General features: G+C 58.7%; 11 protein-coding genes across 14 annotated transcripts in view; 5 read left to right on the top strand and 6 right to left on the bottom strand.

Moving 5' to 3' along the window:
• Positions 1–7,719, bottom strand: part of YJU2 (YJU2 splicing factor homolog) — an 8,506-nt gene extending 787 nt beyond the window's left edge. Inside the window, exons 1-10 of one of the 4 annotated variants that reach the window (XM_084302901.1) lie at positions 7,703–7,719; positions 6,877–7,105; positions 6,090–6,713; positions 5,716–5,827; positions 3,977–4,077; positions 3,549–3,693; positions 3,149–3,283; positions 2,612–2,793; positions 2,083–2,203; positions 556–709 (exon numbers count right to left, since the gene is read on the bottom strand). In XM_084302901.1, coding sequence (XP_084159027.1) covers positions 556–709; positions 2,083–2,203; positions 2,612–2,793; positions 3,149–3,283; positions 3,549–3,693; positions 3,977–3,996 — 757 coding nt within the window. In that variant the 5' untranslated portion in view covers positions 3,997–4,077; positions 5,716–5,827; positions 6,090–6,713; positions 6,877–7,105; positions 7,703–7,719. Of the gene's footprint in view, positions 1–555; positions 710–2,082; positions 2,204–2,611; positions 2,794–3,148; positions 3,284–3,548; positions 3,694–3,976; positions 4,078–5,019; positions 5,112–5,715; positions 5,828–6,089; positions 6,714–6,876; positions 7,162–7,702 lie in introns of those variants that run through there. The other 3 variants (XM_084302902.1, XM_084302900.1, XM_084302899.1) reach the window with 3 other exon arrangements.
• An 833-nt stretch (positions 7,720–8,552) lies between these two features.
• EBI3 (Epstein-Barr virus induced 3) lies at positions 8,553–10,574 on the bottom strand (the record flags this gene model as incomplete). Its single annotated transcript, XM_084302528.1, is given in 11 exon segments — positions 8,553–8,783; positions 8,887–9,050; positions 9,350–9,455; positions 9,457–9,510; positions 9,512–9,524; positions 9,636–9,751; positions 9,753–9,754; positions 9,861–9,951; positions 9,953–10,086; positions 10,495–10,534; positions 10,536–10,574. Coding segments are annotated over 11 exon segments (912 nt in total). The 3' UTR covers positions 8,553–8,630.
• Positions 10,575–11,498: 924 nt separating this feature from the next.
• ANKRD24 (ankyrin repeat domain 24) lies at positions 11,499–19,558 on the bottom strand. The gene is given in 23 exon segments (XM_084302535.1): positions 11,499–11,805; positions 11,871–11,931; positions 12,019–12,021; positions 12,023–12,124; positions 12,127–12,159; positions 12,551–12,988; positions 12,990–13,721; positions 13,803–13,924; positions 14,030–14,102; positions 14,176–14,274; positions 14,368–14,412; positions 14,507–14,611; positions 14,750–14,842; positions 15,002–15,027; positions 15,475–15,589; positions 15,591–15,663; positions 15,753–15,859; positions 16,093–16,163; positions 16,243–16,300; positions 16,538–16,602; positions 16,921–17,009; positions 17,099–17,229; positions 19,357–19,558. Coding segments are annotated over 23 exon segments (2,784 nt in total). The 5' UTR covers positions 19,393–19,558; the 3' UTR covers positions 11,499–11,698.
• A 904-nt stretch (positions 19,559–20,462) lies between these two features.
• On the top strand, positions 20,463–26,967 carry SIRT6 (sirtuin 6). Its single transcript, XM_084302507.1, has 8 exons — positions 20,463–20,577; positions 21,337–21,464; positions 21,839–22,021; positions 24,090–24,149; positions 24,699–24,794; positions 25,341–25,421; positions 25,760–25,883; positions 26,526–26,967. Exons 1-8 carry the CDS (start codon positions 20,512–20,514, stop codon positions 26,844–26,846), a joined length of 1,059 nt encoding a protein of 352 aa, XP_084158633.1. The 5' UTR covers positions 20,463–20,511; the 3' UTR covers positions 26,847–26,967.
• A 755-nt stretch (positions 26,968–27,722) lies between these two features.
• Positions 27,723–30,780, bottom strand: CREB3L3 (cAMP responsive element binding protein 3 like 3; the record flags this gene model as incomplete). The annotated part of the gene is made up of 9 exons (XM_084302559.1): positions 27,723–28,093; positions 28,182–28,278; positions 28,588–28,672; positions 28,777–28,845; positions 28,927–29,033; positions 29,142–29,273; positions 29,601–29,716; positions 30,282–30,537; positions 30,658–30,780. The coding sequence occupies 9 exons, from the start codon at positions 30,778–30,780 to the stop codon at positions 27,723–27,725; spliced, it is 1,356 nt and encodes a 451-aa protein (XP_084158685.1).
• Positions 30,781–33,624: 2,844 nt separating this feature from the next.
• Positions 33,625–43,469, top strand: MAP2K2 (mitogen-activated protein kinase kinase 2). Its single transcript, XM_084302523.1, has 11 exons — positions 33,625–33,742; positions 35,087–35,297; positions 36,470–36,616; positions 37,288–37,365; positions 37,841–37,892; positions 37,988–38,112; positions 39,594–39,807; positions 40,524–40,588; positions 41,441–41,502; positions 42,058–42,103; positions 42,999–43,469. Exons 1-11 carry the CDS (start codon positions 33,657–33,659, stop codon positions 43,107–43,109), a joined length of 1,197 nt encoding a protein of 398 aa, XP_084158649.1. The 5' UTR covers positions 33,625–33,656; the 3' UTR covers positions 43,110–43,469.
• A 3,831-nt stretch (positions 43,470–47,300) lies between these two features.
• ZBTB7A (zinc finger and BTB domain containing 7A) lies at positions 47,301–64,112 on the top strand. The gene is made up of 3 exons (XM_084302675.1): positions 47,301–47,426; positions 59,769–60,995; positions 63,544–64,112. The coding sequence occupies exons 2-3, from the start codon at positions 59,785–59,787 to the stop codon at positions 63,989–63,991; spliced, it is 1,659 nt and encodes a 552-aa protein (XP_084158801.1). The 5' UTR covers positions 47,301–47,426; positions 59,769–59,784; the 3' UTR covers positions 63,992–64,112.
• A 10,231-nt stretch (positions 64,113–74,343) lies between these two features.
• On the bottom strand, positions 74,344–93,871 carry PIAS4 (protein inhibitor of activated STAT 4). Its single transcript, XM_084302458.1, has 11 exons — positions 93,811–93,871; positions 90,552–90,987; positions 84,984–85,068; positions 83,236–83,277; positions 82,744–82,834; positions 82,282–82,410; positions 82,070–82,175; positions 78,608–78,681; positions 78,270–78,430; positions 75,313–75,443; positions 74,344–74,971 (listed from the first exon to the last, which is right to left on the bottom strand). The coding sequence occupies exons 1-11, from the start codon at positions 93,835–93,837 to the stop codon at positions 74,766–74,768; spliced, it is 1,488 nt and encodes a 495-aa protein (XP_084158584.1). The 5' UTR covers positions 93,838–93,871; the 3' UTR covers positions 74,344–74,765.
• A 2,982-nt stretch (positions 93,872–96,853) lies between these two features.
• EEF2 (eukaryotic translation elongation factor 2) lies at positions 96,854–105,226 on the top strand. Its single transcript, XM_084302580.1, has 15 exons — positions 96,854–96,943; positions 97,680–97,894; positions 98,488–98,669; positions 98,755–98,966; positions 99,758–99,936; positions 100,320–100,425; positions 100,741–100,854; positions 101,060–101,198; positions 101,625–101,820; positions 102,045–102,303; positions 102,636–102,743; positions 103,200–103,553; positions 103,915–104,097; positions 104,187–104,319; positions 104,722–105,226. Exons 1-15 carry the CDS (start codon positions 96,941–96,943, stop codon positions 104,913–104,915), a joined length of 2,577 nt encoding a protein of 858 aa, XP_084158706.1. The 5' UTR covers positions 96,854–96,940; the 3' UTR covers positions 104,916–105,226.
• A 741-nt stretch (positions 105,227–105,967) lies between these two features.
• DAPK3 (death associated protein kinase 3) lies at positions 105,968–111,523 on the top strand. The gene is made up of 8 exons (XM_084302496.1): positions 105,968–106,155; positions 107,466–107,826; positions 107,905–108,034; positions 108,381–108,429; positions 108,581–108,607; positions 108,709–108,861; positions 109,258–109,303; positions 109,582–111,523. The coding sequence occupies exons 1-8, from the start codon at positions 106,094–106,096 to the stop codon at positions 110,122–110,124; spliced, it is 1,371 nt and encodes a 456-aa protein (XP_084158622.1). The 5' UTR covers positions 105,968–106,093; the 3' UTR covers positions 110,125–111,523.
• A 4,093-nt stretch (positions 111,524–115,616) lies between these two features.
• NMRK2 (nicotinamide riboside kinase 2) lies at positions 115,617–121,932 on the bottom strand. Its single transcript, XM_084302850.1, has 8 exons — positions 121,742–121,932; positions 120,007–120,097; positions 119,112–119,160; positions 118,741–118,912; positions 117,132–117,203; positions 116,582–116,688; positions 116,084–116,169; positions 115,617–115,979 (listed from the first exon to the last, which is right to left on the bottom strand). Exons 1-7 carry the CDS (start codon positions 121,765–121,767, stop codon positions 116,084–116,086), a joined length of 603 nt encoding a protein of 200 aa, XP_084158976.1. The 5' UTR covers positions 121,768–121,932; the 3' UTR covers positions 115,617–115,979.
• Between the last annotated feature and the right edge of the window lie 10,780 nt (positions 121,933–132,712).

Raw genomic sequence — 132,712 nt, 5'->3', positions numbered from 1 at the left:
GGCAAACGCAGCCCCCAGACACCCTCTGAGGGCGCAGGGGCTGGCTAAGCACAACGCTGAGGAACAAGCAGCCCGGAGCCGATCGCCTCGCCCACTCCTCCCCAAAATCTCCAGCTCCTGGGGCAGGGAAGCAGGACCCCGACTGCTCTCCCCGCTTGTTCGAGGGCTCCAAATCCCGCAGCAGGGGCAGGATTTGCAATCAGGCCCCAAACCCGAGCGACCTTCCCGCTGCTGCCCTCCCTACCTCGCTGCTGTGCTGCTTCCCAGCGCCCTCTCTGAGCTCGGGAGCTGCTGGCCCTGCCCGTCCGCCTCCAAGGTCCCTGCCAGGAAGGGATCTCCCCCCCTCCCCGAGCACATCGGGTACCAAACCCCCCCCCCCGCAGGCAGGGCCACCCCCCAAGGCCTTACCCCAAACCCAGCCCCATCCATCTCACCGCAAAGCCTTGACTTGGGAGCTCTCAGGCTCCAAAACCAGAGCTGGGTTTAGCAGCGGAGCTCATTAATAACCACAACCCCCCCAGGAACCAGCCCGACCCCCCCCCCCCGTGCAATTACCGGCGCCGTGGCTCTCGGTGCTGTTTGTTGGGGTGCTGGGGGGCTTCTGCTTCCTCACCGCCACCAGCCCGGCCAGCTGTGTCCTGCTGCTCAGCTTCCCCACGCTGCGCTCCCAGCTCTCCGTCTTCTGCTTCTTGATCTGGGGCTGGGGGTCCTGCAGAGGGGAGGAGGGCGTCAGGGAGGGGGGCAGGAGGCAGAGGGGGAAGGAGGGATGATAAAAGCAGCAGTGTGGAGTGAGGGGCGCAAGGAGAGGTGCTCGGAGCAGCCGAGGGGGGTGTTGGATGCAAAAAGGGTGCAAAAAGGGCAGGGAGCTCCTGGAGAGAGCCCAGCGGAGGCCACAAAGAGGAGCCGGGGCCTGGAGCATCTCCCCTGGGAGGAGAGGCTGAGAGAGCTGGGGCTGGGCAGCCTTGGGAAGAGAAGGCTGAGAGGGGATCTGAGCAGTGTCTGGCAAGAGCTGAGGGGTGGCAGACAGAGGGACATGGCCAACCTCTTCTCAGGGCTCTGTGGGGACAGGACAAGGGGCAGTGGCCACCAAATGGAGCCCAGGCAGTTCCGCACCAACACGCCAAAGAACTTCTTCCCGGGGAGGGTGCCGGAGCGCTGGGACAGGCTGCCCAGGGAGGCTGGGGGGGCTCCTTCTCTGCAGATCTTCAAGGCCCGTCTGGACGCCTCCCTGGGCAGCCTGCTCTGGGGAACTGCTTTGGCAGGGGGTTGGGCCCGGGGAGCTCTGAGGGCCCTGCCAGCCCCTGCAGCTCCGTGACCCTCCCCGCAGAGTGGCCGGCAGCAGCAGGACACACAAGGACACACAAGGACAGCTGATACAGCCCCGGACAGCTGCAGAACGGCCTCAGAGACGAGCCCCCCGCTGCCCGTGGCTGTTAACCCAGCCGTGCACATCCCCAGCCCGACGAGGAGCAGCCAGATGGGTGCCGCGGGGCTGCGTGAGCTCCGCCAGCCGGGCGCTGCTGCCTGCAGGTGGTCCGGGCGCTGAATCCAATCCCCAGGGCCCGCGGATTAGTGCCGGGCCAGGGCACACGGCTGGGATTAACCCCGGCAGGCTCCGAGCTTTGATTCTCCCCAACGGGAGGAGGTCCCCGCAGGCACGGATCGACATCAGAGCAGCACAGGGGGCCTGGCTGCGGGGATAATCCCTCCCCTGCAAGCCGAGCGCTGAAAAAGCCCTTTTGTCCTGCACGGCGCTGACACGGAGAGCACAGAGGCAAAGCAGAGGCTGACCCCGGTGGTTGTTTCACTCCTGCCAGCCCTCGGGGTCCTGGAATCGTGGCTGAGGTGGGCTCGAGGCACGGGGGAGCCTGAATTTTTAGGGCTGAGAGGGAAGGGAAAGCCACATCCCGAGCGAGGACGGGGACAGCTCGCTGCCAGCTGGGAGCGTCCCCTTTGTCAGCAGGCGGCCTGAAATCCCCAGCTGAGCCCTGCCTCCGCCCAGCACGGCTTGCTTTGAGCTGCTCACACGTGGCAGGGCTGGCAGCTCTGGGCAGGGGGAGGAGGCTCTGCCTCCCCGCTCACCTCCTGCAGGATGTCCGTGGGTTTCGTTTTTGCCCTGGGCTTCGTGGATGGCTTTGCAGCTTCTTCGTCGGAGTCCGAGTCCACCAGCAGCCGCCGGTTCTGCACCTCCTCCAGCATGGCTCTGAGAGCAGAGAGAGCTCAGGAGCTGCCTCCTCACGTGTTCTATTGATTGTTTTTTTTTAGAAGTCACCTCGGAGCGGTGCCCAAGGCTTGGAAGCACCACAACCCGCAGCCTGAGCCAGGCACAGAGCCTCTCCCCTCACACAAGGGCTGTTCTCAGAGGGGGGTGAGGTCCTGGCAGCAGCCCAGAACCCCCCACCAGATCCACCAATGATGCCAAATCCCCCCCCACCCCCAGAATGTGCAGCTCTCCCCCTCCCCAAGCACCTTCCCAGGCCAAATCAGCTCCCATCTCCTCACAGCCCGCTCTGGAATGTGCCCCCCCTGCCCCCAGCTCCTACAACCCCCTCGTTTCAGGGCCACGGGGGTGTCGCTGCCCACCTGGGGGAGCGCCTCCAGCCCCACTCACTTCATCTCCTGCTCATCCTCCTCTTGCTCCCTGCGCTTCTGCTCCTCCTCGTACTCCTTGTACTGCCGCAGCATGGCCTCGAAGTCCACGTTGGCCTGGCGCTGGTTGAGCTCCTTCAGCTCCTGCAGGTTCTCCAGGACCTCCATCTCCAGCTTGGAGTCCTTGGTTCGGTTCTCCAGGACCTGGGGGGGGCCAGGAGGGAGCCGGGCTCAGCCGAGGTGCCAGGAGGGGCAAGCACAGCCCCCCCGCCCGCCCCGAGCACCAAGAAGCTCATCCTCATTTCTGAGCCTCGGGCACAGTAGGAGAAAAAACAGAGCAGGTCACAGCCCCTCACGAGTTTGAGCACAGGAGAAAAGCTCCTGAGGGCAGAGGTGGCTCCAGCCAGCCCCAGGGGCTGCTCCAGGGGGCAGCAGCACCTCAGGAGCCTGGGGAAGCAAGGCAGCGGCTGCCAAAAGTCACCCCCTGCTCAGCAGGACAGAGGCAGGCAGGACGAGAGAGGAGTGAGTGCCCTCTGCAGGGAAGGACCCGGCCCGGCACCTTCATGGGATTGTTCAGCTCTTCCTCTTCCCTCTCCTTCTGCATCCTCTTCTCCTCTTCCTCCAGGAGCTTCTCCGCCTGGAAGTTGCGCGTGGCGCCGTGCTCCATGGTGTAGTCGGTGTTCTCGGGGTCTGTCTAAGAGGCAAGGCAGCAAAATCATCAGATGGGGGCAATTCCACGGCCGCTTCCAGAGCTGTGGGCAAACATTTCCCAATTTCATCTCCCCCCGAGGGCGGACAACCAGCCCCAGCCCCTCGTTGTGCTCCAGACTGACACAGAGGGGAGAGAGCAACAGCACGCGCTCAGATTCGGCCTCTGCGGGATTTGTCAGCCCTTTCCCCACAGGATACGGGCAGACCCCGTGCTCCCAGCTCTTGCTCGAGCCCCCAGCACACTTCACCTTGAAAGTGATCTCTGCCAGGCAGCGCGTGCACTTGATGTAGAAGCGGAAGATGGGCAGCCCCAGGTACACCTCGTTCTGGACGGTCTCCTTGCGGGCGTTGAACTTCTTCCCCTTGTAGATGTACTCACCGCATGTCTTGCACCTGCAAAAAAAAAGAGAGAGAAGCCCACAACCATCATTAGGAGAGGGAAAAAAAAGACCAAGAACAGCCCGAATGCCTGCCAGCCCACATTCTGAGCAAGTTTTCTGCTCTGGAAACTCAGAACAAGCCCCAACCCCCCCCCAGCATCTCTCCCCTCTCCCTCCCTCCCCCCTTTTATCCCGCTCTGCCGCCAGCAGCTTCCCGCAGCGTGGGGCAGGATTCCCCGTGCCATTTTCCCCCCTCCCTCGCCCCCCGGTTGTCCCCGAGGCCCAGCCCCTCTCACCGCATGTTGAAGGGAGCCATGAGGCGCACCACATACTGCCGGTCCTTCGGGAGCTTGAGCTTTGGGATCTTAGCGGGGTCGAAGTCGGGCGGGTAGTATTTCTGCGGGGACAGAGGCGAGGTGGTCGCGTGCCGGGCACCCCACGGGGCTCAGAGCAGGTCAGGCGCGGCGCAGATGTCTGTCTGTCCGTCTGTCTGTCTGTCTGTCTGTCCGATTCCGAGCCCTCGCTCTCCTCAACCCCAACCCCTGGGGGATTTGGGGACCTCCAGCCCTAAGCAGCCCCCCCCCAGGTATGGCCAAGACCCCCACCCCACCTGCCTGGGACTCCCCACACACACCAGGGGCCAGCTGGTGACCCCACGAGGAAGCCCCCAAGTCCCCACTTTGGTCCTTAAGCCTCCCCTCAGCCCCCAAGCCCGCCCCCCCCCCCCCAAGGACCCTCCCTCAGCCCCTAACCCCCCACCCTTAACCCCCTGCCCTCGGTTCTTAAGCCCCCCATCAGCCCCCAGGCCCCCACCTCAGCCCCTAAGCCCCCCCCAAAGCCCCCCCCCAAGGCCTCCCCTCAGCCCCTAACTCCCCCCCCAAGGTCCCCCCCCAGCCCCTAAGCCCCCCTAAAGCCATTCCCTAGCCCCTAACCCCCCCCATGTCCCACTCCTCGGTCCTTAAACCCCCCTAGAGCCCCCCCCCGAGCCCCTAAACCCCTCTGAGCCCCCCCCAGCCTCTCTATGGCCCTTAACCTCCCCCTAAGCCCCCCCTAAGCCCCCCCCTCAGCCCCTAAGCCCCCCCTAATGCCCTCAACTCAGTCCCTAAGCCGCCCCCCCAGCCCCAAATCCCCCCCCCATGCCCCCTAAACCCCCCAAGCCTCCCTTAAGCCCCCCCCCCGACCCCTCAGACCCCCTCCCCTTCCCTTCCCCACCCCAGCACGGGGCGCCCCCCACCCTTGGGAGCCCCATTCCCCCCCCCCAGCCCCAGGAGCGACCGGGGACACCCGGGAGGCCCTGGGGACCCCCTCCCCAACCCCCCCTGTCCCCCCCCCTCCTCACGTTCAAGACTTTCCGTTCCGACATGGTTGCGCTGCGCCCCCGGCCCCCCCCTCGCCCACCGGCAGCCGCCGCCGCGCCCGCAGCCGCTTCCTGGAAACAGCGCCCGCCCCCTCCCGCCGCTCATTGGCTCCGCCTCAGAGTTCCGCGTCTGCCATTGGCCGCTTCTGCCGCCCGTCAGCGAGATGAAGCCTCGCGTGCAACCGCCTAAAGGGGCCGCCCGGCGCGGCGGCTCGGACACAAAGGTTCCGGGGGGGGGAAATGGACCCGCGGTGGGGAAGGGCGAGGGGGGGTGGGGTAAAGGGGGGGAGGGGACGGGACCCTCGGGCCTGCCCTGCTCGGGCCTCACCTGGAGCTCGGGGGGCGGCACAACAAGGCCAGGGAGCTCCTGGAGAGAGCCCAGCGGAGGCCACAAAGAGGAGCCGGGGCCTGGAGCATCTCCCCTGGGAGGAGAGGCTGAGAGAGCTGGGGCTGGGCAGCCTTGGGAAGAGAAGGCTGAGAGGGGATCTGAGCAGTGTCTGGCAAGAGCTGAGGGGTGGCAGACAGAGGGACATGGCCAACCTCTTCTCAGGGCTCTGTGGGGACAGCAAAAGGGCCATCTGACAGCACCCGCCGTGTACCTGCTGCCCTGGACCCCACACAAGGACTGTGAGCGCAGCCAGGAGTGCCAGAAGGAAAGCAATCTCTTTATTAACTCACGCATTTAACTCCCTCCCAGGAGGGGAGGCTGCTGCAGGGTTTGGCCCCTTCTTCTGGGGCACCCCGGGTCAGGCCCAGAGCAGCTTTCGTGTGTCCATCCTGCAGGCAGCTCCTGTGGCACAGGAAGCAAAAAAATAAGGAAAAGGGAGCAGGACACAAGCAGAGATGGAAAAGGGCAGTGCCAGGTGGACAGGGATATAGTGGGAAATCAAAGGGGAGGCAGCAGGACAGGGAGAGAAAGAGAGGGAGGAGGAGAGAGACAGCGAAAGGAAGAACAGGGATGGGGAAGGGGAAAGAGAAAAAGACAATAAGGGCAGTGAAACAGAGACAGATGGGGGCAGGGAGCAGGACACCAGCAGGCCAGGCTTCAGCACCTTCACGGGATTGTCCAGCTCTTCCTCTTCCCTCCCCTTCTGCATCCTCTTCTCCTCTTCCTCCAAGAGCTTCTCAGCTCAGAAGCTGTGGGGTGTCCCTGCTCTGTGGCCGCATTCTCAGGACCTAAGGGAAAAGCCAGGCAGCAAAGGCCCCGTAACGGGGCAATTCCGCTCCCGACATCCCGGGGGCTGTTCGCTCGTGGCCACTTCCAGAGCTGTGGGCAAACATTTCCCGATTTCATCCCCCCCCCCAAGGGCAGACAACCAGCCCCAGCCCCTCGTTGTGCTCCACAGGCCGTGCCCCTGCGCCCTGCTACAGGGCTGAGGCGCTGCAGAGTGACACAAAGAGGGGAGAGAGCAAGAGCACGCGCTCAGATTCTGCCTCTGCAGGATTTGTCAGCCCTTTCCCCACGAGGTACGGGCAGACCCCGTGCCCCCAGACCATGCGGCCTCCCCAGAAAGCCCGCAGCACACTTCACCTTGAAAGTGATCTCCGGCAGGCACCACATGCATTTGACATAGAAGAGGAATACGGGAAGTCCCGAGTACACCTCATTCTGAACGGTCTCCTCACGGGCCTGAAGCTTCTTCCCCTTCGAGATGCGCTCAGCGCACGTCCCGCGCCTAAAAAAAGAGAAAGAGAAGTCCAGAACGCATCATGAGCGGAGAACAAAAAGACCGAGAAAAGTCCAAGCGATTTTCAGGCTGTGTCAACCCCGATTCTGAGCAATGGTTATTTTCTCCTTTGGAAATTTAGCGCCTACCCTACAAACAGCCCCAAACTCACCCAGGGCCTCTCTTCCCCTCATCCCCTTCCTCCCGGGCTGCGTCACCGCCCGGCAGCGGATCCTCTGCGGCCAGGGGAGGAGAAACGACCCCCGCGGGCGCCGCTCTCGCTGCTGGCTGCTTCCTCCTCCCTGCGTGCGGCACCGCGTGCGGGTCCTGCGGGGCTTAGAGCTGGGGGCTGTTTAGGACGAAGCCCCCCGGGCGGCATCGTACGGGGACGGAGCAGCGACCTGCACCCAACCACAGCAATGTGAACGTCCGTCTGTCCGTCCGTTCGCTCTGCTGACCCCAAACGCCCTGGCCTGGTGCTCCCCGCACCCCCCAGCCCCCGACTGAGCCCCCCCAGGAACCCCCCAGCCCCCCAAAAGCCCCCCCCGACCCTGCTGGGACCCTCCCCGAGACCCCCAAACAGCTCTGAGACCCCCCGGACCCCCCCCGGACTCTCCCCAGGAACCCCTCCAGGACTCCCAACCCCCCTCCCCCCTAGACCTTCCCGAGACCCCCGGGACCCCCAAAAGCCCCCAAGACCCCCCCAAGCCCCCAAGGAACCCTTCCCAGGAACCCCTCTGGGACCCCAAATCCCCCCAAAACCGCCCCGACCCCCCCGGAACCCTCCCCAGGAACCCCCCGGGACGTCCCCGACACCCCTGGGACCCCCAAATCCCCCTGGGACCCCCCCCAAACCCCCGGGACCCCCTAAATCCCCCCGTGACCCTCTCCAGGACCCCCAAACCCCCCCGGGACCCCCCCCAGGTCCCCCCGGGACCCCCGGCCCCACCTCAGGACCCCTCCGGCCCCCCCCAGGCTCCGCTCCCCCCCCTCCGCACCCGGTGCGCCGCCTCTCTCGGCCCCCCATCGCCTCCTGCGACTTCCGGGATGAAAGCCCCGCCCCCCTCCTCGCCGCTTATTGGTTGCCTCGGCGAGCGCTCGCTTCTTATAGGCTGCCCCCGCCGCCTATCAGAGGGCCCCGCCCTCCCCGCCTCAAGGGCCGTGTGCACCCACCAAGAGCTCCCCCCCCGCAACCGCGGCTCGGAGTGAAGGTTCCGGGGCTGGAATGGGCCGGGCCCGGAGGGTGGCACCGCAGGGGGGGCTCTGGGGGCGGGGGGGGCGGCCTGGGGCCCGGTTCAGGCCTTGGAGAGGGGCCACGGGGACCCTCTGAGCCCTGGGGGGGCGCATACAGGTCCTGGAGGGTTGTATGGACCAGTCCGGGCTATAGGGACCAGGCTCTGGGGGGGCTGGGGACCAGTCTGGGCCCTCTACTGGGACCAGTCCGGGATCTGGGGTCACTGGAGACACATCCAGACCCTCCACAGGGACCAGTCCAGGATCTGGGGGGGATCTGGGGACCAGTCCAGGCCTTCCACTGGGACCAGTCCAGGCTCTGGGGGCTCTGAGGTCCCATCCAGACCCTCCATAGGGACCAGTCCAGTCTCTGGGGACCCACCCAGATTCACCCCAGGGACCATTCCCTGCCGTAGGATCTCCTTGGAGCCCCCCAGCCCCAGCAGCTGCCCCCCTTTCCCCGTGCGGTGCCAGCCCAGCCCAGCCCCCTGCAGCTTTTGCCCCCCGTGACCAGCACAAGGACCAGCAAAGAACATCCCGGGGCCAATCCCGGATCCTCAAGATGTTTTATTGCCTCTTTACAGCCACCACGGTGGCCGCTGGTGGCTGCTGGGGGGCACGGGGATAGAGCAAAGGGGGCACGTGGGGGCCCCGAGGAGGAGCAGGGGGGGCTTCCCGACCCCGCTCTGCCCCTCACGGCTCCGTCCAGGGTGTCCCCGAGGCCGGCAGGCTCCAGGCGCTGAACTCCCCGTAGTCCGTGAAGTCCTTGGCAGCCACCTGCACGTGGTGCAGGGTGCCGGGCCGCAGCCCCGTCAGGGTGTAGGACGTCTGCTCGTAGGGCCCGATCTGGAAGCAGAGCAGAGTTAGGGGCCCGGGGAGGGATGGGGTGGGGTGGGGGGCAGCAGGGGGTGCAGCCATCTCAGGGCTTTGCTGTGTTTTTTTGGGGTACCGTTCTGGTGACCGAGTCCTCGTCCCGCACGTAGCGGATGCGGTACTTGAGTGGGAAGTACTCCGGGAAGGGCCACGACCCCGGCGGGCTCCACTCCAGCAGCAATTTCTTGGGCTCCCCGGGGATGGGCGCGACCCGCAGGTCCTCGGGGGGGTCCGGCTTTACTGAGGACGCGGGGAGACAGCAAACGGGTGAGATGCAGGCTGGGGGGGGGGGCAGGGGACCGGCGTGGGGACAATGGGGTCGGGGACAGCACATCCACCAGCCCAGAGAGTCGCTGAGCCCCAGCGACATGTTGCACGGCTGTTTCTGCGTCCATTTCAGAGGAAAAGCCCCAAAAATGAGGCTGAAGCAATCCCTGGGGCTGGCTCAGCCCCTGTGGTGCTGCTCGGGCAGCGGGGTCAAGCACCGGGGGGGGCTGCGGGGGGGCTGATTTTTTGGGGTGGGCGCCGGCGGCACTCACTGATGTTCTCCAGCAGGAAGGGCAGGAGGCTCGAGGCCGTGCCCAGCGCGTTGGTGGCCGTCACGTTGAGCACGTAGGGGGTGAGGGAGAACATCTGCAGGTCCCCCGAAGGAGCAGCTCCGCGGCCCTGTGCGGGCGCACTCGTGGCTCCCCGTGGCCCCCCCATATGCCGAGCCTGGGGGATTGGGGAGAGGTGTAAAGGGGGCAGCTGGGCGAGGGGCTCCTGCCCTGCCCCGTAGCCCCCCCAACATGGCTCCGGCACGGGTTTGGGGGGCTCAGGGCTCACCTGTAGGTGGCCACGAAGTCGGTGTCCAGCAGCGGCTCGGGGGCAAGCAGCCAGGAGCAGTTGACAGCCTGCGGGTAGCTGACGGCCCAGCACTCCACAATGGGCAGCGCGGGGGGGATCTGGGGCAGGGAGGGGGGCAGGCAGCCGCTGGTCACCCCCCTGCTGGCCTCTGGTCTCTCCCCGTCTTTAGGGTGGGGGTCCCCATGGGGTTGGGGGGTCACTCACAGCCCAGCCGCAGGCAGATCCTGGCCCAGGTCTCCCCGGTGTCGGGGTGGTGGCAGCTGTAGGGTCCCTCGTGGGCCAGGCTGGTGTTGGGGGAGGGCCAGCCCCGGGGCAGGATACGTCCCTAGTGTTGCCCCCCCCCGGCGCCACTCGGCGGGTCTCCCCCCGGCAGCCGGGCACCGCAGCAGCACCTCCGTGCCCAGGACGCCGTGCTGCGGGGCACAGGGGCCTGGGGGACACGGCGGTGGGCACGGGCTGAGCCCCTTGTCACCTCCCCCACCCACCCCCCCCAAAAAAAATCCCAAGCCACCCGCCGTGGTCCCCAGCTGGGGCAGGGGACGGTCTGGGGGCTGTGGTCCCCCAGTTTCCATCTCCAACACCCTCCAACCCCCCTCAGTCCCCCCTTGGCACCCCAATCCCCCCCCCTGTCCCCATCCCCCTGTCCCTGGCTGCCCCAGAAATCTGCCCATGGTCCCCTCCACGCCTCCACCCCGCTCGGTGCCCCTATATCCCCCCCCCCACCGCTCCCAGTCTGCCCAGTCCCGCTGCCCCCACTCCCCCTGGATCCCCCCCCATACTTCCACCCCCCATCCCCCGCCCCCACGCCGCCGTCCCCGTTGTCCCCATCCCCTCGTACCTCCGTCCCCGGTGTCCCCGGCCGTGTAGGGCGCAGCGCAGGGCGGGTGCCACAAAAGCCACCACCCAAAACCACTTCATTTTGGGGCGCCGCCGCGATGGGACCTGTGGGTGGGGCAGCAGGACAGTGACCCCCCCGGCAGGCGACAGCGGGGACAAACGGGGTCTGGGGTGTCCCTGGCACCCTCCCCAGGGGCGGCATCCCACAGGGGGGTGCCCGAACCACGCTATATGGCCGTGCCTCAGTTTCCCCTCCGGCCTCACCGCACGACCCGGGGGCCGGGGGCAGCTTTCTGGCCGCAGCGGCCGGATCCTGCTGCCAGGAAGGAGGAGGGGAACGGAGGCGGGAGCGAAAGCCGCCCGGTGTGACCGGGGTTTCCCACAGGGCCCCGCAGCCACCCCTGCGGTCCCGTACCCGGAATCGAGGTTTCGGGCTGGGTTTGGACGGCCGCAGCTTCCCGGGACGCCCGGGCAGGGACTGTCCCGCAGAGAAACCCCAAAAACCCTTCCCCGGGGGGGGGGGGGGGGGAGCAGCACCGGGCTCCACACCTCGACCACGCACACCCACAGCACGGCACGTTGCCCCCCCGTGCCCCCAGCCCCACGGGGACCCCCCCGGACCCTTTACTCACCGCAGCAGGGCCGGAGGCTTCGTCAGCGCTGCGGGGAAACCGCGGCCCTGGGCGGCCTCATCCCGCTTCCTCGCGCAGGAAACGCTGCTCCCGGGGGGTCCCGGGGGCCAGGAGAGCCCCGCAAGGATCCCTGCCTGCCCCCAGGACCCGGAGCAGTATTTATTTCCACCCCTGGCCACGAGGATTTCGACCTTCCCACCCCATTCCTTCCTTTGGGGTGACCCGTTCCCATTTTGGGGTGCTCATGGCATCGAGTCCCCGGCGTCCCCGGCTCCGCCGATGTCCCCCACATCCCGCAGCGCCCACGTCTCTGCGCCCGTCCTCACCCCCCCCCGGGACGAGCCGTGATGTTAAGGTGGATAGAAAACACTTTATTGCTACTGTGCTGGGGTGCGTGGGGCTGCGTGGGGGCTAGCACGGGGCCCCCCGGGGCCGGGGTGAGCGTCGGGGTGAGTGTGCAGGCAGCGGGGTGCTGCCGGAGAAGCAAAAGGGCCACAGGGGGGTGCGAGCAGGGGCCTGGCCCCCCCCCGGCTGTGTCGCTGGTTTGTCCCATGGGGTTTGTCATCGGGGGGCTCATCTGCCCTGCTCCTGCAGCCGCTGCATCTTCAGGATCTGGCACAGGAGCCTCTGCACGTCCTCGTCCATGTGGCCCCTGGGACAGAGAAAGGGACCTCGGGGTCCTGTCACCGCGTCCCCCGAGCCCCCCCCGCTGCCCCGGCCCCTGTCCCCCTTTGCCCACCTGCACCGGCGTAGAGCAGGTGGCTCCGGTACAGCGCGACCACCTTGCCGTGCCGCTTCTCTGCCTCCTGCGGAGGAGAGGAGAGGGTGTGAGCGGGGGGCCGGGGCCACGAGGAGCCCCCCCCAGCAGCGCCCGCCCCGCGCCCTGCGCCCACCCGCCAGCTTCTCCTCCAGCGCGCGGATCCGGGACTGCATCGCCGCGGTGTCGGGGGGGGGCTGCGGTGCTCCTCGGGGCTCGGGGAGGGCGTTGAGGGCCTCCCTTCAGCCTGAAAAACCTCCTTGGAGAGCTCGGTGATCTGGGCAGTGTGCGGGGGTGAGGGGGAGGCAGGGGGCTCCCAGCCCCATCTCCACCCCCGGGGTCCCCCCCCCGTGGCCGTGCCTGCCTGCCGCCACCCCCCGGGTGTCCCCCGCTGGGGCAGGGGCAGAGCCGGGGCTTTCCCACCTCCCTCCCCGCTTCTGGCCCCGGTTTCAGTCTCGGCTTCGGGAGGGGAAAAGGGGAAGAGCCAGGAGGGCGATCAAGCGTGCACCCAGCGGCGCACGTCGGTGCGTCTGCACGTGCGAGTGTCTGCGCGCAATCAACGGGGCCACGCGGGCGAGCCGCCGAGCTCGGAGCACTGCTCCCACCCCCAGGAGACCCCCACAAACCCCCCCCCAACCCCATCCCCATCCCCATCCCCGTCCCCCTACCTTCCTGTCCCTGTCCCTGACCAGCCGGGCCGAGTCCTCGGCGTGGCTGTGGAGGTCCCGCAGGCGCCGCGCCTCCTCCCGCGCCTCCGCCAGCTGCTGCTGCGCGGCCTCCAGGCGCTCCTCGGCCGCCTGCCGCTCGCTCTTCATGAACAGCGCCTGCCGCTGCACCCGGAAAACCTCCTCGCACGTCTTCTCGTGCCGCCGCGTCAGCTCGGCCAGCCGCTGGGCCAGCCCGGCCGCCTCGGCTTGCAGCTCGGCCCGCGCCGCCTCGTGCTCCCCGCGCGGCACCGCCGCCGCCAGCGCCGCCTCCAGCCTGGCCGCCTCGCGCCCCTTGGCCTCCGCCGCCGGCCTCCCAGCCGTGCCGCCCCGCTCCCGCAGGGCTCGCGCTTGCTCCTCCAGCGCCGCCGTGGCCCGGGCGTGCTCCTCCGGCGCCACCCAGGCCCTCGGCTTCCTCCTGCGCCCGCCGCAGCCTCGCCAGCACCTCCTCGTGCTCCCGGCGCCCCACAGGCCGGGCGGCCAGCTGCTCGCGCAGGGCCGTCAGCTCGGCCTCGCGGCGGCCCAGCGCCTCCCGCAGCTGCCCCAGCTGCGCCGTCACCTCCCCGTGCTGCCGCACCAGCTCCGCCACCCGTCGCTCCAGCGCGCCCGGCTCCGGCTCGGGGCCGCCGGCCGCCCTCCAGTCCCGCGTCTTGGCCTCCAGCTCGCGCCGCAGGGCCTCGGCCGCCGCCTCCGCCCGGCTGCAGCGCTCCAGCAGGGCCGCCTTCTCCCGCGATGCCTCCTCCAGGGAGGCCCCCAGCGAGGCCGTGGCCTCCTCGGCTTTGGCATCGGCCTCCAGGCGGGCCTGCAGCTCCCGCAGCCGCTGCTCGCGCTCCTCCAGCGCTGCCCGCGCCTGCTGCAGGGCCGCCCGGGCCTCCGCCAGCTCGGCACCATCCTGCTGGGGAGGCGCCGGCGCCGCCTTGCACGTGCACTGGGGCGGCTCCTCGCTGAGCCCCTGCACCGTGCTGCCCTTGCTGCCAGCCTCCGAGGCCGGGGTCGGCCTCTCCTGCTCTGCCTCCTGCGTGCCCTGCGCCCGCAGCCGCTCCAGCTCCCGTTTGAGGGAGTAGTAGAGGCTGGCGGGCACCACGTCCCCCGGGGCGGACGGCTCGCTCTCATCCCGCTCGAAGTTCTCCAGGACCTGCCAAGGGGATGGTGAGGCCGCCAGCAGCCGGGAGACCGAGGGAGAGAGGGCAGGGTGGGCAGGCGGCCGGGTTCTTGCCTGTATTTTCTCCCTCAGCTCCTTGTTCTGCACGGTGAGGGACTGCACCTGGCCCTGCAGCGTGGCCAGCAGCTCCTCGGCCGAGGGGCTCAGGGTCTTCTTGGAGAGCAGCAGCTCTGCCCCTGCGTGCCACGGAGGTGCTGGTGCCGTGCCCACCGCGTCCCCACTCCTCCCCGCACGGGGCCACCTCCCCGAGGGGGGGTCTCGGGAGGCCAGCAGGGTCCTACCTGGGAACTCGAGCAGCTCTCCCTCCTCGTCCTGCAGCGTCTCGATGTCGTAGCTCGTGTTCTCCTTCTCGTTCTGGGGGTGCGGAGCAGGGGGGTTTCAACCGCTGCCCACCCTGCCCCGGCCCCCCGGCGCTGCCCGTGCCCACCTCCAGCGAGGACAAGCGGCTCTGCAGAGCCTCCACCTCCTTGCCCAGCCGCTCCTTCTCGCCGTCCCGCGCCGCCAGCCGCTCCTGCAGCTCCTGGATCTGCGGGGCAGGACTCCCTCCGCTCCCACCAGAGTCCTAACGGCACCAGGACCCCTCGCGTGAGGCCGCCCGCGACCTCCTTGCTGGCCTCACCTGCTTCTCCATGGAGCGAAGGGAGCCCTTGTCCTGCTCTGCCTGCTAGCGGGACACAGAGAGACGATGGGGGGGGGGGGGTTAAATGCTGCTCCCACCCCCCTGCCCCTCCGTTCCCCGGCGGTGCGGTCGCAGCTACCTCCTGCCTCTGCTTCTCCTGCTGCTCCAAGCCCCGGATCTTCTGCAGGAACTGCGCCCGCTCCTGCCGCAGCCTCACGATCTCCTCGTAGGCGTCCCGGTCTTCCTGCGGGCCAGCAGCAGCCAAGCCTCAGGGCACGACGGTGCCGGCCCCTTCCCTGTCACCATCTCCCCCCTGTTTTGTCCCTGACGTGGCCCCGCTCCTGCCCATCCTCACCCCCCCTGGGTCTGAGGCCACTCTTACCGGGCTGGGGGTGCCCGGGGGAGGCAGGGGGGCCTTCCTCTTCCTCGGGGTGCTGCTCTTCTCTCTGCCCACCGACTGGTTTGGCGAAGACGTCTGCGGAGACACCGTGGCAGAGGTGTCACACCCACGGTGGCCTCCCTCCTTTCTGACCCACTGCCGTGTCGGAGAGCCCCGGGCCCCCTGGGGACCCCCGCCAGGAGCTGAGGGCTGGGGCCAGCCCTGCTGGAGGGGGGCAGCCCGGCGGGTCCTTACCCGCGACGTCTGCTCGGTGGTCTCCTCTTCCGCAGGGCAGAGCGAGAGGAAAGGGAAATGAGGGAGGTTTGGGGAGTGCGTAGCCACGGGTACATGCGAGAACACGCGTGCATGCACGGGGCACACGCAGGCAGACGGCGCACACACGTGCACAGGTACAGGGACATGCAGGGAGTGCACACATGTGCACAGGGGACTCGTGCCCACAGGTATGCACATGGAGAGGCCGGGAGAAGCACACTCGCTGTACACACATGCACCTCCACGCCCTCGCACACGTGTGAACACGCATGCACAAGCATGTGCAGACACCGATGCAGACAACGGAGGCTCAGCACCACCCCCCAGCCTTCCAAAAACCACCCCCGGCGCGTGGCCAAAAGGGGACGTGCCCCCAAACTGGGGGGAGAGGGGGGGGAAAACACCTCCGTGGGCCCACCCTCTGCGCACGTGGAGCACCGCAAGGGCCTTACCGCTGGCCCAGGACCGGCGCTGAGCAGCCTCTTGCAGGAAGTGCTGGATGAGAGCGTTGCCCGTGGCCAGCCCGTAGTGCGCGGCGTCGTGCCCCGCGGAGTCCACCGCCGCCACCCCGCGCCCCGGCGTTGAGCAGCACCTCCACCGTCTCCACGCTGCCGTTCTCGCAGGCCAGCATCAGGGCCGTCCTGAGCGGGTGGGAGGAGAGGTGAGGGGCCCAGCTCCTCTTTTTTTCCCCCCCCATTTTTGCCCCCCCCCCACCCCAGCACAGACTCACTTGCCCTGCAGGTCGCGGCTGTTGGCGGCCGCCCCGCGGTGCAGCAGGTAGCGGCACAGCTCCGAGTGGCTCATCTTGGCGGCGAGCAGCAGCGGCGTGGAGCCCTCCTGGGCAGGGCATGGTTGGGTGAGGGGGGCTGCGGGGACGATGCCTGCATCCCCCCCCCAGCGTGGGGCATCTCCCTGCTGTTATCTCCTTGATTTCTGCCCCCCGTGTGCGTGCGCGGCACGCGGCTCTCCCCTGGGGACTCCAGGTGCTGCAACCCCTGGGGGGGCAACCCCAGCCTGGAGTTTTGCTGCTCTGAAAAGCCTCACGGGGGGGAGGAACAAGGCGGTCTCACCTTGTCCTTGACGTTCAAAGGAGCCTTGAAGTCGCAGAGGATCTCTGAGCAGGAGATGCAGCCGCTGACCGCTGGGGGAGAAGGACGGAGGCTGAGCGCTGCCCCACGCGGGGCCGCGAGCAGCACGGGGCCGGCACCGTCCCCGCTCACCTGCGTGGTGCAGCGCCGTCCGGCCACTGCTGTCAGCCACGTCCACGGGGCAGGAGGCCTGAGGGAGAGAGCCGGGATCATGGCAGGGGCCGGGACAGACAAACGGGCTGCCCACGGGACCGCGGCTCCTTGGCGAGGTGGGAGGGCTGAGCAGGATTGCCCCGAACCGCACGGTGCCAGGCAGAGCTGGGAACCTCCAGGCTGCCCAAAACCACCCCGGAGGGTTTGGGGGTGGAGAGGGCACCTCGCTGGGGCTGCTGAGCGTGGCACCTCCCTGCCTCCCTGCCCCTGGTACCTGCAGCAGCTTGCTGACGCACTGCGGGTGGCCGTGCTTGGACGCCAGGTGCAGGGCGGTGTAACCTGGGGACAGAGGGACAAGGGGACAGGGGGACGGGTCAGGAGACAGACACGGGGTGGGGGCAGAGGTGGGGGACAGACAGACAGGCACGCAGGAAGACCACGGGGCTGGGGCTGAACAGGAACGAGACGCCCCCGACAGCACCCGCAGGCACCGCTGGAGTCCCCAGAGAGAGCTGGGGCAGTTTGCACCCCGCGTGGCCGTCCCCTCTGTCCCCTCCGTCCCCTCAGCCCCAGCACCGTGCAGAAGGGGCAGAAGGAGCAGAGGGCCCTGAGGGGGCCCTGGTGTTAGCCAGGGGTGCGTGGTGGCTGCGCCCTCACCCGAGCTGTCCTTGGTCATGGCATCCACGCCGTGGGCCAGCATGGCTTCCAGGCAGTCCACGTTCCCCCGCATGGCAGCCAGGTGGAACCTGCGGCAGGCCACGGGGCTGTCAGACCCAAATCGAACCCAAACCGACCCAAATCCCTGGCCCCAGCCCTTGGTGCCCCGGTGCCTTACGCGGATTTGCCCTCCGAGTCCAGCTTGGTGGGGACCAGGCCCTTGCGGACGAGCAGAGACGTCACCCTCCCGGCATCGTTGTAGTCCACGGCTTGCAGGAGCTTCTCGTCGTTCTTGGTCCAGTCCTGGCTCTGCAACGAAGCCCCCGTTGGGCTCTGGCTGGGCCAGGATTTGGGAAGGACACCAGGCTTCCTGAGCGCCCCTGCTCCAGGGTGTTCTCCTGCCACCCCAGTGACCCCGACACCAACCGCAGCCAGCACCCATGGGTGCCTGAGCCCCATCCTTGCCCGGCTCTCCCCACTGGGCTCGAAACCTGTTCCCAGCCCCGCTGTGCTCCCAGACGGAGAAGGGGGCAGGTTGGGGAGAGCGGGGCTGGCGGTGAGCTCAGGTCCCCCGGGATGGCTCCAGCTGCCCCTGCTCCCCCACTCCTGAGCAGAAGCGGGGCTGGGTGGGGGCTCGTTGCCCCAGAGCTCCTCTGTGTGTCCCCCCCGACCCAGAGGAGAGCCCACAGCGGGGCAGGAGCAGTGTGGGAAGCCCCGGGCTCGCCCCGCAGCCTGTGACGACAGCCCAGGGCTCGGCTGCAGCAGGGGAAGAAGGAAATGGGGGATGGATGTCACCCCCGGGAGCTGCTCGCGTCCTGCCCCTGGGGGGACCCTGTGCCACAGCGAGCCCCCTCACCCTGTGTGGCCAGGGGACCCTGTGGGATGCGGAATAAAGCCGCCTCCCGGGGTTACTGGGCAAACTGGGAGCGTGGCGCCCTCCCCTTTGTCGTGCAAGGACAAAGCGGCTCGGAGAGGGCACAGCGGGGCCGCGGGGACGGGGCTGGGGATGGCTGGGGTCCAGCTGTGGGGGGTGTGTGTGTGTGTGGAGGGGGGGAAACGTGTCTTACCCCAAAGCACGGGCCCGAAGGGGAGCGGGGACGGAGGGCAGGGACGTACCGCAAAGGAGGCAGCGGCACAGAGGCAGATCTGCTTCATGGTGCTGAGCAGCAGGCGGCGGGCGGCCATGCAGCCCTCGCCCCCCGCCTGGGCGACGGCTTCACGGGGGCTTCGGGATGGGCCCCCCGGAGCCCAGCTCGGTCCGGCACCGCCACCCGGGCGGGAGCCGGGTCGTGCCGCAGTGGGAGCCAGGGAACGCCTCCCCTCCGTCCCTCCGTCCCTCCTTCCTTCCCTCCTTCCCTCCCTCCGCAGCGCTCGCAGCATCCCCGCATCCCTGCCAGCGAGCTGGTACCGAGGTCTCACACCTTGACTGGTCCCAGTTGGACTGGGAAGGTCGGGGGGGGGGTTGGGGGAGGGCAGTTCTCCCACCCTGTGCCCAAAGGGAGCCAAGGATGCACCCTGAAAACAAGGGGTGAGCATCCTCCTAATCCTAATCCTGCTCCCCAAGGATGTAGGACCCTCTCCCTGCCCTGGGGGGGGCACAGCCTTTACCTCCCAGCTCTGGGGCTAAGAGGGGAGGGCAGAACCCCCCTGTCTGCACCTTAGGGGACCCCCCGCAAGGAGGGAACCCCAAAATACAAAAGGTTCCCAGGCACCTGTCTCAGAAAAACCATGGGGACGGCAGGACCGCAGTGTCCAGGGCAGCGTGGGGAAACCGAGGCACGGAGCACCCCGAGCACAGCCCCGTCCCCCCGGCACGGGGATGGCGCCAGCCGGGTGCTGAATAATTCAGGAGCATCGGCTCGCTGCCTCCGGGGGGGGGGAACCCAATCCACCCGTGGCTGCCTTAAAGCTGGCGGCCACCCCACATCAATGGGGACAGGAACGGGGACGGGACCAGTTTCCTTCTCCCCGGTGCTGCCGTCCCCTCTGCTGCTCTGTGGGTGCTGGGGGCACCCATGGGTGCAGCGGGACAGCGGCTGCACCAGCCACGGTGGCACTGGTGACCTGGTGGGGCTGCTGTCCCCATGTCTCGGGGCTGGGCTCCGTGTTCCCCTGCCCCCTGGAGACTCGGAATACCCCGGGGCAGGTCCCTATTTCCTTCCCCTCGGACATCCCGGGGCAAGTCCCCATTTCCCTGTGAAATCTGGGATATCCCGGGGCAGGTCCCTGTGTGCCCGTGTCCCCATGAAATTTGGGACATCCCGCGGCAGGTCCCTGTGTGCCCGTGTCCCCATGAAATTTGGGACATCCCGCGGCAGGTCCCTGTGTGCCCGTGTCCCCATGAAATTTGGGACATCCCAGGGCAGGTCCCCACGTCCCTGTGGATGTCCCGGGGCAGGTCCCCACGTCCCCTCTTCCCTCGGGGCCAGCACTCACGTCTGCCTTCTTGAACTTGGCCTTCAGGCTCTTCATGGCGGCTCCAACCTCAGCCCCGTGGCAGCGTACGGGGGCTTTGGCTGCCCCTTGGGGACAAGCCCTGGGGCCGTGCCCGTGACGGGGGGGCAGTGGCAGCTTTTGGGGGCCTTTCCCCAGTGGGTTCTGGCCCCGAAGCCCCAGCTCTCGGTGTCTCCTGCCCGTCCCCTGCCTCCCCACAGCAGCACGGGGGGGCCACGGGGCGGCATTGGGTTACGGCTGCGGTTACAGCCGGCACGGGGGGGGCCCAGCAGTGCCCAGCCCCAGGCTGGTTTGGGGGCACGGCCATCCCCTAAATCCCCAGGCACGGGCACGGGGGGGCTGCAGAAGGGATTGTGGCAGGGATGGGCTGGCCCCGGCTGTGGGGCAGAGGGGCTGGGACCACCGGGATCTGTCCCCTCTGGGTCTCTCGGGGGGCTGTGGGTGCAGGTGGGGGGGGCAGGGCTGGGCCCAGCAGGGCTGGCACCCCCTGGCCTTGTCTGGCACCCCTTTGTGTGTGGCACCCCCTTGTGTGACACCCCCTTGTGTGGCACCCCCTGCCCTTGTCTTGTCTGGCACCACTTTTCATGGCACCCCCTTGTCTGGCAGCCCTTGTGTGACACCCCCTTCATGGCACCCCTTTGCCTGGCAACCCCTGCCCTAGCGTGACCCCCCCTTTCATGGCACCCCCTTGTGTGACACCCCCTTGTCTGGCACCCCCTTCATGGCACCCCCTGCCCTTGTCCGGCACCCCTTTGCATGGCACCCCCTCGTTGTGACCCCCTGTTGTGTGACACCCCCTTCATGGCACCTCTTGTGTGACACCCCCCTTGTGTGCCCCCCCCTTTTCCTGACACCCCCCTTTTCCTGACACCCCCTTCTGTGCCCCCCCCTTGTGTGTGACCCCCTTGTGTGTCCCCCTCTTGTGTCCCCCCCCCCTTTCCCCCCGTGCTTTGGGGACTGAGGGCAGCACCAAGTGAGGGCACCCCCCCCACCGCTGCCAGTCCCCAAGATGGCGGCGCCGCCTTCCCCCTGGCGGGGCGGCTCCCCGCTCATCCGCGCCCGCCCCGCGGCCTCCCCCAGCGCTTCCGCCCGCCCGGGGACCGACAACAATGAGCGCTCCGGTGCCCGGGGCGGGCCATGGCGGTGAACTACGCGGCCGGGCTCTCGCCCTACTCGGATAAAGGCAAATGCGGCCTCCCCGAGGTGAGCGCGGCCTAGCGGAGGCGGCCCGCCGCGGCCTAGCGGGTCTCCATGGCAACCGAGCCTGTGCCGCCCCCCCCCCCCCCCCCCAGTGGGGTTTTTGGGGCCCCCCAGGCCCTTCTGGGGTTCCCCTTTTTTGCCCTGCCCCCCCCCAGCGTGTCCTGCCCCTTGGGGTGGCCGGAGGGGTGCGAGGGGTGTTTTGGGTGGCACTGGGGGGGGTTGGGGGTGACCCCGTCCCCACGTCCCTGGCGATGCTCGGGAGCTTGAGAAAGCCCGGAAAGGAGCTAATTGAGGGGAAAGTTCATTAAGGTGCATAAATATCTGGGGGGGCTCAGCCTGGGTGATCCTCAGAGGCCCCCTCCACCCCCCGCCGTGCTGGGGTTCTGTGAAGGGCTCTGGGGAGGGGGGATGGGGTCGTGCAGGGGCCTGTCCCCAGCCCTGGTCCCCAGGGGGCTGGGCTGGAGAAACAGCCCACAGAAATAAAATTCGGTGCCTGCTCCAAAAAGCAGCATGGCCCCAGGACTCCGTCTGCCAGTGCCCACCGTCCTGCTGGTTTGAATCCCTTAACCTCTGCGGGGGTGGCTGATAAAGGGCTGTCCCTCTCCAGTTGTGTGTATTTATCATTAAAAAACGCAATCAAAGCCTCCTGCCTGGAGTTTTCACCGCGGATTTGTGGTGCGCTGGGTCTCTGTGCCTGCCGGGAGGCGCGCAGGGCCCCTGGCTGTGTCTCTCCATTCCCCTGGTGGTTTCTCTTCTGCTCAGATCTTTGACCCGCCGGAGGAGCTGGAGAGGAAGGTGCGTGAGCTGGCAGATTTGATCAGGAGCTCCTCCAACGTGGTGTTCCACACCGGGGCCGGGATCAGCACCGCCTCGGGGATCCCCGACTTCAGGTAACGACGGTGGGCAGCAGGCGCGGGCCGGGAGGACAGCACCTCTGCCGAGTCCACCTCACACCTCATAAAGCTCTGCCCTGTGCTTCCCGCCCCCTATCCCGCCTGCAGGGAGACCTGCTCCATCCCTCCCGTCCGGTCCCGTATCCAGCTGAAACCTTTCCCGTCTTGCATGCTGGCTTGGTGTTAAATTGTACCCACAGAAGCCCTGCACGTGCTCTGCTTGCATCAAGGACGTTAATCGGTAACGCATGACCCTCGTTTAGCAATGCCCTGCTCGTCCTCTGCTGATAGGGCTCGTGATGGGTGTGCAAGCGTCCTCCTGGAGCCTGAGACCTCAGCTTTTGCTTCTTCTTCTGTCCCCGCTGCTGCAGGGGGCCCAATGGCGTCTGGACTATGGAAGAGAAGGGGCTCTCCCCAAAGTTCGACACCACCTTCGAGAACGCCAGGCCCTCCAAGACTCACATGGCGCTGCTGGGGCTGCAGAGGGTCGGCATCCTGAAATTCCTGGTCAGCCAGAACGTGGACGGCCTTCACGTGCGGTCGGGGTTCCCACGGTACTGCCCCCTCCTCCCTGCCTCCGGGTCCCTCGTGCCTGTCCCCGCCGCGTGCGGTTCGTGCTTAGCACGGCCTCACGTGCAAACGTTTGCAGACAGAAAGCAACAGTTATTAATTAATTCTCTCCCTGTGCTGGGGCTTGGGTTTTGAGGCTGGTTTGGGAGCTGGCTGCTCGCTGATGCTGGGCGCAGAAATTGGAGTGCACTGGTGAGGGAAGAGGTAGAGAAAGCAGCCTGAATTTAGGGGAGAGACGTGATGGGTGCGATGTGGAGGGTGCTGAAATGAAGTCAGCCTCAGCTGGCACTCTCAGAAGCGCACCCAGAAGCTGCTGAGGGTGCTGCCGGCTGGGACAGGCGGCGGTGGGGGGCTGTTGCGTGCTGTCCCCTGTCAGCTGAGCTGCTCGGGGCTCTGCTCGAGCTGAATTTCTCGAGAGAAAGCAATTAACGGCAGCGCTGCCCCATTGAGGAAATGATGCCTGGGCCCAGGATTGCCTCCGAAGGTGTTTGGTTTCTCAATAACTGTGTGCAAATGCAGGAGGGGCAGGGCAGGGAGAGTTCTGTCCTGGGTCTGGTCTGACGTACCGGCTGCGGTCTCCGGTTTCTTCAGCAGCTGCGGCGGGGCTGGGGATAGCGGCGTTCCCTCTGCGGGGAGCTGCGACGTGCAGGAGCTGAGGGGGAGAGATCTCCGCTCCCTGCTGGGTGGAGGCCGAGGCGCAGCCCCGTGGCTATTTCAAAGTTGTCCTCAGATGCACCCGCTGCTCTGTGAGCGCTTGCAGCAGCAAGAAACTTCAGCCTGTGATTAAAAAAAATGTGATTAAAAAAAAACATTTCCAGCTCTTAAGACCACTGAGCGATTATCTTCTTGTAAACCAAACTGCTCGGAGCTGCCTGGAAGAGAAGCAGCTGTGTTTGAGTAAGAGAAGAAAGCGCAGGAGGTTCGGGTGAGAATAGGGAGCAGGAGGGGGACCTCCATAAAGGCACGTCTCACAAACGGCCTCAGCTGTCGTTGGGGAGCAGAGAGCTGCCTCGAGGGCTGTTCCCTCTTATTAAAAGCCCCGAGTCCTGGTTCCTGCTCCTGGCACCACCTCTACCTTTATAAACTAAACAACCATGGGGAAAAAAGGACAGGAAAAAATCAGCAGGACTCAGCCGGGCTCCCCTCAGCCCGGTGCCACCAGCTCGCCTGCTGGTTTGGCGTTGCTCTTCCCCTCAGTGCAGCACGTGCTTGAGAGAGCTGCTGAACTGGTGCCAGGTGGTTCAGCGCTGTAGGAATCAAGTCAGTCCTGTCCCCGTCCTCCCCGGAGGAGGTTTCCAGTCGTTGTGGGGCTCGCAGGAACACGAGGAGAGCGTGGCTTCGTTTTCCACTGGCTTCAGCACTTTGGGGCTGGGGCTGAGCTCGAGGGGAGTTTTGGTCGAAAGGAGTGGCAGAGAAAACGGGAGAAAAGCCCGGAGTGCTGAGAAGAGCAAAGACCTGGGTGGTGGCAGGGTGACAGAGATGGTTTGGGACTGGGTCAGAGCAGTTGGAGAACTGCTGCTGTGGCTGGAAGCTTTTAAAACCAAAAAGCTTTTAAAACCAAAAAGCCAGGCCGTGCTCCCTTCCCCTCAGTCCCCGTTGTGGTGGACGCAGCACAGTGCTCTCATGCTGGAAGTGGAAGCAGGCAGCAGGAGCTCTCTCCCCAGGCTCTGAACACATCCTCTGGGGTCTTCCCTGCCCAGCAAGCGCTCTGGGCTCTGCCCAGAACACCTTTGCACGGTTATTTCTCGAGCTAAATGCCCACGTGGTGCCCTGCGTGCCGCCCTTCTGCCAGCTCCTGCCTGCCCTGCGTGCTCTGGCTGCCCTCGGTGAGCCCTCGGCGAGCCCGCTCAGCCTCGTGGCACCCAGAGCCCTGCTCTGATGCAGCCACCTCTTGTTAGTCTGCAGCTGCCTAATTCCCCTGGTGCTGACCTTGTGGGAAGTGGGGAAGCCCTTGGGGTGCAGGTCCCTAAGCGGGGGGGTTCGGGCAGCTTTCCCTGGTGCCCCGGGGCCCTCCTCCCCCTTCCCCGTTCACCTCTGCCATTTCTCCTGCAGGGACAAGCTGGCCGAGCTCCACGGGAACATGTTTGTGGAGGAGTGCATGAAATGCGGCAAGTACGTGAGCTGCGAGCCCGGGGAGGGCGGGGGCTTCGCTGCTGTCCCCAGGGGGGGACACAGCCCTGCACGTGCTGTGGGGACTCTGGCTGACAGGCCCCTGGCACGGCGTGCAGGGCTTCGGGGGCAGATCTGCCCTGTCCGAGTCCTAAACCCCACCAAATGTTGGGAATTGAACGTTTTGAGAAACAAGGTTGCAAGAGGAGGCTGCTCCACGCCAGGTTTTCTGTCCTGGTTGGTAGCAACCCTCTGTGGCTCTGGAGCTGGTGGGGGAGCTGTGGGGGGCTCTTGAGGGTCTACAGAATCAATGGGGGAGTCTGTAGGGTCAATAGAAGCCCTATGGGGTCTATAGGGTTTGGGGGGGCTTCCCCTGAAGGGGCAGAAGCTGCGGGCAGCACCGGGTGGGAGATGCAGGCTGAGATTCGGTGCTCAGCTCATGGCTCTGAGCCGCCTGCTTTGGGTCCTGGGTGTGATGTGAGAGGCGCTGCGGGGACGTCTTTGGGGCTGTGTGAGCTCTCCTGAGCAGCGCCCCGTGTGTCCTGTGCGCAGGCAGTACGTGCGGGACGCCGTCGTGGGCAGCATGGGGCTGAAGCCAACAGGCAGGCTGTGCAGCGTCACCAAAGCCCGGGGGCTGCGGGCCTGCAGGTAACGCTGGGGGGGCTCGGGGGGGCTCCGGGAGGGGACAGCGTGCTGGGGAGGGGGCACAGCCCAGCACCGGGGAGGCAGGAGGTGCTTGTGGGGCTCAGACTTGGTGCTGAGGGGCTGTGGTGATCCCTGCGGGGCAGGGGGGAGATCTGAGCTCTCTGAGCTGAACGGGGCAGGAGCCAGGGCAGCTGCCTGCCCCTCGAGGGAGCTGGTGAGGGAGGGTGGGGGGCTCCCGGCCAGCTCTGAAGCTGGGGGGGGCTAAATAAAGGCACGTCCCGGCTCTCAACAACCGCAGTGAGAGTGGCTTTTGGTGGCATCTCAGCACCAGCCACAAGATGACCTCGCGCGGGTGAATTCTCTGCGTTCCCTTGCTTGCTTGGGGAGTCCTCGGAGCTGCCCTGGGCTCTCTCCCGTCCCTCTGCAGCTCTGGGCCGAGCAGGGTGTGAGGGGGTCGCTGTCACCAGAGCTGTCCCCCGCTGTCCCAGGGCAGCTCTGCTGGCCGGTCCTGCCCGGCAGGAGTAACCCTGGTCCCCGTGTGTCTTCTAGAGGGAAGCTGAGAGACACGATTCTGGACTGGGAGGATTCCCTTCCCGACCGTGACCTCACGCTGGCGGACGAAGCCTGCAGGTACGGCTGTGTTCAGGCTTTTAAACCCACCGCAGCTGCTGACACCCGCAGCAGCCGTCCCTCAGGCTGCCCCCGCCTGCCTTAGGTGGTGGGTTTTGTGCCTCGCAGCCCTGGGGCTGTCCCGGTAGGGCAGCAGTGCCCAGCTCTTTACCCAGAAAGTGGCCAAGAAAAAAAAAAACTGCAGGTTCTGGCCGCAGCTTTGCTTTCTGGCTCAGAAGCTCATAGAGTCCAGGCTGGACCAGGGTGGAAGCAGCAGTCCGTGCACAGTTGTGGGGTTTAATTAATTAATTATTTGTTTTCCCTGCCCTGGATGTTTTTTATTTTTCTCCTCCCTGCAGGAAAGCCGACCTCTCTGTCACGCTGGGGACCTCTCTGCAGATCAAACCCAGCGGCAACCTCCCGCTGATCACGAAGAAGAGAGGAGGGAAGCTTGTCATTGTCAACCTGCAAGCCACCAAGCACGTGAGTGGGGGCATCCTTGCTGCTCTGCGCTCGGGGCAGTTCTCTCTGCCCTGCTCTGCTCCTTTCCCCGCGTTTTTTTAGCCCCATCGTGGGCTGGTCCCTGCACATCGCCCCCTCCCAGGCAGAGGGGCGGAAGGCTGGGCCTCCGCTGTTGCAGGGTTTAAGGCTGCAACCTGTGATTAACACACAGAACTGGGAGGTACACGCCTTCAGAGCGTAATAAAAGCCCGTCCCAAAGCCTGGTGTATCCTCTGGTGGGTTATCTCCAGTGAAATAACTGCACGCGCGTAACCCACGTCAGGAGGAGCTCGTTCCATCAGCAGCACTGCTTTCGGTGCCCCAGTCGTTCAGTTTTCTGAACAAACCAGAGCTGGGGGGTTGCTGGGATGCTGTTAGAGCTCCCTTGTCCCTGTTTGCACCCGTTTAAAGGCGCAAACAGCCTGCAGCAGGACGCAGCCCTGTCCTCTGCGAGCCAGCTGGGGTCAGGGGCTGAGTCCGTGCTCCTCCACGGGCGGCGTCCCGGGGACAGGAGCCCTGGAGGCCGCGTGCAGCCCCTGTCCCCGGGCGCTCCCTGGGAGCAGCCGCCTGTCCCCGCACGCGGTGTCCGTCCCCTAACGCCACGCTTGCCCTTGCTCACCCCAGGACAAACAGGCCGACCTGCGCATCCACGCCTACGTCGACGATGTCATGACCAAGCTGATGAAGCACCTGGGGCTGGAGGTCCCGGAGTGGCTGGGGCCGGTGGTGGTGGAGAGCGCCGAGCCCGCCGAGCCCCGACAGCTCTTCAAGCTCGAGCCCGAGGCACGCGGGCTGCTCAAGGAGGAATCCTTCGCCCAGTGCAACGGCACGGCCGGGCTGGGCCCTGACCTCGGGACCGCGCTGGTGGAGCACGGCGACAGCCTGAAGCAGGACACGGGGCCGCCACCGACGAAGAAGGTGAAGGTGGAACCTCTCCTCACCTGACCCGGACTGTTCCCCGGCTGTTTAGGTGCTTGTCTGTGCCACTTTTCCTACCGACTTTTTTTTTTAATATCCTCCAACGTTGTCCCTTTTTTATGTAAGTATTAAATACACTCGAATTGTGTGCGTCTGGGCAGCTTGCACCCGCCAGCCGGGGACGAATGTCCCCTGCTTGAAAATGGCTCCGCTTGGTGCAATTCCCTCCCTATGAGGAGGGGGCTGCGGAGCTCAGCTGCGCCCTGCAGACCTCAGAGGGGCCCCGAGACGGGTGCTGGGCCAGTAACACTGTGGGGGTGACACTATGGGGTCCTTGGGGCAGCTGCAGGAGTCCCAAACAGAGCTGGGGCTGAGCTGGTGGTGGTCACAGCAAAATCCCAGCTCGGCTGGGTGCTGTCACCTCCTGGCAGCTGCACGGGGGAGGGGCCCTGCCCAAGGGGTCCTTGGAACCCTGTGGCTCACCCTATTAAACACCTGTGAAACCCCACTGCATTAAACAAAGGCAGGTGATTTTTTTTTTCCAAAATACCTTTATTTAGTGATGAAAATGAAGTTAAAAAAAAAAAAAAAAAGTGAACAAAACCACCAAGCTGCAGTGTCAATAACCAGCCAGACCGGGGCCTTTTGGGTCCCCTCCTCCCCACCTTGACCAACCCCGTGTCCCTTCGGCAACCCCCGCCGCACCCCGGGGGCGGGAGCAGCCCCTTCCTTCCCTCCCAGTAAGGCCAGTGGGAACCAGTCTCCTCTTCCCAGTTCACAGATAGAAGCAAAGCCAAGTGGGTCCAGCATCTGTCCACGCCTGGAGGGGGACCCTGGGGGGGCCACCCCGAGGGCTTGTCCCAGAGGGGATGGGGCGCATCCCCCGTGGTCCCTGGGTGCTGTTTAAAGCTCCTCGGCCGGCTCCAGCCCCGCGGGCCGGCTGCTGTGCTCGCCCTCGGTCCACGCGAGCGCTGCCAGGCCGTCCCCCGACGTGCTGCCACCCCCCGGCGTGCTGTCACCCCCCGCCACGCTGCCACCTCGCTCCGTGTCCCCGCGGCTCGGGCTGTCGGAGGCGAGGGGCCGGCTGCGGTTGCGGGGCGAAGCCTCGTCGGGGCGCGGGGAGAAGGAGCGGGCGCTGAAAGCTTCGTGCAGGGTCTCGGGGCTTTCGCCCGCGTGCTCCGACCACAGCGGCTCCGGGGGCTTCTCGTCCCTGCCCCGGGGCTGCGCGTAAGCCACGCGGGAGGCGGCGGCGTTGTGCAGGGACCTGGAGAAAACTGAGCCCACAGGAGGGTCGGGGTCAGCACCGGCGCCCCCTCCCCACCCAGCGCGGTGCTGGCACAGAGCCCCCGGCCCCCGCCTCACCTCGCACCGGGCCGAAGTCCCCGTCTGCCTCGGCCTTGCTCGGGGCGAAGGGGCTGATGGAGGGGAAGACGATGAGCGCGAAGGAGAGCAGCAGGACCTGGGGGCAGAGGAGGGGACGTCACCGGGTGGCACTGGAGGGGGCTGGGGGCAGACCCAGGGCTGTGTCCCCCCCATTTCTCCCTGCCCAGGCACCCCGACCAGCACTCCATCTGTCCCTCCCCATCCATCCTCACGTGTGCCCATCCTTCCATCCAACCCCAGAGCATCTCTCCCCCCACCTCAGCCCGTGCCCACCCTTTTACCCGTCCCTCCACCCGCCCCCACCAGCACCACCCCGCTGGTTCCTCGCTCCCCGGAGCTTTTTGGGGCAGGGAAGGGGGGGCTCGGGGCCGGGGGCTCCACGCACCGCGATGCAGGTCCCCGTCTGCGCTGCCTTGTTGCTCGACTGCACCACCAGGGCCTGGAGTTTCTTCAGCTGCTCCAGGAGGGACCTGGGGACAGGGAGGAGCCCTCAGCACCCGGCTGCTCCGGGATTCACCCCCCAACCACCCCATCCAGCCCCTTATTGCCCCCTTTCAGCCCTGGGGACACCTACGAGTTCTGCTTCTCCAGGTGCAGGACTTTCCTCTGCAGCTCCTGGTTCTGGGCTGTGCACGCCGACATCCTGGGGGACAGGGAGAAAGGCGTGAGGTCTGGGGGCACCGCCGGCAGCCCCCCAGCCGGGCGCGGGGGCTCGGGGCCCTACCGGCTCTCCAGCCCGTCGATGTACTCCTTCTTCTTCTTGCGGCTCTCCTGCGCTGACTGCTTGTTCCTGATCTTCCGACGGATCTTCTTCAGCACCCGCTCCTCGTACTGGGGACGCAGAGCAGGGGGGTGAGGGCAGCCGGGGCCAGGAGGACCCCCACAACCCGTGCGCCCCCAGGGGTGCAGCGAGCGCGTCCCAAGCACCCCGGGCCCCACCTTGGTGAGGGGCAGCTGCGTGGGCAGGGACACCCCCTCCTTGGCCAGCAGTTTCTTCTCGTCCTCCGTCAGCACCAGCTCCTGGAACTGGCCCTGGCTCTGCCTCAGCAGGGAGCTGGGCGCCTGCGGCTGCTGCGGGACCGCGGGCAGGTGAAAATCCCCGGCTGCGGGCTCGCCCCATGCCCGTCCCCAAGGACCACGGGTGGGCACCGAGCTTCCAGGGGGAGGGGAGGCACCCAGGAAGGAGCAGGGATAGGAACGTGGGGCGGGAAAGGGGATGGTGTGGGGCAGGGGGAAGGAAGGGATGGGAACGGGAACGGGGTCGTGGGCCAGGAGGTGGCGGGGATGAGGAGGAAAGGACGGGGACGGGGACCCAAGGGAGGGGGACAAGGACAAGGGGGGGGAAAGGATGGTGAAAGGGACGGGGACGGGGCTGGGGCCGCGGTGATGGGGACTCACAGCATCGGAGCTGCCCGAGAGCAGCAGGTCCTTGACGGTGAGGGTGCAGGACGCGGGTGCGGAGAGCACGGGCAGGTCCCGGCCCTCCTCCATGAAGAAGCCGGGGTGCCACATGTCTGGGGGCAAGGGGTGCGGGGGGGGGTGGGGGGGGGCTGTCAGCTCTGCTGTGTCCTTGTCCCCCCCCGCCCCAACTCCTGGTTTCCCCCCCAGCCCCCCAGACCTCTCCGTTTCTCCCCACTCTGCCCAAATCCCCCCAGTCCCCCCAGCTCCCCTATTTCCTCACCATCCCTGATAGACCCCATCTCCCCCAACCCCCCCCAGCCTCCCAGTGTCCCCAGTATCCCCCCCACAGCCTTCCAGTGTCCCCAGTATCCCCCCCCACGGCCTCCCAGTGTCCCCAGTATCCTCCCCACAGCCTTCCAGTGTCCCCAGTATCCCCTCCACGGCCTCCCAGTGTCCCCAGTATCCCCTCCATGGCCTCCCAGTGTCCCCAGTATCCCCCCCCAGCCTCCCAGTGTCCCCAGTATCCCCCCCCACAGCCTCCCAGTGTCCCCAGTATCCCCCCCACGGCCTCCCAGTGTCCCCAGTATCCCCCCCCACAGCCTCCCAGTGTCCCCAGTATCCCCCCCCACGGCCTCCCAGTGTCCCCAGTATCCCCCCCAGCCTCTCCCCACGGCTCACCCAGGTCAATGGAGACCTCAGGGCGCGGGGCCCCGGTGCCCCCGGGGAGCGGCAGCACCTGGCAGGGGTTGGCGTAGGGGTAGGGGGCCTCGCCGAGCCCCCCATCGCAGCACCCCGGGGGGCTGTCGAGGTGGTCGGAGGAGGGGTCCTCGGACACCCCGCTGTCGCTGGCGGCTGGGGACCAGCTGGGAGAGTCAGATGCCGAGTCCCCAGAGCCCAGGATGGAGCTGAGGAAGTCGTCGCCGTCCCGGGTGCGCTGCGGGGATGCGGGCACCCGTCACCACAGGGTGCCCATCGCTGCGGGGTGCCCGCAGGAGCCCCCCCCCAAGCTGTGGGACGACCCCACAAACTGCCCCAGCTCGCCCTGAGGGCTCACCCCGTCCTCGTGCCAGGTGCCCGGGGACGTCCCCAGCTCCACGCCGCGGAGGATCCCGTCCTGGCGGTCGAAGAGGAGGTCCAGCAGGTCGAGGCTGTCGAGGCTACCCACAGTGGAGGCCATGGCTGCGAAGAGACAGGGTCAGGAACCCCAGCCCCGTCCCCATGTTTGCCCCCCCCCCGCCACAAGGCTCTACGGGACACCCCAGCTCACAGGGCGGGCGAGGGGGGAGCGAGGAGCACGGGGACGTGTGTGGGACCCCAAGGAGGTGTACCTGCACAGTGAGTGTGCAAACGTGTGTGTGAAACTCCCAAATCCTGCATTTTTTTCCCCAAAGAGATCTGCCCAGCCCTGCCATGCCCCCTGGCAGAAGAGCAGGATGAGGCCCCAGAGCTCAGCACTCCTCAGCTCCCCTGTCCGGCCCCGTCTGGCCCCGGGGAGATCGGGTTAATCATTTGGGGCAGCGAAGGGAGGAGGGGAGGAGGCCCTAAAGGGGGGGGGACTCGGCCTCGTTCTGCCCCTGCCACAACACTTCCAGGCCCTGAGCCCTGAGGGACCCAAAGGGCCGACGGGGCCCGACAACCCGACCAGCTGAGCAGCAAAATCAACAAAATTGGCCAAGAAAGGGATCAAACGGCCAACCCGTTGGCCAACCCAGCAGCTGTTTGCCCAAATAGCCAACCCGTTGCCTGCCCAGCCAACCAACCCCTTCCCAACTCGCCCCCCGGCCACCCAGCCCACCGCCCGACCCTACAAGCGACCCTCCCAAACCTCTACTGACCCACGGGTCCTTCACGCTGCGCCTGGGGACGGTTGTTAAACATTAAAGTTTTCTTTAATTTGTTAAATTTTGGGTGGCCGGCCCAGAAAGGGGGTTTCTTGACCCCATCCTTGATCCCCGCTCCTTTCGGTGAGCCCCGTGGTGCCGGCGGGGCCCCACTGAGTGCCTCGTACACCCCGTACCTGAACGAGATCCCAAAACCAGCGGATCCGTCCCGGCTCCTGAACCCCTTTTGGTGCACGGCAGCGGGGCGGACGCCGAGCCCGGCCACCTCCTCCTCCTCCTCCTCGCCCTGACCCGAGTGGCAAAGTTTAAACTCCAACGGCACAGAAATAGCGGCCGGGATTGCAAAATCGCCCGGGTGCTGATTGGGGCCGGCGGTGCGCGACGGCAGGGCGGCCCGGGGGAAGGCCCACTGCGCCCCGTAACTCATTAGCCAAATGTTTTTGTCCTCCTCTGCCGAGCGGGGCAGGAGGGGCCCGTGGGCGAAGTCCGGGCTCCGCGGCTGCCCGTGAACTTTCACCCAATTTGGGGATGATTTCCTTTTTTTTTTTTTTTTTTTTTTCCAGCGTTAATCGCTTTTTATAGGTGCTGAGAACATCCGGGGAAGACGTTGGCTTGGACTCTACCACCCGGCACCTCCCACGTCACCTCGGTCCCTGTCGGGCCTCATGCCCAGGGCTGGGCTGGTCCCCGGGGGGCTGCCCGTGCCCTCCACCCCTCGGGGTCCCCGCTGTCCCCAGGGGGGACAAAGGCATGAAGGGTTGGGGCTCGTTGACCAACGCATCCATCCGTGCATCCCTAGTGCCCTATGGTGAGGACGCGAGGCCGGGCCCTGCTGCAGGTGCCGGACCCCAAAACGATAGTGGGGTGGCGGTGGTGAGGAGGGGGTCGTGGCGCTGGATGGGTTTGTCCCGACCCCACCGCGCAGGGGAGGGACGGGCTCGCCCCCTCCCTGCCTCCCTCGTGTGCGGTGAGCGCGGTGGCGCGTGACGGAGGCGCGAGGCGGCGGGGGCAAGGCCGCGCCGTGCGGTTATCTCCGCCGCGACGCCCTCTGCCCGGGCGGACGGGGCTGGCGCCGCCTTCACGCCCCGCTCTATGGCCCCGCCGCGGAGACGGGAGCCGCTGGCACCGAGCAAAGGGCAGCCGCTGCCGCAGCCTCCACCCCGGCACCACCCCGGGGCCTCGCTCCATCCCCACCCTCGTCCCGTTGGTGCTGGGGGCTCGGCGGTGGGGCCAGTGCAGGGCTCCCCCGGTACGCAGAGGCTGCGTCCTCCAGGCTTGGCCTCACCTCTACAAGAGCCTCGACTGTCCACAAGCCTTGCTCCTGAGAAGGGGCTGCCCTGGTACCTGGAGGCTGCAGCCTCCGGCCTTGGCCTCGCCTCTACGAGAGCCGTGCCCAGCAGCAAGGGGCTGCCCTGGTACCCAGAGGCTGCGCTAGGGGGACTTGGCCTTGACCCCACAAGGGCCTCAACCCCTCCACGGGCCTCAACCCTCCAAGGGCCTTGACCCCACATGGGCCTCAACCCTACAACAAGGGCCTCGACCCCACAAGGGCCTTGATCCTCCACGGGCCTTGACCCCCACAAGGGCCTCGACCCCCACATGGGCTGGCCTCGACCCCACAAGGGCCTTGACCCCTCCACGGGCCTTGATCCTACAACAAGGGTCTGGACCCCACAAGGGCCCCTACAAGGGTGGGCCTCGACCCTTCACAGACCTTGACCCCTACAAGGGCCTCAACCCTACAACAAGGGCCTCGACCCCTGCATGGGCCTCGACCTCCACAAGGGCCTTCTCCATGGGCCTTGATCCTCCACGGGCCCCTACAAGGGTGGGCCTCGACCCTACACGGGCCTCGACCCTACACGGGCCTCGACCCTACACGGGCCTCGACCCTACACGGGCCTCGACCCTACACGGGCCTCGACCCTACACGGGCCTCGACCCTACACGGGCCTCGACCCTACACGGGCCTCGACCCTACACGGGCCTCGACCCTACACGGGCCTCGACCCTACACGGGCCTCGACCCTACACGGGCCAGCCTCCCCCCGCTCTCGCGAGACCCCCTCTCCCCACGCCCCTCCCCCTCCCTAACCCCCCTCCCCTTTAAACCCCTCCCTTAAACCCCACCCCCTTTAGGCCCCTCCCCTTTAAGCCCCGCCCCCCTCGAGGCCCCGCCCCGCGGTGCCCGCAGGCGCGGCGCGGCCCGGCCATGCCGGCCAAGAGGAAGCCGCTGCTGCCCGCCCTCACCATCACCCCCAGCGCCACCGAGGGGCCCGGGCCCGCCGGCTCCGCAGAGTGAGGCTGGGGGCTGAGGGGGGGGGGGGGGTGGGGAAGGAGGGAGGGGGGGGGGGGGAGGCCCGCACGGCCTCCGGGAGGATGGGAACGGCCGGGCCTGGGCTGGGGGGGGGGAGGTTGGAGGGGGTAAAGGGGGTAAAGGGGGGGATTGGGGGGGCTGGGGGGGCTGGGGGGTGAAGGGGGAGGCTGCAGGGGGCTGGGGGGGACTGGGGGAGGCTGGAGGGGGCTGGAAGGGGCTGGGGGATAGGGGGAATAAGGGGGGAGGCTGGGGGAGACTGGGAGGGACTGGGAGAGGCTGGAGGGGGTAAAGGGGGCCTGGGGGAGGCTGCAGGGTAAAGGGGAGGCTGGGGGGTACGGGGGTAAAGGGGGAGGCTACAGGGGGCTGGGGGGGCTGGGGGATAGGGGGAGAAAGGGGGGGCTGGGGGAGGCTGGAGGGGGTAAAGGGGGACTGGGGGGGCTGCAGGAGGCTGGGGGAGGCTGTGGGGTAAAGGGGGAGGCTGGAGGGGGTTGGGGATAGGGGGAATAAGGGGGGAGGCTGGGGGATAGGAGGAGTAAGGGGGATAAAGGAGGGGGCTGGGGGAGGCTGGGGCATAGGGGGAGTAAGGGGGGAGGCTGGGGGATAAAGGGGGCAGCTGGGAGATGGGGGGGGTGGACGGACCAGGATGGGCCCGGCCTCGGGGGTGTCCCGGTGGGGAAGGGGTTTGGGAGAGGAGGGGCAGGGGATTAGAGGCCGGCCTCACCCACAGCTCGGTTGGGCTGTAAGGGAGGCTGGGGGTGTCCGTGGGGGGGGCTGGGGGCAGCTGAGGCCTGGGAGAGGCTCGTGGGGGGGGGGGTCTGGGGCTGGGGGTGGCGGTGGTTGGGGTCAGCCCTCCCAGCCTCCCCCCCCCCCAGCATCGGGTGCAGGTTTGGGGGGGGGGGGGGAGGCAGCAGATGGCAGGGGGGAGGCCGGTGGCAGGTGCTGGGGAGCACAGGCACCGCTTTGTGCCCGGCCACTGGGGCTGGGGGCGGCGAGGGGGGGGGCGGGATGGGGCCGGGGGGGGCCCAGACAAGTTTTGTCCTTCTCGTGTTTCGCAGCAGAGGCCGAGCTTTGGGCCTCCGCTGTCGGGGGGGAGGCTGCTGAGCAGCTGCAGCAGGGGCTCGGGGCGTGGAGGACGCTTTTTTTTTTTGTCAATTCCTTCCATTTCCCTAAAACTCCCCCCCCCCAAAAAAAAAAAAAAAATTGTTGGGTCTCTGTTGCCTCTGCTCCCTGCGTGGGAAGGAAGGGAGAAATCCTCTTCTCCTGGCCCTGCCCTCGCGGCCCCCCCTGACCGTCGCCCTCCTTTTTCTGTCTCTCCCCCCCCCCAGGGCCAACCTGGTGGACCTCCAGAAGAAGCTGGAGGAGCTGGAGCTGGACGAGCAGCAGAAGAAGCGCCTGGAAGCCTTCCTGACGCAGAAAGCCAAGGTGGGCGAGCTGAAGGATGACGACTTCGAGCGCATCTCCGAGCTGGGCGCCGGCAACGGCGGCGTGGTCACCAAGGTGCAGCACAAACCCTCCGGGCTCGTCATGGCACGGAAGGTAAAGGGGGCAGTGGGACGGGGAGCGGGGTCTGCGCCGTGCAAACCCCCCTGGCCGGGTCAGCACCAGTGTCCTGAGCTGGATGTGACCCGTGCAGGAGCTGTGCCAAGCCCTGGGTCCTCTCCTGGGAGTCACAGTGCGCAGTGACATGCAACGCTTTGCAAGAAAATGCTGGTTTGTTCTTCTTCCAGTGAGGCTGTTTTTAACAAATTCAGCAAAAAAAAAAGGGGTCAGAGAGCTAGGATGAGGGTCTTCTGGTGATCCTAGGTGGCAGGTGGAGGGGTGGGGGCCATAAAGCTGTCACAGCAGCAGCTCCTCCTGAAGATCACCTCCCGGGTGCCTTTCCGTGGTTCTCTACGTTAGAAAAACAGCAGCTTTGCCTCTTAGAAAAGACAAAAATCTTGGTGAAAAATCTGTGGGACGCCTTCCCCGAGAGCCTCTGTTCCCCGCCGCTGTGGGGACGGCTCAGCGGGTCTTAGGATGAAGATGTTCTGCTGTGGCTGCGCTGGCAGCTCTGGGTCTGCTGCTGGCGTTTGGTTCGGGTGCTTTGGGGATCGTTGGGAGCTCCGTGATCAGAAACAAGGCAAAGCTGCCACGCTGGGCAGCGCTGCTGTGTGTCGGGCGTCCTACAGCTTTATAGGACCAGCAGCTGCTGCTCCAACCTGCCCTGACACCCCGTAGCCTTCACGGCTTTCCTTCCCTCAGCTCTGTTAGCTGACTGCACAGAGCCCAAGGAATAACACAACTGCTCTTTCACACACATAAGCTTTTCTTTTTCTTTTTTTTCTTTTCTTTTTTTACTTTCTGTGGTTTCCTTGATATCAGCACACCTCTTACAACACCTACAAAGCTTGTGAAAATGTTCCTATGTGCTGAGTCAGATCTGCATCAAACTTCTGACTTGTCTTTCTACTCTGAATCCTGCAAGATCTCTCGGCGTGTTGCATGGGCTGGCGGTTGCTTCAGCTGCTCGCAGGCTGCACAGCACTTTTCTTGGCCCTTTATCCTTAATTTTAGCTTGCAACCAGTTAATTAATAAAAAAGGCAAAGCAGAGCTTTCCTTGAAGACAGTTTTGTTTCTTTCCGACAGTCGGGACTTGCTTACATGGTTCTGTAAGTCTTGTGTTTTTTTTTGAAGGCACTACATCTTTATTTTTGTCCTTTCTTGGCAGCTGATTCATTTAGAAATCAAACCAGCCATCAGGAATCAGATTATCCGGGAGCTGCAGGTGCTGCACGAGTGCAACTCCCCGTACATCGTGGGTTTCTACGGAGCCTTCTACAGCGACGGAGAGATTTCCATCTGCATGGAGCACATGGTGAGCCCACAGCCCTCCTCTGCCCCGCGCTGCTCGGGTCTCTGTGAGCCTGAAATCCCGGGTGAAGTGGGTTGGGGTGCTGCCACTGGTCTTGGTGAGCCTGAAATCCCCAGTGGGATGGGTTATAGGGTGCTGCCACTCGCTGCTGGCAGCTCTGGCGGCTCCTCGCTCCGGCTGCTCGGCGTGCAGCGAGGCCACCGTGCCCCCGGTAGGAGCTGCGTGCTCCTGCTCAGGCGTCAAAGCGACCAAAATCGACTTTTTGGAAAGCGGAAGCAGAGGTTTGGGGGTTGGCCAAACGGAAATGTTGTAAACCTGCCGCTCTGCAGAGCGCCCTGCGCGTTTTCTCTCCGGCACAGGAGTGTGGTCGCTCCTCCGAATCGGTGCTGACAGCATCGTCCCTGCGCTTACCGCCGAGAGGGAAAGGAAGCAAAAAACTAACAGCAAGAAAGAGAGAGTGTTAGTGTTAAAATAACTTTCAGCAAGAAGCTCGAGCTCTGATTGCCGGAGATCTTTGCTGCAGAGGGAGCGTGCTTGGTGCTGACTTGCTGCAGCCCATGGAGCTGGGATGCTGCGTGCCCGCTCCTTTATCGTTTGTCTGCGTGGCCAGCAGCTCTGCTTTCCTGCTGGCAGCAGTGCGTTGATGGATTTCGGTGTGTTTTGTTTTGTTTTAGGATGGTGGCTCTCTGGATCAGGTGTTGAAAGAAGCCAAAAGAATTCCTGAGGAGATCCTGGGGAAAGTCAGTATAGCGGTGAGTGCCAGGGGCTCTGCGGGCTGCCGAAAATCCTCGCTGGGCACTCATTGGGGAAAATGCTCGTGCTGCCTCGCGAAGCTTTCTTCATTTCCCTGGGTGTGTTTTCCCATCCTGAGCTCAAGCAGGAGGTGTCGGGGTGTGGGCTGGGAGCAGGGAAGCAGATTCCCAAGCGCTCTTTGTAGCTCTGTCCCCTGGTGTTGTGCTGGTCTCTGCTGGGACCAGTTTGGGAGAAGCTTTTTTGGGCAGCAAACCCAAGATTTGTGATTGCCGTGCTGGGGGTTGTTTTGCCCTTCATCTGAATCTGGACACCAGCCACTGCTCGTCCACATCCACGGTGATTAAACCCGAAACTTGTAGTCACCCCAGGAGGCTGTCCTCGCGTCGCACCCGCTGTTAGTGCGGCGTCTCCTGCCGAAGGGAGAGCGCTTCCCCTCCCGGCCCTTATCTCATCCTGTCTTTGGTTTCCTTCTAGGTTCTGAGAGGTTTGGCGTATCTGAGAGAGAAGCACCAAATCATGCACAGAGGTGAGAGGAGGAACCTAAAAATAGCCGCCCGTGGTGGAGGAGCCCCGTGTTGTGCCTCGCGCCGTGCTGACACTCTTCTCTCTCACTGTTGTCAGATGTGAAGCCTTCTAACATCCTGGTTAACTCTCGAGGAGAGATTAAGCTGTGTGATTTCGGGGTCAGTGGTCAGCTCATTGACTCCATGGCAAACTCTTTTGTGGGAACTCGGTCCTACATGTCTGTAAGTTCCTTTCAACTTTCTGGTGGTTTTTTTTTTTTACAACTTGGGTTGAGCTCAGGTGGGGCGTGCCCGAGCCACTCGCAGTTTTCCCGTGTCCGTGCTCACCAGGACCGTGCTCTCTTTGGGCACTGCCACACCACGCTTACCTCTCGCTGTCCCACGTGTGGGATCAGGCTGTGGGGTGTGTGGCACCCCGTGGATAGAAGCAAGCACCCTCCTGTCTCCTCGTGGCTTTTGATGCGCTTGGCACCAGAGGAGCCGCTCTGAGCCGCTCCTTGCTGCACCTCCACCAGCTTGGGGCTGGCGAGATGGAGCTGCCCCTGCAGGGAAAGCCATTCACATCCTACAAGTGCTCCCATCACGTTTCAGCAGGTGTTTCTGGGTTCAGAAATGCCTCTTTGTACGCAAAACTGAGAAATGAAGCATGGTGGTGCAGAGGGGACGCTGGTGCTGACGCCCACCCCCTGCTCCTCGGCGGTGGGTGCAGACCGCCCTAGTGCAGGTGGGTTTTGGTGCAGGCAGTGGGAAACCAGAGCCGAGGCGAGCTGCCCAAAGAGCTTCGTGTCAGTGTTAGCCCAGCCATGGGCTAACATGCATCGTGCAGCCTCCTCTGCCTCGCGTGGCTCTGTCCCGTGTCCTCAGCTGTCCCCGACACGACTGCTGCAAGGATGAAATCACCTCCTGGCTGCCTCTGGTCCCCAGGGGCTGGATGGCAGGGAGGAGGTGGGTCCCTGCTGCCCACACCACGTGGTTGTGGCTGGGAGCAAGCAGCAGGTTTCGTGGGGAAGCTCTCAGTGCTCCTGAGCTCAGGCCTGGGCTGCTCCTGTATTTTGGGAAGGGTTATTAAGGCCCAGTTATAGTTAGACTCTATCTATTTAAACATGTCCCTTCTGCGCTCAGCCACTGGATCTGCACAGCTGACCCAGAGCTGCCAATGTGGATAGTTTGCATTGATTTTTTTCTATTTTTTTTTTCTTTGCCACAGTAGGAGCCTTAGGCTGGATTTCTGCTCCTCTTATTACTCCGGAGTATTTACAGGAAAGAGCAGAAAATAATTTTTTGGCTAATAAATTGAGGTTTTAGATCTCAGATCAGTGAGAAGTAGACTCCTACTGCGTGCTCTCGGCTTCTGAGTGTGAGCAGCTGCACGCGCTGCGGGGCTGTAGCTGTTGGTGGATGCCCACAAGTGCTTTGGGTTTGCGCTTGGGACCCCCCAGAATTTCTCTGCAGACTTCAGGAGCCTCGGATGCTGGGAGGCTGCCTTAGAGATGGGGTGCTTCATGGTTTTGTACAAGCTGCCTGTGCTATACATGGCCCTGTGGGGGAATTATAGGGCTTGGCAGAGCCTGACCTTTCCCTGAAGGAGCGAAGAGGTGGTCAGGAGGTAGATTCTGCTTTATTTAATTTCGTTGCCCTGTTGTCGTTGCTCACCGTGGTGAAATCCTGCCTCTGAGCCTCCTCCCTGTGCTTTCTCCTTCCAGCCCGAGCGGTTGCAGGGCACCCATTACTCGGTGCAGTCCGACATCTGGAGCATGGGCCTGTCGCTAGTGGAGCTGTCTATCGGAAGGTACCCAATCCCCCCGCCAGACTCCAAGGAACTGGAAGCAATATTTGGCCGTCCTGTGGTGGACGGGGCAGAGGGAGAGCCTCACAGCATCTCGCCGCGGGCCAGGCCCCCAGGACGCCCCGTCAGTGGTAGGGGCTGTCGGCTGCATCGGACGCAACACGCAGGCGTGGGGGCAGAGCGGGTGGATGCTGGTGGCCTGGCTGGGTTGGAGAAAACCCTTCTGGCTGAGGCGGTGGTGGGGAGGCAAAAAAAAACAACAGGGGGTTTTGAGGAGCCGAGGAGGTGGCTTTCAGGGTGCTGTGGAGCGCCCTGGGGCTGCCCAAAACAAAGCCGAGCGTTACAGAACCACGTGTTGGGGACAGCACGGGGTTGGCAGGGTGACCCCCCTGGGGACACCGACTGATCTGAGGAAATCTGTCACTGCCCGTGTGGCCCCGCAGGCTCTGCCCACGCTGCCGTGAGCTCCCTCTCCAGCTCTTTGGGAGCAGCTTTGCTGGGAGCTCTCACCGAAGCACCAAACGGGCGCGGGTCCTGGTGCAGCGTTTGGAGCAGGCTCTGCCTGAGCCACTTCTTTTGGAAGCAGAAGGCTCTAGAACGGCTGCCAGCCTGCCAAAGCATATGGTCTGGTGCTCTCCAAATGCTCCAAGCTGGGAGATAAATCTGGGCTAGAGGAGTCTAAAAGTCTACATTTCAGAACTTTTTTTTTTTTCCCCCGTTATTTTTAACCACGAGTCGGTTCCCAAATCGGCGTCCTCTGCATCTCCCAGCAGCGGGGCTGTGGGAATGAAGCCCCTCGCTGCCTGGGCAGCTTCTCACCGGTGTTTCTCTCGTCTTACCCACGCAGGCCACGGGATGGACAGCCGGCCTGCCATGGCCATCTTTGAGCTGCTGGACTATATAGTTAACGAGGTGGGTGTTGCTTCGCTGCCTCTGCCAGGCTGCCCCGAGGTGGTGTCGTGCTCGCCCTGCTGGGTCAGGGTAGGCTCAAAAACCTTGGCAGGGCTTTCATGAGCCCTTGTAGCTGCACCAAAATCCTCTTTTTCTGTCCCATCATCTCACAAACCCATCTCTCCTTTCGGAGTAACGTTCTGCAAGTGGAAGCTCGTGGTACCTGTGAAAGCAGCATCCCTAGAGCAACGAGGGAGGGGAGCTCTGGGGTGCAATGCCCTGTTCCTTTTGCAATCAGCCATTTCAAACGTGCTCCTCCCTAAAACAGCAGCAGATGAGTGCTCCCTCTGATGCTGAGGCCGCACGCAGACCTTTGTTTTCTTGGATGAAAACATTTGAGGGTGACCCAAAAGCTGACCGGAGCTAAGATCCCAGGCTGCAGTGTCCTACCAGCCTTCCAGGCAGGGTCTGTCCCACCAGCAAGTCAGCGAGTCTGGGGAAAAAGCAGCCGAGAGGAGTTGGCCCCTAATTAGCTTCTCTGGAACAGCTTCATCTGCAATAGGTGTTGACAGAGCTGGGGTTTGCGAGGTTGGATCCAGAACTGGGATGCTGCAATTCTGGTCTCCCGGCCCTGGCAGTAATTCGGGATGGGGTCGGTGCCCCCCAGTGCTGGGGCAGCATTTTTTTGCCAGCCCTGCAGCAGGAGGGAGCAGCTCCCCGGCCCTCGGGGGCAGCTTGGAGAACGATGCCTGCAGAGCTCAGCCTTCAGAGCTCAGCTTTCTATTTTATGGCTCGTTTAAGACTAGGTGACACTGTGGTTTTTGACCCATTAATGCGCGGTGATGCAGAAAACCCTTTTCCTTCTCTCTGCAGCCGCCTCCCAAGCTACCGAATGGAGTTTTCACGCAAGATTTCCAGGAGTTTGTAAATAAATGGTAAGGATTGCTGCTTGGCACCGAGCACAGAGGCCTGTACCTGCTCGTGGGTGGCTCAGCAGGCTGCCTCCACCTGCAATGTTCAGCATAAGGCGGCGTTGTCCGTGTGCTGTCGGTGACCTTTCCCTGCTCTGGCTTGGCTGCAGTGCATCGTGCTGGGAGCTCCTGCCTTGGGAAGGGCTAGAATTAAAGCAGCGTGACGCTTTGGGGTGTCACTGCACCTCCTAAATGTAGCTGTGAGACCCTCTGGCACTGGGGGTGCTGCTGTGGTCCCATTAAAACAGAAACTGGACGTTACAAAATCGCCCATCCCTGCAAATCATCGGGCCCTCATGTGCAGGGTGCAGTCCGGAAGGGATGGATATTGCATCTCTGCTAGAACCTGGGGTGCTGGGGATGATTTCTGAGCTGTGTCTGTGCCACCGGTCTCCTGGGGAAGGCAGAGAGGAAGCCAAGTGGTTTTTGTTGGAGCTGGGGACTTCTGCAGCCAGCTGAGCACCTTCTTACACCAAGTATCTCAGGGCTGGCTTTGCTCTCTTGTTCTTCTCATTTCAGCTTAATTAAGAATCCAGCAGAACGGGCAGATTTGAAGATGCTGATGGTAAGTGGGGAAGAGCAATTTTCTTGCTGCAGTGGGTGGCACCAGATCTGCAAGCTGCTGTGCCCCATCCCATCCCTCGCTGCCTCCCTTGCTCAAAAGGCTGGAAACTCCCCCGGCTGAGCCTGGGAGCCAAATCGAGCCCCGGCGAGGGAGTGACTCACTCGCCTTTGAATCAAAGGCAGCGATGTTATCAGCCCGTGGAGCCTGCTGCCCCTCCCCAGCGGAGCCCAGGATGGGAACCCGATGGCTCCAGCACCGCCCCGTGTCTGCCAAGGTGCCTGGGACCAGCCTTTGCCTCCCAAGGGAGGTGGAAGAGCCCACTTTGTCCCCATGAACCTCAGTTTTTCCTCCCACGGCGTGGTGCTGAGCTGCCCCCCCCATGTGCCCCTTGCAGGGGCGGTGGCCGTGTCCTTGTGTCCCCTCTGTGTGTCCTCCCTGTCCCCGCTCCATGCCCTCCTCCATGCTCTGCCTCCACTCCTCCCTGCCCTGGGGGCACTGGCCTTTGGGGGGAGCAGGATTTGCTCTCCAGGACCAGGGTGAGCACCCGATACCATGGCTCGGAGCCACGTGGCTCTGCCCAGCGCTTTTTTTTGGCTCCGCAGCACTTTTTTGGTTCACTCCTGGGGTGCGAATTTGCTCCTTTCACTCTCCTGTGCCTCCTCTGCCCGGCTGCCGAGATGCACCGGTCTTAAAAAAGGCAGCCACGGGGCTGCAAGGAGCAAAAAAATGTTGGAACTACCCCCCAAATCTGCTGCCCTGGCATGAGAGCAGCCCAGGGCATGGACCCCGCTGGGTCAGGGCTTTGAGAAGGGGCTGGGGACGGGGTCTTGGTGGGGAGCGCGCGGCCATGCGTCCATGAGGTGTTCTCCTAAACCCTGCGCCCCTTCCCTTGCAGAATCACACCTTCATCAAGCGCTCCGAGGTGGAGGAGGTGGATTTCGCCGGCTGGCTCTGCAAAACGCTGAGGTTGAACCAGCCCAGCACGCCCACCCGCGCTGCCATGTGACGGCCGAGCCGACCGCCTGGTGTCAGTACATCTGCCTCTGTCACCATTTCCTGTCCTTCAGTACATGACAGAACCGCCCTTCTTCCTCCTCCCCGGCCCCTTCTCGCCTCGTGTCCCACCGGCAAAGCCCCGGCCCTATAGAGACGTCCACGGGCTGCCCCCCGCCCCGAGCAAACAAACGCGGCCTTGGTTTCTCTTGGCCTTGGGGGCATCCCGGGCTTCTGCTCCGGCTCTGGAGCTCCTGACACTTGGGAAACGTGGTGCTGCTTGTGTTAATTTTTCTCTTTTTTTTTTTTTTTTTTTTTTTTTTGGAAAACATGTTCACTTGGGTTAAAAAAAAAAAAAAAATACCGAAAATCATCTGTGCGCGCTCGCGTGTGTGTGTGTGAGGAGGGCGGGGAGGGGGCCGCGGGGCGGGCGCTGCGCCTGCTCCTCAGGCTTCTTGGGTGGGCTGCGGGGGGTGGGAAGGGGAAATGGGGGCTGCAGATGGGGGCTGCGGGGAAGGGAGAAGCCCCTCGGGGGGACACCCAGCCCCGGGGCCGTGCCACGAGGCTGTGGTGGTGTTCGGAGAGCGGCGTGGTGCTGGGCTACCCCTGGGCCTGGTGGGCCCACGGGGGGAGAGGGAAAGAGGCTGGTGCCTGTTTTTTTTGTTTTTTGTTCAGTTTAGCTCTTAAATGGTTGTTTTGAGGCCTGTTCTGGTCGTGTGCGGGGTGTCGGGTGGGTTGTGCTGGTCTGAGGGGTGCAGGCCGAGCTCCCGGTTTGTGAGGGGTGGGGATGGAGTCGCCCAGTGAGGCCCATGGGGGCAGCTCCTGGCCTCCTCCTGCCGCCTTATTGCGGCCGTGCCCCAACCATCACGGCTCGGGCATGGCCGGGGAGCCCGGCCGGGTGTCTCCAGGTGGGCTGCATCCCCCCCTGCTTCATCCCCCAAGGTTTTGGGGTTTTCCCAGGACCTTGTCAACCCCCCCGGAGCAGGGCTGGATCTGTCCCCTCGGGGCTGGCAGCATCCCGTGGCGCTGTCCCCTCCTGGGTTTGTCCCGCTGTGGGATAATTTGGATTTATGGTCAAATAATTGGGGTTTAGGGGTTGGTTTCTCCTCTGTGGAGCCTGCCAAGTGATCCTGGTGGATGTTTCTCTCGTGGGGCCAAGCTGGTGCTCGCCCTTACGGCAGAGGAGTTGAAGCTCAGCACGAACCGGTGCTGTGTGGGGCAGCCATGGGGGGTTTGGGGTCACCAGAGCCCCCCCGTGCTCTGTAGGGCTTGTGTTCCATTTTATTTTGTGTCCTGGAGGACATGGAGGTGCGAGCCATGGGGGTGGCTCCATCCCCAAGCCCCCAGCAAGGAGGACCAGGAGTTGCTTTTGGTCCCTTTGCCCATTTGGGGGCTGTTTTTTTCCCCCGGGGCAGCCCCAAAAGGAAGCCCAGCGCCTCGCTGCCCCCAAATTCCTCTTGCCCCCTTCCCTACCCCTCCGTCCCTGCAGGGGCTGAGTATGGGGGGGAAGCGGGGCGGGCCAGGTGCTTGCCCCCCTCTTTTTGTCCCTTATTTAAGCACGGGGACAGCTCACAAATCTTTGGGATATTTTCAGGTCGTTTCGCTTCGGTTTGGGGTTTTGGACGGGGAGAGCGCATCAAGAACCTGTCGGTGCAATTAACAAAAAAAAATCGATATTTTCATTGTGGAAGTAATAAATAAAGGGCACTTTACACTTAACAGTATTTTTTTTTTCCTCCTTTAGTGTTTTTGAAGGGTTTTAACCCCTGCGTGGCCGAGCTCCTGCCGGGAGCAGATCGCGGAGGGATCCCGGCACCACCCACGGGGGCTGCGGGTGCCGAGGGAGCGCAAATCCCCCTCCGGGGCTGCTGAGTGCCGGGGGGGGATTTTTAAAAATTATAATTTTTTAAAAATTATAATTTTTTAAAAAACTATTTAGGGTGAGAAGAAGGAGAGGGGGGAGCCCTGGGTTAAATCTGGCTCGGATTTGAGCACCTGCGGAACACCTCGGCTCTGAAAAACTTCTGGGGGGGGGCATGATGGGGGGGGGGGGGGGACACCAGTTCCCCTTTTCAGGCCTTTCCCTCCCCCGTGGGGTGCAGAAATTTGGGCCCCGCTCTGCCAGGGGGTGGCTTCGCTCCTCCTGTCCCTTTGGGGTCCCCCAGCTTTAGGGTTTGTGCGGATGGGGCTGGACCCAGGGGGAGCCCCCCCAGCCCCCCCCCGCAGGGTCCCTGTGTGCGGGGGGGGGGGGTCAGGAGGAAAAGTTTCGGGGCCCTCCCCAGAGGTGGGGATGGTGCCGGGTACCCCCAGCAGGTGATTTTGGGGTACCCCCCACCCTCGGGGGGGGGCTTTGTTTTTTTTTGGGGGGGGGGCTGGGGGCTGCCTCTTGGCCTTCGGCTCTGGGCGGGGGCGCTGGGGCCCGCCCTGGGCTGCGGCGGGGGAAAACGAAAGCAGTGGGCGGCCGTCGGCACGTGGTGGGGCCCGCTGTGGGGTGCAGCTGCTGGGGGGGGGGCAGCACCTGGGCCCCCCCTCCTGCAGTCCCCAGGCCCCTTCCCCGTGCGTGTATTTGGGGTCCGGGCCCCCCTCGGTGCCCGTTCCCCAGCCCCGTTTCACCCGGCGCTGCCTCAGTTTCCCCATCTGCAAAATGGGGTCAGCGAGGCTGAGTTCCCCTAAAAGCCCCTGCGGTGTTTGTCCCCCCCCCACCTTGAGTTTTAGTGGGTGGGGGGGGTGCAGGGGCCCCGTGTGGAGCCCTCGCTGCCCCCCCCCCCCAAGATGCGTGTGGTTATTTAAGGGAAAAAATCTTTAATTTTGTTGTTTAGGGGAGAAATTCTTGAATTGGTTGTTTAGAAGAGGAAAAAAAGGGGTGGAAAAAGAAAAAGGAAATCGTGGTGGGGCTGAGCTGGGGAGGGAAGGGGGGGCTCCAAGGCCCCCCAGGAGCAGCGGGGGCTGCGGTGGGGTTACCAGCGACTTCTGGTTTTTTTTTGGTTTTTGTTTTTTTTTTCTTAATTGATTTAAAAAATAGATTAAGAAAAAAAAATAGCGTATCCTGTAGAACGTATATTTTTTTTTTCCTTTAATTGGACGATTTTCCCCACGATTTTGCCCGGCCCAGGAGCAGGTGCCCGGGGCCCAGCCCGGCTGCAGGAGCAGGGCCCAGGGCCGTTCACTCTGGAGCCTAATGGTGGGCGCTGGGGGGGGGGGGACGCTGCTTCTGTCCCCCAATTTGGGGTGTTTGGGGGGGTCACGGGGGCTGGTTCTGCTGTGACGGGGGGACACAGGGAGGGGGGGGCAGGAGGGGACACGGGGGGGTGCAGGAGGGGATGTTGGGGGGGACACAGGAAAAGGGGAACTCGGCGGGGACACTGGGGGGGTGCTGAGGGGACAGAGGAAGGGGGGGCAAAAGGGGATGCTGGGGGGTGACGGGGGGACAGGAGGGGGCACTGGGGGGGACACAGGGATAAGAGGGGACACTAGGGGGGACATTATGGGGGACACACAGGAAGGGGGGGGTAAGGAGGGGACGCTGAGGGGCCAGAGGAAGGGGGGGGCAGGAGGGGACACGGGGGGGGTACAGAAGGGGGAACTCGGGGGGGGGACACTGGGGGTGATACAGAGGAAGGGGGGGACAGGAGGGGGACACTGAGGGGACACAGGAAGGGGGGGGACAGGGGGGATGGAGGAAGGGGGGACACGGGGGGGGACCACGGGGGGGGACACTGGGGGGTATGGGGGGGCAGGAGGGGACAGAGGAAAGGGGGGGGGCCAGGAGGGGCCATAAGGGAAGGGGGACACTGAGGGACATGGGGGGGACATTGGGGGACACGGGGGGACCCCGAGGGGTGCGGGGGGGACACGGGGTGGGGGGGGGCCCGGAGGTGCCAGGCGCGGGGCCGCGCTGTGCCCGCGCGTGCGTCTGAGGGGGGGGGGGGGGGGGCACAAACACAAACACGGGGCCACCCCCACAGCCCCCCCCACACCCCATACCCCCCCCCACAACCCCCCCACAACCCCCCCCTCCCTCAGGGGCTGGAGCGGCCCGCCCCCCGGGCTGCGGCGATTTCTCGGGGGTGGAGGGGAGTGGGAGGGGGGGGGGGGGGGCGGCGCGGGGAGGGGAGGGGAGGTGGGGGGGGGGGGGGGGCGGGGGCGCGGCCCCTTTAAGAGCGGGGCGGCCCCGGCCGGAGCAGGAAGGAGCCGCATACGGGGCCTCGGCGAGCAGCTCCCGCGGGGCGGCCACAGCCCCTGCTCCGCCCGCACGGCTCGGCCCGGCCCGGCCCGGCTCGGCTCGGCCCCGTTCGGCCCCTCCCGGCCCCCGCTGCTCCGCTCCGGCACGGTACGGCCCGGGATGGGGGCTGGGGGGGGGGGGAAATAGGGAGTATGGGGGGGGCATGAGGGGGGTTTTAGGGGGGGTTTAAGGGGTTTTAGGGGGGGTTTTAAGGGGGTTTTAAGGGGGTGGGGGGGTGTTTGTGCCCCCCCCTCACCGCCACCTTCGTTTTCCTCACCCCCCCCCCCCCCCCGTGCATACGTTGTACTTAAAGGGGGGGGGGTCGTGGGGGGGGAAGGGCCCTGAGGTGGGGGGGGGAAAGGGGAGTGTGTGTGGGGGGGGTTGCGCGCGGGGAGGGGGCTGCTGGGGAGTTGTAGTCCGCGCTGCCCCCAGCCTCCTGCAGGTGCGGAGGGGGCGCGGACTACACTTCCCGGCGGGCCCCGCGCTTCCCCGCCGTTCCCCCCCCCCCCCGCCCCGGCGCGGGTTGCGAGTGGGCGGCGCGGTGATGGGGCAGCGGGCGGGGCCCAATCGGGGCGCGCCCTCCGGGCCCGCCGGCCCCCGCCCTCCGCCGCCACCACCACCACCACCACCACAGCCCGGCCCGGCCGGGCCCCAATGGCGGGCGGGCCGCGCGCGGGGCGACCCCCGGGACCCCCCTGAAACCCCCCCAAAACCCCTCCGGGACCCCCCCAAAACCCCCCCCGCGTGTGGAACCCGATCGAAGCCGGACCCTTGAGGGGGGGTCTCGGGGGTGCTGGGCCTCGCCCCGGCGCCCCCCCCCCTCCCCGTGGCCCCCCCCCCCGTCCTCCCCCCATTGGCCTCCACAGCGCGGCGCGGCCCGGGGGAAGGGGTGGGGTCGTGGCGCCCGGCCAAGGCTCCCTGCGGGCCCCGCGGGGCCGGGGGGGGGGGCGGGCGCGGGGGGGGGACACGGGGCGGCAGCAGCGAGAGAGAGAGAGAGGGGGGAGCGGGGGGGGGACGGGACCCGGCGCTGGGTGGGGTCCCCCCGGGGCTGGGCCTAGGCCAGGGAGGCTGGCGGGGGGGGGGTGGGGGGGCTGCGGGACCCCCCCCCGTTTGTGCTTCCCCCCCTCCTCGGTCCCTGTCACCCCCAGCTCGCTGTGTCCCCCCCCCCTTTGCTCCTCGTCTTCCCTTTCCCGGTTTCGGTCACCCCCCAGCTCCCTGTGCCCCCCCTTTACCCCATGTGCCCCCCCCCCTTCGCTCATGTCCCCCCCCCAGCTCTCCGTGTGTCCCCCCCCCCTGCTCCCTGTCACCCCCCAGCTCCCCGTGTCCCCCCCTTTACCCCATATGCGCTTTCCCCATGTCCCCCCCCCCAGCGTCACCCTCTTCACCCCATGCCCCCCCCCGTGCTCTCTGTGTCCCCCCTCCATGTGTGTGTCCCCCCCATGTCCCCTCCCTTTCACCCTGTGCCCCCCCCCCGTGCTGCCCGTCCCCCCCAGCTCCCCATTCCCCCCCCCTCCCCACGATAAAGGCTTCCCCCCCCCATTTCCTCGCACCCCAACCTCATCCCCACACTCCCCCCCCCCCCCCGGACCTGCCTCCCCGGCCCCCACGGGGGTTGCATAAACACGGTGGGGGGGGGGGGGGGGGGGGGGCGCTGAGCTCAGTTCTCCCCCGGCTTTGGTTTCGTGGGGTTTTTTCCACTCCCCCCCCCCACACCCTAAACCCCCCCCCCCCCCCCCCCCCTCCCTCCGACACCCACCCCGCGGCGGGGAGGGGAGCGGCGGCGGCGGCTGGCGGCGATAAGCGAGCTGCCCACCCCCAGCTGGGGGGGGGGGGCCAACCTCAGCCCCTTGCGGGGGGGGGGGGGTGGGGGGAGCACAGCCGCTCGCCTCGCCCCGTAACGTCACCGCCGAGCCCGGGGGGTCACCGGGAAGTGTGTGTGGTGGTGGGGGGGGGGGGGGGGGGGGCTGCGTGGGCAGCAGGGTTTCGGAGCGTCCTTGTCCTCGCTGTCCCCTCTCCGTGTGAGTTTGGGGGGGGGGGAGGGGGGACACACAAAGGGGGGGGCGGTTTTTTTGAAGCTCTCCGGTGCTCGAGGTGCTGCGGGCGGCCCCGGGGGGATGGCGGGGTCCCCGATAGATTGTGGGGTGCCCGTGATTTGGGGCCGGAGGGGGATTTGGGGCCAGCTTTGGCTGCCTGGGAGGAGCAGCTTTGGGGTTTGCGTTGTCCCCGGAGCTTCCTGTGTGTGTCAAACCCGGCTGCGGGGCCGTGCCGTCGGGCCTCCCCATCCCCGTCCTCAACGCGTTTCGGTGCCGCTCGGAGCGCTCCCGTCCCTGCCCCTGCGGTCCCCGTGGCTCGGGGAGCAGCGGGAGGCCGGGCAGCGGGAGGTTTTCTGCTCGTGGCGAGGGTTTTGCTGCCCGTTTTGGTTCCGAATCGGCCCCGTTCCCCTCCTCGTCCCGGTTGTCGGCACCACAACTTATCCCCGAAGCGCTCCGCAGAGCTCCCAGCCTGACAGCGCGGTGATGGAGCTAAAAGGGTCATCCCCTAACTCCGACAAACCGCCTTTTTTTTTTTTTTTTACTGTTAGTTATTAATTAATATTTTTACCCTCGCCTTTCTGGGCCAAAACTTCACCTGGGAGGTTTTGGGGGCTGCCCAGGAAGGGGGCCGGGCCCCGCTGGGTGCTGCCCGGTTTGTCTTGAAGCATTAAAAAAAAAAAAAGGGTGCTAGGAACCGAGCGGCTCGTTAGAGAGGAGCCGGGTGCTCGTTAGAGAGGAGCCGGCCTCGTTTCGTATGCGGCCTGGCCCCTGTTTAGGCTTGTCCCGGGGAGGCACAGCCCGAGCGGGGATGGCACGGTGGGATTTTTCCACCGAGCCTTAATTACGTTTGTAATTCGGGGGAGGGTTTTGCAAGGCGAGAGAGCTCTTAATGAAGCCGGTGGTGAATGCGAGCGGCCCTTCGGTGCCTGCCGAGCCGCGGCTGCTCGGTGCCTGGGATTTATTTGTTGGGTTTTCTGTAATTTGCTGCTGCTGCGTGCGTGGTGGTGCCGGGGCTGCCGATCCTCAGCCGTGTCGTGGGCTCCTTGAGGTGGTTGGAAGGCGCTGGGCACGGCCAACGTGCGGGGTGCGCTCCTGTTTGGGGACTTTTAAAGCAGAATTGAGAATCGTGGCTCTTTCCCGGCTGTAAAAATCCGGATTTTGGCACAGGGCACCGATCGCTGAGGGGGTCGTGCTCGTCTCTGGGCACGGCGACCCGAAGCCCGGTGCTGGGTCTGCGGTGGTGTTGGGGAGCCTGGGCCTGCGAAATTCCTCCTCGGTGCTTCACGCAGAGCCTGAACGTTTGGGAGCTGTGGTCTTATCTCGATTTAAAACCCACGCTTGAGGGTTTTTTCCCCCAGTCTCAGGATGCTGGGTGAGGATTCCTCCTCCTCCCACCACGCTGGGTTGAAGCAGCGGGCAGGTGCTCCTCGCCGCGCTCCCGACCAGTCCCGACCTCGGCTGCAATCCCGAACTTAAAAACTTCTCCGTGAGCAAAACCTGGGGAAAGGGGAGGAAGAAAGGAGGAAGAGGAGCACCCCTACCCCGTCCCGGGACCCCTTGATGCAGAGCTGACTGGTGCTTCCCCCGCTCAGTGCCTGGATGAGCCCTGCTGGCACTTCGGGGTGGCACCCAGCGGGGTCAGCGGGCACCGGGGTCCCCCACAGGGCCCCGACCCGGGGACGTCGGCTTCTCCTGCAGCACCCCCAGGCCGTATCATCTTCCCCCCACCCCCCGTGCACGGTTTCAGTTTCCTGCTGTCACCGGCTCCCCGGGCGCAGCTTTCCCAGCACGAACGGGCACGAAGTCATCCCAGCTCCCGTCCCCGTCCCCCTGCTGCGGGAGGGGAGGGAAAAAAACCCTCCCTGCGGGCCGCAGGTGGAAGGAAACGGCCGGGATCACCGACCTCAACGAGAGTGACGGGGTGTGAGAAACTGGAAACGGCCGCGCGCTGCCCCGGGGCCGCAGGTGGGAGCCAAGGCCATGGCGGGGAGAGGAGCGGCAGCTCCCCTGGCACGGCGGCTCTTGGCCACGGAGCAACCCCCTCAAACGCTTCTTGCCGCTGCTCGGGAGCAGCCTGGGGACCCCCCTGTCCCCCCCTCTGTGTGCAGGGACTCGGGAAGCAGCGCTCCGCTCGGGGCTCTGCTGGGCGTCCTCTTCTCTCGTGAGCTTTTGGGGTGGTTTTCCTCGTGCTGCGCGCCCCCCGAAGGAGTCCCTATCAATTTTTGGGGTGCTGACACCCTGAGTCCTTCGTGTGCTGCACTCCCAATTCCTGCGCCACCCGTTGCTGTCACCCTGAAGCTGCCCTCACGCGACGTTTCCTTCCCGGGCCGTGCGCCTACCCCTTTCCCACCGGGAACCAGTAAGCAGATGTGACTGGGAAGCAGCGAGCAGATCTCTCGGTGTTTGTTTTGCCTCCCCGACACGCAGCCGGGCGGGCGGCGACCGCGGGCTTGCAGCCTCCTGCCTCGACAGGCAGCACCCGGCGCCGCTGCGCTCCCTCCCTGCGCGCCCTCCTCGTGTGCCGAGGGAAGGGGAAGGCTGCGCGGTGCGGGGCACGTTTTTAATCCCTTTCCCTTTTCTGCTGGTGCTCGATGGAGCTCAGGAAATGCCCCAAAAGGGGAGGTTTTTGGCAGGGGGGGGACCCCAAAGGGCAGCAGGCGAGGGGCTGGGAGCGCTGTCAGGGAGCGGGGCAGGATTCGGCCCCACAAGGGGAGGTGACAAAACCCGACCCCTTGCTTTCGCCTGGTGTCCCTCATCTCATCATGCTCGGCCGGGGGCTGTTTTGTTTCCCTGTGTTGAGTTTTCTGCTGCTTACAGCTGGCGGAGGGGCTGCAGGTCGCCTCTCCGAAATCCTGGCAGTTCCTTTCCGTGCAGAACCCGGTGCCTGCAGGTTTATGGGGCTCAGCAACCTTCCTCTGCTGCCCGTGCTGAGCTGCCGGGCGAAGGCTGCTCCTTCTGGCAGGATTGAAACAAATTTGTGGTTTTTTTTTTTTTTATTATTATTATTTTTTCCCCCTTCTGAGGCTTTCAGGAGGATGAGAGGGGCTGAGCCCGGGGGGTGTTGGTGTTGGCAGCTCCCTGCGGCGCTGGAGGCTTCCAGCACCGAACCGACCCAAACTTTGGGGGCTCGATGGGCTCGGGCCTCCACTCTGCTGCCACCCGGGCTCGAATCGAGGCACATTCCTGCCGGATTAAATGCGGGCTCTGATGACAAAGAAGCAAATTGGCAAGGAGGTCTGGGTGGAGCAGCCAGTTACAGCGAACCTTGCAACGAGAAGTTTTCGTGTGGCCGCGGTGTCGCAGCCATTTTCGCCGCCGACAGCCCGGTGGGTCGGGGACCGTGCCTGAAGAGGCAGGAGGCTCTTCCCCATGTGCCCTAAAAGCCTCGGGGGAGGATGAGGGACACGGCCTGGGAATATGGGGACAGACCCCGCTGTGTGCCGGGGCCTGTTGTGGCTCCTGGTTTTTGCTGGTGGCCGATGCTGCGACGGAAACCGAACTTCCCCTTGTGCTTGGAGGCCGAGTCGTGCCCTGGAAGGAAATCCTTTCCCGTTTATAGACGGCTGAGATCCGTGGCGTGGCTGAGTGTGGGGCTTGGGCATCCCTCCCGTGTCCGTGCTGGTGGCGGGAGAGAGGTGGGGGCTGCTGGGGCTATGGGGAAGGGGAAGCCGTGTCCTGAGAGATGCTGGGCGTTTACTGCTGCAGAGCATTTGGGATATCACCGAACTGCAGGGGCTGGCAGGGCCCTCAGAGCTCCCCGGGCCCAACCCCCCTGCCAAAGCAGTTCCCCAGAGCAGGCTGCCCAGGGAGGCGTCCAGACGGGCCTTGAAGATCTGCAGAGAAGGAGCCCCCCCAGCCTCCCTGGGCAGCCTGTCCCAGCGCTCCGGCACCCTCCCCGGGAAGAAGTTCTTTGGCGTGTTGGTGCGGAACTGCCTGGGCTCCATTTGGTGGCCACTGCCCCTTGTCCTGTCCCCACAGAGCCCTGAGAAGAGGTTGGCCATGTCCCTCTGTCTGCCACCCCTCAGCTCTTTCCAGACACTGCTCAGATCCCCTCTCAGCCTTCTCTTCCCAAGGCTGCCCAGCCCCAGCTCTCTCAGCCTCTCCTCCCAGGGGAGATGCTCCAGGCCCCGGCTCCTCTTTGTGGCCTCCGCTGGGCTCTCTCCAGGAGCTCCCTGCCCTTTTTGCACCCAGTGTGTGGTTTATGGGCCCTGTGCGGGGAGCTGCTGCTGGTGCCTGTCCCTTTTGGGTGTAATTCTTGCAGCTCCTCGTGTCAGGGCTGTGCCTTGTGGCAGAGGGGGAGCGGGAGCAGCAGGGCTGGGATTGCTGAGGGGTCGTTTCGCTGGCCGGAGCCTGGCTTCGGCGTGGAGGCGAGCAGTTTATCCCTGTCCTCAGAGGCACTCGTCCTTCCCCGGCCCACGTGACGGGGAAAAAGCCTCTGGCACGTCCTTCCTCTGCTGGGCATCTCGTGAAAAGCACCCAAATTCAAGCAGTTTTGGGAAAACTGAGAGGAGGAGCAGCCAGCCTTCCCGATGCACCCTGTAGCAGCATCCTGAGCACGACGAGGAATCCCAGACCTGGGATGTCTTGTTAACAGAGCCTCCAGCTCCAAGCAGGGCAGCAATCCTCTCCCTGCTCCATCCTGTCCCCTGTCCTGCTGGTAGGTGCCCGAGGCGCCTTCCTGAGGTCCTGCTCCTCTTGGTCGAGTCCTGCTCCTCTTCTTGCCGCTGCTGACACGGCGGGGGGGGGAGTTTTGCATCCCGAGGAGCTTCTGAAGGAGCTGAGGTGTAAATGTAAATCAGCCTCTTGGGATCCCTTCAGTCAGCTGCCGTAATTTGCCTGAGGTGGCCGGGGGTTGATGAATTACACCCCAAACCTGCCTGGCCGGGAGCTGCTGGGCAGCGTGCCACGTCCCCTCCGAGCTGGGAGGGGGCTCCGCTGGCTGCCCCCCCATTGCACCACGTCTCCGTGTCTCGCCCCAAAGCCCCCAAATGCTGTGATGGGACTCAATCCCGGCTCGGATACGGCTCCAGAGCGGTTCAGATGCTGTGCCGAATCTGCCAGCCCCACGCAGGCTGGGAGGGAGCACAGGATGCAGCCGATCCCCAGCTAGGAAATGGCTGACTGGCGGCCGGGGAGGGCTCCGCGGATCTGCCCCTTCTGGGAATTAACCTTAACGGCAATTAAAATCAAGGCTCTCTATTTTTTTGTGGTCATTCAAGTCCCCACGTTGCTCACTGAGGGTCTGAGGGGGGCTCGATGCCAGCCCAGGGCGATGACCACGGCCTCTTCCCAGCAGAGTTCCCTCGGCAGCGTTAGCAGGATGGGGAATTCTCCTTCCCCGTATGAGCTCGCCCTGCTCCAGAGGCAGTTGTGTTTCCGTGGCGTGGTACGGAAGGTGTTGCTTCCCCGTGGATGCCGTGGAAGAGGAGATTCCTCCAGGCTCTGCGCCCAAGGACCGGTGGCCGACGTGTCTGGAGGGTTTGGGGCCGGTTTCCTTCCACCTTGTGCAGCTGGGTTGGTTTTGCCATTGCACCGTGCTCGGTTTGAGACCGAAGCAGGATGCCCGGAGAGCTCCACCATGGCTGGAAGGACCAGAACAAAACCCCGGGCCCTGCGGGGTGGTGCCGTGGTCCTGCCGTGTGATTTTTGGAGCCCTGCACCCATTCGGGAGCCGCCTGATGCGGTCTCATTTCTCAGAGCAGCCTTCACGGCGTGAATCCATCAATTCAGGCTGCGGTGAGCGAGCCCCTGTGTTGAGAGCCGGGGCGTGAGAGGCTTCCCAGAGCTCAGAGCCTCCAGAAGGGGAATCCTGGGGGGCTGCAGGGGATCCTGGCTGCGGGACACAGAGCCAACATTGTCCATGGAGCGGCCACAGATCCGTGCAGGACACGGCTTCCGCCCTCTCCTTCAATAGCTGCATGATCACGGTCCTGTCATATGTCTCCTCCAGTGCTTCGCCCCAGATGTGATGTCCAGTTAAGATAGCAGAAAGCTGAATTCACTCTTGTTTTGCCCCGTTTGGCTGCGTTACCTGCTGAACGTGAAAGTTTTCTTCCTGCCGCGTTACCAAAATGGTGGGTAGAGAGGGGAAAAAAAAAAACAAACAAACACGGCGGTGCAGTTTTGTTTTATTTCCTTTTTTTTTTTTTTAACCATGCAGTTCGCTCCTGCCGATGTGCAGGGTCTTCGCCTCGAGAACATGCATCTGCTCGGCAGGTCCACATAATTTGGATAGTTTGGCACCAAACCGCCGGCAGCGCATTCCTTTCGGAGAGCAGTTGAATTTTAATGGCAGCACGGAGGAGCTGCAGCGGCGGCTTCCCCCCGGCAGGCAGAACGCCCTCCTTCCCTCCTGCCTGCCCCCATCCCACCTTTTCGGGCTGGTTTTGATCTCCAGGGATTGATTTCCCCGCTCGGGGACCTGTCCCCACGGCTGGAGGAAGGAAGGGGGAGCCGGGAGGATTGCTCCCTAAATAGAAATGGAAGAAAAAATGCTCGTCCCTCCCGTTGGTGGTGAGTGAGGGATGGGATAACGTTTGGGCCTTGGGCAGCAAACCCCTTTTTCTTCTTTTTCATAGCATCATTGGCTTAATAATTTCTTCCCAGCGCACAGCAGCGCTGCTGCAGGGTCTGCCCTTGCCCTGATAGCCTAACGCGGGCGTTTCCCCCGAAAAATTGGGCACGGCTGCTCCTCGGCCTTGGCTGCGTTGGGCTGCAAGCGGCCAAATACCGCGTGCCGAGCCCAAAACGCAGCTATTTTCCCCCAAAACCATGCCTGGGGGATTGGGCAGCGTGGCGCCCCGCAGCCGTTTCGCCTCGTGCTCGCCGGATCAGGCGCTGGTAATTTTCCCTTTCTGCCCCGAATGGGGTTGCTGAATTTCCTTGTCGGGGTGGGTGGCACCTCGGCGGGCGGGGAGAGCCCTGTTGTTGTCAGGAAATTTGGGACCCGTCCAGGTGAGGAGCACGGTGCTGCCGTTTGCTGTTCCTGGCTGACCCGGTGTGCGTGAGCTGACGCCTGGGATTTGCCTACCTGGGAGCCCTCATGCGCCGCTTCTCGTCCCGTCGCAAATAACTGCGAAGGAGCAGGAGCAGCCAAACGCCACCGAGGTTGGGAGGAAAACAGTAATTAAGCAGCGTCTCGTCAGCGCTTCTGGTTGCGATCCCATCTCCCCGTGGCCGCCTCATCTGAATGGAAACGTCGGGTCCCAGAGCTGCTGCTGTAGGGCTGCCACTCGATGGCCCTCAGCGGGAGGCGCGCTCGGAGAGTAAGGAGATGAGGTTTGGGAGAGCCAGGGGGGAGGCCTGAGGCTGGGAAGGAAAAACCGCAGGGATCGGGACAGGCTGGGGGATGGCCTGCTGGAGAGGAGCTCTGAGGAGAAGGACCTGGGGGATGACAGGTTGGCCATGAGGCAGCACTGTGCCCTGGTGGCCAAGAGGGCCAAGGGGATCCTGGCGTGCGTTAACAGGAGAGGACCTGGGAGGAGAGGCTGAGAGAGCTGGGGCTGGGCAGCCTTGGGAAGAGAAGGCTGAGAGGGGATCTGAGCAGTGTCTGGCAAGAGCTGAGGGGTGGCAGACAGAGGGACATGGCCAACCTCTTCTCAGGGCTCTGTGGGGACAGCACAAGGGGCAGTGGCCACCAAATGGAGCCCAGGCAGTTCCGCACCAACACGCCAAAGAACTTCTTCCCGGGGAGGGTGCCGGAGCGCTGGGACAGGCTGCCCAGGGAGGCTGGGGGGGCTCCTTCTCTTGGAGCCTGTCCATATTTCAAGCTGCCAGCACCCTTTCAGCTGCTGCGAGTTATATGCGAGGGCAGCTTCTTAGCGGCTGAAATGCAGCCGCTTTGGGGTGAAATGTGGCGTCTTTGCAACCCCACGGAGACGCTCAGTCTAGGCCAGCACGCGGGTGATGCTTTGTAGGCACGTCAGGGGTGGACGGAGAGAAAAGAGCTGCCTGGGAGATCGGGGTCAGCAGTTGGAGCTCCCCCTTGGTGGCCCGGTCAGGCCTCGTTCGGAAGGACCAGCCAGCAGCTTTTGGCACTTGCCACCTCTCTCTCCATCAGGAGCTCCTTCGCAGGCACACTTCACCCAACCCTGCTCCTGCTGCAAGCCGGCATTTGTTTTTTTTTTTTATTATTATTATTTTTTGCTGCTTTGTTGGGTTTCTTTGTGTTTTGTTTTTTTTTTTTTTTTTTTTAAACCTGCATAGGTGAAGGCTTTCCCGTATCTCATTACAAACCCCCGGAACCATCCCGTCCTGTGCCTGGCTTCCCCACCCGGCTCCCCGGCCCCCGGAGGAGGCAGCACCGCGCCGCTTCTCCTGCCGGCCTCCAGCCCAGGCTCAGCCCGGTGCCGAGGCCCGGAGACCGTCCCCGGGGAGGCTCCCGGTGCCTCCCCCGTGCCTCTCCTTGCTCTTGCCCCCTCGCCGTCTGGGCCGCCGTGGATGCGAGCCGCCGAGGAGCCGCACAAAGGGCGTGTTGTGCGAGGAGAATGAGCCCGCGGAGCCGCACGGCTCGCCATGCCAGCCCTCGGCGGTCTCATGACCCCGCAGCCGTTCCCACACTGTCCGGACGATTGTCCTGGCCCCCCCCCCCCCCCCGGCCTGGGGGGGGTCACCTCGCGTGGCCTGGCTCCCTCCTACACTCCCACCCCCCCCTCCCCTTGGTCCCTTCTCGTCCCTGGGGGCTGACAAAGCCCGGCTGTGCAGGCGGTGCGGCTCGGCTGCCGGCGAGATTAGCGCCTGCAGCTTCAAAATGCTTCGTGCAGCTCAAATTCTCCTCAGGGAGCCGGGGGGGGGGGGGGGGGAAGCTTCCCAAAAGCATCAGGTCCGGAGGGGAGGAGGGGAACAAGGCCTGGACCCCGTGGGGGAGACTGGGGGACCTTGCCCAAGGTCGTGCCTGGAGCCAGTGTGTGCGCTGCTGGGCCTCCTGCTCCCTCTTCCTGGACAAATTCATCTTAAAAACCCATCAACTATGAGTCTTGAGCTGAAATCCTGCTGTTTTGGGTGGGACATGGGGTGAGAGGGGTGCTGCTGTGCTCGGTGTTACGGGCAGGACCTCCAGGGGCTGCGGGACAAATCCAGCCCTGACCCCCAGCATGTGAGCACAGCGGGGCTCCGGAGAGCTTAAAGGCTGGTTTAAGCATTCCTGTTAAATACTGAGGGTTTCACTTCAAATTGGTGTTTCGTGGAAGGTTATTGATTTATTTATTCCCCCCCCGCAGAGCTTAGCTCTGCCCCTTTTCCCTCTGCCGGTTCCTCTACGAGGACCGCTCGGTGCTGCCCCCGAGCCAGGGTGGAGGTGTGGAAAAGGGGACGGGAGAGGTGCACGTGGCCTTCTCCTGCTCCTCCTCTTTACAAAACGAGGCAATGTTCCTTTTTTTCCCTCGAGTTAATAAAGTTTTTAAAAAAAGGAGGTTTTGTGCGCGTCCCTCTGCAGCGGGCAGCACCTCCACCCTGAGGAGGAGGGAGGAGAAGGGCGCTGCGCCCATCTCACAGCAGGGAAGGCTGGGGCTGGGAGGGGGTCAGGGGCTGGGAGGAGATCAGGGGCTGTTTTGGGGCTGGGATTTGGGCAGGTTTGGCCCCGCTGAGCCTGGCCCCGCGGCCGGCAGCTTGCCGATGGGGAGGGCACCCCTTGGGGTGGGGGCGAGCGAGCCCCTGGCTGCTGGCTTCGCTTTGGGGTTTTCAGCCTCCGAAGGGGGGATGCGTTCAACCAAGCAGATCCCCTTTTGCCACGCCACGGCACCGGCAGTGACGTTTTCATTTTGATTTTGCCTCTTTTTCCAAACCAACCCTCGTGCTAGAAGGAGCTGTGGCTCCTGCTGAAGCACTCCTGAGCCGGGCACGTTGTGGGGCCGAGTTCCCAGCACCCCACCAGCGCCTGCTGAGGCTTCCCAGAATGGTCAGGTGCAGGTTTCCACGCCCCCCCTGCCCCCATGGGGCTTTTGTGGGGTTTGTTCAACGCCCCCGCTGCCCTACGGGGTGGGCGCTGGTGCAGCGGGGCCGTGGGCACCCGAGGTGCTGCGAGCTGTGCGCGGAGCTGCAGGGCTGAGGGGGAGAAGTTTTCCCCACGATTACCGGCTGGCAGCAGGGGGGTGGCAAATGAGTTTGGCAGATATTTTCCTGCTGAGCTTGTGGGGCCACGAAGTGCTTGTGGCAGCACCGAGCATTGGTCTGGGGCCACCAGCAAGGCTTAAACCCAGCACCAGGCTCGCTCGTGGCTCGGTCCATGTGTGTCCGACCAGCTTGGGTACACAGGGGCTGCTCCTCCTCCTCCTTCCCTGCCTGTCCCAGGTAGCTGGCAGGGCAGCAGGCGAGGCTGAGACGTGCAGATATTTGGTACCCAGGGGCTGGGAACTCAGCAAACGTCCCCGGAGAATCGCGTCCCTCGTGGCTCACCGCCTTCCCTCTCTTCTCCCCGCAGCTCCTTCGCATCGGAGATGGCGGGCGGCGTGGACGGCCCCATAGGGATCCCGTTCCCCGACCACAGCAGCGACATCCTGAGCAGCCTGAACGAGCAGAGGAACAATGGGCTGCTGTGTGACGTTGTCATCTTGGTGGAAGGCCAGGAGTTCCCCACCCACCGCTCCGTCCTGGCGGCGTGCAGCCAGTACTTCAAGAAGCTCTTCACCTCAGGGTTAGTGGTGGACCAGCAAAACGTGTATGAGATAGACTTTGTGAGCGCGGACGCCTTGTCGGCCCTGCTGGAGTTCGCCTACACCGCGACCCTTACCGTCAGCACTTCGAACGTCAGCGACATCCTCAACGCCGCCAAACTGCTGGAGATCCCGGCGGTAAGGGATGTTTGCACGGATCTCCTGGACAGGAAGATTCTGGCCAAAAATGACCAGATGGATATAGTAGATCAAATTGATCAGAGGAACCATCTCAGAGCAAAAGAGTACCTGGAGTTCTTCCAGAGCAACCCCGTCAACGGCCACCAAGGCAGCTTTCCGTGGACCAACTCAGAGTTGAGAGACCTTCAGAGACTGAACTTCCGAGGCCAAGAGGAAGAGGAGGAGCCGGACTGCAACGGCATGGACTTCTACTCGCAAGCCCCCCTAAACGAAAGACCAAAGGCGAATGACTGTGATCCCGACAGCAACCCGGCCATGTGGCTGGACAGAGAAGAGGACGAGGCGGCGGCGGTGGCGGCGGTGGCGGCCCCCGGCTCCCTGTATTCACCCTCTCAGAACGGACATTACAGCAGCCGCGGCCTGCCCACGCCGGGAGAAGAGGAGGTGACCTCGGGGGGCCCCCTGGACCAGCAGGAGCCCGGCGACTCCCCCGGCTTCGTGGCCACCGGAGCAGACACGGAGGACGACGCGCGGGAGGTGGACGGCCTGGCCGCCAGCGCCCTGCTGCAGCAAATGATCAACTCCGTGGGGAGACAGCAGCTGGGGGAGGACGACCGAAAGGACGACGACGGGGTGATGGATTATTACTTGAAATACTTCAGCAGTTCGAACGAGGGCGACGTCTACCCGTCCTGGTCCCAGAAGGTGGAGAAGAAGATCAGGGCGAAAGCATTCCAAAAGTGCCCCATCTGTGAAAAGGTGATCCAGGGGGCTGGCAAGCTGCCGCGCCACATCCGCACCCACACCGGCGAGAAGCCCTACGAGTGCGACATCTGCAAGGTCCGATTCACCAGGTAAGGAGCGGGCAGGAGCCCCGGCACGGCGCGCGGGGCCGGCCTCGTGCGGTCTGCTGCTTGGGCTTGAGTGATCCTGAAGGTCCTTCCCAGCCCATGGGGTTCTGTGGTTTTATTTCGACCGCTCGCCCGCGGGGACCGATTTGTGTCCTAGCAGGTGATTTGTGTGTGAAGGCCGGCGTTTTGCACAAAATGAGCAATTTGGGGGGCTTAAGGGGCCGGGTCTTAACACCCAGTTCCCTTACCGACTCGGGGAGCCCCTTTCAGGTGTCCCAAATTGCTGACCTCTGCTGGAAACCTGCCCGGGCCCGGGCTTCTGCAGACACCAAGCAACGCGGTGGCTGAGCCGGAGCTGCACCCTCTGCGTTCTCGTGGCTGCAGTGCTCGGTCCTGGCCGCGGAGCCAGGGAGCGAGGCGAGGCTTGGAAAGCGGCGTAGGAACGGCTCCGTCTGATGATGGAAACATCCGTGGCCGGGGGCCGTGCCAGGCGGTTGGGAACAGGCTGATCCCCACGCCGTCCGCGTCCTCGCGGCGAGGCGAGCGGAGCCGCTGCCGCCCTCAGCTCCTGCCCCGAGCTCGCTGCGGCTCCCCGGGGGCCTCCGCCTCGCTGCCGCTTCTCCTCCGCCATTCTCCGCTCTCCCCCTGGGCCACGGGAAGGAATGCTGGAGAAAAAGGGGGACATTGTTGGGCTTCCTCTGCTCCGCGTTCGGCCGAGCCTTGCGGCACAGCCTCGTGTCCCACCCGGCCTCCTGCTCCTCCTCCTCCTCCTCCTCCTCCTCCTCCTCCTCCTCGCAGCGCCGGGAGGCAGATCGCAGATCGCGTGGGCTGCCTGGCCGAGGAGCCAACCCCCCCCCCCCCAGCCCTGCCGCCTGCTTCCTGCATGCTGAAACCCTCCCGAGCCCCGCAAGCTGCCCCCCGAGCCCCCTGCACCCCAAAAACCTCGCTCGGGGCCGCACCCAGGCAGCACGGGACCCGCGTCCGATAGCTGAGGAATGCCGATAATGCCGGGGGCAGGGTGCCAGCCCCCCCGGCACGGCCCTGTCCGGGCAGCACCTCCCTGCTGGATCTGCCCGTGGGGGCTGCCCCCGCTTCGTGTGCCCCACAACCCGGCACAGAACGTGGCCCCAAACCCCTTTGGGGTCCGAGGTGCTGTGGGGTGCGTGTTCCCCTGCCCCGGCTTCGCGGCGTTGCCGTCAGGGCCCTGCCTGCCGCTGGAGGCGGGGAGGAGCAGAGGTCGGGCTGGAGCTGGGTTTTTTTTTTGGGTTTGGTTTGGTTTCGGAGGTGGAGGAGTTTGAGATGAGGCCACCTCGTTCGCTTCCTGCTTTGCTGCGCGGCTCCTGCCTGCACCCCGCTCCCACCCAGCTCGTGGGGGGCTTCTCTCCTTCGAAGCAGGGATCTGGATGGAAGCCTCGTCCGTAGCCCAGCCTGGCGTTGAACTGTTTCATAACGCGCCGGGGCCGTGTTATTTCCAAACGTCCTCCCACCCCCCTGATTTCTCGAGGCCTGCATTCGGCCATGTCAGAGCCCTGCTCGGGGTAACCCCGGCTGCCTCCGGCCTCGGGGCCCTTCAGCATCCACCCCATTCCTCGCCTCGCTCCGCTGAGCTGCTGCCGGGACCGCTCCCAGCCCCGGCGCTGAGTCAGGCCGGGCTCAGTGATCTGCCCCAAATCGCATCAGCTCGCTTCTTGCTGCTGTGCCGGGCTCGTTTGCCTTGTCCCTCGTGGGACACGGGCACGAGGCTGGGCTGGGAGGGACCGGGCGGGACAGGGGGTGGTGGATCAGGGTGAGGATCCGACCCCCCCCTGCCTGCTTCCCCTCCCGGCCCTCGGCTTTGTGCTGATTTTTGCTTGCTTTGCTTCCTGGTTCCTCTGCCCTCGGACGGGGAGGAGCGGCGGAGTCGCTCAAATAATCTTCCGTGAAAGAAGGCAGAACGGTTTTATACAAATTAAACTTCTTTTTTTTTAAAAAAAAAATCCATTTCAACGTGCTGCAAACCACGTAGTTTGTTCTGAGGACGGCCGCGTTTCCAGCCCCACGGGGAGCTGCCTCAAACCCCCTCGCGGCGGGGCCGCACGCGGGGTCCCCTTGCCCCCAGCCTCGCTGCTCGCCTGCGCTGTCCTGCCGCACGCTTCGCCTCTGATTCTCTCCATCCCAAAGCGAGCTGCTCTGCCTCCTCGGCACCCAACCCACCCGCTGCCAGCACCCTCAATGCCTCGGGTTTTTGTAACGTGGGCGCTGCCGGAGCCGCGCCGGAGCCCTCCTCGTAGGCACGGGGCAGGCGGCTTCGCTCGGACCAATGCAGCTCCGGTACCTCCCGGTGCCTCCCAGTGCCTCCCAGTGCCTCCTGCCTCGCCGAGGGGCTGCCGCCTGCCCCGGGGTGCAGGTGGAGGCTGGATTTGGGCCGCCACCGCCGTGATGGAGAGGGAGAGCAACGCCAACGCCGGGCGCGAGGAGGAGGAGGAGGAGGAGGAGGAGGACGGTGGAGCGCAGCCCTCGGCCTGCTGGCCCCCCTCGCTGACCTGCCCCCTGTCCTTTCTCTCCCACGCAGGCAGGACAAGCTGAAGGTTCACATGAGGAAACACACAGGGGAGAAACCTTACTTGTGCCAGCAGTGCGGAGCCGCTTTTGCTCACAACTACGACTTGAAGAACCACATGCGCGTGCACACTGGCCTGCGGCCCTATCAGTGTGACAGCTGCTTCAAGACTTTCGTCCGCTCTGACCACTTGCACAGGCACCTTAAAAAAGATGGGTGCAACGGCATCCCATCCCGGAGGGGCCGCAAGCCCCGGGTGAGAGATGCCGGGGGGCTGCCCACCCCCACAGGGAACCCCGAAGACGGAAGCTTTCAAGCCGGGGGGGAGAGTCAAGAATCAGAGGACACCGTGCAGAGGAACGGCCAAGAGCAGCACTTTGAAGATAGTTCTAATAATGAAGCGCCAGGATTGAATGTAGCAGGAGGGTCGTCCGAGGGCAACACGCAAGGACTCTCCTAAACCAAAAACAGAAAGTGTCACAAAATCTAGTTAGTACTTTTTCCTCCGATTTTTCTCTTTAAAAGATGTTTCTCTCCCTTTTTTTAAAAAAAAAAAATGAAATATATATATATATTATGTTTCCAATCTTCCCATCGTAACCAGGGCTCCCCCGAGGATCCCTCCGTAGCCAAGGACCTTTTCGTGGAAAGGCAGACGCTAGGAAGCGTGGGGCGGGGATGGAGAGCGGCTCTGTTGCATGGAAAGGAGCTTCCTGTAAATCCAAAGCTTTATTTTGTGTCCAAACACACGTTAAAAAAAAAAAAGAAATTATTTCAGAGAGATATCTATTTAAAAAAAAAAAAACATAGAAAAAATGGTAAGAGTTGAAGGGCTCTTTCAGGGCGGGCGGTACACGCGGTGCCTCGGAGGGCTGGGAAGGAGCGGGCCCGGCCTTCTCACCTCTGTTTTTGCAAAGCTCAAAGCTCCACGCGGGGTGCTCAGGTGCTGACATCCTGGGATCGGGATCGGGATCGTTTTTTGGGGTAGGGAGTGGGGCCCTGCCGCCCGGCCCCGCTGCGGCACCCATCCGCCAGCGCCTGGTGGTGAGCGGAGCCGCAGGCAGGGCTCGGTGGCAGAATCGGCCCGGCTGCCCCAGCAGGGGTTTGTAGGGTCGCTCACAGCACTGGGTGTGCGTCGGCCCCCGTCCCAAACCCGGGTTTGGGGCCGTGAGCGTGTGGCTGCACCTGGTGGTGCCGCCGGCCCTGGCGCTCACCCTAGGCCCACAGCCGGCCGCGGACGGGGCCACCAGGCCCAAACGGCGTTTTTCTGCCATCGGGGAGTTGCTTATTTTTTTTTTGCTGGGCCAGGCCCTACAGGATCTCCACCTCGCCCCCCCCCTCTTCCCCAGGGTGTTTTTGTTGGCTCCTGGACCCAAACTCTGCTCCCCCCCCCCACCCCCAGACCCCAGCAGGCGCTGCTGAGGCCTCTCCCCGCTCGCGGCACCCACGGCTCGCCGCGGGGCCGTGGTGTGGGTGCAGCCAAAACCCCCCCTCAGTGCCCGGGGACCCCTCAGGAATAGGGCCCGGCCCCGGCACCGGGGCTGTGCCGTGCGCCCACCGAGGCGAGGCCGGGGGCTGGGGGTCACCGCCACCCCCTCCCCGTCCCCGTCCCATATTTTTAGGCACTCGGTCAGAGCCAGCAGTGTTCCCGCACGCCCAGAAAGCGCCTAAAAATGGCAGATTCCTTTTAAAAAAGGTTATTTGAGGACTCCCTTAAAGGGGAAGGAGGCTTTTGGCAGGAGGAGCTGGGAGGGGCGAAGCCAAGCGCCGGCCGCGGCGGTTTGCGGCTTTAAGGCTGCGCGGCCGGGGCTGGACACCAGCGGTGTGCTCGGCGGCACCGTCACCCGTCGGGCACTGTCACCCGTCGGGCACCGTCACCATACGGTCCCCGTTGTCACCGTACGGTCCCCGTATGGTCACCGTCACCGTACGGTCACCGGTCACCGAGCGCCACCCAGCCCCTCAGGCCATGGCCACCCCAAACGTGGTTTTGGGGTTTTTGGGAGGCTGCCCTCCTCTTCCTCGGTGCCACGCCGGGGCTGTGGGAGCAGGCAGGGGGCCCCCAAAAAAGCCGACCGACCCCGGTCCCCCCCCCCCCCCCGCCCCGGGATGGAGGCGATTTACGGCCTCAGAGCAGAGGCCGGGGTGCGCCATGCGCATCCCCCCCCCCGGGTTAGCAGAGGGCGATAGCAGAGGCACCTTTCAGCCGGTCACCTGTTTTCTAAATGCACATTTTTTGAAAAAAAGAGATTTTAGTCCTTTTATTTTGAAAGCACTTTTTAGATTCTTTTTTTTTTTTTTTTTTTTTTTTTTTCCCTTTTCGGTGTTTGTTTTTTAACTTTCAAAGCAAGAGCAGGTTTGGCCGAATGTATTTTGGAGAGGGAGTGAGAGGGGAGTGTGTGATGGGGGGAGGGCTTGAGTGATGGGGTGGGGGAGAGATGGATGTTTATTTAATGCAGAAAAAAGCAATAAAAATAAAAAACTATTATAAAAAAATAAAAAAAAAAAACAAAAACAAAGAAGTCTTAGCACTTTGCGATGGAACGGGTACTTTGAGATCACTTTATCTTAATTTAAAAAGCAAAAGCAAAAGATGTTTACAAGTCAAAACCAACTTCTACGGAAAAAAAAAATATTATTAAAAATCCTAAATTTATTTTTGTAAGAAAAATGTGTATATATATATATATATTTAAAAAAAAAACACGTAGGCAGAATCCAAGGTATATTTCATGGAGTAATAAAAGCCGAAAGGTGTCCAATGTGAGGAACGATGCTAATTAGGTTCTGTGACATGCCCTGAAAATAGACCCTCAGAAGTCGTTGCACTTCACAAAAAAACGGAAGCTTGAATTTTAGGCAGGAATCATGGTTTTTGTTTTGTTTTCGTGTATTGTTCATTTCTCCCCCCCCCCCACGCCCCTCTCTTTTTTTTTAAAAAAAAAACAAGAAAAACGACAAAAATTGTTAAATGTTTCATAGCCAGTGCTTCTCCAGACGTGTCTCCTGTCCCCGGCCTGGTTGTGCCCGCGGACCCAGCTCTGTGGTGTGGGGCCGGAGCTGTGGGGCCTGGTCCCATGGGGCTGGAGCTATGGGGTCGGTGCTTTGGGGCCTGGTCCCATGGGGTCAGCGCTTTGGGGCCTGGTCCCATGGAGTCAGTGCTGCAGGGCCTGGTCCCATGGGGCTGGAGCTATGGGGTCGGTGCTTTGGGGCCTGGTCCCATGGGGTCAGTGCTTTGGGGCCTGGTCCCATGGGGCCGGAGCTGTGGGGCCTTGTCCTATGGGGCCAGTTCTGTGTGCCCTCTGCCACCACCCTCGCACCCAGCCCCATCCTCCGCCCCCCCCTGCCCGCAGCCCACCCTGAGCCAATTTAGGGGGCCCTGGGTGTCCCTCGTCCCCTATCTCTGTTTGGGGGCCCCGCCTGGGCGCCACAGATAAACCCCGTGCCTGCCCCCGCTGCCCGCCCTCCCCGGAGGCTGGTGCCAAGCCCCTCGCCTTGCAGCACCGTGTCCCCCCCCGGCACGGGGCCCTGTCCCCCGTCCCCATGTGTCAGTGAGTGCCTTGGGGACGGGGACGGGTCCCAGGGCCCTTTCTGGGGCCAAACCTCTGCTGAGCACTGGCTAACTCTGGCATATGCAAAAAAAAAACAAAACCTAGCGTGGACTTGTAAATAGACAGTTACTTGAGGTTCTTTCTTGTAATCAACGTTGTGGTATTTTCTTTTCTAGTTTGTGTTACTTCTCCTCCTCTTCTCTGTCCCCCCCCCCCCATCGCCTCTCTTCTCCTTTTCCTCCCTCCCCAGCCCCAAAGGAGCATTTTGGAAGCTTGGTGTTTCTCCCCCGGCCACCTTGGAAGGAAAACCCAGCGCCCTTTTCCTCCCCTGCCACCGAAGGTGGACGGCAAAAAAAAAAGGAAAAAGGAAAAAAAAATAAGGAAAAAAAAAAAAAGAGAAAGAAAGAATTAGTCTCAGGATTCCCCGTGGAGAGCGCGTCCCCAGCCCGCGATGTCCCCGCCGGACACTAACCGCCCCCCACCCCCCCCCGTGGCCTCTCCTGCGCCGCCGGACGGACGCCCCCCCGTTTGCTGGCAACACTTTAGCACAAGTTTGAGTTTGCACTAAAAAAAAAAAATACACACGAAAATTGGAAAAAAAAAAAGGAGAAAATAAAAAAAACGACCTCCCCCGGCCGACCCAGGAGCGATCCGTGCCTGTCTCGGCAGGGGGGGGTCCCACGCCTTAACCCCCCTGAGCCGTGCGAGGGACACGGAGGAAAATCCAAGCGCCTGCAGCCCCCCCCCCCCGATCGTATTCTGTATATAAGCACCGATTTGTTGTCATTGTTGTCATTTATTATTATTATTATTTTTTTCAATTCAGGTTGTGATAAAGTGTTGCCAAAGATACTGCTGAGTTACGACGTTTCAGGAAAAAAAAAAAAAAAAGGAAATGAGAGGAAAAAATAAAAAAATAGAGCCTAAAAAAAAAAAAAAAGCAAAGAGCTCCAGAAATCAAACTGACACATTAAAAAAAAAAAAAAAAGGAAAGTTTAAAAAGAAAAAAAAAGATTTCTGCCTGGTTTTCTTTTTTTTTTTGGTACAGAAGAGGAAAAAAAAAAAAAAAAACAGGCCAGGGCAATGGGGCCGGGGGGGGCACAGATGGCAGCGAGCCCTGGCCCCTAAGCTGGGGGGGTCTGTGGCTCGTTTGGGGTCAGCAGTTGCAGGGGGGGGGGTCCTGCACTGGTTTCACCCCCTGCCAGGTATGGGGGGTATGAAGGGGGGGGGGCACCCCAGCTTTGGGCTCCTTCCCCCCCCTCTTTTAAAGATGCTGCATCCCCCCCCCCCCCCATGGCACCAGCGCAGGGGCTCAGGCCCCACAGCAATGGGGCTGGGGGGGGGGTCCCCAGCAGTGCAGGGATTGTCCCCCCACCCTCAGCTGGGCCAGGGGGGGCTCAGGCAGTGTGAAGGGGAATCCCCCCCCCAGGAAAAGGGCTCAGCCCCCCCCTTCTCCTTCAGTCCCCCACTCCCAGTGCCGGCGCCCCCAGCCCCAGGGTCATGTTCCCCCCCCCCCCCGTAGCGCTCCCGAGGCCTGATTCGACTATTTAAAAAATATCTATCTATATATCTATCTATTTATATTTTCGAGTTATTATGAAAGTTTTTATTTAAATAAAGAGGAACACTTTAAAAAAAAATAAAAAAAGAGCAGTTCCCACATCACAGGACCGAGCTTTCGGAGCCGGGAGGGTCGGCGGGGTGGGGTGGGGGTGTTTTTTTTTGGGGGGGTGGGGGCTGCTCGGGACGAGCAGCAAAAATGCTGCAGCAAAATTCAGTTTTCCAAAAATTATATATATATATACACACACCCCGAGAGCCGATTTGTTCTGGGGCAGGTGGGGCACGCGTGAGCCCGAGCCCAGGAACTAAAGCGATTTGGTGCCAGGAGGCAGAGAGGAGATTCGAGATGGGGCCACAATTTTTATTTTAATTTTTTTTTCTTTTTCTTTTTTTTTTTTTTTTTTCTCTGCGTCTTTATATATAATCTATTAAAAAAAAACAAAAAACAAAAAACAAAAAACAAGAGGTTTCTCTTCTTATAAAAGCACTCGCAAAGGTTCATCGGTTTTATGTGTTCAACTACTTTTTGTGGTATCTGGGTAACGAGCGAGGTGAGAAAAGCACAGAAAAGACATTCCATAGATTGTAACTTTGATAGCTCTTTATAAAACGTGTGGGAGACGAGAAAAAAAAATAAAATAATAAAAAATGCACTTTTGGGGGGGGCTTTAAAAAAATAAAATATATATTAAAAATACGCACGCAGCCGCTTGGTCTTCTTGGGAGGCAGAAACGCTTGTCGGGGGCAACAGCCACGGGGGAGGGGGTCCTTTATTTTGAGGCTATTTTATGGTTTGCTTTTTTTTTGGGGGGGGGGAGATCCTCTATTTTGAAGCTATTTGAGACTATTTTATGTTTGTTTGTTTGTTTGTTTGTTTGTTTTTATTGGGGGGATCCTCTATTTTGAGGCTACTTGAGGCTGTTTTATGGTTTTTTTTGTTTGTTTGTTTGGAGGGGGAGATCCTCTATTTTGAGTCTATTTAACGGTTTTGGTTGGGAGGGGGAGATCCTCTGTTTTGAGGCTATTTTATGTCTTTTTGGGGGGGGGATCCTCTATTTTGAGGCTATGTTTTTTTTGTTTTGTTTTTGTTTTTTGGGGGGAGGGAGGAGAGATCCTCTATTTTGAGGCTATTTTATGCTTTTTTTTTGGGGGGGGGGAGTTAAGATGAGGTGGGGGAGGGATGTGAGGCAGCCCCGTCCCCCCTGTTTGGCCCCCCCCGGTGCCCCCCATCCCCGCTGATTGCCTTAGGGCCGATTTGCCCCCTCTAAGCCGCTTGCGGCGCCGCTGAGGTGCGAGGGCCGGGGCCGTAATCCCGATTTTTGTGTGCAGATTAGGGCTGGGGCAAACCCTGGTGTCCCCCCCCCAGCCCCGGCACGCAGATGGCCACGATTTAAGGGGCCTTTAGGGCAGGGGGGGGGCTGCAGGAACCACAACAGGCTGAAAATGGGGAAGCTGAGGCAGGTTCGGGGGTGGTCGAACAGTTTTGGGGCCGTCACCTCCCCCCCAGGCTCACGCCTGTCCCCACACAGCCCCAAACCTCTGGACACCCCCATGGGGTCCCCGGGACCCCCACCCCACTCGGGGGGGGGGCATCGCCGGCGTTATAAGATTAAGTTTGTGTCATAAGCTTCCTAGTTTTCGAGGCCGCTACGAGCTTTGGGGGTTTAATCCCCCGGGATTAGGTGGCCAAGTCGTCTTTCTTAGCGAGACGCCCTAATGCCACTTAACACCTGGGATCCGCGATATTCATTAGGGACGTCGGGGACAATTAGCGGCAGAAAAAAAAAATAAAATTAATAGGGCAGGGTCTATTAAGGCCCCCCCCCAAGGCCTTCTGAAGCAAAACGGCGGCTTAATCGGGCAAATGCAGCCCCGCTGCCCCCCCCCCTCCCACCGCAGGGATTAAGCCCCATATGTGCGTCCCCCGGGGGACCGGGACCACCAGGGGTGGTGGTGTGGGCACCCCGGCTGCTCAGCTCCCCCCCATGTCCCCCCCTGTGACAATGCCAGGGGGTGCCAGGCCCCGATGGGGTCACCCTGATAAAAGGGGGGGGGTCCCCAGCAGGGTGCATGGGGACACGGGGTGCTGGGGGCTGGCTCTGGCCCCATTGTGGCCTGTAGGGTTTTGGGGGGGGTCCCATGGGGGTGCTGGTGGCATCCACAGAGCTCCCTCTGAACAGGTCCTGCATCTGGGGGCCCCCCCCCCCAAAAAAAAAAACACAGCCCCCAAGCACAGGGCTACAGGAAGGGGACACGGGGAGCGGGGAAGAGGGGGGGCGAGGACGCGGGGGCCGGGGACCCGTCCCCACCGCGCTCGCTCGGGCAAGGAGAGGCGGGGGGCAGCGGGCAGGGCCAGGGGGGGCAGCACCGGGGGGACCAGGGGGGGCCCGGCGGGCAGCGGGGGGCAGCAGGGGCAGCAGCAGCCGAGGCCGTACAGGGCGTAGGGGTGGCAGTAGCCGATGTTCACCGCCAGCCTGCGAGGGGAAGCAGAGCACAGGGTCAGCCTGCAGACCCCTAAAAACCACCTGGACACCCCCTTGACCCCCCCCCAACCCTCTTCCCCAAACCAACCCGGCTCACCTGCGGATGCGCCTGCGTGCCCGCCGGCGGTGGTAGTCGCCCTTGGCGAAGTCGTCCAGGTTGGCGGGGTGGATGGCCCAGAAGTGGCCCTTGCCGTTGTCGCTGCGGCCGGCTTTGACGAAGCACTCGTTGAGGGACAGGTTGTGCCGCACGCTGTTGCGCCAGCTCTTCTCCTGGCACGGCAGGTGCCGTCAGCCACCACCAAACCCCCCCCAGGGTACCCAGTGCAGCCCCTCGGTGCCCGCCCTGGCCGTCAGTAGGGACCAGAGTGAACGGCGCCTGACCGACACCGAGAGCCAGCCCGGCTGAGCTGCCCGTCATGAAACCATCGCAGAATTTGGGGGCGTTTTTCCAGCAGATGAAGGTCAGGAGAGAGATGAGGTGAGTCCAACCTCCCCCTGCCTCCCTGTCTCAGCTCTGGTCTGGTGCTTGGCTCCCAATCGCTCCCCCCCTGCCCAAGCACCACGATGGGAGGGGTAAAAAGCCCTGAAAACAGCATTTTTGTCATCTCCCCCCAGCCCTCACCTTGTTCTTGAAGTAGGGGTACTTGTCCATGATCCACTGGTAGATGTCGGACAGCAGCAGCTTCTTCTCCGGGGAGGAGAGGATGGCCGTGGAGATGAGGGCGATGTACGACTGTGCCGGCTTGTCCCCGGGCTCCGCAGGGGGCCGGGGGGCTGGTGGGGGGCTCGTGCTGGAGGCAGGGGGGGCGCAGGGCCCCCCAGGATCCCCTCGTCCTGATAGCAGGTACTCAATGGTGAAGGAGGCCCCGGGCGGGCGCGTTCCCCCCGGCGCCGCGTCCCCCATGGTCCCCGCAGCGCAGCCGGGTGCCCGCGAGGGGAAGGGCTCGCAGGCCAGCCCCGATAATTAGTGCAGATTACAGGGTTTGCTAATTGTGTTTTCACAAACGGGCTGCCTTTGCAAAGCAGCCTGTTTATCTGGCAAAGCCCCGGGTTTAGCGGGATTTGGGCCTTTAAGCCTCATAAATAAAATGATTAATCCGCTGGAGGTGGAGGAATTCAAAGTGGCAGCGAGGTGCCCGCGAGGACGGGGCTAAAGGAGACCCCGCGCCACCCCCTGCCCACACCTGCACCCTGGCAAAGGGGAAACGCACCCAAAAGAGCACCCGAAAGCCCCTATTAGAACCCAAAACCCCTCATTTGCACCCAAAATCTCCAGCAGGGACCAGAGGAGGCTCTGGCCGCCAGCACAGGGAGCTGTTCGGGGCCAGGAGCAACGCGACAAGCAGACAGCGGAGTTAAATGTAAATCTTTCTTTTTATTTAACAAACACTATAATTTGAACTTTGAAGAATGTGTACTGAGGGAAAGAAAAATAATTTTCTTTTGTTTTTTCTCTTCTCTTTACAAAAAAGAAAAAAACAGGATATAAGAAAAAACATATGTACAGGAAGAGCTGGCCAACTCAAACAGAAAGCAGTAACAGAAGCATGATGTTTCCAAACAGTGGCTTGGCCTGGAAAATTTAAAAGCAATTAAATTAGAATACAAATATTAGAAAAAACTGGACTCTAAAGCTACTGTGAGCCACAGAACTTTATACAGCAAAACTTAATTTTTGAGTTCTACCCAATTTTTTTCATTTGGAATCCCCCTTCCCGCCCCTGCCCCCATTTAAACCTGAAAACATATTGCTTTACGCACAAAAAAACAAACAAAAGAAGAGAAGATAAAGAAAAGTCTGCCGTACAAATCAGAGCTTCTCTGTGGGAGCAAGACCGGGAAGAGCAAACGCCACGGACCTGCCCTGGGGGGACCCCCCAGCTCCACAAGGGGCCAGGGGACAGAGGGGACAACGCGGTGCTTCTCCGCAGGGCCCCCCCGTTTGTCCCCCAGCTTCACTCTGGTGGGATACGAGGGGCAGGATGTGGAGATGGAAGCCCCAGAGATGCTGGGTCTATAGGCTGAAGCTTCCTCGAGAGCGTTTAGAGGTCAATTCCTCGCTCCGTCCCTAGACGCCTTCAGGTAAGTCACTAACAAGGACTTAAAACAGTTCTGGGTGGAATTTGATGTTTTTTGTTTTTTTTTTTCTGACCCAGGATGAGTGCTCGGGAAGGCGCCGCCGCGTGGTTCTGCCTCCCCAAGCCCGTCCCCTTCGCTCTCCACCTGTCCCGTGGGCATGCCAAGGGGCAGAGGCGCCGGCCAGCTTCCCTCCAACGCTTGTTCTCATCCCCAGATGAGAAAAGTCAGCAAGGTCTAAAGCAAAACAGACTTCAGAGGCATTAGTGGGAACAGCAGAGCTGCTTACGCAAAGTCAATTACAAAAATTCTCTAAGACAAAAGTCAAAAGGTTACCATTTGGAAACGCAAAAAAAACAACAACAACAACAACAACTTTTTGCCATCAAGAGCATAGCAGTAGCTTTGGGTCTGGGACCAAAGCCTTGAACAGAGAAGTGGAAAGTCCAGAGGCTGCGAACGCGTGGCCACGGGGCTCCGCGCGCCGTCCCTCGGCTCTGTCCTCGCCGCCCTGCCCAGCAGTGCCAGCGGCGGGCTGCGCACCGGGTGGTGACTGAAAGAAACCTGAATTGGAGATTACCGAGGTAGTTGGCTAGAAACTGAGATTCCCCCACCTGGCATTTTCTCGAAGGCCCACGCATCCCTCGCCCGCCCGCCCCGCGCGCCAGGGGTCCAGCTGTCCTGCAGGGCGCCGCCGCCTCCAGCACCAAAACCTTCTCAGGGAAAAGGGAATGCGCAGCCCTTTGAGTCTTCAAAAACACCAAGTTATTGCACTTCAAAAAATACAACAGGTTTGTGGTTCGAGCCCTCCCCACCCTCCCTCCCCCATGGCTTCTGCTCAACTAAAACGATTCACTACGCACAAATTTCTACGTTACCTTCGGGTCGGGTTAAAAGATTCGAAACGTGTCTCTTTACATGAGGTGCAGAGCTGCTCGAGCTCCTATCTAGAACAGTGCGATTCCAATCAGACGTCTCTTCCCTTTCGCCCCGTGCCCCCCAGCCCCACCCCTAAAAACCCCCCCTCTATGCTCGCTGGGTTATACAAACCTCCCTCGCCCACCCCCCCCAACTCCTCTCCCATCCCTCCCCCCATCCCACCGCCCCCCCTCCCTCCCCAAAACATGTCCAGCAAAACTTGTAGATAACCAGGAATGCTTATTTCAACAAGACAATAAAAATGCACACAGCTTTGGAGATGCACGGGAGTCGGGTGTCCTGGAGGTCTGCAGGTGAACTCCACCGAGCTGAACGGTCCTGGTGCAGGGCAGCAGCGAGCCGCGGGTTCTGGCTGCCTTAAGACACTTCCCTTACTTCAGACTCCGGTTTCAGGGTCAGGCTTTGAGTGGGGTAGTTTTCCAACCAAGAAGCAGCTCAATGGTTTTATTTATTTTTTTTTTCTCTCTCTCGTTTTTAATGGTTAATTTGGAATAGGAAAGTCAAAGGAGATCGGGGAGGGAGGGAGATGAGGTGGGAGAGGACATTCTCCCCCTCCTCCAGTTTAATAAGCACCAGAGTATTCAAGTCTGTCCGTTCTGAGATTCAGAGCTGCTTCCGCAGTCAGCAGGCAGAAACTAAACCTTTCTCGTAAGAGCAGCGTCGTTTTGGTTGGGGTCCGTCGTCGTCGTCGTCTTCCTCCTCGTCCTCCTCCTCTTCCTCCTCCGACGAGGAGCTGTCCAGTGTTAAATCCACGACATCGGCAGTGGCCTTGCCGTTCTCACCGTTACCGTTAGGGGTGGGCAGCAGCCCGTTCACATCTGAGGAACCTGAGAGGGGGCAGGGAAGAGAGGACTAATTAAAACCCCTACTAATTAATTCACGTCCAGTTCGGGGGGATGCTCTGACCCTCGTGGTCTCTCGTGGCTGTGCAGTACTCGGTACAAATGGCACATTAGGACAAGGCTCTCGGGCACCAGGTTTGATTTTTTGGGGGGTCCTGTATGGAGTCAGGACCTTGGGATCCCTTTTTTTTTGACCCCTTCCAACTCGGGACGTTCTGTGTTCCCAGATGTCACGCAGCTCTTCACAAGCCCCCTGCAAAACTAGAGCTCCCCAATCCGTGCACGCTGCCTACAGAAATGCCAAGCCTTTATCTCCAGATGCTCACCTAGAACTAATATTGGACACTGAGGGCTGCAGCTCCGTTCCTTCTCGGCTCTGATGGGACACCAGGAGCCATCCACCAGGTACTCTATTTCATCTGCGTCCTCACATTCGGTCAGTATCTTTGACAGGAGCCTGGACGGGAGAGAAGATGCCATCTATTAACCTTGAGGCCAGCAGCAGCCCTGGCCAGCAGCCTGGAGCTTCACCTTAAATAGCCTTCAATTTAAGAGAAATTGGGCATTAGCAGGAGGCTGCCGAACAGACAGCCCTCGCAGTCAAGAGCTCGTTTTATTTCCCATAAAACGAGTGCAGGTTCTGACAACGCAGACCATCCCAGTCCTTTCTGACAACGCACCTAAGCCATGAACTAACGTTTTAATTACGTGCAATTAGAAGAGCCTTGCCCCTTCACCCAGTTTCCCCAGTCTGTGGTACCCGACCCAGAGCCCTGGCAGGGCTGGTGCCAGGACAGCCCCATCGAGACGTCCGCCAGGGCCACAACAGCCCTTTCTGCTAGGAAATAAGGCAGCCAACAAGCAGCACTGCGCTTCCTATTCGTATTTCCCAACGCCACCACAACAATATATGCATCTACACACACAAAAAAAAAAATCATTCACCTCTGGGAGCATCCCCAGTGCAGGCACCCCGAGGTTCTCGGTCAGACACCGACCAGCACGAGGGGCTCACTCTGCCTCACTGCACCTCACACCCTGGGTATTTGATCTTCCCTGGTACCATTGGCCTGTGAGGTTTGCTTGCACCTGCTCTTAAACTGCCCTTCTGCAGGGTTGTTCACCTCCGGGTTGGGGCATTTCCTTCCAGCACTAAGAAATGCTCATAGCAAAAATCTGAGAAGCCCAAGGGAGCTGTTGGTGGCACGCGTTTCTGCCTTCTCCCAGCCCAAGGAGGAGATGTGGCCCCGCAGACAGCCCTGTCCCCTACCAGAGCACCCACCACGGCTGTGATTTCAAGCTAAGCAGGCCCTGAGGATCTCAGACACGAGCAGCCAGCCACCTCCCTAGGAACTACGCCCCTTTTTTAGCTACCAACATCCAGCCGTGACTAGCAGGTTCCCTCCAGCGTACTGCCAGGAAGCTGAAGGTCACCCCTCCATCCAACAGAGCCAGGACCAAAACCCAGCCCTGAGCACTGCAGAGCAGGGGCAGAACAACGTGCTGAGCCTTCAGCAGTGACAACCAACTCCTCTTCCTCCTCCTTGTCCGAGAGGGACAAGCAAGCGTGCTGCTGATCCGCAGAGGTTCTCCACAATCCAACCCCTTGTACTTTCCCCTTCAGCCTCAGCAGCTTTGTTGGGGATCTCAGAAGGAACTGGATTTTCCTGTTGGTGTTGGCCGGAGGACAAAGCAAACAGGTTATCTGTGCCCAGGCTGTTTCGGGCTGCCTAAAAAGCCACAACCGCTGGATGGGATCAGCACCTACGAGCGCAGCGCTGCTGGGAACGCGCCACCCGGGCTGAGCCGCCTGCTCACTGCACTGCCCCGTGCGCCGAGGGAGCTGGAAGCACCCGAGCAACCCCTCCGAGCTCTCCCTGCATCGCAGAGAACCTGCATTAGAGGCCAATTATCCAAGCCACGAGGGCGGAGATCGGTTCCCAGAAGCTGAGAGCCGCACACCTCGCTGCACCTCGGCTCCACCAGCCCGCGGCGCTGCCGGCAGCCGGAGCACCCCCAGGGCTGGCAGCGATCCCAGCCCATCCCGAGCAGCCTCCCCGCCTTCTGCAGCAGCAAAGCTTCAAGCTGGGGGGTGGGTGGAGGTCACCACTCGCATTAGTTCCCTTCTTCCTTCCTTTACTCTTGAACAGAAGCCAGGCAATCTACCGAGCTCTCCTCTAGGGACGGCCTCTGGAGCCCACGCTGCCGGGGCCGATGAGCGCTGCAGGCAGATTTATTTTTTCCTGGCTTGCCTCAGGTGGTGGCTGCTGGCAGCCTGGCTCCTTCTGCAGCCTGTGTACAGGACTCCATCCACCAGGTCTGCAACCAGGAGAGGGAGATCTGCTGGGTTTGGGTAACCCTCTCTGCAAATGGCTGCATATTTGAGCTCTCCAGCGTAAAGACTCCCTCGGACTTTAAAGGATCACCTGCAAAGTGTTCTTGTAGGGCTCAGCCACAGCACCCAGCCCTCCTGACTGATGACAAGACCCTTGTTCTTACCAAAGTGCACAAAGAAAAGCAAACTCCCGTAGCTCTGGACCAGAGTTAAACACCACTCCCATACAGACTGAAGGCTAGGTGACAAGTTGAGTGTCAAGTCCAAAGCAACCTTCCCCAAATTCATGTTCGAAGAACTTTTGATGGGGCTTGCATTTCTTTCCTCACCCTTGTCCAAATGCGCTTTGAAATTTACTTGCTCTAATTCCTTCCTGTGCTTTTATAGATAACTATGCCAGATTCAGAGCAAGACCATAGAAAGAGAGCATTCCTAATGCAAATGCTGCACTTGTTCCTCTTTCTTGGGGGGCTACACGTTGCAGGATGTCTGCTATAAAAGCTGGCAAAGATTCCCCCAGCCAAATTCTTAGAGCACGCCAAGAATTGCTTGCAAGCTTACAAGCACCTGACACCAACAAGAGAACGGGAACATGGTTCCTATCACAAATCACCTTATCGGGTGCTCATAAAGTGGGTTTATTCCACGCAGCATGACCTCTGTCAACCAAGGCAGCTAGCTGTGCGGGTTCAGCAGCCTGATGAAAAGAGCGAGGCAGTAAATGCTCGGTTCTTAAAACGCTTTCGTGTAAATCAAGAAGGGCAAACTGACAAGCAAGCCTTGCTCTAACACACCAAGACAACCACGTGGGCACGTTATGCAGGAGCAGAAGGCACTTCCAGCTTTGTGTTGAGGCAGACTTCAATCAGATGCAGAGACCAAAAAGCGCAGTGCCACGCCCGGCAGAAAGAAAAGGAAGAGGCTGGGGATAGAAACGGATGCACTCACCCGTCAATTATTAGCTGGTCGTAGGGCGCTGGTTTGTCACACACAGGACACATCCATGTGGGCTTTTTCTCGTTCATCTGAAGGTAGAAGACGGCATCAAAGCACTGCAGATGTGCGCAGGTCTCTGCCCGGCACGGCACAGACAGCCTCATCTTCACTAGCTGTTGGAGCAAAGAGCAGAAGATCAGGGACAAACCCCACCCAGGCCACCACCAGACAGCTCCTCCTCAGAGCCTGAGACACCAGGGAAGGTCTGACAGCTCACAAAACAGGTCTGGCAGTAGAATAGGATTTCTTGACAAAAAAAAAACAGAGTAAGATGTCTTGCAGGGACTTACCGGACAGATGAGAGAGACACGAACCCCTGTAGTGGCTATTTCACTGTCCGGGTCCAAGCGTAGCTTCTCTTTTACTGCAGTAAGAGTAGAGGGCACAACATTTAACAGATGCAAGCTTAAACCTGGCAACAACGCATCAAGAAGCTCACCGACAGCCCCTGGCTGCCTACAAGTCATTTCCACCGCGGATGACAAGCTCTGCCTGTCAGAGCCAGGGAATGCAGGGGACAGAAAGTTCTTGTACCAGCCAGGCCAGGCTCGTGCAGCCTTCAGAGCTCAGTAGAGCACTGCCTGTGCTGCCTGGCTAGTCAAAAACCTTGGGCACGATGTGGGCACGATGTAGTGCAGGCCAGCTGTCTGCTAGGAAGCTCACGTTTTCTTACAGTCCCCAGCCCCTGACTTGACTCCCTTCCCAACGAGCCAAGTGGCACGGGCTGCCCCTCATCCAGGGAGACCAAGCGAAGGAGATTTAGGGTGGATTTAGGTCCATCCCTTGGGATGAGGGCAACCAGGTGCACACCGACCACAAGTTACTGTTAAGGCTCTTTGAGCAACTCTGCTACCTCTCACGTGAAGCTGCAGGCTGGGCAGCTGGAGCACAGAAGGAAATCACACTGCTGGGCAGCTTTTTCATGTTAGTATCGTAACGAGGGAGTAGATTGGGAGTTAATTTTGTCATTATTTGCCCTCAGAGAGCCTGCAACACCCACATACCTGGGCCTCCTGCTGTTTGGGCAGTTGTTCTGGCAGAGAGCGAAAGAGTGGACAGAGCTCTAGCACGCAGCAACAGCCTCCCAGGAAGAAGTCAGTTTAGACTTGCCTGCTCGTTAGCACAAGCGGGATGGATTTTATTCCCTTCCGAGATCAGTGGCAATAGGGAAGGGTTAACTGCATGCCCCTGCTCCCTGCAATTCTGAGAAAGCCCCCCCAGAAGTGAGCAAGCACGGGATAGAGTCAAATTGACAGGAAATCGGGATTTCTCCATCCAATAAACAAGCCTCCTCCTAGTGCTACTGGGCTGGAACTCTTTAGTTTACATGCTGGCCAGCTCATCTCTTCCAGCAAACTCTTGCACAAGGAACCACAGAAAGACCTAGATGTACCAGGGGAGGCAGCTCAAAGAGCAAGGCAGCCATGCAAAAAGCAGCGATCCTGCATCTGCTGGGAAAGAGTCAGACATCAGGGAAGGAGGGAGAGCCCTGCCCCTGCTGCCACGTACTGAAAGGGAAAAAGGAAAACCCAGAGGGGCTGCAGGGAAATCAAAAAGAGCAGGTATGCAGCTCCCACAGGGGAAGGTCCTGCCTCAAGGTGCAGAATCAAACCAAAGTGAAACGACCCCACGACTCCTAAAGAAGAGCTGCTGCTGTTGAAAAGGCCGAGGACACTTGCATCACCCTATTTCTTTGGAGCAAGTCAAGCATTTATTTTGACCTTTGCAGATCATAACAAGATATCTGCAGACAATGAGGCTGCATGCAGTTTTGCAACACGCAGCTCTAATTAGAGTGAATTCCCAGATGTGAAATTCTCACACGTCTACAAGGTTTGGTGTTGCTTTCTTCACGTTAGGAGGATTTTCATCCGAGTTTAATTTTCACAAAGGTTTTTTTTTGCTAAGAGCACGTTCTGTGCATGAATTAGGATGCATGGAAAGGAAAAATGGGCTTTTTCCAGGACCTCCTGATTAGAATCAAGCTGTCTTAAACTGCTTTTGGATCCGCAGCCATGCATACAAGCATCTGTTTGCAGACAACGTTCCTACTAAAGTCAACAGAAGCATATGCAAAGGAAGATGAGTCAGCCCCGAGATGCAACCCAAGTCAAAGGGGAGCTTTAGTAAGTACTGAGGGATATTGCAAGGAGCTGAAAGGGGAATCGTTTGCAGTCCAGGCCAGAGCTCTAAAAGCAAAGTTTACAAGCTTTTTGTGCTTGTTGGTTTCAGATGTCCAAACAACTTCCATGCAGTAACAGGCCAAACGAAGTGAAGCGAAACGAAATAATGCTCCTATTTGGTTAAACTGAAGGTTGCCAAGTGCAGCTCATCTCTGCCCCTACACCCAGCCAAAGCTGTTAGTTATCCAGCTCAGTTGAACCGGAGGTTTGTTACCAAGTGGAAAAGGCAAAAAAAAGCTGCTTTCAGAACCTCTGCCTGCCACTTTCAGTTCAGGAAGCCACTGTGCAAACGCTTGCTTTGAAGGGAACAGAATACGCTGCTGAGCCTGCTTTCAAGAAGAGCACAGTGTCAGGAGGAGAGGATCCTCCGCATTTTAAGACAACTCAGAACCAGCACCTGCTCGTTCGTTTGAGGTTCTGATGGGCACAACCAGTGTTCTGAGAACAGGGGATATTTAACAAGTGGAAATTTGTGTTTCTCACATTAATAGGTAAGTGCTGGCTGTCAGTGGGCTAATATGGTCAAGACTGCCACGAACACCATCTGCTGTGGTATACAGATGTAAAAGTGTGTGTGCGCTACAGGTCTGCTGCACTTACACACGTGAAGATCAGAAGGATCAGAAGTTTGGCTAGAGCAGCAATAAGCCCCACGAGGTAGATTAGCCATCTGAAGACCTGACATGCCTGAAATCATCTCCCCTGTGACCTACGAGCTATCTCCAAGATCATGCTGCTTACACCTGGTAAGAGTTGTCCATCATCTAAAAAGCATGTTTTAAAGACCATGATGATCCATAATGTTAGTTCTCTGATGCAGAACTAAATACCAAGAACGGTCTCTCCACTAACATTAAATAACTGGAAGTCTTCCAGACTCTCTGGAGCTGCAAGCAAGTCCGATTCTGCCTCGAAAAAGTAATTTCCCCTCACATTTCCATAATGTTTTTTTATTTGCCTCATACCATGATGATTTACCTGAGTGGTCTAGGATAAACATCTCTCGGGATCATCTCTTCTCTGAAGCTGGCAACGCATTTGAAAGTTCTGTTGGTGAAATCCCACTGCCAGCCCCTAGGATTCAGGGGGTGGGGTGGGCAGCAGGACATTTTCACCAGGATCCCTTGCTCCAGAAAGCTCCTTTGGATATAGTGCGGGTCAAGGCCGAGGTGCTGTGGCAATGTTCATCAGCTCATAATTATTCAGATGAAGGCATGAAGCCATTCGCATCAGAATGACACCGGCCCTCAGCGGCACTCATCACGATATAACCTGGAGACAAAGCCTAAATCCAACTACGTGATGCAGAGCTTCTGCAGAGCCGTGAGAGACACACGCTGCTGAAATGCTGCACTTGCACACGGGTTTGGGGCAATTTCATACGACTAACAAACATCTTAGCAAGCCTGTTCAAACAAAAAGTGTTTTTATACAACTGGAGGAAAGCAATCGCACAGAACCAGGCGGCTGTTCCCGAAACGTTTCTAGCAGCCTGGCTGTTAGGAATGCTGCAGTGTCAGGGGCATGCAGTGAGCCTCCCCTAGGCACCTCTCGGGCAGACATACTCACCAAGTGCTTTGCAGAGCTCGGGATGTTTGATTCCGATGGTTTTCAACCTCTGCAGCAGCTCTGCCGAGGTCATCTGCCGCACTAGGTACAGCCCCACGGAATAGCTCTAAGGAGGAAGGAAAAGAATGAGGAGAGGAGGAAGGGGAAGGATGAGCACGGCTGCTCTCCTGCACGTGCTGGTGCAGTTCTGTGCAGCTCCCTTCGGCACGTACCTTCCCGTAGTTCCCCCAGGTGACAGTGATGCGGTTGGTGGCTGCAGACAGGTACATGAGGTGGGTGAGGTTGATGGGACGACAGGGCCTCTTCGGTTCCACTCCGGGTTTGTTTGATGGATAGTAGCCCTAAGGCAGAAAGATTTGTTGTTTGTTTTTTTTGTTTTTTTTTTTTTAAATGCTGAAGATGCTGCTGTTGGGGAACATTTATCCAACAGCTTAGCTGAATTCTAACCCACCCGCAGTTTTCAAGGAAAGGGGCAGAAGGGAGCTGAGCAGCCTGACCCAGCACAAAGCGAAAAGGATCAAGTCTTTTTGCAAGGACAGTTTATGAACGCGGATAACCCCTCAGAAGATTAACCTTGAACTAAGTCATGCCTTTTTATAATCTGCCTTCATCAGAATAAAGAAATACTTCCACCAGTCCTTCCAAAGCTGCAGTGCCGCCCGTCCCCAACTTACCGGCACCGAGCAGTAGCTGTGGTTCACTTTCACCGCGATGTTCGGGGGGTACTGGTCCTCCTGGGGAGCACTGGTGTCTGTGTAACAGATTCTGCAAAGAAACGACACCCCGCTTAGCATCCCCACGCTGCTCGATGCTTCAAAGCTCTACACGCCAACCAGCAGCCAACCTTTACCACACCAACCCATGCTCCCTCGTCTGGCCAAAGCCAAGCCAATTCCACTCTGCTCTCCAGGTTTTCATGCAGCCTTGAGATTTGGGTGGACAAATCCGACACCCTGCTGTTTTCTACCGCAGCACTAACTCAAGTGGTACATGTAAGGAGAGGTTAGAAAGTAGAGTTTAAGACACTTGCACGTAAACAAGCAATTTACTGTAGGTTATCTTTACAGCTACAAAAACCACACTGAAGGTTATTCTCTTTGGGTAATGCATTCCCCTCCTCCCCCCCGCTGCACTTCACGGTAAGTTAACCCCATGCTCAGACATACCTTAGTACAACCTGAACCGATTTCACACCGGGTTGCAACTCCCTAGTAAATTAAGGAAGAAACAGAAACTTATGTGAAGACAAAACAAAATCGGCCATCACCTTCGTCAGACTCAAGAGTCTGCTAATTTTAAAAAACAAATCTTCAAAGAATTACTTCCCACAATTTAATTTATTCAATTCTCTCTGCAGATATCAGCAGCCCTGTAAATATTGTTTCCTAATGCACCATCCTACAGCCTTCCCCTGGGCTTTCAAAACTGTAAAACTGTTTGAAGAGAGGTACCCATTTGCCTGGCGTTCTCTTGTTTGTAAGCATTTATAAAAACTAGGTTTTAAGGTCAGGTGTATCTGACTGCGCCTTCAAGACTTTGTTTAATAATTCAATTAAAGCTGTTCATGCAAACCAAGGAATCTGTGTATTATGGCACCAGCAGAACAATTTATCACTGCTAACTTCACTGGTAATGTTTATAACAGTATTTCAACTGGTATCAGGAAAACTACAGATCACAGAACGAGGGGATTTTATTAGGTGGCTCTATACGCAGGTACCAAACACACTCTGCACAGGATTCAAGGCACTAGGTGAGAAACCAGAATTAGCCTCGATTTCCTTCTGAAAGCCTTTCACATTCCAGTTCAGTGTTTTGGCATAATTTTTGTTTCATTTTGGGGTGGAGGGGATGGAACCCAAGCTCAGCTGACAGTCGGGAGCTGATGTGACAGTTTCAGATGTGCGTGGAAAGCACCTGGATGCTACCAGAGGCAGGGGAAGATCCTCACGCTGCACGATCACTCCAGACAGGGAACGACACTCATCGAAACCCCTGCTGAGAAACTGCTGTACTGAAGATGTTCCTGATGGTGGAAGTTTTCTCACAAACCCAAATACACGTAGAACAGAGCATTAAGAATCAGCTACAGTATGTGCAGTCTTTTATCACCCTTAAAGCTTTCTGTGGGTATCGTTTCCTCTCTGTTATGTCTTTACACAGCTTCCCCTGCACTGCTTCTGTTGACTTTCTCCAACAGCAATCAACACTGGATAGTCAAGAAACACCACCTTCCTCTGAGTTTATACCAGCACGATTTTACTGGGAAAAGAAGTACTTGAAGATGCTTTTATTTAAAGTATTTAAAGGTGATACATAACGCCTGGTTGTGGAGGACCTTTTCTGCATCGTTGGCCTCTCGTGGCAGCAAGGACCAAAGCAGGTCAGCGAAGGAGCAAGCCTTACTGCCTGCACTGACGTGTCTCACACGTTTCATTGTTTAAATCAAAAGTTGGTTCGTGACAGAGGTCAGGCTAAATCCTAATCGGTGCAAGATGTTTGCCTATGCAGTTACTATAGCACCCTGTGCAAAACAGAAGCCTTCTTTCAGATGCAAACAGCGTTACACGGCGAGCTTTTGAACTTTTGATGCAAAGGAAAAATCTGCAAATATTCACAACACGAGCTTAGCAGAGAATTCGGGTCATCAACAATTTCATACTTCTTTTTTTCCCCTGCTCAAATACACCGTTCAAACGGGACACTAGAGGAGCAGAAATGAAACTCAGGGACTTAGACGGGAAGTGTTGTACCCCCACACCCCACAAAAGCTATTTGCTTTACATTGGATGTGGCCGGTCTGCTGGTATCCTCAAGTGTTTCCATGCAGGGACCACGAGCTCCCACAGAGAGGGAACACTCAGGAATTAGACAGCCTCCATTTCTCCAACTATTACCACGCGGTGAGAAGTACCTGGAATTTCTGATCAACTCCACTTGTCTCGGGGTCAATGCAAAAATGCACGGACTTTCCTGGAGCTTCTCATTGTTCTGTGGGACTGAAGAGGGAAAAAAAAATGTACATCAAATTGGCAATAACTAGCTCTTACACTGCTAAGCACGAGGTGGTTTGTTTTTTTTTAAATGTTCTGAGCTCTGTTTATGTCTAAGTCCTGTCTGCCTCCATACAGCTGCACAAGAGCTCCTATCACCACACATTCTCATAACAAGATAATAAACCAAGTTTTGGTAAATGTGCCGCTGATTACAGCAGTGCTCGTTTGGTTTTTGGCCTGTTTTTCGGGTTAGCACACTGATAGCACACGGTGGATTTGGTCTTTTTTTTTTTTTTCAATCCTTTCTCTCCTCAAATAATCAACAAGCCAACACGCATACGTTCATATGAGAACAAATGTCATGAAAGCATGAAACTGTGAGGCTGATTCTGGAAAGGAAAGAAAGAAAGAAAGAAAAAAAAAGGGATCAACTGGGAATAAAAGAAAAACACAAGAAACAAAGAGACAGAACACTGTTCACAAACACCTGGAGTTGAGGGCGTGTTTTATAGGATGTTAGAGCAGAAACGCTCAGCTGAGAACCCAGCACTAATTGGTCTTTTATCCATACATAATTCAAAACCAAACGCATTTAGTGTGATTAACGTTGAGCTTCAGATGTGGAAAACCTGAGACTTCCACTTAGTACCTTTTATTGAGTTCTAGCAGAGCACATTTGATTATCAGAGCGTGTTTCCAGCTAAAATCAGGTCCTGGAGCTGCTGAAAGTCCCAAGATAAACACGAAGAACAGGAAGTGACAGAACAGTTTTTTTCCTTTTTAATCAAGAATAGTGGATTTTAAAGTCACCGGCTAGTTTACTCAAAGCCAATATACCAGAATTTAGGATGTAGGAAAATGTGCTTCTCTGTGAGCAAAAACAAGACGAAGGCAGGACAAAACCTCTGCAGCTCTAAGATCTTGAAAGACGCAGTGACAACCCGATTCACTGACTACATATACTTCCCTTTGATAATTCAGCTTTAAAACTACAAAAGGAGAATTCATAAATAATAAAAAAGTCCTTGTGGACTTTTAATTGAATTTCAGTTTCCACCTAAGTGCCTCTTGACCAGAACAACCAGCCAGAAGCGGAGCGTTTCCCAAGGACTGCAGCACTGGGCACTTTCTAACAACAAGAACTAAAGTTTTTTTTTTTTTTTTTTTAATATAATTGCTTCAATAGCTGCCTGTAGGCAGGCTGCCCTGCTGATTGTTGAGCTACACAAAAACAAGGCAAACCTGGGGATGCAAAACAAAAAGAAATTCATGTTGTTTTGCATTTGTATCAGCTCACCTGGCAAATGCTCCCCTGCTCTCTGAGCAGGGCACTGCCTGCAGAAAGAACCGGGACCCTCAGGGGATGCCCCCAGCACCACAACCAGACCCCGCGAGGGATCCAGGAGCCTCCGCTCACCTCTCCAGGGCAGCTTTCCAGCACCCCCTGAATTTCCAAGCAGGCCATTTGCTCATCCTATTGCACACCAGGCAGCAGCAGCAGCAAGTACTGCTCCGGGGCTGCGCCTTCCTTCACTCAACCACCAAAAAATCACCTCTACCAACACTGGGGTACGATGGCAAGCTGGCACAGCTGGCTATGGTCTGACCACAAGTCTAAAAACAACCATTTTCCCATGTTTTTTCCCTGCAGCTACTCAGTAAAAGCTCCTTGTGCTTGCAGCATGAGAAGTCAGATCAATGCGTGCTGCCCCGATGCGAAACACCCCAGGGGCACTTCTCCACCACCCCCACGGGCACCTGCTGCGGGCTCGCACAAAACACCCCAATTTTAGAAAAAAAAAGCTGGAGGGAAGACAAAAAAATAAAATCAGCAGCGATCAGGACTGGATGTTTGAGGAAAGTGCAGGAGAACATCCCCAAAAGATGGGGGAAAAGCTTCTGCAAGACAGAGCTGAGCAATGAGCTTGTTTTCCTTCAACACCTTCATTCTGGAAAATCAGCTCCACCTCCCCTAGGTACGCTTTTAGGGTACCCAATCCGCTCTTCACATCTTTGATGAGCAGCCAGAACAATATTTACACGTTAGGCTTTTGAAGCTAAAGGGAACAGCTCTGTCTTCGCTCCAGGACCGATGTCTCGGCACCACAACTCAGCTCCTGGACCTGCACGAGCGCTGCTGGGCTCAGTTATTTTAACAGTTGATGATAGCAGGACATCGATTTTTATTTATTTATTTATTTATTTTAAAGACTGAGCTTGATCAGCAAGCTTCAGAACAAGAGAAGACATCTAAACCCAAAAGGCCCTGGGGAACCATCTTCAAAACCGTAGCCCGATGTAACTGCAGAGGGCTCCTGTTCCAAGGAGCCAACCTAACCTGCAGCTCCTGCTCCAGCCACCCGAAACAGGGACTGCATCGACGGCAGGGCTTTGAGGTTCCCCTGCTCCAAGGTTTTCCTTCTCCCTCTAATAACGACCACGTTCCTCGCTGTTACACTTACTGACCAACCTCGCTCAAGGCGTTACATGCTCCCAGCACAGATTATACTGCGAACACTGTGGCTGGATCCCTCGAGATGTCAGAGATGTGCTGCTGCCAGGTTTCTGTGGGGCTGAGCTCGTTGCACACCCCTCTTCTCACCCCTACACCCCCAAAGCAGTCCATGCAGGGCGCAGTCCCACTCATTTTTCCCTCCCTGGCTACAGGAACTGCTCTGACTGAACCGAAGGGCACTCGGCTTCGTGCAGGGGCTACGTTGCCACTGCTTCACCCACAGAGGTGCCAGAGGGTGAGCACACCCCGCAGGCACTGCAGGACACGGCAACGCTCTGCTCGTTAGCTGCTAAGGCAGGAAAGGTAATTAGCGTTCGCTCCCTCTAAAAAGGTGTCCGATCAATCTTAATTTTAAGCTTTACCTACCCGAGAGAATTGTGATGATTTACCTAAATTAAAAGGACTCTTTCGTGTTGACATCCCCAGACCGAACCAGAAAGCTGTCTGCGTGCAGGTAGCTCGGATGCTAAACTCCAAGTGGCTGGCGTGGTGTGTGCAGCCCCCAAATACGAGGGAGTAGCTGCTTCACGACGAGCCTAATCTACTTGCTTTTAGCTGAAGCCACCTTTGTCTACAAGGACAAGGGTAATCCGACCCTTCTTCAGGGAATCGGCTTGCCTGCAGACCGAATGAGGCATTGCCCACCTCACCTTCCATCTCAAGGAGGCGAGAGAGCCTTTAATTAACAAATGTGCTTCCCATCGACGTCAGGAACATAAATCAGGCTTCCTCTATTCCAAGCAGGGCTCTGTGCTTAACCCCCTCGTCTGTAGCCCGGGGAAAGGCGCTGCCCAAGCAGCAGCGAGGTGTTTTTAACCAGAGCAGTCTCTTTTGGGTACTTCCATGTTACAAATCTCTGATTTACGCTTGGTGTGGACACAGCAGGCAAACCACTCGGTTCTCCTCGGATCCATTTATTTCCCCTCCTGCCCCATCCAGCCCACGTGGGGCTGTGCTACCTGGCGGCGTTAGAAGTGGTTCCAGAAGCCCGTCGCACCCAGGAGCTCTGTGCCACATCTAAATACTCCCAGCTGTACAGAGCAACAAACGCACCTCTATTTCCTGGAGTGTGGGCAGGAGGAATTACAGCTGCGGCCCACCAGGCTGAGAAAATCATGTGGAAGACATCTAGGGGTGATCAACAGCTGACCGGGACGACAACTGAACATCTGCTCAATGCCCAGCTCCTCGGCACCCATCCCCAGGCAGAAAACTCTCCCATCAAAGGGAAAATTAACCAAATATGCTTCAGGGAGCACGCCGACCCAGGGGAGGCATCAGCTAACATAGAGGTGAGATATTAAATTTAATGAGACCTCGGATCTGATACAGAACATCTCACGTCAGCTTCTAATAAGATCTATTAATCACCGCGAGTAAATCCCCGCTCCTATCTCCGGGTGTTTCCACATTTTAGAATTGCTTTTCTTCAAAATATTCCACTTGCATTTCTGACTAATAAATGCCATCTCACACTTAGGGCTGAATTAGCCCATACCCCAAGCAGCATTTAAAGGTGTATCTCAGTTTTACAGTGGCTGCCTCCTTCTGACTGTTCAAACGGTCACAGCCCTAACACACCAAACCTTCAAATGAAGACCAAGATCAGGATGACTTTGTCTCCAGAAAGCTAACCGAAACACAAAACTAACAAACTTGCTTGTTTCAGGGCTAGTAACAGAGCCAGGTGTAATAAGGGAAAGTCACACACACAAAGGATAATAAGCATATGGCAGAAATTATCAGGCAACTTAAAAAGGAGGTAAATGAGCCTAAGGGATAACAAACTAGCTTTGAGGCAGAAGAGAATAAAAAAAAGAGTCTGATGAAAAAGCAGGAAGATGGAATTAAGGAATTGTAAAGTGTAGGCACACGGAACAGAAGGCCATTTCCTGAGAACTGAATTCCCTTGATTTAAAAAAAAATAAAAGACAGGTTTAAGCATTTGAGCTGTGGTCTCACAAGGTGCACACACCCCCATTATCTGTATACCTGGGTAACCCCAGGCAGCCACCTCACACCTCCATTTCCATCACTGCAGCCCTCTGTGCACCTGCACGATCCTATCTTCATGTTGTTGGCTTTTATTATTTTTTTTTGGAAGCGTTTCAGAAGGTTTTTCAGCCAAGGAAGACCAGCTCCCCGAGCTCCTGCGCTTCCCAGCGAGGCCTGATGTTACCACGTCCACCGAGGCACTGAGGCTAAGCAGGCTACGATGCCAATTCTCCTCTGTACGTGCTGTCCTCACTACAAAAACCTTACACACAACCTCTGGGACAACACTCTTCATTTCTCAGAGTTAAAATAACTAAAAAAACCAGCCTCCTGGCCCCAAGGTGGGAGAAAGCCCTTCTTACAGTTTCCCAGTTGCTCCTCAGAACGCACAGCATCACGCACTAAGCACTATCACAGCCAAAAAAAAAGAGTCAGAAAAACTGTTTGAAGCGTGTACCACCCCCTCTCATCCCTAGGAGATTTTGGGTCAGGACTGTTCAGCACTAAAAATCAGCATTAGTGGGGAAAATGCCAGCGTGCTCGCTTAGCCCAGGTGCCACAGCAGCACAAGAGTTCTTCCATCAGTGCGACGTTACACAGGGAGGGCAGGTAAGGAGTCACAGAGAAATTCTGCAGCTCTGCCCACCAGGGATAAGCAAGCTGCAGCCAAACAAGGCAGGCTTTCAAACCACCTCTCAAAGCGACCACGTTCTTGTTCTAAGGCAGAAAGAAAAAAAGGAAATATTCTTCTGTGAGCTTAAAGCACGAGGGAAGGAGGAAGGAGGGAGGGTGTGGGACGCCCACCACAGGTCAGATCCATCTCCTCCCGTCACACGACTTCAGAGAGCCTTGAAAACACTGCCACCTCTTTGACACTGAAACCTATTTCGGTTTTCTCTCTCCGAGACCAAGCGTGGCAGAAACAGACGGGTGTACGGAGAACTCACCTACGTCTGGAAACACCCGGGGAACTCACCTAGTTCTGTGGGCTTCAGCAGCTCATCCAGGGTGGTGTAGAAGGGCAGCTTCACCAGGCGAACCTCGGGCTTCACGACTTTGGGTGGCAACCTGCCCAGTCCGTTAAGGTATTTCCCGTAGAGCGCGGGATAGTCAATATTGGGAGTGGAGATAGAAGTCCTAGCCACGGTGCTGCCCCGCTCGTACGCCGAATGGATGGAGAGAGCCTCGGGGGACCGGTGCTGCTGCGGCTGGGGCTGGGCGGCTTCGGAGCTCTTCTTGGCGTAGCGAGTCTCGTAGAGTTCCTTGATTTTCTTGAAAACCTCGGGGCTGCAGTCAAACTGGACCAATTGCAATGCTCTGGTGACTAGTTCATGCTTAAGTCCGCTTTTACTCCTGCCAACAAAACCCAGCAACATCTGAAGATCTGAGACTCGGAAACTCATCACCATGTTCTGGGGGATAAAAAATTAGAAACGTTGGTACAGCGATACACAAAGGCAAAAGGTCCGCTCTCTACAACCTGGAATCCAAAATGCTAAAAATCCCTTCGAAGAAAGGCGCCCAACCCCGTCAGCCACCCGATCAGCGTGCCGGTTATTAGGCACCTGTCTGAGCACAGCAGAAATCATCAGTGAAATCCCAACGGGCTCACCCACACCGGAGAAATGCCATAAACGCTGCCTGAATTACTGCTCCACGCACCAGGGACCCCAGGGGAGCAGCACGCGGTAACTCCTCCACCCTGCTCAAAGCCTCCAAACGTCCCAGGCATCTTTGGGGAAGGGAGCTAGGTTAAAACCTTTATCTACAACTCATTATTGCAAAGAAAAGGAAGAAAAGGATGATGAACTGAAAACCAGCTGACGTTACGGTGACCTGGGGCTGCCAACCTTTGAGCAGAGTATCACCCACGTGCCGTTCAGATGGGCAAAACCCCTCAAACTCGTCCTGTACCCGCAGGACTTTGAAGAAAAGGTACCTAGCTGAGGCTACCCAGAGATATTAGGAGGCTGTTGAGGAGAGGAGTGTGTTCCCATGAGAACGGCGCCTCTGGATTCCAGGCGGGGGCTTTGCCAAGCACTCCCCCACGCTCCCAGCCAGCAGCTGCTGCGCTGGTTATTATGGCTTTCGGTGTTTTGATAAAGCACTAAAACCAGCTCCACCTTCACCAGTTTGCTCTCCTGCTGCTGGGGAATCTCAGGCGGCCTCTGGCTGTAAGGCTCAAGCTGCCCTGAAATTATACCCGATAGGAACCCGGATTTACTCCCTCAACACCCTGCCCAGCGCGTGGAAAATGCAAGAATTCAAGACGTGGCCCCAGCAAGGAGCAGAGACGCAGCAGGTCTCTTCTCTCCGCTCTTTTTTAACGCATGATCATCCCCAAAAAAATCATAACTCTGTGGAAGTCAATGGCAGTCCTGGGATTTCCTGGAATGAAAGACGTGGATGATTTATTTAGCTGAAGAAAGCCGCAAATGAATCCAGAAACATCGAACATTCGCTTTCAGGTGTGTGGGAACTATGCTACAGAGATAATGCCTGTGAAGTGTCCCGAAATATCTTTAATAGGAGGGAAAAAAAGGGAGATAGCTTTAAAGATGAGAGAAAGGCTGTGTAATTGGGGGAACGACAAGATTCAAGAGCTCCGGATCCACGTCACGGCCCCGCTGGGTGCCACCTGCACGCCCCTGCCCAAATTCCTGTGCCTCAGCCTTCTCTGAGTACAGAGAAGGGAGAGCATTGCCCTCACTGAAGCTCCTGAAAACAAAAACAAAAGCAGCAAGGCTGTGCAGCACTCAGGCAGCAGGGGAGGCAGAGAACAGCGGACAGGTTCTTGTGCTTGCTGCTCCGACACCGCCGGTTGCTCAGGACTTTTGGTGCAGAAAGCGAAGTTTGAACCACCAGACTTTTCTGGTTTACATTCAGAAGGGTTTACGGTCCAGGCCGGATTCAAGCAGGGACAGCATAAGTTTTACAGAAAGCAAACGTCTCATCGAGGCTCGGATCTGCGTAACAGTCCGAGGGGTGCTTGGAGGGATCCCGTTAAGGACAGAAATCCCTTCAGGTTATCGCCAGCTCCTCCCTTTGAGGCAGCTTCGTGTGCGAGCAGCGCGGAGCCGCGCTCAAACACCTGCTAAGGAGGTGCCAGCTGAGGTCCTGGAAGCACACCTCCCTCCAGAGGAGAGCTGGGCTCCCAAAAACCACGGCAGAGGCCACACAGGAGGCAGAGGGGAGCCCGCAGCACCGCTTACAACAGGCTCTGCACCTCTTGCTGCGGCCAAGCAGCCCCACGGCGCTCGTTAGCTGCTCCCACGGGGGCTAAAAGCATCCCAGCTCATCCCCGGGGACAGCGGAGCCCCTGCCAGAGAGGAGGGGGGGGCAGAAAACCGGGACCCAGGAAGGGGGCCAAGCCCCCTGGGTGAAGGGCTTTGCCCTGCAAGGTTATTGCCCCCAGCCCCCCCCCCCAGGAACAGGGGGGAACAGGGGTTTTGCCCCCACAAGGTTTTCACCCCCAGCTCCCACTTAAGAGCAGGGGCTTTGCCCCAACCCCCCCCCCTCAAGTAGGGGCTTCTTCACCCCACAAGGTCTCACCCTCAGTACCCCCCCAAAAACCAGGGGCTCCATCCCACGAGCTTTTCACCCCCCCCCCCAGCAGCAGGGCCTTCACCCCACAACGCTTTTCCCCCCAGCCCCCCCCCAGCTGCAGGGTTTTTCCCCCCAAGCCCCCCCCAGCAGCAGGGGCTTCCCCCCACGAGCCTTTTACCCCAAAACTCCCCCAGGACCACGGCTTTTACCCCCAGCCCCCTTGGGAGCACGGGGCCCTCCCCCTCCCCCCTTTTTACCCCCCCCCTCAAACCGTTCCCTCCCCCACCCCCCCCCCACACCGCCCCCTGCCCCCCGGGGCCGTTCCGCCGTTACCGGGCAGGAGCCACCCGCGCTCCTCAGCCCCTGGCTGTGTGTGTGTGGGGGGGGGGGGGGGGGGGGTGAAGCTCAGAGCCCCCAGCCCCGGGCAGCGCCTCAGGGCTCAACCCGGGGCCTCCAACCCCACACCGGGACCCCCGGGGAAGGGAACGAGGTGGAAGGCGCGGGGGAAGGGGGGGGGGGGGGGGGGGAGGCCCGAGGGTGCCGCCCCCTCCTCTCAGCAACGCCACCGCGCCGCCAACCGCGGTCTCTCCGGGTCGGGAAGAGCCTCGGCTGCTCCCCCAGCCCCGCTTCGGGGGGGTTGAGGCCCGGTGCTGGGGGCCGGGGGGGCGCCGCCGCCGCCGCTCACTCACTTTCGCCTCCACCAGCTCCGCCGCCATCTTGGCCTCCAGCGTCCACCGCGCCGGGAGCCGCCGCCGGGTCACGTGACGGCCTGAGGGGGGGGGGGAGGAGGAGAGGGGCGGGGCTTCGGCGAAGCGCGCGCCGCCCAATCGGCGCGCGCGCGCGCGCCCTTCTCCCCGCCGGCCGCTGCCCCCTCTGCGCAGGCGCAGTCGGGTCCGCCCCGCCCGGCAACGCCTGCTCGGGTTGGCTTAAAGGGGCAGCGCCCCCGAATTATTTTTTTTGGGGTGGGGGGCGGGGAGGATTTCTCCCTTGTTGGGGGAGGTTTTTGGGGTTTATGGAGGCAGCAGAAGCTGTGCTGCACCCCCCCGTCCGCAGGGCTCGCGGTGCCTTGTTGGAATAAGGAGGCTGCTGGCCGGGGATGCTGTGGGGAAGGGGTTTTGGGGAGCAGCTGCTGGGGATTTCCCCAAATGGAGGCGCTGGGAGGGGGGAAGTAAATTAAAAAGCTTCCAGGTGTGGCCTCAGCCGGGGATCTGAGCAGTGTCTGGCAAGAGCTGAGGGGTGGCAGACAGAGGGACATGGCCAACCTCTTCTCAGGGCTCTGTGGGGACAGGACAAGGGGCAGTGGCCACCAAATGGAGCCCAGGCAGTTCCGCACCAATACGCCAAAGAACTTCTTCCCGGGGAGGGTGCCGGAGCGCTGGGACAGGCTGCCCAGGGAGGCTGGGGGGGCTCCTTCTCTGCAGATCTTCAAGGCCCGTCTGGACGCCTCCCTGGGCAGCCTGCTCTGGGGAACTGCTTTGGCAGGGGGTTGGGCCCAGGGAGCTCTGAGGGCCCTGCCAGCCCCTGCAGTTCTGTGGTTCTGTGTGGTCATCTCTGCACGGCTGCTCTGGGGACCCAGGTCCTTGAGAAGCTCCTGCCATGCTCCCACCTGACACCTCCAAAGCGCAGGTGTCTTCTCCTGGCAAGGTTCTTGAGCAAACCACCCATGGTGATGGCAGCCCTGAAATCCAACGGCCTTTCTGCACAGGTCAGTGCTTGCATCCCATTTTTTTCCGTGTTCTTGGGGAAACAACCTCTCAATAACCCATCACCTATTTAAAACACCTCAGGTGGAGATAGAAATGATCGTCCCCAAGCCCGGTATTGTTCCCCCCTGGGGTTTGATTGCTTCATAGATAAGTGTGGGGCCAGAACGTGCGCAGTGGTGACCCTCTTGTGTGGGCTGGCAGCTGCGGGCAGAGCTATTGGAAATAATTCCAGTGGTTGGGGTTAAAAAAGATGCAATGGGAACTGGATCTTGGGAAGGGGAAGCTCCTGGGAAGCCAGCTGAGCATCTACTGCTCGTGCATTAATGGCAGCGGCTTTACACAACAGGGGACGGACCCTGCGGATCCTTGCTGTTGGAGGACACAGAGGTTTTCCAGCACTTTCCTCCCTCTCGTCCTCAGCCCCATGAGCTAATTAAACAAAAAGACAATTAGCTGGTTTCCCAGGCAGGCCGACATGTTAATCAGGCTGCCCAGCATTCCCTTCCAGTCTGGCGAAAGCCAGCATTGGTGCTAAAAATTCAAACGGTTGCTATGGCAACTCCAACAGCTGATAACTCATCCTGTCACAGGGAAAGCACAGGACGCAGCCTCCCAGGGCCAAAGTGATCCTAAGCAGCTCCACCGCTGTCCTGCTGGGACCACGGTGGGCAGAGGGGCTGTTGGGCTGGGAATTTGGCTGCTGTGGCTGCCTGGCAGGGTGGCCTGGGGACAAAGTGGGATTCATGAAAGTTCTCTTCACGTCCTAGGTGATGGAGGGGGAGCGATAGTGTCCTATGATGCTATGGGGAAGGAAGAAAAAAGAAGCTAAACGTGTATGCTGCGGAGATGGTGATGTTCCACCGTGTGGAGTCCCTCTTTGCTTTGTCCATCTTTGTGGCCTCCTTTTAATTTGCTCCTAGCTCTGGTAATTCTGTTCACCGCACAACACCTTGGGTTCTCCGTACACTACAACAACACAGCAAGTGTGGGCAGCCTTCCTGTGCTGGGCTCGAAGGACTCCTCCTGCAAACACACGCAGGGTCATTCCCCACACCACACAGTCCCTGCCCCGGCCCTTTTTGGGGCAGGGATTGGGAATGGTGCAGCCAGTGGGAGCAGGGAGGTGACCAGCCCCTGTGCTCGGCTCTGGTGAGGCCACACCTTGAGTGCTGGGTTCGGTTTTGTGACCCTCACTACCAGAAGGACATCAAGGCCCTGGAAAGTGTCCAGAGAAGGGCTACGAGGCTGGGGGAGGGCCTGGGTCACGAGTCCTGTGAGGAGCGGCTGAGGGGCTAGGGTGGTGTGGGCTGGAGGAGGCTCAGGGGAGACCTCATTGCTCTCTGCAACTGCCTGGAAGGAAGGTGTGGGGGGCTGGGGGTCGGCCTCTGCTCACAGATAACAGTGACAGGACTAGAGAGAATGGCATCGAGTTGTGCCAGGGGAGGTTTAGGTTGGAAATGAGGCGACATTGCTGTCAGGGCATTGGGACGAGGCACCCAGGGAGGTGCTGGGGTCCCCATCCCTGGGGGTGTTCGAGGAGGGGCTGGACGTGGTGCTTGGGGACACGGCTCAGTGGGTGACACTGGTGGTAGGGTAGCACCAGATGATTTTGGTTTGGAGGCCTTTTTATTATTATTATTATTATTATTTACTGATCCTGGCGTTCTGTGACCGCGTTCCCCTCCCTCAGCCCCTCGGACCCAGCGCAGGGCCCCGCCCGGCGGCAGGGGGCGCTGCAGGCCTCCCCGCCCCCCCGAACCGATGGGGGCATGCGCAAAGCGCCACTGACAGGCCGGGGCTGGTAGGCGTGGCCTATAATAAAAGAGGCGTGGCGTGAGCTGAAAAGGGGCGTGGCCTCCTCATGGCCGGGGCTGGACCCTTCCCGCCCATAGAGTCGCGGGCAGCCGGGAGCGAGACAGGCGCGGCTGCGCATGCGCAGTGGGCACGCAGCGCGCAGGCTCCGCCCCCCGGCCGGCGCCGCCGTATAAAAGGGGGGCGGTTGACGTCAGCGCTCTCTTCCGCCCGCTCTGCGCTCGCCACCGAGACAGGGCCGCCGCTGCCGCCATTACCGCTCCCCCCCCCCGCCTCGCAGAATCCGCCGCCATCCGCCATCATGGTGAGCCCCCGCGCCCCGCCGCCGCTCGGGGGGGCCGGAGGGGACCTCGAGGCTCTTGCGGGACCGGGGATCGCTGCCCCGGGAGGGCCGGCGGCGGGGCAGGGGCCTGGCGCTGCGGGCAGGGCCTGTGCTGAGGGGTGGGGCTGGAGCCGGGGGGGGGGGGGAGGGGGGTGACTGGGGATGGGGGAGGGGAAGAGGGGGACAAGGAGGGGGAGGGGGTGGCTGTGGCAGCCCCTTGGGGGCCCTCCCGTGCTGGTGCCGGGTTGTGCAGAGCCTGGCCTGGCGGGGGGAGCGGCGGTGATGTGGCAGCGGAACGGGGCCGGGAGGCCACCGGGCGTTATGTAACGCTGCGGGCCCGGAGGGAGCAGCCTGGCGGGCTGTCAGCTGCCAGAAAGCCTTTTATGCAGGGTTTGTGTTCACCGAGGTTAAGGTTTTTCAGCACGTTTTGCCTCCAGGAGGGGTAGCGGGGTTTGTAGGGTGTGCTCGGGGTGTCGGCGGCTGCTGGGTGCCTGCAGCGCCAGCCTGGGCCTCGCTGTTCGCAGCGCTGGTGTCTGCAGTGCCCTTGGTGTTCCTCCTGCGGGGCGGCTCGTAGCGCTGGCTGCGCAGGCAGAATTGATGTCAGCAGGAGTAAACTTGGCAGTGCCAGGTATCGGCGTTGTCGGTTGGCCTTGCTAGAAAAAATAAAGCCTGCTTTTTTTTATACACGGCGTGTTTCTCCTTTCTCTCTTTCTTCAAGGTGAACTTCACAGTAGACCAGATACGGGCCATCATGGACAAAAAGGCCAACATCAGGAACATGTCCGTGATCGCCCACGTTGATCATGGCAAATCAACCCTGACTGACTCCCTGGTATGCAAAGCTGGTATCATCGCCTCTGCCCGCGCGGGGGAGACTCGTTTCACTGACACAAGAAAGGATGAGCAGGAACGGTGCATCACCATCAAATCAACGTGAGTTGTCCTTCTTCAGGCGCTTTAATGCTTCTACTGCGCATTCTGACCTTGGAGGTGCTTTGAATGCTAGGCTGTTTTTTTCTTGAGCTCAAAGAAGTCAGACATTCTCTGGTCATGCCATTCAGGAGCTTACCTCGTTCTCGTGAGAATTGCTTAAATGAAAGAGCAAGCATTGGGATTGGTGTTCACAGGAGCCCTGTGGTATGGAGGCTGTCTGGTGAGCTGCCACTGTTCTTAGGAGTGTCTCTGCCTGCAGACCAGGCTGTGTCACCATGAGTGGCTGAGGAGTCTGAAAGGGGATGGGAAGGGATTAGACATAGTAGAAGAAGCAGAAATACTTGTCTGAAAGTGCTCTTTTGGCATTTCCAATCGCCAGAAGGGGTTATGATTTCAGGAAAGCATAGGAAGCACAGTTTTTAGCTTCTGAGTATCTTCCATGTTGGCCTCCCAGGAACATGATTGAATAAATCCTGAAGCCCAAGTGCAGCTTCTTTGCAGGATGAAAGGCAGCTCCTAATTGCATGTTTGGTTCTAAGCACTGGGGAGTGGTAATGCATGGTTAGAAACTTCGAGTTTTTCTTTTATTTCAGAGCTATTTCTCTATTTTATGAGCTCTCTGAAAATGATTTGGCCTTCATCAAGCAGAGCAAGGATGGTTCTGGTTTTTTGATCAACCTGATTGACTCTCCTGGGCACGTGGATTTCTCTTCAGAGGTCACTGCTGCTCTTCGTGTCACTGACGGTGCCCTGGTTGTTGTCGACTGTGTCTCTGGTAAGGTTTCCTGTAGCCGTGTGTAACTGCAGTGTATTTTGGTCGAGTTTGAAAATAAGAGAGCTAATTTCCATGTGTTTGACAGGCGTGTGCGTGCAGACAGAGACTGTGCTGCGTCAGGCCATTGCTGAGAGGATCAAGCCTGTCCTGATGATGAACAAGATGGACCGAGCGCTGCTGGAGCTGCAGCTGGAGCCAGAAGAGCTGTACCAGACCTTCCAGCGCATCGTTGAAAATGTCAATGTCATCATCTCCACGTATGGGGAAGGAGAAAGCGGTCCCATGGGAAATATCATGGTAAGTGAGTGGCTGTGAACACTGCCTGCAAATTAAATCACTTGAGCAAAAGTAATCAGTTGTGGCCTTTCAGCAGTCCTCTGCTCTACCAAAGGGAGAAATGAGACTGGAATAATGAATGTACCCCTGCTACCCAGGCTTCACTGGTCTGGGGATCTGGGGATCTTTTGCTTGCTTTCCTTCAGAATCTTCTGTTAGTACAAGCCTTGAGGAAATGAATATCGTAAATCCAGGGAAGTATCTTCCCTCTGTAGGACTCCATGGCATCAGGTGATGCAAGATGTCTGGCTCCTGCTCAGCACCAGTTGTCTCCTGAGATTGCAGGGTAGTTGGAGTTTGTACCTCTGTCCTGTGCTCCCTGCTGGACTCCCAAGCAATGAGCAGGATTTCTGGCTGAGGGAACTGAGAAAACCTGTGTGCTTTGTTCCTGCTGAGCACTTGTGTGCACATTACAGGTGTTACACGCTGCTTATAAACCCCTGCTAAGGACAAGAGTCTTACTTGCATGCAAGTTAAGCAGATGCTGAGCTGCTTGAAGTGAAGAATAGTCAACTGAACTGGGAAGAACCGATCCAGTTCTGTGTTACAAAGCTAAAATGGGGCACGTGTGCCAGTCTGTGCCCCAGGCAGATGGTGGCAGTCACAAAAATGCTCAAGGGCTCTGTAGTTCCATCTTCCAACTCTGCTTGCTGGAGCCATACTGAGTGTGTTTGAGGCTGGCTGCTGGGACATTCCCTGTCTGTAACAGCTGTTGTTGTTCCTCAGTAACCCAACTGTTTGTTGCTTTTCAGATCGATCCAGTGCTTGGTACAGTTGGCTTTGGTTCTGGTCTGCACGGCTGGGCTTTCACTTTGAAACAATTTGCTGAAATGTATGTTGCAAAGTTTGCTGCCAAGGGTGACGCCCAGCTGAATCCATCTGAGCGTGCCAAGAAAGTAGAAGACATGATGAAGAAGCTGTGGGGAGATAGGTGAGCAGTTGGGGCTGACTTCGATTTCCAGGCCAGCTGCGTGCCTGTAACCTGCGGGCGCAGAAGATCAGTGAGGAGGGGAGGATGTGGTTGTGCCTGTTCATAGCCCTGTCTCAGTGACTTGGTCCTCGTGCTAGCTCTGGTTCAGAGATCTGTCTCCCATTAAATCTTTACAGGACAGGAAAGCCAGATAAATGGGGAGGGGATGGTGAGCTGGCAATGTGAGTGAATACATTTTGGCCAGCTCTGAAAGCCTGAGTGTGATTGGGAAAGTAGAGTTCTTACTCAGCAACTCTTTTCTCTGACCTGAGCTAAGCAGAAAAAGCCACAGCTCTGTGCCTGGACTGGGCATTGATGGCTGTCTGGCATAATTCTTTCTCCAGGTATTTTGATCCTGCCACTGGCAAGTTCAGCAAGTCTGCTACCGGCCCTGATGGAAAGAAACTGCCCAGGACGTTCTGCCAGCTCATCCTTGACCCCATCTTCAAGGTGTGTTTCTTAGTGCTCAGCCCTTGCTGGTGCCTTCAGCTCCTGGTTCTGCTGCAGTGCGTGATGATGGAAAATTTCTTCACTTTGACCTGACATGTTTGATTGAAGAAATTTGAGTATCTGACACAAGCCTAGCTCGTTACTAGCAGGCAGGGAAGCTGGTAGCAGATAAGGGGGAGACAAGTATGTGCCTATGTCTGTATGGATTTAATGGGGTGGATGGTCAGAACTCAGGTTCTGTAGGGTGTGTGGAGTTTGTGCTGCTGCTTCAGAGTGGGTCCTTAGAGGCATTCACGAATGTTGCTGCTGTTTTAGGTTTTCGATGCAATCATGAGCTTCAAGAAAGAGGAGGCAGCTAAACTGATTGAGAAACTGGACATCAAGCTTGACAGTGAAGATAAGGACAAGGAGGGCAAGCCCCTGCTGAAGGTGAGGTTGGTCTGAAACTGGTCTGAATCCTCCATGAGGAGAGGTCAGAAGTTGGGCTGATCCAGCTGTATGAACTTACTCAGCAGCTACAAATCCTGTTTGGGTTGCAAGGTGCTGACAGCTTAGAGGGGAGTGAGGAGGGGAAGGTTAACTGCTCTGCTTGGAACAATCTGCTTGAGTCTTACTCCTCTAATCTCTGCCGCAGGCCGTGATGAGGCGGTGGCTGCCTGCTGGAGATGCCCTGCTGCAGATGATCACCATCCACCTGCCTTCTCCTGTCACGGCCCAGAAGTACCGCTGCGAGCTGCTCTATGAGGGACCCCCCGATGATGAGGCTGCCATAGGTACGATGAGCCCTTCTTGTCCGTGAGGGATCTCTCCACGTAACTGCTCTGTGGTCTGACATGCCTGGGACTGTCTTGTTCTGTGTCCCCAGCTTAGTAGCTCCTCTAATTCTTGACCCCGTAGCTCTTCTAGCACGGATCAAACAGGCTTACGAGCTAGCACTTTACTCGGGAGGGCTGAGCTAGGTAAGTAACTGGAGAGAAGCCAGGGTGTATGCCAAAGGCTCAGGCTGAGCCTGTATTTGTTTAAAAGATCTATGGTAAAAGATCTCTTGGCAGTCTGATCTCTCACTGGTAGTGCTCGCCAACTGGATAGCAGGGAACAGGCGGGGGCACTGTTGGGTACAGTCTGATTAGGGGCCTGTGGGTGGTTATGCTGACTGCTGGAAATGTCACTGAATTAAATTGATTCTCTCCTCTTCCCAGGTATTAAGAACTGTGACCCCAAAGGCCCCCTGATGATGTACATCTCTAAAATGGTGCCAACCTCCGACAAGGGACGTTTCTACGCTTTTGGACGTGTTTTCTCTGGTCTCGTCTCAACTGGCTTGAAAGTCAGGATCATGGGGCCCAACTACACACCTGGCAAGAAGGAGGATCTGTACCTAAAGCCAATCCAAAGGTCAGTCCTGGCCGAGTACAATCACAACTGTGGTTCAGGTTTGTGGTTCTAGAACTAGAACTGTTTTGGGGCCGGTTCTAGAACTGTTTTGGGGCCGGTTCTTATGTCTGAGGCCATGAGAAAGGCTTGGCTGCTGATTTCAAGTCTGCTAGCACAGCTCTGGGATGCTGCCTTGTGGGACTTGGTCCTTCAAACCCAGGTGAAACAGCCTTCTCTTTCTTCAGGACCATTCTCATGATGGGCCGCTACGTCGAACCCATCGAGGACGTGCCTTGCGGAAACATTGTTGGTCTGGTTGGTGTCGACCAGTTCCTTGTGAAGACTGGAACCATTACCACCTTCGAGCACGCTCACAACATGAGAGTCATGAAGTTCAGCGTCAGCCCTGTCGTGCGCGTGGCTGTTGAAGCCAAGAACCCTGCCGACCTGCCCAAGCTAGTGGAAGGACTGAAGCGTCTCGCCAAGTCTGACCCTATGGTGCAGGTGAATGTCAGAGTTTGAGGTGCAGAACTCCTGGTCGTGCCTCTCAGTAGGCTTCTGGCTGAGGTTGTGTTGTTTTTGGCCTTTGTGGTTGCACTGGGCACACTGGCAGGGAAATGCCCTGAGCTGGGTGCTGATCCCAGCCCCACCAGAGTGGGGAGGAACGGAGCACTTCACCTTTGGGCTGGTGCTGAGTGAGTCATACTCAGACCAGTGGAAAGAGTTCCCAAAACTCGCCCCGATGGTCTCTGACTTTTGCTAAATGTTAGCGTTGTGTGTGCAGGAGCTTTCCTTGCGTTGCAGTCACTCACCTGCTGCATTCATGCTCTTTGCAGTGCATCATTGAGGAGTCTGGAGAGCACATCATTGCTGGAGCAGGGGAGCTGCACTTGGAAATCTGCCTGAAGGATCTGGAGGAGGACCACGCCTGCATTCCTATAAAGGTACAGCTGCTGCACGCAGCCTGGTGGGCTGAGGGGCTGCTAGGGCAGAATGACTCTGCAGCTTGGAGGCTCCTAACTGACAACACAGATGCAGCTGCCTGTCTCTGCAGCTCCTGCCACCGGGGAGCAAATCCCTGGGGTGCCAGTTACTGCAGTGGCAGTTCAAGCATTCCAGCTATGGTGGATGGAGCAGAGCGTGAGGCTCACACCACTCCTGATCTGATTTACTGCTGGCTGCTTAACACTGCATTTTGTTACACTGCCTGTAAAACAGCGTGGGTTGGGTGTTGTCCCTGCTGTAAGTGCATCTACACCAACTTGCAGCCAGTGGGGGCTCCTCTTGAAGTCCAAGCAGTCAGAGTTTGGTGCTAGCACTGCTCTGCCTTAGCGCTGGTGTGAGCTGCAGTTGGGTCGGTGTCTCACTGCTGTTCTCTGCTGTGCTGTTTGTCGCCACAGAAATCTGATCCTGTTGTGTCTTACCGTGAGACAGTCAGCGAGGAATCCAATGTGATGTGCCTTTCCAAGTCCCCCAACAAACACAACAGGCTGTACATGAAGGCCCGGCCCTTCCCCGACGGATTGGCTGAAGACATTGACAAGGGCGAGGTCTCTGCTCGCCAGGAGTTGAAACAGCGAGCTCGCTACCTGGCCGAGAAGTACGAGTGGGACGTCACCGAAGCCAGGAAGATCTGGTGCTTCGGTCCCGATGGCACTGGCCCCAACATCCTGACCGACATCACCAAGGGAGTGCAGTACCTGAACGAGATCAAGGACAGTGTGGTGGCCGGCTTCCAGTGGGCGACAAAGGAGGTAGGGGCCGTGCTTCTGGCGCTCAGCTTCTGGGGCCGACCGCTCCAGGGCGGCGGTGTGCTGAGTCCTGAAAAGCTGGTGCTGAGGTGAGCTTTGGAGATAACACACAAAGAAGCTAGTAAAAGGCTTCAGTGCTCTGAGAAGTTGTACTGATGAATTGGAGGTAGGAATAGCTGATTCTTTGGTAAGGAAGATAAAATGCGGAGTAGCTTCTTGGTGCTTGCTGCTGTAGGACCCACTCCCAAGGAACACCAGTAAGCTGAGACACCAGTAGATACCAGTAAGCTGAGGGAGCAGATAATGCCAGTATGGGCTGCCTTCTGCCCCCAGAGCTGCGTGACAGCCTGCTTCCCTTTCCCAGGGGGTCCTGTGTGAGGAGAACATGCGTGGTGTTCGCTTCGATGTGCACGATGTGACCCTGCACGCCGATGCCATCCACCGTGGAGGCGGGCAGATCATCCCCACTGCCAGGAGATGCCTCTACGCCTGCGTGCTTACTGCCCAGCCCAGGCTCATGGAGCCCATCTACCTTGTGGAAATCCAGGTAAGGAGAAAGCTCGGCCCAGAAGCTCCAAAGGGCCCGCGTGTGGCAAATTCAGGTGGGTATTTACAGTCCTGACCCCTCTCTTGCAGTGCCCAGAGCAGGTGGTTGGCGGCATCTACGGTGTGCTGAACAGGAAACGTGGCCACGTCTTCGAGGAGTCCCAGGTGGCCGGCACCCCCATGTTTGTGGTCAAGGCCTACCTGCCTGTCAACGAGTCCTTTGGTGAGTGGGGGGACTCTGGGAGCGTAGCAAGGGGGGTGCACGCGCTGACAGCCACAGGCGGGTAAATCCTAAATCCTGCTCTGGTAGGAGAACCTTGGTGTCCAGCTGCTCCTGACCTGGAGGTTGGGATGTAGGCTGCCAGGTGGGCAAGCTACCATCCTTGGAGGCTTGGGTGACCCCTTGGAGGCTTGGGTGCCCCTTTAGGGTCCTGTTGGAGGTTGTGGGTCACCAGCAGCACTCCTAAAGGGGACAAGGGGCAGCTGGAAGGTCACTGTAGCTGAGGAGTGGGACAAATTGGTGCTGTTGGACACCACGTGCACCACATCTGCCCTGTGGGAGAGGTGATGATGTGAAGCTGCAGGGAACCACCTCTCATCTCTCCATCTCTGCTCTCCCCTCCAGGTTTTACGGCTGACCTGAGGTCCAACACCGGTGGCCAGGCCTTCCCCCAGTGCGTGTTCGACCACTGGCAGATCCTGCCCGGGGACCCCTTCGACAGCGCCAGCCGTCCCTCCCAGGTGGTGGCCGAGACCCGCAAACGCAAAGGGCTGAAGGAGGGCATCCCCGCACTGGACAACTTCCTGGACAAGTTGTAAAAGCCACCCAGCTGCCCCAGCATCACTGTCACTGCTGTTGGACTCGGAGAAAAAGAAAACAAAACAAAACTAACTAGCGTAACACCACCAGTGCAGCAGGCAAATGGTAGACTGCAGTGACCATCTCTTTGCATTGTACTTAATCAGTTTCATAGCGATTTGAGACTTTCAACAAAAAAGCATTGATATTCAGCCTTATAGGTTTCTGTGTTGCACATGACTCATCTGGGGCCCCACTCGGTGCCATTGTAACTAAAACATTTCCACTTGATGCAACTAGAGTTGCCTGATTCCATATTTATTTGACTCGGGGGGTGAGGAGGAGCATCTCTGCTTTATTTTCGGAGGGTGTAGAGGAGCGGCTGGAGGCGGGGGAGCAGGGATGTGCTGAGCTCTTATTTCTTTAAGGGGGGGGACGGTGCCCAACTGAACGCGAACCGGGGGCGGCCAGGGGGGAGGAGGGGGCTGGCTCCTGCTAATGGCCTGCAGTGGGTTTTCAGGGAGGGGGTGTCCAGGGATTTCTGGTTGGGCAGAAACTAGAAGGCAAGGAGATCTCGTGCAGTGTGCTTGTCATCATGAACCATCAACCAATGTATTAGTGCCACTGGAAATAATAAATTTGATATGGTGATTGAAGAGGCGCGGGGGCTCCTGCTTGCTTCCCTCGGGGGGGGGGGGGATGCCTGCGGCCGTTTCTCCCGGTAGCAGCGGGCTCTGGCCCCCTGCCCGCCTGCTGCCGGCCTCCGGGAGGGGAGGAATAACGGGGAGAAGGGGGGGAAAATGCGGCTGGGGGGGGGGCCCGGGGGCTGCATTTCGCCGCCGCGCCGGGAGGGGGCCGGGGGCGGGTCTCGAACCCGCGGCCGGGCGGTGTTGGCCCCGCGGTGACGTCATCGCCCGGAGGGGGGCGTGGCCTGGCGAGGTGCGGCAGCCAATGGGAGGCGCGGGGGGGCGGGGCCTGCGCTGTGCTGGAATGCGGCGGCCCAGGTGGGGCCGGGCGGGGCGGGGCCGGGCCGGGAGGCGCTGAGGGGCGGGGGAGGGGAGGGGAGCGCCGGGACCCGGAGAGGGGGGGAGGGCACCGGGGGAGGCTCCGGGCCCGCGGGACGATCGCGGCCCCGGGTCCGCGCTCCAGGCGCTGAGCGGAGCCCTCGGCACGGCCGGGGAGCGGCGGCCCCGCGGCCATGTCCGGCTTCCGGCAGGAGAACGTGGAGGAGTTCTACGAGATGGGCGGGGAGCTCGGCAGGTACGGGGGGGGTGGGGGGTGGGGGGGCACGGGGAGGGCTGGCGTCATGGGGAGCGGTGACGTCATGGGGGTGGTGACGTCATGGGGAGTGCTTACGTTATGGGGAGTGGTGACGTCATGGGGAGTGGTGGTGTCATGGGGGGTGGTGACGTCATGGGGAGCGCCTACAGGGTGAGCCCTGAGGATGAGCTCTTCTGTCGCGACGAGCTCTTCTGTCAGGGGGCTCCTCGGTATGTCACGACAAGCCCCCGCGTCACGATGAGCTCTGACGTCAGAGCGAGATCGTAGTCGTGAGCAGCTCTTACGTCACGACGAGCTCTTATGTCATGATGAGCTCTGACATCAGAGTGAGCTCGTATGTCGTGACGAGCTCGTATGTCGTGACGAGTGCTTATGTCACGATGAATGCTTATATCAGAGTGAGCTCTTATGTCACGATGAGCTCCTGCATCAGAGCGAGCTCTTAGGGTGAGCTCTTACATCACGATGAACTCTTATTTCGGTGAGCTCGTACATCACAACGAGCTCTTACGTCACTGAGCTCTTTTATCACGACGAGCTCTTATGTCACGATAAGCTTTACATCACGACGAGCTCTCACACCACAGCTCTCTGCGGTGGCAGCACTTCCCCATTGCCTCTCCCCACACGCACTGGGCCGTGCCGTGCCGGCCCCGCTCCGGGCCTTATAGGGCCTTATAGGGCCTCTCGGGTGAGCGGGGCCGGGCTGAGCAGCGTGGGGCCGCGGGGCTGTGCCCCCCTCCTGGCCTCTGTGGGGCTGCGGGGGCCCGGGGGTGCCGTGAGGGACGGGTGCCAGCAGCGTCCCCATCCCCGTGGGCAGATTTCAGCCTCCCGAGCGGTGAGCACCGAGCTCGGGAGTGGCCGTGTGCCGGGGAGCAGGGGTGGAGGCCACGATTATGGCCCGGCCGGGGGCTGAGCGGCTCGCGGTGGCATCTACAGCTGGGGACGAGGTGGCAGCCGCCGTGTCCTCGGGAGGAATTTCCTTCCTGCGTCCCACGCAGCGCCGCTCCGCGGGGGCTGCTTGGAACGCCGGCTCCAGCTGAGCCGCTTGGCTCACGCCTGCCCCGGGGTGGGTTTTTTTCTCCTCCTGGCTCTGCCGTAGGGATTTCAGCGCCCCCAGTCCCGTCCTACAGCTGGAGGAGGAGTGCAGGGAGCGGGTGGGTTGTGTCAGATCCTCACGGGAGGACCCCGGTTCCAGAGAAGCCTGGGGGAGCTGCGCATCCTCCTGCACCAGTGGGCACGGCGCGGGGTGTCCTGTCCTCACCTTGCCCCCTCCCCGCCTCCCCCAGCGGCCAGTTTGCCATCGTGCGGAAGTGTCGGGAGAGGAAAACGGGCCTGGAGTACGCGGCCAAGTTCATCAAGAAGCGGCGGCTCTCGTCCAGCCGGCGCGGCGTGAGCCGGGAGGAGATCGAGAGGGAGGTGGACATCCTGCGGGAGATCCAGCACCCCAACATCATCACGCTGCACGACATCTTTGAGAACAAAACGGACGTGGTGCTGATCCTGGAGCTGGTCTCGGGGGGCGAGCTCTTCGACTTCCTGGCCGAGAAGGAGTCCCTGACGGAGGAGGAGGCCACCCAGTTCCTCAAGCAGATCCTGGACGGGGTGCACTACCTGCACTCCAAGCGCATCGCCCACTTCGACTTGAAGGTGAGGCCTGGCCCGTGTGAGGACCTCGTGTCCCGTGTCTGGGGGGGGGCTGTAAATGCTGCTCCTCTCCCTCTGCAGCCGGAGAACATCATGCTGCTGGACAAGAACGTGCCAAACCCTCGCATCAAACTCATCGACTTCGGGATCGCCCACAAGATCGAAGCTGGGAACGAGTTCAAGAACATCTTCGGGACCCCGGAGTTTGTGGGTGAGGCCGGGCAGGCGTTGGTTTTGGGGGGGGGTCCCCAGCCAAGCATGCAGCAACATCCCTGCTCCTTCCCTCTCCCACCATCTCCAAGATTTTTCCTCTCGTGCCTTTAAGCAGCGATGAGCTCAGTGTCCGAGCTGCGGCCCCGGGGTGGGCAGAGCAGCCAGATTCCTCAGTCCTGCCATCCTCGGGCACCCTAAGATTTGGGGGCCGAGCTGCGCACCCCACGTGTCTCCCCAAAAGCTCTGGAGGAAGTGGCCGGGCGGGGGATGAATGCCTCGACGGGGACAGATGGAATATTTTCTCCCCAGAATAAATCTCTTCCCTCCCTTCTTTCCTTCCAAAGCTCCGGAAATTGTGAACTACGAACCCCTGGGGCTGGAGGCGGACATGTGGTGAGTGCTCTGCAGGCGGGTGCCGCGTGCCAGCCCCGCTGCCAGCCCCGTGCGCTGCTCGGAGAGGAGCCGGGGCAGGGCAGGACGAGGCCCACTCGGTGCATAGGGAAGGGACCTGCGGGGCTTTGACCTCGTTTCCTCTCTTTTCCAGGAGCATCGGTGTCATCACGTACATCCTGTGAGTATCGGGGTGCCGCAAGGGCAGGGATCGGGACCGCGGTGTCCCTGCCCCGTGCTCTGTCTCCTGCCTTGGGGTGCGACCAGCCGCTCTCGCCGCAGGTTGAGCGGGGCCTCGCCCTTCCTGGGGGAGACGAAGCAAGAGACCTTGACCAACATATCGGCCGTCAACTACGACTTCGACGAGGAGTACTTCAGCAACACCAGCGAGCTGGCCAAGGACTTCATCCGACGCCTGCTGGTCAAGGACCCCAAGTGAGCGGCCGGGAGCAGACGGGGATTAACCAGGGGAGGGGATGGTCCCCGGGTGCAGGCAGCCCCACACCTGCCCTCCTCCCCTCCACGTTAGGGTTTCTCTCTGAGCCTGCCGCGCTGCCTGACGCCACCTCTGGCTGTGCTGCTGAGCTGGTTTAAAATCCCATTTATTCCCCCATTCCTCCCCCTTTGCTCTTTGTTGTCTGCTGGTTGTAGGATTCACAGTGTCTTCCCCGTGTCAGCGTGGGGTGGATTTTGCCAGAATCGTGGTGTCTCTGGGAGCACCCGGTGGCTGCAGCAGCTTAGGAGGGAATTGGGCCCATAAGAAGTGGTGAACCAAGGGCTCAACCACGCGTTGGGGCAGTTCCTCTGATCGCAGCTTTGCTGTCGTTGCAGGAAGCGGATGACGATAGCTCAAAGCCTGGAGCACCCCTGGATCAAGGTAGGAAGTTACCGGTGTCTTTTGGGTGTCAAGCTTCCCGGAGGTCAGGGGGTGGAGGTTTTGGATTAAGGTCTGAAGTTAGTGGTGCCTTCTGGGTGTCCGACTTGCAGGAGGTCAGGGGGTGGAGGTCTGTGTGCCCGCAGCTCTCGGCGGCTCCTCCAGCCCTGCCGGGGCCGGTTTGGCTCTGCTGCAGCGCTGGTGGGTGTGGAGGAAGAGGCAGGAGGTCCCGTTCCTGCTGTCCTGGCCGTGCCCCACGCCGTGGCTGTCCCTCTCCCCAGGTGATCAAGAGGAGGAACGTCCGCAATGAGGACAACGGCAAGAAGCCCGAGCGCCGCCGGCTGAAGACGACGCGCCTGAAGGAGTACACCATCAAGTCGCACTCCAGCATGCCGCCCAACAACACGTACATCAACTTCGAGCGCTTCTCCAAGGTCATGGAGGAGGTGGCTGCGGCCGAGGAGAGCCTCCGAGAGCTGGAGAGGAACAAGAAGTCCTACCAGGAGGACATCGAGGCTCTGCTGTCCATCTACGAGGAGAAGGAGTCGTGGTACAAGGAGGAGAACGAGAGCATCAGCCAGGACCTCCGCCAGATCCGCCAGGAGCTGCAGAAGACGGAGGCGCTGAAGAAGCAGACGCAAGAGGAGACCAAGAGCGTGCTGCAGGCGGCCAACGGCCTCAAGAGGCGCTACCGAAAGCTGGAGAACCACTACGAGGCGCTGGCCAAGCAGGTGGCCTCCGAGATGAAGTTCGTGCAGGAGCTGGTGTGGTCCATCGAGCGTGAGAAGCTGCAGAGCGGCGAGGGGGACGGCAGCATCCGCTAGCCCACCCCGGCGGGTCGAGGGGAGCCCCCAGGGCCCGCGGGGAGGGCCGCTGCCCCCCCCCAGTCGAGCTTTTGCTTGTTTGCCCAGAGCAGGAGGAGATTGCAGCAGCTTTTATAGCGTAGGAGCGAGGCTCCCGGAGGAGCACGGGTCCGGCGAGCTCAGCCTGGCTGCCCCCGGGGGGTTTGGCATCCCTCCGCGCAGGAGGCAGCGCTGAAGGAGCCTCGGTGGCTCTGCCCCTTGCTTGCCCAAGGGGCCGATCCAGCGAGAGCCTTCGGTGGCTGTCCCTGATGTCTCTTAGCTTCAATTTTTTTCCCCCTTTTTCCCCCCGGCTGCCTCAACCTGGGTCTGTCCACGCTCAGACGTCGGGCAGCGATGGGGGACTTGTGGGACCACAGCAAAGGGATCCCGAGCGGGCTCTGACAAACTGCTGGGCCCAGGGCTGGCACGCAGGCAGCTTGCATGTCCCGGGAGACCTCTGCCCTGAGGGGCTCGAGGATCCCAGCTTGTGCTCGCCTGGCTTTTGGCTTTCTGTCTGCGGCTCTCGCTTTGCTTGCTGTCTGCATGCTCCCCGTGCTTGAGCTGGGTGCTCCCTGTGCTGCCACTGGAGCTGGGGACCACTGCTCTCCTCTGGGACCCCTGGGACTCCCTGGGGTCCGGCCTTTGTCTTCTCGGAGCCCCAAACCCTTTGGGGCTCCTTCTCTCCGTGCCTCCAGAGGCTGCTGTTGCCTCTCTGCTTTGCTTTCCTGGGTGCTGGGCACCAGATCGGCCTGTGGAGGCGGTGAGCTCCTCACGGGGCCTTTGTGGGGCTGCGCTCCCCTCCGGCACCGAGCTCGTCCTTGTCCCCGTCCTCCCGTCGGTCCCTCGGGAGCTGTGGCATTGTCCCCTGGCTCCTGGGGTCTTTTTGGGGTGGCATCAGAGCTCTCCCAGCAGCTCGTCCTTCGCAACCCCCAGCCGCTGGTGCTCGCTCTTCCTCCCTGGGGTCTCTGGCTCTGTCCTCAGCGCCTGGAGCCTCGTGCTTTGTCCAAGCGCGGGGGGGAATTGGCCGACCTCTGCTTGGGTCGGGCTCTTCCCCCCTTTTCTTGTGCCTTTTCCCAAGACCTCCGTGGCCTGGGCTGGCCTGCGCAGGCCCCCGAGTTGCCGGGAAGGTTCCCGGCTCCACGTGGCCTTCTCGCCTGTTCCTTTGCTCCCGGCAGCATCTGGTGTGACGTCCCAGGGACTGCAGTGCCCGAAGGGAAAAACATCCCAGAAGTGGCTTTTTCCCAGATGCTGTCCCCACTCGTCACTGCTCCTTTGGGGGGAGGCAGGCCCCGGGCTGCTTGCAGCTCCCTCAGCTTTTGAACCTGGGCACCAGGCAGCACCCTCTGCCCCCTTTTAGCCAAATAAAGATTTCTGTACCCTGGCCCATGCTCTAGGGGGGTTTGAGGGGGTGGGGAGGGGGTGTCTGTGAATTAGGGAGGGTCCCACGGAGTGGGGAAGGTCAGGGGAGTTTGGGGGGAGTCCCTGCCCTTTTTCCCAGGATCCTCCCTAATGGGGTCGGGGGAGCGAGGTCCCGAGGGGCTGCGGGGGCCGGGGCTGGGTTTCTGCCAGGACCATCGAGGGGGATCCGGCTGCCCACGCTCTGCACAGAGGGAGCCAAGACGAGGCTGAATTTGATCTGGGGGAATCACCGGCCAAATCCTCCTCCGAGCGGGTGCCGGGCATCCCTCTGGCTCCGAGCACCGTGGCGCAGGGGCAGCGGGGTCCGAATCCGGCCACGTTTGGCCAGGACTGAGCCCAAACCCCAAGGGCTTGGGGCAGGGGGGGGACCCACTGACCCCATTGCCGGGGCCACCCGAGGCTCCCCTGGGCACGAGAGGGACGCGAGCAGGCCGTGGGGACACGCCACGTGCCCCCGCTGACGTGCCTGCGGGGTGTCAGTTTCATCCCAGCTCGCGGGGCATGCGGATGGGGGATAATTTTAGTCAGCCCCCCCCTTTGCAGCCAACGCGCTGGCATCCAGGGCCCGAGGGCGACAGCGTGACCCCATGGGGGCTCGGGCAGGAGCAGTGCCACGGCCCCCCGGGGATGGGGGGGATTGGGGTGCACGGGGATGGGGGCGGTGGGGTCTGGCTGTGGGGCTGCTGCCGGCCCCGTCCCTTGGGAGCAGGTTGGGGTGGGGGGCTCGGTGGCCCCGGTGGTGCTCAGCACCCTTGGGTGCGGCCTGCAGCTGGGGGCCAGGCCCTGGCTGTCCCCACAGGTCCCCCAGAGCCTGGCTGCGGTCCCCCTCCTCGGGAAAGGTGATGCCGTGGTGGCTTTGGGGTCTGACGGGGGAAATTCAGCTCCAGGGACAAGAGCCCAGAAAAACCAGGCTGGGGGGGCTGGAATGTGGGCACCGATACTGGTGGCACTGGGCCATGGTCACTGGTACCAGTGCTGCCGGCCCAGTTAGCCCCGTGGGGGCTGCTGTTGGGGTGCCATTTATTAGGGTTACAGCTGTCCCCCCACAGCCCCTTGTCCTTACAGGTGTGACAACGGGGACAGGGCCCCCTCTGCGCCCCCCAGCTCTGAGGCAGGAGTTGGGGGCTGCCACCAGGCCAAACCAACCCCATTCCCCCCGGCCGCCCCCGTGTGCTGGGCTGGTGGCTGGGAAGCAGCACAAAACCCACTTTCTGCCCAGTTTATCTTTCAATCGAGGGGTTTTGGGGTCCCCCCGGGGCAGAGGGGTGGCCCACGGCCTGCTCGCAGCAGGGCCGGAGCCGGGGAGCTGCCAAGCAGCGGCTGCCCCATTTCATCCGCTCTGTCCTGGCCTTTTGTCAGCGGAGCCAGCGCACGAAGGGATGTATGGAAATCCTATAGCCACAGCTGTTCCCAAAGTTCACATAGTGCTGAGGCTGCCGGGCCGCCTGTCCCACCACCGGTTTTGGTTTCAGGCTCCCCGAAGGTTTCTGGCCATGCGGCCCCAGCCCCACTGCCCCTGCGGCCGCCGGGCCTGGGGGTGGTGGTGTGGGGAGTTCCCATCCCGCTGGGTGCCCGAGGTATCACCGAAATTTTTGGAAACCAGAATGCAGGGCAGTTTTGTTGTCCCCCGTGCACAGGCTGCTTGGCCTTGGGGGGTTTTTCAATGACAGCCTGCTGGCACAAGGTCGTGGTGTGCTCACTGTGTGGGGCTGTAAAGATGGTGGGGAAAAAAAGGAAATAAAACAACCAACCAATAAAAAAAAAGACAAAAATAAAGCAAACAAACAAACAAAGCCCACCTTGCCCTGTGCTGGAGGATTTACCGGGGAAGTGTCCCGGACGTCAGTGCTTAAAGGACTGAGCCACTGCCCCGTACTAAATCCTACAGGAACTGCATTTCCTAAGGGAGGCTCTCGGAAATGTGGGGCTAAAATGCGTTTGTTTTTTTTTTTTTAGGCTTTGGTGGTTGCTTCCTAGAGGGCAGCTGGAAGAGTGCAGTGCCTTTTCCCTTAAATGTCTTTCATGAGGACAAAATGGTTTCATGCAGCTTATCGGGCGCGGGTTAAACCTCTCTGTTAGCACGGGGGAACCCTTGTGGCGCCCGTCCCGTGCCAAATTCCACTGGGACTGCTTTTTTCCATCAGCAAGTCTGTGGGAAACGCTCCCTGTGGCGATGCCGAATGGACTTACAAGGTATCGGTGACAAGTCCCAGCGCTCCGGCCCCGGCCTCGGCATTCCTCAGGTTTGCCATTGACAAGAGCGCTCCGACATGTAACGGCGTAATTATAGCTTGGTGGGTCCCTCCCGGCACGCCTGGAGCGGCGCAGAAGGAAGTAAAAATGCCTTTTTATAGCTTGTGGAAGCATGGATGCCGTCAGCATCCGCTCCTCCTCGATGGCTGTGGCGTCCCCGCTGCTGTGCAGGGGGGTGGCCCTGCCTCGCTGCTGCTCTCCCTCATGATTTAAAATGATTTATGTTTCTTCTTAATGAAAATGTTAATGATTTAAAATCCCGTGAGACAGCCCTGGTGATTTTGGGGTGATTTCCCGTTAACCCGCGGCAGCTGCCTTTCCGGAGCGAGGTTTCTAATTAAGGCACATCCGCAAACCTGAGGCGAGCCGTGCTGACGCCGCGGCCGAGTTATGTGAGCGTCCGCAAGATCGCCGCCCTCGCCCCACGTGAGAGGTTTTGTGCTTTAACATCACTGGCCCTTTATGCGTGGTGCTGCATGTGCTGTGCTTCATCAGCTCGGTGGCACTTCCTATCTTTAGCCCCGGGGTATTTTGATAGGCGGCCGACAGCCCTCGGCACGCTTTGCCCATCTCCCCACCAGATTTCATGACTTACGTGCCTGCCTAAAGGCCTCGTGCGGAGCAGCAGCCGTGCTCTTCCTGGAGGGAACCTGGGCATTGTTCTCAAAGGCCTCAGAAAACATGAGATGTGCAGGAAAATGAAGACCTACCACTTGGATTTGTTTCAGGAACAGTATCTCCCCTTCCTTTCTACTTTCTATGTAATGTTACGCTCCATATTACAATTTATTGTAATATTCTCTCTGTGTTTGCCTCTTCCTTCTCTTTCGTGCTCTCTTGCTTTGAGTGGGAAGCTTTTCTCAGCTCACCATAACACCGAGAAAAAGCCTACCAGCAGAAAACCCCATCAAACTCTTTCCACGGGTCATTTATTTATAGTTTTGCTGGAAAGCGAGGACACACGAGATCCGTGTCCTTTCACCGTACCGCAGGGTCTGTCTTAATGCAGGGTGTTCTGCCTGTTGGGGTGCGAGCTCCTCTGCAGGACATTTTGAAGGCAGATCACCCAGCAGGGTAAAGGCCTGCGTTCTCCAGCACAGGCTCCTTGGAACACTTCCACATGAAGTTAACCAGAAGTCTATCAGTAAATGCACACACTCCAAGGACACCTTTGATCACTGTTTGTTTCAGACTAAAATTAGGTTGGCATTTTCAGTACTAATTCCTGAGGAGCGATTCCCCATGTAGCACAATCTTAATGTGAAGCTGCTACGCTCATTCCCTGAGAAAACCCACAGATTTTCCTGCTGGATTTTCAATTCAGTAACACAGCAGTCCCCACCTCGCAAAGTTCAGCTAGCTGGAGAATTTAGGACACAGTAACTCTTGTCTGGACTGCAAAAGGCAGAAATCCATCCAAACCTCTCACCTTGGGAGCACTCCACAGTTCTGTGAAACGGGCCACGGTATCTCTGCACGCTCATTTGCCTGAGCACAAAGTGAGAAATGCAGACAAGCTGAGGCTGACATAAAACTGGTTTCACACCCATGATTTAAAAATATCTGCAGTGCTGTTCACCTCCCGTGATTGCCTCTGAGACTCTCACCCTTGTTGGACAGCCGAGCTATGTTTCCAGGCTGGAGTTATCGCTTAAAGCGAGGCTGCCTGAAGCTGCACAGGTATGCTCAGCATGAAATGTCAAATGCCACGAGATGTGTGGGCTGCTGTTGTTCTGGTGGTGGTGTGTGTGCACCTCTTTTTACTAAAGGTGATCAATATATGAAAATGGGAGCTCAGAAAGGAGGTTTTAAATACATTTTTACTGAATTTGAAAGATGACGTTACAAACAAGCCATTACATAAAGGCTTAATATCTGCAGAAGCATATAAGCAGGAGAGGCAGTTGTTTTCCAAATGCATCTCTACTTGTCCCACAATGAAAATGCGTTTTCAACTTATGTTTAAGCCAGTGGAATATAAAATAATTAAAAAAAAATCCTGTCCGTCACGGCTGCAAATAACTTATCTTCATTTTTCAATTATATACAAAAGATGCTTTCCAAAGGGCAGTGTAAGAAGTGTTTACACAAATAAACCCCAGTTCTGACTTCCAAGTACTATTTACATCATTTCTGTACACGGGTCTTTCAGGTCTTCCGAGACCCTGCAAAGCAAGAAGGAACAGCGTGACCATCCGAGCGTAAGAGCTGATGGTTTCCAGCAGTCAGCCCTCACTTTTCACCCCCTTGGCAGCAGGAATGTATTTACCTATAAGCAGTTCAAAAACTTGTTCTGAATATCTTCAAAGACTTGATTGTAAAGCTCATCTCTAGACTTCAGTCCATCTAAATAAACTGAAAGAAAACAGACAGAGTCAGTCCACAGGCTTCTACTTGGAACAGTTTGTATGTAGATTAATTTTTTTAATATTTTACTGGATTAATCCAAATGATGACTTGTTTTCCACTTCTGTTTTCCAGAAAACAGAATCCTTCTCAGACACCTATGTCCCCCTAAACCTCTTAACCCATTATAAACTTTTATTTTTCCTTATAATAAAGGAAAATGTTCTTAATAATATAAAAGGGAAGGAGTTCTTAGCTGTAGGACTGCATATATTTATCTGTCCAGAAAGTAGGCCAGGACTACAACTTAGTAGTAAAAATAGTGCCTTGCATCATTACAGTTAAATTGCCTTGATTACATTACTGCCTTCCTTAATGTCCAGAGTATAATACCAAAGGCTGTGGGTTTGGAGAGCCTTACCAACATCAACACCGTTGTCCTCCATTTCTTTCCTGTGCTTCAAGTACATGGGCCAGACGTGTCCATCGAAGAGCCCGGGGGGGTCAGGGACGGTGTAGTTGCGCGTGCTGCGAACACGGAGGTGGGGAGCAGTGTTAGGACCGCGGGGGCTGCACCCTCGGGCAGCACGAAAGCCTGAAATTAATCTGACAGCTGCGTGCATGTCAGAGCTGATTGGTCTTATCAATAATTGGCAATAACTTCCACGTTTTGCAGCGAGTTTATCCAAACACCTAAAGGAAGCATGCAACAAAACTGCTCTGTTTGCACCCCTGAACGGATGCAGTCTTAATACAACCCCCACAAAGGGGACAGCCAGAGCTTCAGTAAGCGCCACATGAAAGTCTCTTCCTCCAATTAGATTAAACTTTTCAACTGTAATTCCAATTTGCAAGTGACACAGATACATCCCGATGGTAGTAAGATGCAGGTAGCTCAAAAGCCTGCCTCTCCTGACTGCAGCAGGCAGTGTTTTGGGGGAGGAAGGGTCAAAGTCAAAGCATCCCCTTACCTTCTCCTCCTTTTGCACTCATCGTACGGAACTGCCAGGTAGTAGCGTATGTCAAAGAGGTCTATCAGTGGTCTAGGGTGGGGTGGAAAGAAAGAATGTGTCTATTTATTGCTTTCTGATAAAGTGCTAAGTTACCCCTGAAAGCCATACGAATCTTTCTGCTTCTTACATGTATGACTACTGCAGACAATTCTGCTTTTCATTAAGGCAATATCTGATCTATGGCAGGTTTATTAGTTGCTATAAAATGTGAACAATGCGAGCTTTCAGAGGTCAGAACTCTCCCTCCCTCCCTCCCCAATATCTGCTACGAGTTACTGGAGAAGATTAGACGTGGGGCTAGGTGGGCCTGGGGGATGAACCACAGCTCTTGCTCTATCCACTCAATTTTGTTTGCAGTCAGCTGAAGTTTCAGCTCCTCAGTCTGGCACAAACAAACTGATCATCGTGCAGAAGCGAGCAGTCAAAACGTGCATGGAGAAACGGGTTTGGTACAGGTTCCTCCAGAAACCCAGTCACTGAGCTCCACCGTCGCTTACGGAGTTGCACTGCTATTAGGCTGAAGAAAATAAACCCTGAAAAAAAAAATCTAAAAAAAAAAATCTAAAAAGCACAGAATCATAGTATGATTCTATTTTAGAATCATTCTATCATTTAGAAGCTTAGAATGATTCTAAAATCTAAAAAGCAAAAATCTAACCTAAGCAGCTAGTTTGACCCTGGTGGGATGTCTGGAAAATGCTTGCGGTGTGCATTGAGCAAGCTCTGGGGAATATAAAAACATATAAAATATTCCCCAGATGAAGGGCAGGCTCCTGCTGCCGGGACGGAGCACTCAGGAGGTATTTGTAACCTTCAGGAGAGGTGAGGTACGAGCGTCACCTCCCGAGGGACGGGCCAAGAGCAGCAGGTGCTGTGCTGGGGCAGCCCACGGCTGGCCGCGCTCTGTGCATGCAGCCCAGGGCTGCTCGTCCTGTGGCACAGCTCGGGAGGAATTCCACTTCTGCCAAGTGTCACGCACAGCTTGTTCTTGTGAAAGTTTCGTAAACAAAGCAGCAGCTTGGAGCCAGCCCTCTGCTCGCTGTGTTTATAGCACACATTTTTCTGGAGTTTGTATATTTAGCTATTGGAAATCTCCGCTCTCTCCTCTACTTGTCTCCCCAGCTTCTTGCCAAGCATTTTTTCCCCATATAAGAATGTGAAAAAGTTGATCTTTGCTCCAATGTACAATTAATTACGTGGCTCAATTTAGCCAGTGTTAAGCAAGCACGTGTATGACATGAGAACTATTCCTGAAGCCCAGGAGGGACTCCAAGCAGTGACCGCAGCACTGATTATCTCCTTGTTCTTATCAATGACCTTCTCAGGTCACAGTTTAGGCAGTGTGCTGGGAGACCGGAGGGAAGGAGAGCTTCCTGCCCTACCCTAAAAAAGCCACTGTGTGCAGCCCGGTTTTACCAGCAGCAGATTTCTTACGCGTGAGAAATTCTTTGACATGATACCTCAGAAGGAGAAGGAAGGGTGTATTAGTAAAAAGGAAGTTTTAGTCCTGGCACTAGTCATCTAGCGTTCCTCCCTGGAAAGCCATTAATAGTTCCCCAAACCTTACTTGTAATTATAAAGCAGGAAGCCTTCAATGACCAAAATATGGATATCTTTGGAGGCTGGCTCTTTAGAGCCAGGCGTGACATTCACCCCGTGGGAACGGGCAAACTTCACTGGGTTCTCAATCCAGGCACGCACAGTGCTCACCATTGCCTCCATATCCAAGGAATCCAACACTAGTTAGAAGAAAGGGGGTGGGTGGGAAAGAGGCACACAATCAAATACCTTGAACCACACAGGTTTGAAAGTATAATATAGAATGAACTTGTAAAATTGAAATTACAATTAATTTACTATTAAAACTTTAATAATTAGAAAGAAATACTTAGGAAAAAAATATACATTACTGCATCCTATAGCGAACACTGCTCTTACCATCCCATTGTTTAAAGCCGTCTTCCCCGACTTCTATTTGATCTTGTGGCTGAAATATAGTGAGCAATAAAACATTGCTGCAAACTCAGCGTGATCAGTTACCTAAGATCCGATCACAACCTGGACGCTACCACAACACCCAACAAAGTGTTCACTTAACGAAACCACTACCGACCTTACTTAGTTAAAATTTTAAGTTCCCATTTTTCACCAACCCAAGAGCTTTTTTTTTTTTTTTTGAAAAAGCTCTCTTGGCTCAGATAAGCCACTTGTGGCAAAGAATTTGAGGTTGACAATTGGGTATGTGATTGCTGGCCAAAACACTCCATGTCCCCTATTTATATGTGAGCAGGTAAAGGATTATTCCTGGGCAAACTATTTATAAACGGGGGGCCTAGAGCGAGCACGTGAGGACTTAATATGCCAACGTGGCGTTAAGTAACTTTGAGTTTACCTGACCAATAATAGATAGCTGAACTCCTCCTAACATTTCTAACAAAAATACAGTATAACTCGTGGGCCAGTGAAAGCTTTACATGTGCCAGGCTCCACATCCTTATGGAAAACCATGTGGGACCCCTTCTCCAGTGCCAAGAGCTGGCCTCTGACCCAAATTCACGCTCGAGGCCACCGCTAGGGCAGTGCTTGTGGCTCAGCACCTCTCTGAGGGTGCAAGCCGCGCTGTGTGAGCTTTGAGGGCTGCTTGGGGGCACAATTTTTAGGTGAAATGAGGAGAAAAGGCCCAGCTTGAGGGGTCCATATGGACAGGGGGCTTTTAGCTGAGCTAGGGCTGGGTCTGTCCTGGGGACTGAGGGAAGCTTTCGGTGCCTGGGGCCACTGCTACACGTGGGAGAGGCGGCGCGTGCTGGGGGCGAGCGGGAGGCGCCGGGCTCACCTTGAAGAAGTCGTCCTGGTGGACGACACAGCAGTTGGGCAGCGCCTTGACAAGCCTGTTGGTCAGCGTGGTTTTGCCACCGTTGGTGACGCTGAAACAGAGAACATGAGACAGGAACGGGATGAGGGACACGAGGCTGAGGGACATGGGGAACATGGGGCTGATGGAGACGCTTTGGGGTGCTGACAAGGACACGGGGCTGATGGGGGACACAGGGGGGACACGGGGCTGACGTAGCTGCTTTGAGGTACTGATGGGGACACGGGAGACATGGACACGGGGGACACTGGGATGGAGGACACGGTGCTGACAGAACTGCTTTGAGGTACTGACAGGGACACGGGGGACACGGTGCTGACAGAACTTTGGGGTGCTGAGGGGGACACGGGGGACACGGCGCTGACGGGGGGGGGGCACGGCGCTGACAGAACTTTGGGGCGCGCGCAGCCCGCGCGCCACGTTTGAATTTCCCGCCGCGGCGGAGCGCGCTGAGCGCTGATTGGTTCTCACCCTCCCCCCTCCCGGTCCGGCCGCGGCTCGCGCCGCTCTTAACGGCCGCCGCTTCCCGCGCGCGGGACGGCGCGTCCTTACCCCTCCCCCCCCCCCATTCCCCCGCCGCTGAGGGGAGCGGCCCCGCCGCCATCTCGAGCCCCGCCGCCGCTGTGGCGGTTGCTCCGTCCCGCTGCCTTCGCGGCCCTCCCCGGGGCTGGGGGAAGCCCCGCGGGTGTTTCCGCAAGATGGAGGAGGAGAAGGGGGGGGCCGAGCCCTTTCCCTCAGCTTCGGGAGTGGGCGTAAAGCGCCCGAACCCTCCCTTGTTGCTGCCTCTCGTTGCCCCCCGACACTTCTCTTGCTCAGGAGGCTGGCCGAAGGAGTTCCCCCCTGAGAGCAAGGCAGGCGAAAAGTGCCGTTAAAATGCTCTAAATTAGTAGTGAATGAGGGAAGCTCCTTCCTTTTACAGCCATTCAGCCCTGTAGCCGCAGAACCTGCCTTAACACGAGGCATCCGCACACCCCTCCCCCCCCCTCCAGACGGGAGAGCTGTCAAACCTGACTGCGCTTAATCTCTTTATATATATATATATATATATATATTTTTTTTTAATCCAAAGGCTCACAAGATCACACGCTGTCCTCGACCTGCCTTTCGGCTCTGTCTTGCCTGGGGTCACTTTAGCGAGCTCCTCTGCAGTGAGTGGAGCGCTGCCAAGTTGCATCAGGCAGCCCGTCCTCAGCCGCAGGCCTGCTTCCAAGCCCTCCCTTGCTGCCGAACAGAGCTTTTTGTCCAATAATCCGACTCAAAGCAGCTCCCCCCCTTCCCCGTGTCCTTCAGAGAGGCTTTTAAAAGCCTAAATTAACGTTGAAAACGTCCTTTTACAGAGTTAAGGCGCACCACGCCTGTAACTTCACCTATGGGGCTATTTGCAGTACTTCTTTCTACTTAAGCCTATTTGCAGTACTTCTTTCTACTCCAGCCTATTTACAATACACTTCTTTCTACTTCAACCTATTTACGATATATTTCTTTCTACTCCAGCCAGCCTCCCGTTAATGCTGTAGAAGTTTGGTGGGTGCCTCCCTGCAGAGCTCTGGGCGTTACATAAAACATAAATTAAAGAGTCAGCAACTTGGGGTTTTCTAGAATCCTGTACCCGCACGGTTCCTCAGCTCATTTTACAGCAATTAGGCACAGCGGAAAAGCAGCGTGTTAGGTACCGAGGGCACCGCCAGGCACTTACCCTCCGATGCCTATGATGTATTTCATCTTCACGGAGTCGCAGGAATGCGGCGAGGCAAATGAGGGAGGCTGAAGTGACTTTTGGCAGCACAAAGCCGCTCCGGGCCCTTTTCCTCCCCTTTTTTTCCTGCCCGTTTCCCCTCTCGGCCCTGTTCCGCTTTACTATTCCATTGAAGAAAAGGCGGGTTGGGCTTTAATTTATAGAGCCCCGCTGCAGCGCCCTGCCCTCCCCACGGCTTCCCCGCCCCGCCTGGTGATGGAAAAGCCCTATGACTATCATGAGCCCAAGATGCCATATTTTAGAGCCCGGATTAACCAATCCTCACCTCGGCATATAGGGTCATGCGCGCTGCTGCTGCACCTGTTCCTGCACCCCTCGCGGACCCCCACTCCGCTGCCCTTGCTGCCTCCGCTATTAATAGCTTTTTGGCAAGCCTTCCCTTTGCCTAAATTAGTAATGGGGTAGGTGAAAATGTCACCCCTTTTTACATTTCCTTTGGGAGGTCTGGGGAAGGGTATGGAGGTGTGCGAGGATAGAATTAAGTGCCTCGTTTTTTTCCTTGAAGCCAGGCGAGCTCTCTCGTTGCGTTCCTCCTCGTTTTCCCCGTCCCACTGTGATAATTTTAAAGGCATCCAGGCATGTAACGAACAAGGAATTTTTTGTTTCTCTAAACTTCTGATACGGGAACTAAAATATTTTTTTCCCCTGTTTTTAGTAAAGCTGTTCAGAGAAAGGAATACGCAGAGGCTGATGACTAAAATCAGTAAAGCCATGATCTTTTCAAACTTTTATTTGTAAAACTTTTGAACCTTGGGCTTGTAGTTCATACACAGGCACAAAGTCATAAAATTACATACTATACAATTATATTACAGTTATATATTATATAGATATATATAATAAAGATATATAGATAATATATAGATATATGTATATATATAGATAGATAAGATATAGATAATATATATTACATAGTTAATATCTATTATATGTCTATATATATTATATAGATATATTATATAATATATATACAATGATACTAACTTTCCTGATGGCTGCCTCTTCCCCATTTCACTCATGTAAAGCAACCTTTTTCAAGGTGTGTTAACTCTAGCTGAACCAGAATAAATATTTTATTTGAATAAATACTTCCCAGCACAAATATGTGTGTGCTTTAATCATTTCAGATACTTCTAAAATCAGGGCTCTCTTGAAATACGTTAGGTAAAGCAGTTAGTGATAGCTCTGAATGTTTTTTCAGATTAACATAGTGATGTGAATCATACAGCATGCGTTTTTAAATAATATCTTGTATAATAGAGTTTAAATCACCCAATCCACTGTGTCCTTTTATTATTTCTTTTTAAAAATGCAATGTTTCACACCTTATAAATATCCCTGGTATTTTGGAGACACCAATGACACCTTTTTCTCAAAATGGGCAATTGTGAGACATCATTAAGGTGGTTTTTATTTATTTATTTATTTATTTTTCCAGAACAACTGCCTCCAAGCTGTATTTAACTTGAATTTTTCTGTTTCAGGACTGAAGAAAGGCTTATGGCCAAAAAAGCTTGTTTGCAGCTCCCCAGCTATAACTGTTGATCCAATGAATGATGTTACTTCTCCCTACAAACCTTGCCTGCCTTAAAGGCTAAATTATGTTCCTCAGCCATAAGGTCAAGGCCTAGTCCTTTGATAAAAATTAGCTGATCATGAATAAATATGGGCAAAAAATCAGTAACTGCAGAGGCATCAGATTCTGGAAGTCTTTCAGTGAAGGTATTGGAGGTAAAAAAAAAATATATATATTATTATTATTATCATTATCATTATTAATTTATTTATTATTAAGAGAGTGCCTGGTAAATTTATGAACAGGATAATGCAAAGTGTTTTTTTCCAGTCTCTTATGCTGTATTAATTCTATGGATTTAACAAATAGACCTCAGCCAGTGTTTCCACTGTAATTCTTATATATTGCCTACATTAGCATGCTACTGGATTCCTCCTGGAGACTTCACCTGCAAGTTATACTTTTATTATCACTACCAAGGTAGCTATGTAAAATGTTTGCTTCTGAGAAACTCGGATTGGGAATTCCTGAACATGAACGAGACGTGCCTGTCGGGGAAGCTGGATTTCCAGCAGCTGCCCATCACAGCCTTTGCAGTGGGGAGTCACCAAACTGAGTCACCAGAGTCTCAGCTGGCGTCAATTGTCATTGTGTGCTGAAGCAGAGCAATGACAATTTACACCAACTGAAAATTTGGCCTAAGGTTAGCTCTGTGCTCAGTTTTTTCATGTCCTTCGCTGTGTTTCTCCTTCTGTCCACGAACTAGGAAAATGTCTTGGTTAAAAAAGCAAGCTGTGCTATATTAGTTTATATTTTACCACATTTGACCTTGTGTGCTAGGCAAAAACTGGGAGCCTTGGCAGTTGTGTAAAAGTTAGGTGGGGATACTGGCGTCAGCTTGCTTTGATCTGGTCTTCTTTACGTTGGAGTCCTGCTAATCCAAATATTATTGGAATATGCCAGCCTCTAGGTGAGTGAAAATTGTATTCTGCCCTGGTGTCCTTACTGATACGCACATGCTTCAGAAACAGAACTTATTTTTTTTGTGTTAAAAAATCAATATTTGGCCTAAGATCAAAAGAAACAAAACATTTATAGTATAGGTAGAAAAAAAAAAATAAGTTACAGCAGCTAGCAGCAGCTGGTTTTAGTATTTGGCTGACTTGTTTGGGATCAGTGAAAGCCACAACAGTGAAGTTCCACTATCTCCATTAAGAAAGTCAAAGCTCTGTTTTTTCTGAAAACCAATTTTCAAGAAGGCTTTTTTATTATTATTATTTTTCCTAACAGTTCCAAATCTTGTTCTCTGAGCACCCAGTGTAAGAGCTCATTTTTTGAAGCCTTTTCTTCGTGGTCCCTCAGTGCTCCCAGGAATGTGTCTGGCTTTTCCCAAAGCTGTTTTTAAGCCACTTCTCTACGTTTTTCTATCACCTGTATTCATAATCATGCACAAAGCATCCAGTGAAATCATTTTCACCCACATAGCTCAAATTCTCAGATTCCTGAGTGGCCCCAGATTTGCTGTTGTTTTAGGAGTTGGCATGTGTCTGCCTGTGTTTGGAGATCTCAGGCATTTCAGCTGTCTGCTTTGTAAGAACCCCAAAGACCTCTTACACAAAACTGTCTGAAATGGATGGTGACAGTTACACTTACCAGCTACAGCAAACTTTACCCAACCTGTAAAAACGTCTATGCAAATGCCAAGTGTTCATACATTCTTTTTTTAGCAAGCTATGTTAGCCACGTTTCTCGGTGAGTTATTCGTTGATCTGAAATTTCCTTTTTTTGTGTGCTTGTTTATCCAGCAGATAGGTTATCTGCTTGACACTTCACTACTACAAATACCATTCAGCAGAGGTTTTCCATCAAAGATAGAAAATGTTCCCTCTCTTTATTTTTAGAATACTGATGTTTGCTAAAAGTTTAATATTAATCTCTGTTAAAACGAAGATAAATTTGACAAGACAATTTAACGCTCGTGGAGCACTCACGTTGTTTCCCCGAGCTAGTTTAGTTTTTGTATATCCATTGACCTCTCTGTTGCAGGATGTGACTCATTTATTCTAAACCTTTAATTCTGGCTTCAAATCCTTCCCTAATCATAAGACATTGCTTATGGTATGAACAAGGTTATGCCAAGGTTCCTTAATGCTTTAGTTAGAGGCAGGGGGTGGGCAGTGGCTAGATGAGACAGCCTGCCAGCTGGTGAGAGAACAGTCAAAGGAATGAGAGTAATCTTCACTTGTGAATTTTTAAATTACAGGTTTATTTATTCTTCACAGAATGCTGAGTTGGTCGGGTTTGCTAGGAAAGCCTTTCTCCAGGCCTTTGGCGACCACACACGTCTCAACAGTGCAAAAAGTCTGGAAGAAGACAGGCTTTTACTTTTCAAAAAGACACGGTGAGAGAAAGTAAGAAGTGACACAGTAATTGTTAACTGCTAATAGCTAGGACAGCTAATAGTAAAAAAAAAAATAGGCTAGTAGAATAAGAGGCTTAAATACAGTAATGCCTAACTAGCCGGCATCTTGTCCCAGTGATAAGCAGGCTGTCTTTCAGGCTGCCACCGTCAGAGGTGATATTTTCTGCCACTGCTGCTGCTGATCCCACCGCTGCCATTAGTGGCAGGAAGTCTGTAAGTCTCGTGGGGGAGGCAGAGGTGGAGTACTGGGTTGGCTGCTCCCCTAACCCTAATCATGACCCTAACCCAACACCTACGTCGCCAGATTCTCCCATGAAGTAGTGCCAACAAGGGAAGCCGTTTGGTAGACCTGAACTTCCTTGGGCAGCCTTTATGGAACCCCACACACAACAGGACTCTGCGCACTCTCTCTCTCCAAACCCTAACCCTAACTGTAACCCAAATACTAATTATGACTCCAACCCAACACCTACATCGCCAAATTCTCCCAGTGGTCACAACGGAAGCCTTTTGGTAGACTCGTGAGAAACAAAGTAGTGTTTTTGTGACAGAACGTGTTTTAGCAGTGGGAAATTCCACTAACCTTGAGTATTCAAAAGTGACTGTGCAGGCATGACAGTGGCGTAGCTGCGGGGAGTACGCAGGTAAGGGGAAGGCCCCACTGTCCCAAAATAAGGATGGTAACTAAGAAAAACAGGACGAGCAGTGCGAAATCAGTAAAAAACAAAAAGTCACATGAGAGAAGAAGGAAAAAAAAAAAAGAAAAACAGGAAAAGGAGAAATTAATGGTTGGTCAAATGAAGTTGTACATATATGGGATAGTAATAAGTGTTGAGTAGTTTGTGACCCTGTAGTACTCAGCCAGTGAGGAACTAGGGGAGGAATCAAGGATCGGGTAATGGGAAATATAAGGTTATGACAGACTTTTGCTGCGTGCTCCTGCTTGCAGGATGCCTGCTATTGCAGTCACAAATAAAAATGCTGCTTCATGGAGGTATGTCTGAGCCTGTGCTCTTGGCTACGGAGTGTTTCTCACAAACTGGGGGCTTGTCTGGGATCCTGTCGCCTTCTGGGGAGCCCCGTTAGCACTGCAGCAGGAAGGTGTCCCCGCTGATTTCAGCGGTCCTGTGCCTTGGTGATGCAGAGAGCTGACGAAGGAACTGAGACTGGTTGTGAAGGCAGGATCAGTGAAGAGTTAGGGAAGTAAGGAAGGTGGGCACTCCAGTTTTGAGAACTGACCTGGTAACTCTACACAGACCGAGGTAAGAAATATTAATTATTGCCATGGGGGTCGGGTAAGACTCTTGTGTGATGTGATTGAGACGTACCTCTGTACAAAGTGAGTGTGGAGACCCGACGTGTGGTTCTGCAGCTCCATGAGGGGCGAGGCCAGGGACAGAAGAAGTGAAAGGTAAAGGTGAGAAAGGAAGAGAAATGTGGAAATTGGGGAAATCTAGCAGTACACCAGGGAATCTGGTTAACCCCTAAGTGTATGGTACCCTGTGCACGGTAAAGTGCTCGGCAATACACCCCCATTTTCTAGAACTGGAACGTCAGTGTGTGGTACCCTGCAGGAGGCAAAATTCTGTAGCACACTGGCAAGGGCTAGGAAAAATGGGCAATGAGAGTTCCAGGGAACAGGGAGATATCCCGGGGCACTGCCTACCAACAGTCCTTCTGGAAGAATAGTAAGAAAGTGGAAAAATAATACCAAAATTAGAGGAAATGATAAAAAGAAAACGGTTAAATACTGTGTATTGATCTGGACAAAGGAACCAATTAAGGAAACAGCAGGATTTTGGCCAAAATATGGGTACGATGAAAAATCAGGCTTTAAATTTATATGTAACCAAGAAGACTCCTGTCTCAGAGGAGTCAAATTGTGCTGCATGCTGGGTGCAGGGGGTAAGTCAGTTTTTACTGAAAAATGGTCAGGACCGGGAGAAAGAGGAGTCAGAAAAAAAGGATGGGTCAATGGGAAACCCTTGGATAATTTACCCCCTCCCTGTAGCCCTAATATTGCACTGGTGGCAGCAGCAGCTGCTCCAGGAAGGGAGATGGGGCTGCAATTAACCCTCTCCCTAGAGAAGGAGAGCACCTTGGGCTCTGGTAAGAATTAGAACAAGGTAGAAGAGATACTGAGAATGTCACCTTCCCCTGTGCTCCCAGTACTAACACTCCTACCTATCCTCTTAGGGAGGTCCCAGGGAGGCAAGGACAAATAGGTTCTGTGACCCTATGCAAGAACAGGAAAGAACCAACCCCCCCAGCCCAGGACTAATTCCGACAGAGCTGAAATATCCGCTTACCCAACGGGGATAATAACACGCCACAACACAGAAATCATACGAGAGACTTGGGGTCAGAAGGAGAAAGTAGTCGAGGATGAATCCTGAGAACCCAGTAGCCCAAGGGCTCTTGAAAGTTCATTTTGTGAGTAAAGCCTGGCCAGATGCACAAAGCTCCAGAAGGTGGGAGGATGGAGTGAACAGTCACTGCAGACCCTCCTGCGGGAGGCCCTGAAGGTGTGTGTCAGGAGGGGGGAGGAGAAGGAAAAGCAGGGAGCAAAACTAATGGTCAGCACAGGGGACCAGATAGTGAGGCAGAGGGCAGGGGATAGAGGGAGAAAACTTTCAGTCGAGTCCAGGATGGAAGGGAGAGGAAGAGAGACAAAGGAATGGCAGGCAAGGAAAGCTGCCTGTGTTGCAGCCTGAATCCTAGCAGGGACAGGCTTTGAGATGTTTTAAGGCCGCCCACTTCCAATAGGAGGATCTGGAGTGGAAGAAGGAGGAGCGAGTGGTTGCTGTTAGCAGTTCAGAATGGGGGAGTTGGGGCTTCTCAGAAAGCTACTCCCACTGAGAGCCCCCGATAAATGAAACGGGTTCAGGGGCTGAGATAAGGGCAGGGAGGTCACTCTACAATTATCGTCACAGGCAAACCAGACTTAGCAGAGGGAGATTAATAACATTTATTACCTATTGCGGATGGGCTGGAGTGGTGAGAAAGACAGAAAGAAGCTGGGGGCACCTTCCCCCATCTCTCTGGGGGCAGAAGGGGCTGAGATAACAGTGCTACTCCCTGGGGACACCAGGCTGAGACTGGGGCAATTGTTGCATGTGCCTGGGGCAGGGTAACTCACGGGGATCAGACAGGAAAGCGGATCAGACAGCAAGGAAGCGGATCAGACAGTAAAGAAGCAATTGACTACGTCCTGGAAGCTTGGCTCCCCTGAATGAAGGCACTTTGGCCCTGACCTCTTGCACTTCTGCAAATTCAAACCACACCGGAGCTGGGCAAAGGGAATGAATTACCTCAATTCGAGACAAAAGATGCTTTTCTTAAAAACTACCTATTTGACCGGAGTCTTCTTTGTCAGCACTCAGGACCCGTGGATCGTGAGCTCAAACCCCACCCTTGGAAGCCCCGAGCCATCAGTTCCGAGCAGGAGGTTGGGTTCTGATACGAACGTGGAGGAAACTGAAACTACAGCCTGAGTGGGACACACCGTGCCGGGTACTGACTGCTGAGATGGCAGGAAGAACAGCTGAGAAAGGGTGGACTCAGTGCTCTCATTACACCCAGGTGAAGGCATCAGTTGATCCTAACGCCTGAGAGACTGTTCCTAGAGGAGAACCTTTAAAATTAAAAAATAGGAGGAGGTGTGAATCACAGTTGTAAACTAAACTTTATCTTCTTAGGAAAAAAAAAAATAAAAGAATACCACGTGTAACTGGGAAAAAGAGTTGGATTACATAGAATTAGGGTGTTCCCAGGGTATTCTGGTTTTTATATTGGGATGTATATCGTTCTTCATACTGATGGAAATTCAGGGGGCAATAATACTGACCCTGGAAGTGGAAATGTTAGCTGTGAGGGAGGGAATTATCTATGCTGTACCGAATACGGTAATTATGGGAATGTTAATATTCATTAACATATCCAATGTGCTGGTGTTAATGCGCACCAGACACAACATGGGAATTATCTTGTAATCAGATACCAGGCACGGAAGGGGTGGCGTTGGCTATGTGGTAGTAAAGCCAGGAAGGTGTTGCCCCTGCAATGAAATGTATTTCCCCCCCCCCCCGAGTATCTGCCCCTTGACTTAATCCTCAGGGGTCAGAATCCAGCCTCAGTATGACCACAGAAGCCAACCAGGACATTGAAGTTTCCTCTTCATCCCCTGACAAAAGGAGTCACCCAGAGGTGGGCCAACAGAGAACCAAACCCAAACCCAGCCCTTTTTGCCAGCTTTTCTCCACTCACCTTCCTGATCGAGGTTTAGCGCTTCCATCCTCCATGCCGAGCCAAGGCCACATGGGTTAGACCAAGGAGAACGAACAAACTGCTCTTCCCATACAGCCAAGCCTCAGACCCACGTCCCCCGGCCCAGCACCACTGCTTTGCTCACCTAACGTCCCGAACGGATGCATCACGCTCCCTGCTCCTGCACTCCGAGCATCTCCAGGTTCCAGGATCTGCCAGGATCTGGAACCATTGGCATCTGGTGTCCTCAGCAATGTGTCAGGAGATGCAGGCAGCTGTCACACAGCAAAAGGCAAGGCGAAACAGGCTAACTAAACCCACCACGAATGCACAGCAGCCCCAGCAGGGGTGATCACAGACCTCTCCTCTCGAGATGAGGGTGACCCCGCTGTGGTAACTGAGGTGACCCCGCTCAGCCTCTCGGGAATACGGCTCCTGTGTGGCCAAGCCCTTTGTGGTGTGCATGAAGCTCTGTGAACCCTCTGCAGTTACACATCTGGCTTAATACACCCGGTGATTAAAACACAGCCCCACAGTGTGCGTGTGCCCCGTCACGCCCCACAACCTGCCCCCAGCTACAGACCCCCCGTAAGGGAGCTCCAAGCACTTCAAACCCGGACGCCTGCAAGGTCCAAAGGCTCAACCGGCAGCAAAGCAGCAGGGCAGAGCTCCAAAATACACCAAAGGGGCCCTAACCCTAAACGAGGCCGCCCGCTGCCGCCGCTTTCAGCCCCAGCCCCGGCCCCGCGGCGCTGCCAGCAGGGGGAGCGCGGGGCCGCAGCGCCGCCTTCCGCCACCAGGCGGCACCGGCCGGGAAACTACATTTCCCAGCATGCCCCGCAAGGCCAGGCGGCCAATCGGAAGCGCGGAGCCCAAGGACTACAATTCCCGGCGTGCTGCGGGGCGAGGCCGCTCTGAGGCCTACAGGCGCCTGCGGCCCTCGGTGCCCCCCCCCCCCCCCCCCCCCCCCTCACGGCGGGGCCTTCCCCGGGGGGGCCCGGCCGGGGGTCCCCAGACCCCCCCCCGAGCAGCCGCGGCCGCCTCTTGGGGCCCGGCCCCGGCCCGGGGAGCACGGGCAGCGCAGGGGGAGCACCCCGGGGGCAGGGGTGGGCGAGGGGGTCGGGCAGGGGGCCCCGCACAGGCAGAGCTGCGATGGGCATGAGGACAGAGTCATGGTGGTTTTAATAGTACCGATTTTAGGTAGTTTTGGTCAGGGGAAATAAAAAAGAGACCGTATCAGAGAGGACTCTGCTTAACAGGCTCTGCATTTTCCATTGTTTGAAAGGAGAAGTCACAAAGATGAGTGCAGAGGTACGCAGCTATTGCCAACAGTGACGCTGTAAGTAGGCCTCTCAGTGTTGCTTTTGGTATTTTGTAGGGAAAAACATTCAGCCTGAAATTCTTCATGCGTAAGGCCATGAAGGGCAGGCAGAGAAGGAACCCAGCACGCTCAGTGTGTCTCCTGAGAATCACATGGCTTCACAGGGCTCCTCAGAGGAGGAGGCAGAGGTGTAATGAATTCCTTCTCCAGCTCTGGAAGGAGCTTTTCTCATAGCTGTGACAAAAAGAAAAACAAACTTATAATGCAAGCCGTTACACAAAGCCACACTCAGTGAATTCACTATGACAGTAAGATCAGTTTTAATTGAAAACACTTTGGCAGCACTGCTACCAATTCAAACATAGCGCTGCACAAAATTCAACTCCAGATAAAGAAAACGGCAAGCTAAAAGGATAAATACTTGAGCTAAGGCATCTGCAACAACAGTAGGTGTTTGTCCGCATCCCCAGTACATCATTTGCAGGAGACAAAGGGATGTCACAGAGCTGTAGGGCCTGGCAGGGCCCTCCAGAGCTCCCTGGGCCCACCCCCCATGCCAAAGCAGTTCCCCAGAGCAGGCTGCCCAGGGAGGCGTCCAGACGGGCCTTGAAGATCTGCAGAGAAGGAGCCCCCCCAGCCTCCCTGGGCAGCCTGTCCCAGCGCTCCGGCACCCTCCCCGGGAAGAAGTTCTTTGGCGTGTTGGTGCGGAACTGCCTGGGCTCCATTTGGTGGCCACTGCCCCTTGTCCTGTCCCCACAGAGCCCTGAGAAGAGGTTGGCCATGTCCCTCTGTCTGCCACCCCTCAGCTCTTGCCAGACACTGCTCAGATCCCCTCTCAGCCTTCTCTTCCCAAGGCTGCCCAGCCCCAGCTCTCTCAGCCTCTCCTCCCAGGGGAGACGCTCCAGGCCCCGGCTCCTCTTTGTGGCCTCCGCTGGGCTCTCTCCAGGAGCTCCCTGGCCTTGTTGTGCCGCCCCCCGAGCTCCAGGTGAGGCCCGAGCAGGGCAGAGCAGAGGGGGAGGATCACCTCCCTTCATCTGCTGGCCACGCTCCTGTTAACGCACGCCAGGATGCCCTTGGCCCTCTTGGCCACCAGGGCACAGTGCTGCCTCATGGCCAACCTGTCATCCCCCAGGACCCCCAGGTCCTTCTCCTCAGAGCTCCTCTCCAGCAGGCCGTCCCCCAGCCTGTCCCGATCCCTGCGGTTGTTCCTTCCCAGGTGCAGGACTCTACACTTGCTCTTATTAAACCTCATTTGGTTTCTTCCTGCCCATCTCTCCAGCCCGTCCAGGTCTCGCTGAATGGCAGCACAGCCTTCTGGCGTGTCAGCCACTCTTCCCAGCTTTGTGTCATCGGCAACTTGCTGAGGGCAGACACTATTCCCTCATC

Source organism: Netta rufina, assembly GCF_964035555.1.
Source record: "Netta rufina genome assembly, chromosome: 28".
In the NCBI taxonomy this organism is placed as follows: domain Eukaryota; kingdom Metazoa; phylum Chordata; class Aves; order Anseriformes; family Anatidae; genus Netta; species Netta rufina.
The sequence above is the reverse complement of the archived record's forward strand: the minus strand, read 5'-3'. Positions and strand labels throughout refer to the sequence as shown.

Coding starts and splice junctions, on each gene's coding strand:
- NMRK2 (XM_084302850.1), bottom strand. CDS start 121,767: ATGAAATACATCATAGGCATCGGAGG. Junction 118,913..119,111: donor CGGCTTTAAACAATGGGATG/GTAAGAGCAGTG, acceptor TCTTCTAACTAG/TGTTGGATTCCTTGGATATG. Junction 116,689..117,131: donor GAGTGCAAAAGGAGGAGAAG/GTAAGGGGATGC, acceptor CCGTGTTCGCAG/CACGCGCAACTACACCGTCC.
- EEF2 (XM_084302580.1), top strand. Junction 100,426..100,740: donor TCCTTGACCCCATCTTCAAG/GTGTGTTTCTTA, acceptor CTGCTGTTTTAG/GTTTTCGATGCAATCATGAG. Junction 101,199..101,624: donor CGATGATGAGGCTGCCATAG/GTACGATGAGCC, acceptor TCCTCTTCCCAG/GTATTAAGAACTGTGACCCC.
- DAPK3 (XM_084302496.1), top strand. CDS start 106,094: ATGTCCGGCTTCCGGCAGGAGAACGTGGAGGAGTTCTACGAGATGGGC. Junction 107,827..107,904: donor TCGCCCACTTCGACTTGAAG/GTGAGGCCTGGC, acceptor CTCCCTCTGCAG/CCGGAGAACATCATGCTGCT. Junction 109,304..109,581: donor TGGAGCACCCCTGGATCAAG/GTAGGAAGTTAC, acceptor CCCTCTCCCCAG/GTGATCAAGAGGAGGAACGT.
- SIRT6 (XM_084302507.1), top strand. CDS start 20,512: ATGGCGGTGAACTACGCGGCCGGGCTCTCGCCCTACTCGGATAAAGGC. Junction 21,465..21,838: donor TCGGGGATCCCCGACTTCAG/GTAACGACGGTG, acceptor CCGCTGCTGCAG/GGGGCCCAATGGCGTCTGGA. Junction 25,884..26,525: donor ACCTGCAAGCCACCAAGCAC/GTGAGTGGGGGC, acceptor TGCTCACCCCAG/GACAAACAGGCCGACCTGCG.
- ZBTB7A (XM_084302675.1), top strand. CDS start 59,785: ATGGCGGGCGGCGTGGACGGCCCCATAGGGATCCCGTTCCCCGACCAC. Junction 60,996..63,543: donor TGCAAGGTCCGATTCACCAG/GTAAGGAGCGGG, acceptor TCTCCCACGCAG/GCAGGACAAGCTGAAGGTTC.
- PIAS4 (XM_084302458.1), bottom strand. CDS start 93,837: ATGGCGGCGGAGCTGGTGGAGGCGAAA. Junction 78,431..78,607: donor GTGTCTCTCTCATCTGTCCG/GTAAGTCCCTGC, acceptor TTGCTCCAACAG/CTAGTGAAGATGAGGCTGTC. Junction 75,444..78,269: donor GACCAGCTAATAATTGACGG/GTGAGTGCATCC, acceptor TCTCCCGTCCAG/GCTCCTGTCAAAGATACTGA.
- MAP2K2 (XM_084302523.1), top strand. CDS start 33,657: ATGCCGGCCAAGAGGAAGCCGCTGCTGCCCGCCCTCACCATCACCCCC. Junction 37,366..37,840: donor TGGGGAAAGTCAGTATAGCG/GTGAGTGCCAGG, acceptor GTTTCCTTCTAG/GTTCTGAGAGGTTTGGCGTA. Junction 41,503..42,057: donor CAGGAGTTTGTAAATAAATG/GTAAGGATTGCT, acceptor TTCTCATTTCAG/CTTAATTAAGAATCCAGCAG.